The sequence below is a fragment of the Ranitomeya variabilis genome, chromosome 1 (genome assembly GCF_051348905.1).
Source record: "Ranitomeya variabilis isolate aRanVar5 chromosome 1, aRanVar5.hap1, whole genome shotgun sequence".
Classification (NCBI taxonomy): domain Eukaryota; kingdom Metazoa; phylum Chordata; class Amphibia; order Anura; family Dendrobatidae; genus Ranitomeya; species Ranitomeya variabilis.
The window spans coordinates 997,430,987-997,575,165 of record NC_135232.1 but is presented as its reverse complement, the minus strand read 5'-3'; the positions used below and the strand labels follow the sequence as shown (position 1 = coordinate 997,575,165).

At 44.1% G+C, this 144,179-nt stretch overlaps 1 protein-coding gene and 1 long non-coding RNA gene across 5 annotated transcripts; one reads left to right on the top strand and one right to left on the bottom strand.

Annotated features, from left to right (window-relative positions):
- The first annotated feature begins 23,151 nt into the window (after positions 1-23,151).
- Positions 23,152-107,799, top strand: AADAT (aminoadipate aminotransferase). 3 transcript variants are annotated; one of them, XM_077279500.1, is made up of 14 exons: positions 23,152-23,325; positions 39,370-39,438; positions 46,685-46,853; positions 78,438-78,570; positions 83,835-83,909; positions 84,220-84,429; positions 84,618-84,683; positions 88,331-88,413; positions 88,573-88,669; positions 92,976-93,037; positions 93,367-93,431; positions 102,877-102,983; positions 105,494-105,595; positions 106,332-107,799. In XM_077279500.1, the coding sequence occupies exons 1-14, from the start codon at positions 23,289-23,291 to the stop codon at positions 106,374-106,376; spliced, it is 1,320 nt and encodes a 439-aa protein (XP_077135615.1). In that variant the 5' UTR covers positions 23,152-23,288; the 3' UTR covers positions 106,377-107,799. The 3 variants fall into 3 exon arrangements, with proteins under 3 accessions (XP_077135615.1, XP_077135616.1, XP_077135617.1); XM_077279501.1 differs by lacking the exon at positions 23,152-23,325 and adding an exon at positions 30,738-30,844; XM_077279502.1 differs by lacking the exon at positions 23,152-23,325 and adding an exon at positions 30,766-30,840.
- LOC143792970 (uncharacterized) lies at positions 28,969-142,854 on the bottom strand. Of its 2 annotated transcripts, none has more exons than XR_013220013.1 (3): positions 142,717-142,854; positions 124,001-124,224; positions 28,969-29,120 (listed from the first exon to the last, which is right to left on the bottom strand). It is a non-coding gene; the product is annotated as an uncharacterized LOC143792970 (long non-coding RNA). The 2 variants fall into 2 exon arrangements; XR_013220012.1 differs by lacking the exon at positions 28,969-29,120 and adding an exon at positions 107,911-108,129.
- Positions 142,855-144,179: the final 1,325 nt, after the last annotated feature.

Below are 144,179 nucleotides of genomic sequence, written 5' to 3'. Positions count from 1 at the left end.
TATGAATGTAGAACATTTACTAAATTAGTAATCAACAGCAAGAAAAGTTTTCCGACATTAGAAGATAAAGCTAAATTTTATCAATGTGCAAATTACACTTGCCAATTTCTAGTTTCTAGATAAGCCGTATGATAATCAGTATTGCTTAAAGGAGTTCTCCAAGAATGTAATAAAATGGCCCGTCACGTAATTCAAATGGCAGCATGTCCTGACAAAATACCAGGTGTCTAAAGTAAGACAGCTCTCGAGACCGGTGTCTCAACTGATAGAGGAGCTGTATCATAAGCACATGTACCTTTGAGAGCTAAGGAGAAGGCATAAGAAATAAATCTTCTCAGCTGACTGAGCACAGAGAAGTGGGGCTGGAGAAAAAAATTCTGTGTGCTCAACAGAGGCAGATTAAGAGTAGCCAGGACCCTGGGCAGATTTAACCACATGGGGGCCTGTGTCTACCTCGAGGAGCAGCTAAGTGAGCCGACCTTCCACAAGTGGTAGTGAGGACAGGCGGACAATATGGGTATGTGTTGGTTGTTAATTTTGGATTAACCTTTTCATGCACTTTTTGCACTATGCACTTTAAAAGCTAATTTTGCTATGGCACTTCATGCATGTTTACATATTGACACCTCACATGGAACCCCAGAGCCTGAATATACCTATTTCCTCCATCCTGTTTGTGCACTTTGCTTGGGTAAAAATCCTTTCCTCTTAATTGATTTTCTATATATTTGATATGTGTATTAATTGTATTTCAATAAAAAATAATCTTTTTACTCTTTCTCTTTGAGTGGTGTGTTAAGGTATTTGTGTACCTATTTATTGGGTTAGAGGCAGATTAAGAGTAGCTCTCGACAGCTCTCGAGACCGGTGTCTCAACTGATAGAGGAGCTGTATCATAAGCACATGTACCTTTGAGAGCTAAGGTGAAGGCATAAGAAATAAATCTTCTCAGCTGACTGAGCACAGAGAAGTGGGGCTGGAGAAAAAAATTATTTGTGCTCAACAGAGGCAGATTAAGAGTAGCCAGGACCCTGGGCAGATTTAACCACATGGGGGCCTGTGTCTACCTCGAGGAGCAGCTAAGTGAGCCGACCTTCCACAAGTGGTGTTTCGGATGCGGCCAACGTTCCAGGAACACAGGTAGCAGCAGTGGATAAACCATATGACCTAGGTAAAGGCGACTACAGGGATGGAACAGCGATCGGGCAAAATGGAGGACCTACTCAAGCACCTGATCCTGAGCAAACAGCAGCTGCACCAGTTACAGAAGAAGACTAATAAACTCCTAATACAGCAAATTCAACAACAACAAAAGCAGCTGGAACTCCTGGCAAGAGATGTCCGAAGCAGAGATATCGCCCCCTCCCCCACAACAAGGTGATGACTCATGCGACCGGAAAGTGGTAAAGACAAGCCATGTAAAAAATGACCAAGGAGATGATATAGAGGCATTTTTGATTGTGTTCGAGCGGGTGGCGGAGCGTCAGTAGCTACCACCAGAGAGGTGGCCAGAGTTACTGGCCCCCTATTTGACTGGTGAGCCCCAGAAAGCCTATTATGGTTTTACATTATGGGATGCCCATGAATGTGCCAAGTTGAAAACAGAGATATTGGCATAATCAGGGGTCACTATGTCTCTCAGAGCCCAAAGAGTGCATCACTGTGCATATTATGGTGATAAACCTCCCCGCTCACAAATATTTGACTTGTTGCATTTGGTCCAGAAATGGTTGCAGCCGCAGTCCTCCACTCCAGCCCAGATGGTCAAGCGAGTGGTCATGGACCAGTTTATTCACTCCCTCCCCAAGCCGGTGCAGACCTGGGTTTCCCAGGGAGATCCCGGAATGCGGATGACTTGGGGGGGCCTCATAGAAAGGTACCAGGTGGTCGAGAGGTCCCTAAGGAAGCTGGGGGTGGTATATCTCCATACTGGGGTACCCAGCGGAAGCCCGAGTCCCAAAAGAGGGGTAACAGAGCCACCACTGGGGGGAGTCCTAGGTCCCCAGAAGCCTCTGAGGGGTTACCAAATGCTGCTGCTAAAGACCTGATCTGCTGGCGGTGTCACAGTCCTGGACACATAGCGGCCCATTGTCCTATGTTTTTCAAGCAGATGGATTGTAGCCTAGCAGGCACTGCTCGTATTATGCCAACTCAGCCTGCAGTGTAGACTATCAGCCTGGAGAGGGGCCGCAGTCATGTCTAGTGACCATAAACAGAGTACTGGTGTCAGAACTCTTGGACTCTGGGAGTTTTTTTGACCCTCATAAGGGCCACGCTTCCCCACAAGTAGTTGACCCCAGGGAAACATGTGGATGTCTGCTGTAATCTCGGGGATGCCAAAGACAACCCTGTTGCCAGAGTGTTGATTAAAATGAGCCGTAGTATGGAGTTTCATGAGGTCAGGGTAGTTAAAGACTTGCTGCACCCGTGATACTCGGGCAGGACTTCAGTCTGTTCTGGGACTTGTGGAGAAAGGCAGGGGTGCCCAGTGACTCAGGCAGGAGCCAGTGCAACCATGATGCATCCCCATCACAGCCGGAGGTGGAGGAGTTTTCCTTGTGTCTCCTAGCTGGTGATGAAGATGAACCAGTGACCAGTGAGGCTCCTGAGCTGGGGGTGTCAGGGGAAAATTTCAGGAGTGCTTAAATGCGGGATCTTACCCTAAAATGGGCCTTTGAAAATGTGTCTGTGATTGATGGGGTTGCTCAAGAGCCGGAGACTGACACCAGGTACCCACACTTTGCAGTCAATAGCGAATTATTGTATTGAGTGACTACACTGAGGGGAGGGTGGAGCAGCTGTTGGTTCCATTCCAGGGCCATACCGGTGGAGGGTTCTACACATGAGCCATTTGCATGTTTTGGGAGGACATCTGGGGGTGGAGAAAACACAGGAGAGAATATTGCAGAGGTTCTATTGGCCGGGATGTTACCGGGAGGTCCTGAATTATTTTAAGTCCTACCCCACCTGCCAGATAACCGCTCCCTCTTCTCACTTCCGAAGTCCTCTAGTCCCGTTACCGGTAATAGAGATCACGTTTGAGCCTGCATGAGGGCACCAATATATTCTAGTGATCATGGACTATGCGACCTGGTACCCTGAAGCAATACCCCTAAGGAACTCTTTGACTAAAAGTATCGCCCAGGAACTTGTCCATATTTTTGCTAGGACATGCATGCCAAAGGAGATTTTGACAGACTAGGGAACCCCCTTAATGAGCAAGGTAATGAAAGAACTGTGTAGGGTTCTCCAGATTACTCAGCTGCAAACCTCAGTGTACCATCCACAGACCGACGGCCTAGTAGAAAGATTCAATAAAACCTTGAAAGCCAAGCTCAAAAATGTCCTCGAGGAGGAGGGTCGAGACTGGATCTACCTGTTTTCATTTTTGCTGTTCTCCGTCAGGGAAGTTCCCAAGGCCTCTACTAGTTTCTCACCATGCTATAACTGGAGAAGAAAGAGTTAAACTAGGTATAGGTAAAGTGAAAAAAAGTTCAAATTTTATTCAAGATACACATAACATAAACTCAACATTAGACATGAATAAAGTGCAATGGTACATGTGCAAAGATAGTACATGAAAGTCACCGAAAACCCTCCAACAACCCAAGTCACTTGAGGCCTATCAACCCATCTATAAAGTGCATATGCATAGTATAAGGGCACAAGAGAATAAATGTCCTGCCAAATAGAGACCTACCTAAAACCACAGTGGGAAGATAATTAGTTAATGAGGAATTGGCAGTGACTCGGTGCAGATCATTCTATATAAAGTGCATATGCATAGTATAAGGGCACAAAACAGTAGGTGTCCTGCCAAACAATAACCCTATCCGGCACCACAGTGGGAGGATAAATGCTTCATAGGGAGTTGGCAGTCACTTACCGCTAGCAGGGGTTAGAGGGTCCTAGGGCAGATGTAGAGATAGAAGCCCCCCGACACGCGTTTCGCGTCACTAATCGACCGCTTTATCAAGGGAGTGTGCGTTCCCTTACCAGAAGGACCTTTTGAGGTCAGAGAGTAGATCACGTGTCTAAATTGGACCAATCACAGTGGTTTGAAAGCGGCGCATGCGCACCGCGAACCACAGGTCCTAGAGATGCATCGGAGCGTCGTGCGCTACTGCGCACGCGCGGGGAGAAAAATCCCCAGGCGTGCGAGCAGGGCAAAAGGACGCGCCGATGCATAGCAGGAAGCCCGGGTCACGGCACGCATGCGCACAGTCACTGTATCACCAATGGGTAAGGTAAAAGATAGTGAACCAAGCCGGAAATGTTGCAAATACAAAATATAAAGAACGCACAAGGACCCAATCATAAGAGACATGAACATAAGTGTAATAATAAAGCAGAGATGTCAGCTGGTACAAAAGTTGATTTTCGGTTATCTCTGCTTCATCAGCCATGTTCACCAAGGCAGGGTACTTGAATGTTAGAAGAGGTGAAAATATATAGAGCAAGTCCAGCTCAGATGTAAGGAGTGTAATCCCAGAGGTATCTTAAAACGGGTCCTACTGTAAGGTACACAAATATAAGTATTAAACATCTAACGACAAATACACAATTAAAAACAAAAAGTGACACCACCCCAGGCATAAAGAATGGGTGACGGTAGGAAGTATACTAAAAACTAAAGATAAAAATAAGAATACAAATAAAACAGACAGATATGTACAAGTATAAATTCCTCAGGATCCCAAGAAAGAGGAAAAGGACACGGATTCATTTAGACCCTTCGGGGTCAAGGTATCCAGTATGGTAATCCATTTGGCCTCAACCTGCGCCAATATTCTCTTATAATTCCCCCCTCTTATACCAAGATGAATTAAATCTATCCCCCTCACCTTGAACGATGCTGGATCACAATTGTGATACTGTCGATAGTGGCGGGGGATGGTTTTGAGGAGAGTCACATCGGTCGCCGTCTTGGCAGCGCAAATGTCCCGCACATGTTCTCGCACCCTTATTCTGAGCTCCCTTGACGTAAGTCCTACATAAATTTTGGAACACCCGCATGTAGCATAATATATGACGTTAGTGCTACTGCAGGAGATCCGGTGTCTTATATCAAAGATTTTTTTACCATCGGAGCTACAGAAGGTGGAGCAGCGCAGGACATTTGCGCAGGCAAGACAGCGACCGCATGATACAGATCCAGGTGTAGGGCCTTTAGAACCAAAGGGGTGCTTCATAGTAGGCACATAGTGACTACTAACGAGAAAGTCTTTCAAATTCTTAGACCTTCTTGAGGTCATAAGAGGGTAACTACCCAGGGATGTTCCCAGGGAGGGCTCAGTGCTCAAAATAGACCAATGCTTAGAAAGGATCTGCCGCATGTCCTCCCATTCATGATTGAATGTTGATATGAACCGAATAGGTCCATTGTAGGTAGTATCTGTCCGGATTCTGGTGCTTTTTAGGAGATCGCCGCGTGGAGTAGCCCGTGCCCTGCGATATCCCTGTTTGATGCACCGGTTTGAATAACCGCGTGCTACAAATCTGGATTTAAGGTCAGAGGCCTGTGCCTCGAATTTTGCATCTGACGAACAGATCCGCCTCATCCGGAGGAACTGTCCGACCGGGACGGCCCTAATGGTGGAAGAAATGTGTGCAGAGGACGCATGAATCAAGGAATTCACAGATGTCGGTTTACGGTATACATCAGTCTGGATGGACCTATTTGCATCCACTTCAAAACTGACATCTAGAAAATTCACCTTTTTGACATCATAATTATAGGTCAGAAATATGTTAAAAGAATTCCGATTCAGTGTCTCCATAAATTCCCCGAGCTGCTGCACTGTCCCATCCCAAAGGAAAAAGACATCATCTATATATCTGTGCCAGCACAGCACATGGGAGGCGGCCCGCGGGCCCTCGTCACCAAAAATAAATCTTTCCCAGGAACCCAGAAAGAGATTTGCGTACGAGGGCGCACAGGCCGCGCCCATGGCTGTGCCGCACTTCTGTAGATAATATTGGTCCTTAAAGACGAAAAAATTATGGGTAAGGAGTTTCTCACCATTCAAGACTCTGTATGGTCGACATCCGCAAAGGCTCCTGGACATCGCCAAGGAAACGTGAGAAGCTAAGGTCACGCCACACTGGAGCATCATAGAGCATGTCATCCAGCTGCAGGAGAGAATGGCAAAAGTGATGCCTATCGTGAAGGAGCATCTTCTCCAGGCACAGGAGGCACAGGCAAGGGCGTATAACCAATCAGCAAGGTTGAGGAAGTTCAAGCCCAGGGACTGCGTGCTAGTGTTTATCCCCATGGTGGTGCCAGGACTCTGAACATTTTTTATTACCTTTTGTGCATTATTGCCCTTTTCCAAGATGGGATCTTTGGTCTCATGTGCACTGTGTCTTCCTGCTATAAAACTTCACCCCAGCCTTCAGTCTGTGCTAGAGTATTCTGCCTTGCATCCAGCTCCTGACTCTGATGACTCCCTGGCTATATACCTGCTCCTGTGAACCTGTGTGGTGATCCTGCTACTCTGCTCTGAGTTCCTGCAGCATATACCAGTTTCCAGTAATCCTCCTTCATCTGCTGCTCGTGTTTACTTCCATCTTCATTTGCTGGACATGTAAGCTGTTGCTGCTCTGCAAATACCTGAGACTATTACCCAGGCCTCCCTGGTTGAGCTAAGATATTATTTGAACTGCCTTATAAGCATATCTATCTGTGTTTGGACTAAAACAAGGACTTATTCGTGTCAAGCATCCTCAATAATAATTGTGCTTCATAGACTTTCTGCGTGATTGCATTTTCCTCTGAAGTTTCCTATAGACTGCTAAGCTGCGTTTAATATTTACTCCAAGTGTTGTGGACTTGAGTTTCTCTCTGCACCTGTTTGAATCACCGTGTGATAATATAGACTTTACCACTTATAAAACTGTGTCCTGTAGTTGTCTTGTTCCACGCAAAGAGTCTCCTGAGTTATCCCCTATAATTATTACAGGTGGAGAGCAAGTTCCTAGCCAAGTGGCAAGGCCCATACGAGGTGATGGAACAACTAGGTGAAGTTATTTACAAGGTACATCAGCCGGGGCAAAGGAAGCCGCACCAGGTCTATCATGTGAACTTGCTCAAATCCTGGCGAGACCGAGAATCGCTGGACATCCCTTGCCTGGAAGCCAGTCCCAAAGTCACAGTGGACAATGTTACCATTGCCAAGACTCTGATGCCGGCCCAGAGGCAACAGTGTCAGGAGCTGTTGCAGTGGAACCGTGACCTATTTTCTGAGTTGCCGGGCATATGCAGGTGGTGGAGCATGACGTGTTGACAGAACCACATATAAGGGTGAACCTCAAGCCCTAAAGAATTCCAGAAGTACAGAGAGAGTTGATATCAAATGAGGTGAAGAGGATGCTAGACCTCCGGGTGATAGATAGTGGATGGTCGAGTCCCATCATCCTCGTGCTGAAGCCCGACGGTGAGTGGCAATTTTGCAATGACTACCGAAGACTAAATGAAGTCTCTAGTTTTGATGCTTACCCGATGCCTCATGTGGAGAAACTCATTGAGAGACTTGGACCCGCGAGGTACATTACAACCCTGGACCTGACGAAAGGCTATTGGCAGATCCCCATGTCCCAGAGTGCCAAGGAGAAGACAGCCTTCTCAACACCTGATGGATGTTTTCAATACACCAGGATGCCATTCGGTCTGCCGGGGGCCCCAACACCTTCCAAAGGGCAATGGATCAGATCCTGGCTCCGCATAAGAAGTATGGGGCAGCGTACCACAATGACATTGTGGTCTTTAGCCCTTACTAGGCTAGTCACCTGACAAAGGTACAGTTGGTTCGGGGTTCACCATAAATCTGAAAAAGTGTGCCATAGGGAAGGTACCTAGGCTATGTCACCGGAAGGGGCGAAATTTAGCCACAGATAAAAAAAAGATCAAAGTAATTCAGAAGTGGGTGCAAGCGCTTTCCAAGAAGCAAGTGAGGGCATTTCTTGGAATTGTGGGCTATTACTGGCGGTTCATCCCAAGTTTTGCTATAATCACCGCACCATTGATGGATCTTCTTAAAGTCGACCTGAGTTAAATGGACTGCTGATACAGAGAAGGAGTTCCAGGAGATGAAGCAGGCTCTGTGTATATGTAACACCCCAGGTAACCGGTTGTTACAGTGGTATTGCTTTCCTCTCGGGTAGGGTAATGCCATGCTTGGAAGCGAGGAAGGATCCCTTTTACAGGTAATCAACACATGCAACACTGTTGCGACTCCAGATCAGAAGGGGGAGCTCTGATCCAGTTTGTGGGTGGCTTCCCTAGATATATTCTGGCTGGAGGAGGAGTTAGTTAATAACTGTGAGAGGAGTGAGGAGAGTCTGAGAGCAGGAGCCGTGCAGCCACGAGAGGTGCTGCAGCTCCTGGGAAAGAAAAGAGGAAAGCAGAGCAGTCCGTAGGAGACTGAAAGGAAAGAGAAGTAAAAGGCGAAGTAAAGAGCTGGAGGGAAGCTGTGACTGAGCTTTCTCCACGCTGAAGTGCAGAATTCTGTTAGCCGGAAGACTGAGGTTGTGGGGGTAACTTCATACCCCACAGCAGAAACCTGCGGACAGCTGGATTTCAAGTCATCTGTCTACCATTAACACCCAAAGGCACAGTAACACATAGAGCACGAGTCATAATTAGAGATCCTGTAAAAAGGCTCACGTTACCTGCCATGCGGGTTAGTGTCCTACCTAAAGGGGCACAGAGAGAACTTGAGGACCTTGTGTGAGGCCTAAAGCAGCAAGGGACTACAACACAGCGCTAGAAGGAAGGCTTCTGATGTCATCTGGCTAAGGGGATACCTGAGTCGCTTCCAGGCCAGCCGGGCCACACCAACACCCGTGATCTGGACCCTGGACTGTGGCTGCCTTGCATCAGTAAAGAAGTAAAGAGACTGCAACTTGTGTCCTCTGTTACTTTCTACACCAGCTACTATCTTTATCTACTACACCAGGAGCCCTGGGGACCCAGCTTCACCTGTGGGAAGGCATACCATCCCTGCTGCCATAACATTACCCCATTAAGCAGCGTCGATCATCACTGACCGAATATCACAGGTGGTGTCATGAACAAACTTTATTCTTTATTCAACTACCCCTTTTAAAGTCCTTCCCTTTTACTTGGACGCCCAGGGCCAGGGACCGGGTCACTGCCACCGTGGCACATCCCTTTAAGAACCGGCCCAGTTCCGAGTACCCCTAGGCCCTGGCAGGCACTCCAAACTTGGCGTCACAAACAGGATGGACCGACCCAGCAAACTGGGTCTTGTGTGCCTCAGAGACTGTGTTTTATTGAGAGACTATTGAACTGCTAATTGCTGCCAAAACTGCTGGCATTACAGCACCATGTGGCGTGCAGGAGGAGAAGGGCGTGTTGTCGTGGGAGGAGCTTGGAGGAATGGCGCAAAAACCATGGCCGCCCCTCACCAATACTACTATGTGAGAGAAGTATGTCCGTCAACGAGAGCAGTCCGCCTCCTGGTCTGGGATAGCGGGAAGAAGAAGAGGAACCGCCCACAAAGACGAGCTTGGTACAGTGAAACCGTGGCAGAGTACCACGAAAGCAGCATGGTGGAGGAAGGTGAGCAAGCACCAGAGCGTGGGGTGGAGCAGGAGGACTCCCCCAGCCGGGACTCACAAGAACTGTACACCAGCCACCAATATTGGATCCGGGCCTCCTGCGTAAGGAAGTGGAGGAACTTACCCAGCAGCTCATGCGGATGCAGCTGGAGATTGTGGCCGGGTTTAAAGAGGCCTTCCTCGGAAACCTTACCGGGCAACCACCAGCAACCTTGTTCGGCCCAGAGCGGGAAAGAAGATCTGACACTCCGGAAGAAAAGGTAAGGGGTGCGACCCTGACCCGGGCGGTGGAAGGTCCAATGGCTAGGCCTGGGTCATCACCACCTCTGTACACCCCCGACCAAGGTTTTGGGTCCCTCGGTGAAATGTCACTGTACACTGAGGGTACCCCCGGCCTCAAGTCCCGCTACAACCCCTCCACCAGACGACACCCTGGTGGGCCCCCTGCTGACCCCGCCGAGGCCTGGAGGAGCAGATCGTCAACTGTACTGGGATCGAGGGGACGACAGCTTGGGTCAGATGACAGCCCCGCTAGTTCCAACCAGTGGGCTCTGGGTAAACTATACTGAACCCGTGGTGTTTGAAGAGGGACCCACGGAGGACATGATAGCGCTCCAAGTGGAAATCCCCATTATAACATGGCGGGAGCATTGTAGACGGCGGGAGGAACAGGAGAGACAGCAATCCCTGGTCCCGCAAGCATCGTATGAGGAGAGAAACCTGCAGGCAAAGGCCAGAACTCGCAAAATCCCTCAGGCAGTGAGAAGTAGTAGTCTTCAACCAACAGAGAGGCTGGGGCTTTATTAAAAAAGCAGGGATGATAAACGACATCTTCGTTAACCAAAGAGACATTGAATCCCACTTAACAGAATGACACCCTGACAGAGACCTTTACCCCGGTGATAGAATGACATATACCCGCCATATCGGTGACATAGGGTGGTACGCTCTGGATTGCAAAAAATGTGTTAAAGTGCATAAACAGATTAAAACATGCAGACCAGGCTGCAGCATCAATTCCCGGAGGAGCAGCAGCAGGCCAGGCCAGTTTCTAAATGCCACCAGTCCACCCACACACCCGTGGTGGAACCAGCCAATGTGCCCTGATATGCCGCACCAGTTGAGAGATATGATCCTGAGTTTTCCCGGTCAGGAAGTAGCAGTCACCAGAAGCTACCCTGGCAGAGAAAATAGACAGCTTCTGAATGTTATGATAATTGCTGAAAGTTCAAAAAGACTGCTGAAGTTTAAAGGTTAATCTGTTTTAAAAAAAAAATGGTCCACAAACTTTCCTTTGTAAATAGTTGGCACCTCTTAAGGTGCTTTCTACTGGTTTTACAAGTAACCACTGAAGATACTGTCTGTTGTTTACACTAAAGTTTATTTGTCTTAAAGGGACCGAGAAGAAAAACCATTTGGCGTGGCCAAAAAAGCAGTCCAGAAAGGAGTCCACTTACGCCATGCAGCCCGCCCAAGACCATGTTGGGGGTTTAGAACGGGTCCCCCGTATCATTGCTGTTCTTGTTGAGAGATATCTCGCAATTTGCTAAATGAAACTGTTATTGATATAATGTTGGAATACTTGAATGTTTGCACCTTTAAATTATGCACTACCTCAGTTTAGAAAATGTTGACCTTGTTGCACTTTGGTTAAGAAAGTGAGAGTCCATAATATTGTTAGAAAAAGTTTACCCATAAGGGAGATGAATCGTATTTTATAAGTCAGATAGTTAATATATGCTATATTTTTGGTAAAGCTAATATTTTGTACTTGTAACATAGTTACTGTAACGTTCAAGGTTAAAGACCCTCCCATAAAGGGAAGAAATTTTGCATCTGTATAACCTGTTAAAAGCACTTCAAAAGTGTTTTGCAATATCTTTAACCTGTTATTGTTGTTTTTGTTTTCCCAGTTCGGGAGTACTGGATTTAACGGGGGGAGTGTAACACCCCAGGTAGCCAGTTGTTACAGTGGTATTGCTTTCCTCTCGGGGAGGGTAATGCCATGCTTGGAAGCGAGGAAGGATCCCTTTAACAGGTAATCAGCACATGCAACTGTTCTGACTCCAGACCAGAAGGGGGAGCTCTGATCCAGTTTGTTGGTGGCTAACCTAGATATATTCTGGCTGGAGGAGTTAGTTAGTAACTCTGAGAGGAGTGAGGAGGAGAGTCTGAGAGCAGGAGCCATGCAGCCACGAGAGGTGCTGCAGCTCCTGGAAAAGGAAAGAGGAAAGCAGAGCAGTCTGTAGGAGACTGAAAGGAAAGAGAAGTAAAAGGCGAAGTAAAGAGCTGGAGGGAAGCTGTGACTGAGCTCTCTCCACGCTGAAGCGCAGAATTCCAGTAGCCAGAAGACTGAGATTGTGGGGGGTAACCTCATGCCCCATGGCAGAAACCGGCAGACAGCTGGATTTCAAGTCACCTGTCCACCATTAACACCCGAAGGCAGGGTAACACATAGAGCCCTGGTCATAATTAGAGATCCTGTAAAAAGGCTTGCGTTACCTGCTTTGCGGATTAGTGTCCTACCTAAGGGGGGACAGAGAGAACGTGAAGAGCTATTGTGAGACCTAAGGCAGCAAGGGACTACAACACAGCGCTAGAAGGAAGGCTTCCGATTCCACCTTGCTAAGGGGATTCCTGAGTCGTTTCCAGGCTGGCTGTAATAATTATAGGGGATAACTCAGGAGACTCTTTGCGTGGAACAAGACAACTACAGGACACAGTTTTATAAGTGGTACAGTCTATATTATCACACGGTGATTCAAACAGGTGCAGAGAGAAACTCAAGTCCACAACACTTGGTGCAAATAATAAACGCAGCTTAGCAGTCTATAGGAAACTTCAGAGGAAAATGCAATCAAGCAGAAAGTCTATGAAGCACAGTTGTTCTTGAGGATACTTGACACAAATAAATCCTTGTCTTAGTCCAGACACAGATAGATATGCTTATTAGGCAGTTCAAATCATATCTTAGCTCAACCAGGGAGGCCTGGTTAATAGTATCAGGTTATTGCAAAGCAGCAACAGCTTACATGACCAGCAAATGCAGATGGAAGAAAAACACGAACAGCAGATGAAGGAGGATTACTGGAAACTTGTGTATGCAGCAGGAACTCAGAGCAGAGTAGCAGGATCACCACACAGGTTCACAGGAGGTGTATAGCCAGGGAGTAATCAGAGGTCAGGAGCTGGATGCAAGGCAGAATACTCTAGCACAGACTGAAGGCTGGGGTGGAGTTTTATAGCAGGAGACACAGTGCACATGAGACCAAAGACGCCATCTTGGAAAAGGGCAGTAATGCACAAAAGGTAAAAAATGTTCAGAGTCCTGACACCGGCTGGGCCACACCAAAACCTGTGATCTGGACCCTGGACTGTGGCTGCCTTGCATCAGTAAAGAGGTAAAGAGACTGCAACTTGTGTCCTCTGTTTCTTTCTACACCATCTACTATCTTTATCTACTACAGTGGGAGCCTTGGGGACACAGCTTCACCTGTGGGAAGGCATACCATCCCTGCTGCCATAACATCACCCCAGTGGACCCCTTTAACCAGCGTCGGTCGTCCCTGACCGAATAACACAGGTGCGTCGGTGCGTCACTAACAAACTTTATTCTTCATTCAACAACCCCTTTAAAGTCCTTCCCTCTTACTTGGATGCCCAGGGCCATGGACCGGGTCACTGCCACCGTGACACATCCCTTTAAGAATCAGCCCGGTTCCGAGTATCCCTAGGCCCTGGTGGGCGCTCCATAAACATCCGGTTCTGGTCGCACCAGACTTCAGCAAGGAGTTTGTGATCCAGAATAATGCCTCAGAAGTCAGGTTGGGAGCCGTGCTGTCTCAGGAGATAAATGGGGAAGAGTATCCCATCCTATATCTGAGCCGGAAGCTCTCGTAATGCAAGAAAAATTACGCCAAAGTGGAGAAAGAATGTATGGCGAGAAAATGGGCAGTTGATACATTGAGGTATTATCTACTAGGCTGGAGGTTCAAATCGTGTCCAATCATGTCCCTCTGATATGGTTAAGGGAGAAACAGGGTAAGAATGCCCGGGTGACTAGGTGGTTCTTAGGCCTCCAGGATTTCAGGTTCCGCATAGATTATAGGCACAGGATGCTACACGGGAACACAGATACCCTCTCCTCAATTCCCTTTTTGGTGTACAAAGGTGCCAAAGCCCCCAGCTTTTGGCATAGGGGGAAATATGTGACAGGGTCACTGGTGCCGTACATGAGGGGAAATATGTGTCACAAAGGTTGCTTTCCTGCGTGATGTGAAAGCCATAAGTGTTTTCCCCAGAATGATATGTGCTGAGAGCAATCCAGTCGCTTTATGGGCATGGCTTTTATGGTGGGTAGCTCAGAGATGGGCGGGATGCCTACCCACCATATCTCCACCTCCATGGTGTGGCTGGAGGGAGTAAAATGTCCAGCTAGGATTTTTTTCTCTGTCTTTGTGTAGTATGGAGGAGGGAAGCCTCCAGACTGCTGGCTAGCTCCTGGGAGAGCTGCCATATATGATGTCTCAGAAGTACTGGGCAGGACTTTGTATGAACTATTTACTTTGTTTTGAGCCAGACAGGCTGTTTTTCTGTTACCAGTTTTGGTTTTTGGTTTATGATGCAATAAACCACCTAGAGACTTTAACTAGACATGTGCCTGTGTCTTCCTTGAGGAGCAGCTAAGTGAGCTGATCTTCCACAATTCATTATAATTATTTTTTTATACTAGATGGTGGCTCGATTCTAACGCATCGGGTATTCTAGAATATGCATGTCCACGTAGTATATTGCACAGCCCACGTAGTATATTGCACAGCCCACGTAGTATATAGCACAGCCCACGTAGTATATTGCCCAGCCACGTAGTATATTGCCCAACCATGTAGTATATTGCCCAGTTACGTAGCATATTGCCCAGTGACGTAGTATATTGCCCAGCCACGTAGTATATTGCCCAGTTACGTAGTATATTGCCCAGTGGCGTAGTATACAGCACAGAGCCACGTAGTATATTGCACAGTGACGTAGTATACAGCACAGAGCCACGTAGTGTATTGCACAGCGACGTAGTATACAGCACAGAGCCACGTAGTATATTGCACAGCGACTTAGTATACAGCACAGAGCCACGTAGTATATTGCACAGCGACGTAGTATACAGCACAGAGCCACGTAGTATATTGCCCAGCCACGTACTATATTGGCCAGTCACGTAGTATATTGCCCAGCTACATAGTATATTGCCCAGCCACGTATGTCACAGGTTAAAAAATAAAAAATAAACATATACTCACCTTCCGAGGGTACCCTTGTAGTTCTGTCGCCTGTGTGCGGTGCAGGCGGCAGCTTCCGGTCCCAGGGTGTGATGACGTCGCGGTCACATGACCGTGACGTCATGGCAGGTCCTTCTCGCGCAGGCACGCAGGACCTGTGATGACGTCGCGGTCACATGACCGTGATGTCATGGAAGGTCCTTCTCGTCATGGAAGATCCTTGCCACCGGAACCTGCCGCTTGCATGGAGCGGTCACCGGAGCGTCGCGAGGAGCGGGAAAGGCAGCGTAGGTGAGTATATAATGATTTTTTATTTTTTCTATTATTTTTAACATTAGATGTTTTTACTATTGCCGCCGCATCGGCAGCGTCAATAGTAAAAACTTGGTCACACAGGGTTAATAGCGGCGGTAACGGAGTGAGTTACCCGCGGCATAACGCGGTCTGTTACCGCTGGCATTAACCTTGGGTGAGCGGTGACTGCGGGGAGTATGGAGCGGGCGCCGGGCACTGACTGCAGGGGAGTAGGGAGGGACTAATCGGACTGTGGCCGTCGCTGATTGGTCGCGGCAGCCATGACAGGCAGCTGGCGAGACCAATCAGTGACTTGGATTCCATGACAGACAGAGGCCGCGACCAATGAATATCCGTGACAGACAGAAGGACAGACAGAAAGATGGAAGTACCCCTTAGACAATTATATAGTAGATTAATTTTATGACTTAATATTGAACAGAATAAAGCCACAATATATTACTTAACTATACATGGACTGATGTCTCTTCAATCATCAGAGGATTTTCACTTAACATTTCTTCTGGATATAGAGTCTTCTAGGCTACGCTGTAACCTTTGGATCTGCAGCAGCTGTTAAATACTGCAATCGCAAAAGTCTAATCAGGTTAGCACAATCTAACGCTTATACCGCAACTGAATAAAACCCTGGATAAAACCCTATTTTGCGCCATCTTCTCTCCCCAGAAATTAAACCACAATCCTGACAGGTTAATTAAGGTCTGAAATCTTGGTCAAAGTTATCTGACCAGCCAAACCACCAAGGGTGCCCAAATTTTTGCATCAGCCTATTTTCCTTTTTGTAATTTTTAAAGTCTGTAATCTTTAACTTTAGATCTTTTAGAGATTACCGTATATACCCGAGTATAAGCCGAGATTTTCAGCCCATTTTTTTGGGTTGAAAGTCCCCCTCTCGGCTTATACTCGAGTCATACCCAGGGGTTGGCAGGGGAGGGAGAGCAGGGGCTGTCTAATTATACTCACCTGCTCCCAGTGCGGTCCCTGCAGGTCCCTGCTTTCCCGGCGCCGCAGCTTCTTCCTGTACTGAGCGGTCACATGGTACCATATGTCATTGGTCATATTAGCGGTCTTGTTGAGAAAATATATTTCTTTATGCTAAAGATTTCTTCCATGCCTGGAAGATATTCCTGCATCCTGTCTTCATTATAATATCACCCCCTCTTCAAAGAACTATATATACATAGTTCCTAGCAATGACTATACAGGGAGGAAATGGGGAGAGCACCTTATCATTGCGCACCGCTGTAGGTCACGGGATTGGAAGTCACAGTGACTCGCCGGCGCCTGCACACAACATCCCAGAAAACACTACCCGTAGAAGGGAGAAAAAGGTATAGATTGCGGAGGGAGGGCAGGTGCAGGATTCCAGCACCGTATGCCTGGAAGAAATCATTAGCATAAAGAAATAAAATAAGTGTTTTCAACCACAAGGTCACGCCACACTCGGTATCAACCCCCTGAGACTTCACAACAAGGAGACCAGACCAGTTCCATATAAAAAAGTCCTTTTTACTAATATTTAAACCTGCTCTCAGGGAGAGACAGGGGAGGACATCATCAAGAATCTTTACATAAAACAATGGTGCATTTCTTATGGTTAGCAACAGCATTACAGTTGAAGAAATAGGGACTTTCACAGTTCTGCAATTTAAGTAACAGTCCTCCATCTTCCAGCCCGCTTCTTGGGAACTGAGTAACAATACGCCTCGTGCTGTACCTTACTCAAAGTGGCACCTGTCTCGCTGACTCCATCTTCCTAACTGCAGCGTTTCAGACCCAGCTAACACAAGTGAGTTCCCCCAGAGTTCCTTGAGGCTATGTGCACACGTTGCAGATTACTCTGCAGATTTTTCCACACTGTTTTTTCAAAATCCGCAGGCAAACCGCACTGCGGATTACCCGCGGATTTACCACGGTTTTTGTGCAGTTTTACACCTGCGGATTCCTATTGAGGAGCAGGTGTAAACCGCTGCGGAATCAACACAAAGAATTGACATGCTGCGGAATATAAACTGCTGCGTTTCCGCATGTATTTTGTTTTACATACGTTTACATGGTACTGTACAACACATGGAAAACAGCTGCAGATCCGCAGCGTCAAATCCACTGCAGATCCACAGCAAAATCTGCAACGTGTGCATATAGCCTCAGGGTCTCTCAGAAGTTCCTGGCTGAGTATCTCCCAGACTTAACAGCTTACAGATGACTATAGTCTCTATTTGATCCTTTTCTATTTCTCTTCTACTTGTTGTTTCTGCTGTCTTCTTTCTGCCCAACTAGGTAAAGAACACTTGGCCCATAAGGTGTCCTGTACTCTACCTTAACAACACACACCACCTACTCCTTTCTTCTCTACCCCAACACTGACTGAACTTCCTCTTCCTGTCACTAACCCACAATCGCCATTATGGGCTGGCCCTACAATTATCTCTCACACACCTGTCTCTGTTCTCTGTCACTGGGCAGAACATTAACCTTTCACCCAGTTCTGTACGAGAGTGAAAAGGAACACAGTGACATCTTGTGGTCATTAGTTAGTACTATAGGAAACAGGAAGATAACCATAAATACATTGCAGTAGCATACATGTAAGATACATTTTCACACATTTAACCAACAGGAATATCAAAAGAGTGGGTCGCCATCCTCACCACCCTTACATAAATGTATTTAGGACTATGTATTTCCTTAACTGCAAGCTGGCTACCTAAACCACCAGAAATAAGTAACTTATCAAGCTGGAAGTGCATTGGGGCTTTGTCTTTCCACTCAGAGTGTATCAACATGCCTCCAATGTATTTAAAGGCTAACTTGCATGTTGCATTACTTCAAAACAGGGATCATTTTTAGTGTTCTTCAAGGACCTGTATTGTCATACTACTAGTTTTAATAATAAAATTGTCCAGACAGGCAAACGTTATAGTAATACTTACATTACAGATGTAATTTCGGCCATAATCGTATTTAGCGTATAAGGCTGTTGTATGAATGCGGTGAAAAGATAAAACTGCAGACGTCATTATCTGCTCTCAGCTATGGATTTATTTACTTTTTTCCCTTTATTATCATGCATGTCATTGGAAAACAAAAGTGCAGAAAAGCCAATGCTATCATAATAATGGCTCTGGAGTATGCGTATTTCTTGCAAGAATGATGTGGATTTCATTTCAGCCTATTAAACTCCATTCGCCTGTTACTAATGGACTAGGAGGAAATGAGTCACCAGTAGACTTAGAAGTGAAAATTCTTCACAGAGCAGTAAGACTTCTTATCTGTAATCAAAATGTGTGCCCAAGCCAGGTGCCCCGAAATAGTCTGTGGCCACCTGAGCCTTCTGTATTGTGGAAGGGCAAAGAGAAGTCTGTACATGACCCTTGGATCCATTTTGCAGAGCAGCATCACTCCTGTTCATGGGCTGTATTTGCTATTGCAGCTTCGCCACATTCATATGATTTTCTCATGTCATACAACCCCTGATACTTCACTGCCGTATTTCTAATATACAGCATATTTTAATGCTGCCCATAAGACTGAGGCTACACGGTGACTTTGGTTGTGGCACAGGTCGTAGATCGCTCTACACCGCTGCTATAATGCAGCATACTGCAGGCGAAAGGGGCCACATTGCAACCCACAAGGCACTGAGACTGCAACAAGCAGGTCACACAAAACAATCCAGCCGCTTCCTTCTTTTAGAGCTGAATCATTTTGTTTATTGGAAACTTCAGGCGTGGGAGAGGTGCAGGGGGAGTGAGAGTGGTCAGCTTTAGGCCACATTCACATGGTCAGTATTTTGTCAGTAAGGCTACTTTCACACTTGCGTCGGTACTCGGCGGTCACAAAGCGTCGGTGCGACCAGGGCCGGACTGGGACTAAAATTCAGCCCTGGCATTTGAAGTCACACAGGCCCACTTGTCGCATGGTGACTGTATAATATCTTTGTACACTTGTAGGCTGCAAGAAGTGAGGGGAGTGTAACACGACTATATAACATATCATTACAGCTGTATCCAGCATTACAGCTCAGTCCCCATAGAATGTAATACAGCACAGCCCCCATAGACTATAATACAGCACAGCCCCCATAGACTATAATACAGCACAGCCCCCATAGAATGTAATACAGCACAGCCCCCATAGAATGTAATACAGCACAGCCCCCATAGAATGTAATACAGCACAGCCCCCATAGAATGTAATGCAGCCAGCCCCATAGAATGTAATGCAGCACAGCCCCCATAGAATGTAATGCAGCCAGCCCCATAGAATTAAATGCAGCACAGCCCCATAGAATGTAATACAGTACAGCCCCATAGAATATAATGCAGCACAGCCCCATAGAATATAATGCAGCACAGCCCCATACAATATAATGCAGCACAGCCCCCATACAATATAATGCTGCACAGCCACCATACAATGTAATGCAGCCAGCCCCATAGAATATAATGCAGCACAGGCCCATAGAATGGAATGCAGCCAGCCCCATAGAATATAATGCAGCACAGGCCCATGCAATGGAATGCAGCCAGCCCCATAGAATATAATGCAGCACAGGCCCATGGAATGGAATGCAGCCAGCCCCCATAGAATGTAATGCAGGCAGCCACCATACAATATAATGCAGCACAGCCCCCATAGAATGTAATGCAGGCAGCCCCCATAGAATGTAATGCAGGCAGCCCCATAGAATGTAATGCAGCACAGCCCCATAGAATGTAATGCAGCACAGCCCCATAGAATATAATGCAGCACAGGCCCATAGAATGGAATGCAGCCAGCCCCATAGAATATAATGCAGCACAGGCCCATGGAATGGAATGCAGCCAGCCCCCATAGCATGTAATGCAGGCAGCCACCATACAATATAATGCAGCACAGCCCCCATAGAATGTAATGCAGGCAGCCCCCATAGAATGTAATGCAGGCAGCCCCATAGAATGTAATGCAGCACAGCCCCATAGAATGTAATGCAGCACAGCCCCATAGAATATAATGCAGCACAGGCCCATAGAATGGAATGCAGCCAGCCCCATAGAATATAATGCAGCACAGGCCCATGGAATGGAATGCAGCCAGCCCCATAGAATATAATGCAGCACAGGCCCATGTAATGGAATGCAGCCAGCCCCATAGAATATAATGCAGCACAGGCCCATGGAATGGAATGCAGCCAGCCCCCATAGAATGCAATGCAGGCAGGCAGCCCCCATAGAATGTAATGCAGGCAGCCCCCATAGAATGTAATGCAGGCAGGCAGCCCCCATAGAATGTAATGCAGGCAGGCAGCCCCCATAGAATGTAATGCAGGCAGGCAGCCCCCCATAGAATGCAATGCAGGCAGGCAGCCCCCCATAGAATGCAATGCAGGCAGGCAGCCCCCATAGAATGCAATGCAGGCAGGCAGCCCCCATAGAATGCAATGCATGCAGGCAGCCCCCATAGAATGTAATGCAGGCAGGCAGCCCCCATAGAATGTAATGCAGGCAGGCAGCCCCCATAGAATGTAATGCAGGCAGGCAGCCCCCATAGAATGTAATGCAGGCAGGCAGCCCCCATAGAATGTAATGCAGGCAGCCCCCCATAGAATGTAATGCAGGCAGGCAGCCCCCATAGAATGTAATGCAGGCAGCCCCCATAGAATGTAATGCAGGCAGGCAGCCCCCATAGAATGTAATGCAGGCAGCCCCCATAGAATGTAATGCAGGCAGGCAGCCCCCATAGAATGTAATGCAGGCAGGCAGCCCCCATAGAATGTAATGCAGGCAGGCAGCCCCCATAGAATGTAATGCAGGCAGGCAGCCCCCATAGAATGTCATGCAGGCAGGCAGCCCCCATAGAAAGTAATGCAGGCAGCCCCCCATCCCCCCATAGCTCCACAATCCAGTCATCACTCATTGATAAAAAAAAGAAACACACTACTCACCTCTCTCCTCGTGTCCCGCGCTGTTCCTGGCTCCGGTCTCAGCAGTCGCAGTCTGCCCGCCCGGTCACACAGCAGGTGCGCGATGATATGACGTCATCGCGCACCCGCAGTGTCAGAGGCAGAGCGGGGAATGATGGGAGAGGGGGCGTCAGCAGACGCTCTCTCCTCCATCATTGCATTCAACTGTACCGGCGTCTATGACGCCGGTATAGTTGAATGCGGGGCGGGGAGTGCGCCGACAGCGGCACATTCGAGCGGCCCACTACTGCCACCGGCCCTTCTGGCATTTGCCAGAACTGCCCTATGGCCAGTCCGGCCCTGGGTGCGACGTACCGACAGCAGTGTGTCCTTTCACATTTCCGTCTGCAGTCCCGAGGAGGAAAGAGACAGAGAGAGACATTTCCTGCTGAGCATGCGCAGTCGGAAAAACAGGATACAACGCACTGAAAAACGTCCCTTGAACGTTTTTTCCCGATGAAGGGCCGCTAAAACCCGACGAAACCAGTGCACGACGGACGCAACGTGTGGCTATACGTCACTAATACAAGTCTATGGGAAAAAAACGCATCCTGCGGGCAAATTTGCAGGATGCGTTTTTTTCACAAAACGACGCATTGTGACGGGTTCTGAACGACGTAAGTGTGAAAGTAGCCTAAGTGACATCAGTATTTCAAAATCACCAATGCAAATCTATGCGTCTGTAAAAAAAAATAAGAATGCAGTCAGATGCCATACCAGCCCTGTGTTTTTTATGTAAATCACAAAAGTGTCCAAACACTATAGGAATATTGGTACTTCTCAATACATATAACACTAGAGTGACCACCAAATAAGTGATCAACTCAATGAAGCTCACCAATCAAAATATCAGTTAAAATATACCATTTATTGAAAAAAATTTTTTTTTTTTTTTTTTTTTAAAGATCCAAATAACCACTAAAATTACGTTAGTACAAACAATAACCCCAAATCAGAGGAGAACACCCACCTATAGGTCAGCCAATATGAATTAAATAGATCATAAACAAAATAATAAGGAAAAAATTGGCAAGGAAGATATTGCATAAAATTTAACCAGGACAGAGACACCTCAATCACATAGGCACACCTTTTTAAGAACCCATCAGATCTACTCATGTAATGAGTGTACAAACCGCATCCCAACAATGAAATACCGATGGCGATCACTAAGAGTGCCACGGAAACAACATGGTGACCGCCTAGAAAAGTATTTAAAATAGCCAACACCTTACCAGATAAGTGCCCGTGTAGTGAGCGTCCTCCTCCGGCGCCCCGACACGCGTTTCGCCCTCTGCTTCTTCCGGGGGCTGTCCTGGTTAAATTTTATGCAATATCTTCCTTGCCAATTTTTTCCTTATTATTTTGTTTATGATCTATTTAATTCATATTGGCTGACCTATAGGTGGGTGTTCTCCTCTGATTTGGGGTTATTGTTTGTACTAACGTAATTTTAGTGGTTATTTGGATCTTTTAAAAAAAAAATTTCAATAAATGTTATATTTTAACTGATATTTTGATTGTTGATCTGTGTTTTTTATGGACAACTAGATAAGAGAAGGTGGAGAAACTTTTTTTTTTCTCATTTGAGAAAGGCTGCCGTCACACGCAGTATTTGGTCAGTATTTGGTCAGCATTTTACATCAGTATTTGTAAGCCAAAACCAGGAGTGGGTGATAAATGCAGAAGTGGTGCACATGTTTCTATTATACTTTTCCTCTATTTGTTCCACTCCTGGTTTTGGCTTACAAATACTGAGTTAAAATACTGACAAAATACTGCTAGTGTGACGGCAGCCAAAAACTGAAGAAACTTGGACCAAACTCAGATGACACTCTGATGAAAAGCTGATGAAAGTCTGAACAAAATCACAGATGAAATTAGGTTTTTTTTCTCTGGAGGTTTGTCCTTACTGGATCTGATCACTTTTTTGGTACTAAATATCCGGCAATGAGATGAGATAAATAAAGCCATGTACCACTAGATGGCGCTGCAGAACAGGATAAATAAACTTTGCTTTCCTGCAGCTCCACTACATACATATTAACAAATAACCAAGCAGGACGAAGGGAGCAAAGGGCACATAGCAAAAATATGTGGCACACTTGTTCTCCTAGTAGTAGCTGTTTGAGTTAATTGTAATAGATTTTCATCTAGGCAAGTCGTGAAAAATGTTCAACTCATCAGCACAAATCCCCAAAGCCAAAGGTAGGCCTTGTTTTATTATTCCGTCTGATTTGCTAGCAGAAATGTTTGGCGCCAGCTGGCACGGCAGTGAATTCCAGTCTGTGTCAGCGGAACTGTTGGCTGTAATCCACATCAGAAGCAAAATACTTCCTGGTAGTAAAAGGAATGTTACTTAGCTATTTTCACTATTCAGATTCAGATCAATTATTATTTCTTATTAGTAAAATGCAGAAAATTAAATACTATTAAATGTGGCCTTTACATTCCCTCTAAGGTAATTCTTGCTTTCAGGTAACTCTGCATGGATATTAATTGTTTTTACCTGTAATTACTGACAATTTTCAGGGGTCCCTCCAGGTTTCATGTATCTGATAGCTACCCCTTCATTTTACCAGCATCACAATACCTCAGCGCACTACTACTACATCCTTGAACAGCTCCTTCACACACGGCTTTTAAAACATAAAACTCTATATTAGCCCTCTATCACATGTCCATGTTTAAACACGTACGTGAAAAGGCGGTACGGTGTCATCAGTTTGTCCTCACTACGTCCGTTTTTACCATCAGTGTGTCGTTGGTGTGTAGGTCGGCGCAGGGCGGTAGCTCTAGTCTTCTCCTTTGACGCCCGGCACACTACATGAGAGTGGGTCCTGGACGGATGGTAGTGTTGGTACTGTGAGGGCCTTGCACCCGTGCAGGCCGCCTGTGGCCGATGGTGTTGGCCGGTCACCACCAATGGTTCTAAAGTTAAAGGAGATTCGCATTGTAAAACACAGCCTTTACTGAACGGTAACTCGTAAGGGTTATGTACAAGGATAGCGGGTACAAAGTCTTATGGACGGTTCCCTCATAATGAAAAGCATTTTCACACACATGGTTTCCTTCCACTGTAGTCTACTCCAGGGCCAGAAAGCACAATGATTCGCCCTACATCGTCACAGCCTAGCTTGTCACCATAGTCCTGCTCAGCCGTTCCGCGTCTTGTGTCTTCCACTACTGGTGCCCTAGATCTACCGCTCGGGACCACCTACTTTTTCACAAACGCAGTCCTATTTATATCTGTTACTTTTGGCGTTTAGCAAGCTCAGGGTTCTTGTGACACATCGTCCTGTCCAAGGACTCCTTTAACCCCTTCACCACCTTGGGTTTTTCCATTTTTGTTTCCGTTTTTTTTTCTCCCCTCCTTCCCAGACCCATAACGTTTTTATTTTTATGTCAATATGGCCATGTGAAGGCTTGGTTTTTGTGGGATGAGTTATACTTGTCTATGTTATTATATATCTAAGGCTACTTTCACACTAGCGTCGTGCGACGTTGCGACGTACCGACGCATACTGTGAAAGCGCCGCACAACGGGGGCAGCGGATGCAGTTTTTCCACGCATCCGCTGCCCCATTGTGAGCTCCGGGGAGGAGGGGGCGGAGTTCCGGCCGCGCATGCGCGGTCGGAAATGCTGGACACAACGCACCAAAAAACATTACATGCAACGTTTTTTTGTGCCAACAGTCTGACGCAACACGACGCAACCGTCGCACGACGGTTGCGACGCGTGGCAATGCGTCGCAATGCGTCACTAATGTTAGTCTATGGAGAAAAAACGCATCCTGCAAGCAATTTTGCAGGATGCGTTTTTTTTTCCAAAACGACGCATTGCAACGTGCGTCGTACGACGCTAGTGTGAAAGAGGCCTAAGTGGTGAAAAAAAATTCCAAACTTTGTTAAAAAATTTTTACAAAAATTGCGCCATTTTCCGTTACCCATAGCATCTCCATTGTTTGTGATCTCGGGTCGAGTGAGGGCTTATTTTTATCTGGTTTCAGATGTGATTTTTATGTTGCTAACACCTGTTACTTGTCACAGGTGAGGTTATATATAGCATCACATACTTGAAACAAAGTTGTTTACCCACAATTTAGGTAAGGTGCCAACAATTTTGTCTTGTGAATTTTGGGGGTTTGGTGTGAAATTATGTCCAATTTGTATTTCTGTCTCTGTTTTTTTATGTTGCTCAAATGTACACAAATGAAATAAACTTGTGTATAACAAAAAGTGTCTATCTATATAATCGTCTAAGGGGTACTTCCGTCTGTCTGTCTGTAACAGAAACCCCGCGTCGCTCATTGGTCGCGGCCGGCAGGCCGCGACCAATCAGCAACAGGCTTAGTCCGGCCACGAATTGGCCCCTCCCTAATCTCCTCCAGTCAGTGCCCCCACCGTACTCCCCTCCAGTCAGTGCCAGTGTGTCGCCCCATCCCGGACCAACTTTTTACTATTGATGCTGCCTATACAGCATCAATAGTAAAAAGATATAATGTTAAAAATAATTGTAAAAATTTTAAAAAGGTGCTATTCTCACCTTCCGAAGTCCATCGATGTGCGCGATGCTGCCGCCAGCTTCCGTTCCCAGAGATGCATTGTGAAATTACCCAGATGACTTAGCGGTCTCTCTGGGAACGGAAGCTGGCAGCCGCATCGCGCACGTCGGGACAGCTTCGGTGGACGACGGAGGGTGAGTATATAACTATTTTTTATTTTAATTCTTTTTTTAACAGGGATATGGTGCCCACACTTCTATATACTACGTGGGCTGTGTTATATACTACGTGGGCTGTGTTATATACTGTGTGGGCTGTGTTATATACTACGTGGGCTGTGTTATATACTGCATGGGCTGTGTTATATATACTACGTAGGCTGTGCTATATACTGCCTGGTTGCTATATACTACGTGGGCTGTGTTATATACTGTGTGGGCTGTGTTATATACTGCGTGGCCTGTGTTATATACTACGTGGGTTGTGCTATATATTACATGGGCTGTGTTATATACTGCCTGGCTGCTATATACTACGTGGGCAGTGTTATATACTGTGTGGCCTGTGTGATATACTACATGAGCTGTGTTATATACTACGTGGGCTGTGCTATATATTATGTGGGCTGTGTTGTATACTGCCTGGCTGCTATATACTACATGGGCAGTGTTATATACTGTGTGGCCAGTGTTACATACTACATGGCCTGTGTTATATACTGCGTGGGCTGTGCTATATATTATGTGGGCTGTGCTATATACTACGTGGCTGCTATATACTATGTGGCTGCTATATACTACGTGGCTGTCTGTGTTACGTGGGCTGTGTTATATACTATGTGGCTGCTATATACTATGTGGCTGTGCTATATACTATGTGGCTGTGCTATATACTATGTGGCTGTGCTATATACTATGCAGCTGTGCTATATACTATGTGGCTGTGCTATATACTATGTGGCTGTGCTATATACTACGTGGGCTGTGTTATATTCTGCCTGGCTGCTATATACTACGTGGGCAGTGTTATATACTGCGTGGCCTGTGTTATATACTACGTGGGCTGTGTTATATACTACATGGGCTGTGTTATATACGGCCTGGTTGCTATATACTATGTGGGCAGTGTTATATACTGTGTGGCCTGTGTTATATACTAAGTGGGCTGTGCTATTTATTACGTGGGCTGTGCTATATACTGCCAGGCTGCTATATACTACGTGGGCAGTGTTATATACTGTGTGGCCTGTGTTATATACTACGTGGGCTGTGTTATATACTGCCTGGCTGCTATATACTATGTGGGCAGTGTTATATACTGCGTGGCCTGTGTTATATACTACGTGGCCTGTGTTATATACTGTGTGGGCTGTACTATATATTACGTGGGCTGTGCTATATACTATGTGGCTGCTATATACTATGTGGCTGCTATATACTATGTGGCGCTATATACTATGTGGCTGTGCTATATACTATGTGGCTGTGCTATATACTATGTGGTTGTGCTATATACTATGTGGCTGTGCTATATACTACGTGGCTGTGCTATATACTATGTGGCTATGTTATATACTACGTGGCTGTGCTAAGCGCGACGTACATACATATTCTAGAATACCCGATGCGTGTTATATACTACATGGGCTGTGCTATATATTACGTGGGCTGTGTTATATACTGCCTGGCTGCTATATACTACGTGGGCAGTGTTATAAACTGCGTGGGCTGTGTTATATACTACGTGGCCTGTGCTATATACTATGTGGCTGTGCTAAGCGCGACGTACATACATACATATTCTAGAATACCCGATGCGTTAGAATAGGGCCACCATCTAGTAATTGTAATAATTTTCTGGGAGAAATACTACATTTTCTGAAACAATTTCACGGGTGCCAACACTTTCGGCCATGACTGTATGCTGGATGACACATGGTCAGTGGAGCAAGAGATATAGATAGATACTTTGAAATAGTAAAGGCATTGGGGTGCTCAGCACCTTAAAGCAGCTGGATAATGTATGTAGTCGGCACATACAGTAGGTACAGCTTTGCTGAGTGTGCGAACAGCACCTTCGAACAGTGGAGACATATAAACAGACATAGTACATTGATGCAGCAGAGCCAAATGTGCAGACAGCACCTTGGAACAGCAGAGCTAAGATGGCCACGCAGCACCTGGATGTATTAGATATATGTGGCAAAGTACTGTGAATGCAAGTGGTAGCAGCATGCACTACTACCTACCGTAAATACTTGGTCAGTATACAGCCAACAGAGCAGTCTTTAAAATGCCTGAAAGATGACATAAGAGGGACGCACTGGGTAATCCGACGCACACTAGTATAGTGGGAGCTAGCTGCCAGGGAAGGAGGATGCAAGTCCTGCACTAGAACTGGGAAAGATGTGCGGGCATTGCAGGACCTTAGATATCCATGGTTACGAACACTGATAAAGTGACAGCTGGTAGCTAGTGGACGTAACCATGGATACCTAAGGTTCTGTAATGCCTGTACATGAAGTAAGAGACATAGCTAATCAGAAGAACTATACTAAATTTCTAATAGGAGGTATTTGCTAATGTTATAATTATTACACCTACTACATGTTGGGATAGGATCTTATAGATGGGAATACCCCTTTAAGTTCCACATTTCCACTATGCAAATTGCCTCTTCAGAGAGGAAGAGGACTAGAACTCTAGTGCCACCTACTGGAAGTAACAATCCTAAAAGTAAATATAGACCCTTCAACGAGCCTTGTCACATGGCTTAAGATAAAAGACAAACCAAAATCTCAACATTTTCACTAGTGAGGACCATGATGACTCCTTAACAACAAAAGACATTAAGTGTTGTCATAGGGACTTTGGAACACAAGGACGGCGCATATTTCAAATTTAACTTTTTTGTGTGTAAAATGGACTTTAGTATGATGTATATAGGAGCTCTTTGTTAAAAATTACATTTAAGTGGATGATCCTATGAAAACATTCTTCTTACTGACTCTCTTGTGAAGCTTACTTTATTAAACCTTTTTCATCCCCTTAGACCCCAGTCCAGAGCCTCTCACCTAGCCAAATTAGTTCTCATGCTTCGCACTGACGAGGGCCAACAGCCCGAAAAACCGTGTCTGCGAATTGAGATACTGATTTGGCTTTTATCCTAAGTCATATTGCACGACTCGTTAAAGGGTTGATTGTGACTTGTAGGATCGCTACTTCCAACAGGTGGTGCTATGGAGTTCAAGTCCTCTTTTTCTCAGAAGAGGCAATTTGCATATTGAATTTCCCAGAGGAACATTGCATGGCGAATAAGCCTCCTTACCTTGACAAGCCATAGATGGTATGTCACTCTCCACAAGGAGAAACGTTACCCCTTAGATCTCATCTCATGGTCAGCATATAAGTGGTTACAAAGAGCGTCTCTCTCTGGAGAACCCATCCTGTATGACACAGATAGCCCAGTGATGGGAATGGCGCCTCTAAAGACCACAGCCTGCAAAATAACAAGTAATCATTACTGATTAAAGAAAAAAAAAGTTTAAGCTTTTAGAAAATGATGACACAAACAAAATTTGTCTTTTGCCTGCTCCATCTGGTTATACTGACAAAAGCATGTCTTAGTAATGTTAATAGGACAGGAGCCTGTGAGCATGCTACTGCACATGCTCATAGGCAGCTGTAAGATTAATGTTCTATGACAGGATTCTGTTAGTGTAACAAGATGGCAGACATATTCATCTAGGACAGTGATTACCTCCATAATGCACATAGCCTTACAGAGACTCCCTGTAAGAAGAGTGATGATGCACAGTTACAGCATTTGTGTCCTTTGTGTTTAATAAATGGGAAAGTCAAAAGAAAATCTAAGGCCGGGATCACACATGCGAGAAACACGGCCGAGTCTCACATGTTAATACCGGGCACTGCTGGGGGCACTCGGGAGCGGAGCGTGCGGCTCCATGTATTGTTATGTGGCTGCACGCTCCGCTCCCGAGTGACAGCGGCAGTACCGGGTATTAATATGCGAGACTTGGCCGTGTTTCTCGCATGTGTGATCCCGGCCTTAGAAGAAAAATCGCAAAGTCTAGATTGCTTGTGCCTTAGAGGGGTTGTCCAATGCTTACAAATAATTTAAGAATGGGGAACACTGGCTACTGGCAGCAGGAGTGGTCCTGTAAGTAGTAGGCAACCCCTTTAAAGGCAACATCTCACTTGGTCAACAGTGCCCAATATTTCCCCCTTCCTTTCTTCCTGTTGCTCCTCTGAGGATGCCATATTTGTTATGCTCTATATGATGTGGGCCTTTTATTTAGTGCTAATTTTACAGTCTTCACAATGGGGCCTGGCTCGCAGGATTATAGGCTTTGGGCTGCCCTGTATTATTACTGTGGCCTTGATCGTGAAAATTAGCTGTAATGAAAAGGCCCATATCTCTGGAACGGTTTGTGGGATTCTAAAAAAATAAAACAATACTCAGCAGGAATAAAAGAACAAAAACTGGTCTTGACCTGGTGACAGCTCCTCTGTCCTGAAGTGATCCTCCAGCCCAGGTGTCAAATCTAACAAATGAGCTGCGACCTACACGTGACCTGTGCGTTAAACATTGGCAGATTTGGGCTACGTTCACACGTTCAGTTTTTTCATCAGTTTTTTTTCCTGTCCTGTTTTGAAAATCCGCAGCTAAAATTCAGCGCTGATTTTAGCTGCGGATTTTGATCCTTTTTCTTCTGCGGATTCCACTGCGGGTTTCCAAATGCAGTTTCCTATTGGTGCTGCTGGAAACCCGCAGCGGAATCCGGAGAAAGAATTGACATGGTACTTCTTTTTTCCGCAGGCAAATCCGCGCGGATTTTCCTGGGGAAAAAAGGATCGTCGGCACAGCGGATTTTGTTTTCCATTGGGTTACATTGTACTGTAACCTACATGGAAAACGGATGCGGATCCGCAGCTGAAATTCCGCTCCGGATCCGCACCAAAAAACGCACCGTGTGAACATAGCCTTATGCTCAGAGCTGGTTACAAGATACCAAACACAGAGCAAAAAGCTGATCACGTGTAATGCAAATAATGACCAGTAGATGGCGAAATAGGAGCGCCGACTGCTTGACGTAGTGAGGACGGAACCAGTATTAGGTGCAGCCATGCTCGGGGATGGATTGAGCATGCCTGGCTGGAGTCTGCATGAGACGGAGGGGCTGCTGGATGACTAGGCGGCAGGTATTTGTGTCATTAGCTGTCTGTCCGCCTCTGTATATAGCCTCCATCCTGCAGCGTCTATTCATATGTCCCTGGCGGGAGACATGTACATGCTGCAGGCCTGGAAATAACCTCTGCTGTACACACGAGCAAGCGCATGCCAGCAGGGGGCGCTGGGTGACAAGTAGAATGCAGGGGTCCTCTACTGTCCCCAGTAAGATTATATATAGAGACCACTGCACAGTGTTATAAAAACCAGCTTCTCTACATGTCTGACAGCCATTGTCCAGTGTCAGTTGAATTCCAACCAGAGTACACCTCATACTACTGAATGTGCTTCTGATTAGGGGATCACCTGAGTCAAGTGTTCACAATCCTCCTGCACTAGGACAAGCTGGATGGCAAAACAAGTGCTAGTAATATCCCAAAAGTAATAGGAAAGAAAAAATAACTTTTAGGCTATGGGCCCATGTTGCAGAATAGAAGCAGATTTTCTGCATTAAAACCGCACACCCTTGCCAAGGAAAACGCATGTGGATTTTGACGCGTTTTTTTGAAGCTTTTTTTCAAATACAAGTCTATGGTGGCGGAATCGCTGTGATTCCACAAAATTATTGAGCATGCTGTGTATTTTTCCACGATGCGATTCCGCTGCGTTAAAATACACAGCATGGGCACAGCAATTGCGGAATGCAATTAAAATTAATGGGATGCGTTTTGCTAGCGTTTTTTAAGCGTTTCTACAGTGGAAAAACACGGCAGAAACGCTTAAAATATGCAACATGGGCACACAGCCTTAAGAATGCCAAAGGAGTTGAAAAGAAAAGTCTTGAGTGAGGAAAAGAAAAGCTCAATTCTGGCTTTACTAGCAGAGGGACACAGTGAGCATCATGTTGCCCATAGAATGTAAGTCCGCAAGGACAGGGTCCTCTCCCCTCTGCACCAGTCTGTCACTGTAAACTTCTAAGAACAAATACCATTGATACATAGCTTAGAAATACGTACTGGGAAAATACACCCTATATTTTGGACAAAAAATCCCTGTAAGGAGGACACTCCAAAATGGTCAAACCTACAGCGAGATGTGGAGTACATAGTCCCATACACAATATAGAAAATTATTCTTAAACACCGTTTTATTAAACAATCATAAATAACAACATAATCAAATAAATATATGTACAGACTAACAAAACCAGGTACAGAATGGTGCACATACAGATAGACAACGACTACAATAGTAGCAATATGGTAGATAGCAGTTTAAATCATAACTCCCCCTACAAAGTGCTGAGTGCGATATGGAGTACAAATAGATGTGAAGCTGAGTTCCCACTCACTTACTGGGATCGCTGTATAGCAAACCACCAGACTCATACCAAGAGGGAGAAGGGAAAATGGAAAGGAGGAGTATACTGCTCGTCTTACCCATCAGTGTCTGCTTGTAGTGTGTCTGCAGCAGCCCCGACGCGCATTTCGCGTTGGGCTTCCTCGGGGGGCTGTCACTGTAAACTTGTTTATTGTAAACGATATCTATGCCTCTGTACGTAACCCCTTCTCATGTACAGCACCATGGAATTAATGGTGCTATATAAATAAATAATAATAATAATGTTGCCTCCATCCTTAAAATTTCTAAGTCGGCAGTCCATTACAACAAGGTCAAGAAGCAGACATTGGGTTTCTGTTGTGGGGCATACAGTTCCCGCACAACCTCGGACTCCCGACGTCCGGTTTCTCATGCTTGATCCTGGAGGGAGTCCACTCGCAGCTCCACTCCAGTTTCTCTCTTCTCCACTGCTCTTTCTCCCCACACTGTCTCCTACAATCTCCCCTAACTTCTCCTCAAGCCAGAATATATATATATATATATATATATATATATATATATATATATACACACACAGTACAGACCAAAAGTTTGGACACACCTCATTTGAAGTTTTTACTGTATTTTCATGACTATGAGAATTGTACATTCACACTGAAGGCATCAAAACTATGAATTAACACGTGGAATTATATACTTAGCAAAAAAGTGTGAAACAACTGAAATTATGTCTTATATTCTAGGTTCTGCAAAGTAGCCACCTTTTGCTTTGATGACTGCTTTGCACACTCTTGGCATTCTCTTGATGAGCTTCAAGAGGTAGTCACCGGGAATGGTTTTCACTTCACAGGTGTGCCCTGTGAGGTTTAATAAGTGGGATTTCTTGCCTTATAAATGGGGTTGGGACCATCAGTTGTGTTGTGCAGAAGTCTGGTGGATACACAGCTGATAGTCCTACTGAATAGACTGTTAGAATTTGTATTATTGCAAGAATAAAGCAGCTAAGTAAAGAAAAATGAGTGGCCATCATTACTTTAAGAAATGAAGGTCAGTCAGTCCGAAAAATTGGGAAAACTTTGAAAGTGCAATATACTACGTGGCTGTGCAATATACTACGTGGCTGTGCAATATACTACGTGGCTGTGTAATATACTACGTGGCTGTGCAATATACTACGTGGGCTGTGCAATATACTACGTGGCTGTGCAATATACTACGTGGGCTGTGCAATATACTACGTGGGCTGTGCAATATACTACGTGGGCTGTGCAATATACTACGTGGGCTGTGCAATATACTACATGGGCTGTGCAATATACTACGTGGGCTGTGCAATATACTACGTGGGCTGTGCAATATACTACGTGGGCTGTGCAATATACTACGTGGGCTGTGCAATATACTACGTGGCTGTGCAATATACTACGTGGGCTGTGCAATATACTACGTGGGCTGTGCAATATACTACGTGGGCTGTGCAATATACTACGTGGGCTGTGCAATATACTACGTGGGCTGTGCAATATACTACGTGGGCTGTGCAATATACTACGTGGGCTGTGCAATATACTACGTGGGCTGTGCAATATACTACGTGGGCTGTGCAATATACTACGTGGGCTGTGCAATATACTACGTGGGCTGTGCAATATACTACGTGGGCTGTGCAATATACTACGTGGGCTGTGCAATATACTACGTGGGCTGTGCAATATACTACGTGGGCTGTGCAATATACTACGTGGGCTGTGCAATATACTACGTGGGCTGTGCAATATACTACGTGGGCTGTGCAATATACTACGTGGGCTGTGCAATATACTACGTGGGCTGTGCAATATACTACGTGGGCTGTGCAATATACTACGTGGGCTGTGCAATACACTACGTGGGCTGTGCTATACACTACGTGGGCTGTGTTATACACTACGTGGGCTGTGTTATACACTACGTGGGCTGTGTTATACACTACGTGGGCTGTGTTATACACTACGTGGGCTGTGTTATACACTACGTGGGCTGTGTTATACTGCGTGCGTGGGCTGTTATACACTCCGTGGGCTGTGCAATGTACTACGTGGCTGTGCTATGTACTACGTGGCTGTGCTATGTACTACGCGGCTGTGCTATTTACTACGTGGGCTGTTATATACTACGTGGCTATGCTATATACTACGTGGCCGGCTGCGAACAATCAGCGACAGGTGCAGTCCGGCCGAATCCTGTGTATTCAATGTATTATTCTAAAATCTTCATAAACAAACTACATACATATTCTAGAATTCCCAATGCGTTAGAATCGGGCTACCATCTAGTAAAAAAAATATATATAGTGATAAGTGATTTACAGTACAATGTAATTCAATAGGAAAAATTCTGTGCTAATGGTGCGGAAAATTCCGCATGGAAAACACAGCAGATTGAAAGAAGGAGCATGTCACTTCTTTTGTGCGGATCTGCAGCGTTTCTGCACCCTTCCATTATAAAAATCCGCAGGGGTAAAAAACGCATGAAATCCGCAGCAAATACCCACAAAATCCGCATAAAAAACACATCAATTTGCACCTGCGTTTTCTGCCAGGAGATGCAGATTTTGTGTAGAAAATTCTGCACCCAAATCCGCAACGTGTGCACATAGCCTAAAAAACACACACGTAAAACGATGTGTTATGTGTAAGACACCAAAAAATTGTGGCACTCAGTACAAAATATATATTACATCATATTAGATATCTAGTAGCTGGTGAGAGGAGTCTCCTACTTTGTTATCCCATAACATGTCCCTATATAAAGTTTATCAAAGCCATTTCAGTCACTGAAAGTCCATTATGGCCACCTGGAGCAATGTTCCCATATGCATCCACCAGCTTTTTAAGGCCATTAAACCATATCAAATGCGCCCAGCATGGTGGACCTGAAGGGGGAAGAAAAGCACTTACCATGTGCTGAAGTGCCCACCGAATGCACTAATATATATATATATATATCTCATAAGACTGGAGGCACACAGGGTAAATTGTCATTTAATCTATAACCTGGATGAGCAGTCATACATAAAAAGTGCATCCAGAGATGTGTGCCAACAGTCCGTCATGTCCCATTACAGCTGCACATGACGTGTGGCTTCTCCACAATGTTGTTGAGGTGTAAAGGTTAAATCCATCTAAAAAAAATGGCTCCACTGTAGCCCAGCGCTCACATCACAGACGCATACCTAGCAACATAAAACCGATGGGATATTACATTATGCAGGTTATGTGTTTAGTGTATAAATACCCCAAATACAAGAACGATCATATTGTTCCCGAATATTTTCATATCTTCCTTCTTTTCGATACATTGACATCCAGTGACCCCACATACACTACTCACAAAAAGTTAGGAAAATGTAAAAACTTCATGCTACATAGATATCCTATCATGAAAGCAGGGCATTTAAGAATAAGCATGCAATGGTGATTTCCTCATCTCAAACAATTTATTGACGCAAAAGCCAACAACAGTGGTGGGTATACACTCCAAAAGAAAATGTCAATGTCTCAATAATTATCAAGTGGCCTTCAGCATCAATTATAGCTTGACAACGACTTCTCCACCTGTTCACCATTGTCGTTAATGTCTGCTGAGGCATGGCATCCCACTCTTCTTGAAGGTTGGCCCTCAGGTCAATGAGGCTCTGGAGTACAGACCTACGATCCTCTACATAGCGACTCAGCTGATCCCATAGGTTTTCTATGGAATTAAAGTCGGGAGAAAGTGCAGGCCACTCCATTTGCGGTCCCCAAGTCTAGCAACCGTTTCCTAATGATGCGACCTCAATGAGCACTAACATTGTCGTCCATAAGGATGAAATTAGTCCTGTGTTGTTCATGCAGAGGCACAGTGACTATTCTATGATCTGTGATCTAGCACAGTGACTGGATTAATAATATTCATGTAGTAGGGACTTGTCACTGTACCATTCGCAAAGTGTAGGGCAGTTCTGTATGGAGTAGACCCACCTGCCCATACTGTAACACCACCACCATCAAAGGCTCATCTGGTGACAACAGTGGCTGGTGCGTAATGCTCTACTTGAATTCTCCAACATCATTGGCGGCCATCATTTCTCCTCAGTGTGAATCGTCTTCCATCAGTGAACAGCTCTGAGGCCCACTGGTCCCTTGTCCAGCATAGATGCTACATGGCCCTACTGGTGTGGTCAGGTGCCCTTGCAGCTTGTCTAGCATGCAGACCACACTGATGTAAATGGTTTTGAATGTCTTGATGTTACACATGGGTGCCTCTCACCTCCTTTAAATGTGCTTGGAGTTGTGTGGAATTGCTCACAATGAAGCAGTTATCGGGGTGGGATGTGGCCAAAGGACGTTCCTTTCTGTGACTCGTCCAGTCTCTCTCTATCTCTATTGCAATCTGCTGATGACACTCTTAGCTCAGTGGTCACTTCCGTTTGAGAATATTCTGCTTGATGCCTGGCAATAGCAAGGTACTGTACATCAGTTATTAGGTGTCATCTTGGTCTCATGATGTCAAAATGCGTGATGAGGAGGACTGTATAAATATCAATTCTAATTGAACCCTTAACTGTATTGGCCGATTTATGGATTAAACATCTGCTGTGAATTTTGCCATTAAACTCCTTGTTAGAGAACAGCAAGTTGTGCAAAAAGTACTGAAATATTGCACAGTTGGACATGTGTATTCAGAAGTTTAGAGAAAGTCACATTAAGTTCACCTGAAAAGGTTAATGTGCATTTTAGGATCATTCTGAATTTACACCAGTAGTGCAAATATTCCTAATGTTATGTGAGTAGTGTACAGTGTGAACCACTGTGCCCCCAAATACAGTGATAATATCATGTGTCTACTGCCATAACAGCCACAAGGACACAGAGTGCCAGCCATTTGGCCCCCAAGTACAGTGCCAACCATAGTCCACCTATATACAGAGCTATCCATATCCTCCAAAAACAGTGACGTCCACAAGTTTCCCAAGTAGAATGACAGTTGCATCAGCAGACAATGATCTAATGTTTAAATCAGGTTTTATGATATACCATATTTTTCGGACTATAAGATGCACCGGACCATAAGACGCACCCCAAATTTTCAGATGGAAAATAGGGGAAAAAAATGTGTCAAATGGGGGTCCGTCTTACCGTCCGAATTCAGCTTACTGGGGAACTAGGCAGCACTGGTGGAGAGTGGTCACAGGGGGTGTTTGGTGGTCCCAGGCAGGTGCGGTGGCTTCCGGGAAATCCCATCCCAGGCAGGAGCGGCGGTTGTGTGGGGGGCTTTGCGGGCATTTTGTGAAAATCCGGAGGCCCTACACTTCCATTGCTGCGATGCGGTGGCCTCCGGGAAAATGGCAGCCGGGGGCGACGCATGCTCAGATTGAGATCTCAGCAACGGCTGCCATTTTCCCAGAGGCCACCGCATCGCAGCAGATTGAGATCTCGTTGCCGAGATCTCAATCTGAGCATGCACCACCCCCGGTGGCCATTTTCACAAAATGCCGGCGAAGCCCCCCGCACCACAGAGCAACACCGCCAAACTTGCCACACCAGCCTGGGAAGGGAGTGTGATCGTCGGACAGGGACCACCGCGGAATCGCCCGACTCCTGCTGCCACCACAGTATTTGTAAGTATATTCCGACTATAAGACGCACCCCCATTTTCCCCCAAATTTTTTTGGGAAAAAGGTGCGTCTTAGTCCAAAAAATACGGTGTATATTTTTACAAATTTTGAGCTTTCTTTTTTGGGGGTTTTTCATTTCACAATCTGTATGAAAACTAATTAGAACTGTAGTAATTTTCACATTATGAACCTTGGATATTTTAGACTCTTAACTTCCTGTTGTTTCTTGAAATTCATATTATCAGCAAAGAACACATTTAGACCCTCTGTTTTGTATTAAAGCATCTAATGAACAGGTGCAGAGGTCATTGCTGCTGTTGATCAGCCATGAGACATGCAGCCGCAGGGGCTTGAACATGTTCTTCGAGCACACCGAAGTCACTCGGTTTGCACATAAGCATGCTCCAAAAACATCTTATCTGAGTACGTTCGCTCATCACTAGTTGCTGCCATTGCTGAGTACTGTTGAACCTGATGCATAGGTGGAATTTTAGATTAAGAAAAAATGTCTGCCAGCCCCTCCTCCAAATCTGTTCCTGAGCTACTGGTACTGTAGGATCATAAAATTCCTGCTTGATTTTCTTGCAAGTCATAACATAAAATATAGAACCTATTCTATAGATAGAGGTTATTCCTAGATAATAAATTATCATCTATCAGCCTGAGAATGCCAGCCCCCAGCTGTCTGCTTTAGCTTGGTAGGTTGTGAAAAAGAGTGGGACCCCACAACGTTTTTTTAAAATTATTTAAATAATTTAAAAAAACTGGAGTGGTGACCCCTCTATACTTGATAACCAGCTTTGTTAAAGCTGACAGCTGACGGATGCAGCCCGCAGCAGTCAGTTTAGCCAGGCTGGTTATCAGAAATACAGGGGAACCCACACTGTTTTTTATTTATTTATTTAGAGTGCAGGTGTCGGCTAATGAATACTCCCATCCGGTTCTGCCTGCTCTCGCTGTTATTAGCGGCAGCAGGCGTAGACTGATGGTGGTAGTAGTAGTCCCATCAGCCGACACCGGTGACCAGAGGTAAACTTTTTACCTCTGTTCACACCTGTGGGCACACGCTGACCAGTGTTGATGAGTCTACTGCTGATCAGGAGTACTGTTTGCTAAGCTGTTATCACATGACAAACACCCGGTGTTCGAGGTGCCGAACCCAAACGGTAACACGGACTTCCTGGTGAAATCCGTGTTTGGTGTCCATGCCCGAACAGTAGGTATTCAGTATGGACGCAGAGCTTTATTGTTTGGGTTTGCCCATCTTTATGACTTACATGCCCATATAGATGACTTTAGAGGGTTGATCCTAATGACAGATTCCCTGTAAAACGTGTTGTGATCTAATGCTAGGGTAGGGTAGAGGTTTAGGCTGCTGTGTTTAGCTTTGCTCTGATAGCTGAACGTGAGCTTTATAACTGTCTAAAATGAAATTGGGGTAATATCCTCTTTGGGAGTTCCCTATTTTTAACTTTTTTTTTTTTTTACATTTATTTTCACAGCTCGTTAAACCGTCAAACGCACAATGAAAACTTAAGTTATTTATTCTTTTTTTCCATTTTCTTTCCTCACACACAGACATGAATTACGCCCGTTTTTTGACAGCTGTTAGTGCGGCCAGGCAACCCTCACCCATAAGAGCAATGAGTAAGTATACATATAACATTATAATAAAATGCGCTTACATTAATTATTTAAGTGATTGTGAAAATACAACCAAGAAATATAACTATGGAACCATTTGGGGTTTCACATTTCAGTGATTTGTTTGAAATTAATGTAAAATACATATAAATTGGTTCTTTTGTCTGTACCAGATCTACAGCCATATTATCCACTGAGAGACGCAGCGCTGCAGATCTGGAAACTGGTCGGTCAAAACAATACACTCTTAATTCTGGAAAAAAAAATCCATCCCACAACATAATAAACTAAATATATTTTGGACACTAACCAGGGTTGCCAATTTTACATTTTATTTTTTTCTGTATAAATTATCAAAAAATCACGGACAGACAATATTTTTTACGAACACACCGGAAAAATATAGTAAATCATTCTGATTATAAGTGATACATGTCTACAGCCTATATTGTAGTTTTGATATGATGACGTTGGCTGCATCAACAGTAAACTGTAAAATAGCGTCAGTTACAGTCAAAATAATCTGTATAAATTTGTTAACCTTTGCAAAAAAAAAATCATGGACGCCTTCAATGTTTTTTTTACGGACAGGGAAAAAGTTCTCTATTTATATGGACTGTCCTGGAATTTTCACTGGTCAGCAGTAACTGACAGCCGTCGCTAAAGAGTGTGCAGAGTTGTGCTGTCAGCTACAGTCAGTATTTAGCTTCGGCCATTGCCAAAGCAAAATTCAGCTGATTGGTGGGGTTCCCGAGTGTCGAACCCCCAGCAATCTTGAATAATTGACCCATTCTTGGGATAGGTCATCAATATTGTATGCTTGGACAACCCCTTTAATATAACATCTCAAATTGAAAAAGGGCTGTAGTAAAACTGATCACCATCTTCCAGGCCTGAGAATACATGTCATAAAAGCTGACAGGTTAATTTAGGAAACAGACATCAATTTGCCCTCCTTGTCACATAAGACTGCAGTGTAAGAATAAATGCCAATTGATCCGCTCCGGAGAAATGCATTTTGCTCCGTAACCTGATTTACACATAGGCACATATTAACCTTATGACACAGCATTTACCAGTTCGCACAGTGTTACACTTTTACTGTATGAACATAAATATTATTTGTGCTATGAGATTTTAGACTTCTGCTCTGAGAAATGACCATTGGGTTATGCAAAATTAGGCAAAGATAGGCAAAATTAATTTTAAGTGCTCTGCCCATTTTAAAGGGAATTGGATTCTATACAATTTGCATTTTATCATTATCTTTTACACACAAAACATTTTTAAATAAGTTATAAGAAGCATTGTGTAAGATTAAATCTTAAAAAATGCCATTATTTCTTTATCACTAAGCAAAAGTCAATTAAAATTTAGGAAATACTGTTCACTGGGAGCTATAGTCATGGCCAAAAGTGGTGGCACCCTTGAAATTGTTCCAGAAAATGAAGTATTTCTCCCAGAAAATTATTGTAATTACACATTTTTGTTAAACACATGTTTATTTCATTTGTGTATATTGAAACAATACAAAAAATAGAGAAAAAAGGCAAATTGGACATAATTTCACAATAACCCAAAAATTAGCCTGACAAAATTATTGGCACCTTTCCATAAATTGTGGTTAAACAACTTTGTTTCAAGCATGCGATGCTCATTCGAACTCAGCTGTAGCAAGTAACAGGTGTGGGAAGTATGAAAATCACGCTTGAAACCAGATGAAAAGGGGGGAAGTTGACACAATCTTTGCATTGTGTGTCTGTATGTGCCACACTAAGTATGGAGAACAAAAAGAAGAGAATTGTCTGAGGATTTGAGAACCAAAATCGTTGAAAAATATCAACAATTTCAAGGTTACAAGTCCATCTCCAGAGATCTTTATGTTCTTTTGTCCACACAACATGTGCAACATAATCAAGAAGTTTACAACCCATGACACTGTAGCTAATCTTCCTGGACATAGACAGCAAAAATTGTTGAAAGGTTACAACGCAGGATTGTGGATAAGCAGCCCCAATCACATTCCAAAGTAATTCAAGCTGTCCTGCAGGCTCGGAATGTATCATTGTCAGCGGGAACTATCTGTTGACATTTGAATGAAATGAAACGCTATGGCAGGAGACCCAGGAGGACCCCACTGCTGACACAGACATAAAAAAGCTAGACTGTAGTTTGCCTAAATTTACTTGAGTAAGCCAAAATCCTTCTGCGAAAGCATCTTGTGGAGAGATTAGACCAAGATAGAGCTGTTTGGTAAAGCATATCCTTTTACTAGTTAGTAGAAACGGAATGAGGCCTGCAAAGAAAAGAAGACAGTACCTACAGTCAGGTATGGTGGAGGTTCAAAGATGTTTTGGGATTATTTTGCTGCCTCTGCCACTGGGTGCCTTGACTGTGTGCAAGGCATTTTGAAATCTCAGGATTACCAGCAGATTTTGGGTCACAATGTAGTGCCCGGTGTCAAAAAGCTGGGTTTGTGTCCTAGGTCATGGGTCTTCTAGCAGGGCATAGACCCAAAACATAGTTCAAGAAGCACCCAGAAATGAATGGAAACAAAGCGCTGGAGAGTTCTGAGGTGGTCAGCAATGAGTCTGGATCTAAATCCCATTGAACACCTGTGGATATACGTTTGAGAGGTGTAAGAAGCTTGATGATGGTTATAGGAAGCGATTGAATGCAGTAATTTGTTTCAATGGATGTGCAACCAAATATTGAGTTGAGGGTGCCAACAATTTTCTACGGCCCATTTTTGAGGTTTTGTGTAAAATTACCGTATTTTCCGGCGTATAAGACGACCCCCCCAACTTTTCCAGTTAAAATATAAAATCTTCTTAAAAGTCGGGGGTCTTCTTATATGCCATGTGTCGTCTTATAGGGCTGGTGAATAATGTGCCTTTTTGGGGGGGGAGTGGTCCCGATGACGAAGAGAGGGGGCGTCTCACAGGAAAGTGTGAGTGGCGTATCCCCCTATTACCTCATTGTGGCAGCGTGGGGTTTCTGTGCTGGTGAGCGGCGGCTTCTGCTCCTCTTCGTGCAGCGTCGGGCCTCTGTGCTGTGGGGCGCCGCCGCATCTTAGTGCAGAGTCGGGGCTCCTCCGGCATCTCCTCAAAGCCCGGAGGCACCGGCAGCTCCATTGCTGCGATGCGGTGGCCTCCGGGAAAATGGCCGCTGGGGGCGGCGCATGCTCAGATTCAGATCTCGTCCCGATCTCCTGCACAAAGAGGAGCCGCCGCCCCACAGCACAGCACCCACGCGGCACAAAGAGGAGCAGCCGCCGCCGCTCCCCAGCACAGAGACCCCACGCTGCTACAATGAGGTAATAGGGGGATACTCCACTCACACTTTCCTGTGAGACGCCCCCTCTCTTCGTCATCGGGACCACTCCCCCCCACCCACCATATACACATAGGTCTGCACCCGGCGTACAAGACGACACCCGGCGTATAAGACGACCCCCGACTTTTAAGAAGATTTTCCGGGGTTAAAAAGTCGTCTTATACGCCGGAAAATACGGTATGTCCAATTCGCCTTTTTTCAGTTTTTTATTTTGTTCCAATACACATAACAATGTGTAACTGCAATAATTTTCTGGGAAAAATGCTTACTTTTCTGGAACAATGCACACAGGCCCATATGGCATTGCCCAAATGGGTGTCTGAATTACAAATACTACCCTGCCTGACCAAGATTTACTGCAAGACCAATATTATTAATACTGTTATGTAAGAGAATAAATAATACCATCACATAGTGACAGTATAATGCCATTCTATCGAGCATCAAAAAGGTTGTGCCGCTAAACATATTTTCAGAGAGCAGTGTAGTGTCCAATCCTAACCATATGTAATATACACACTGTAAAGATTCTACCCCATTTGCCATTCCAGTAGTTCACCTGTGACTGCAAGTAGGCAATTTGCATACTTGTGCTCACATGACAACTAGAATCTCATGTTGAGACTCTAGTTGTCAGGTGAATGTAAGCATGCGAACTGTATACTTGCTGTCGCTTAATGCCCACTGGAATGGCAAATGGAGTCCTCACCGTACAACCCTCTTAACAAATATCATTGTACTATCCTGCAATATAATAGACAAACAATACCACCAGTCCATAACCAAAGGCTATACCAGCATATACATTGGTGATAGTACCACCATACTGATCATTAATCAGGACAACTAGGACTGATACTACCACCATACAGTGACTGTGTATTTGTAGACAACAGTTGTACACCAGTGCTCTGCAGTCCATATTTGTATACTGTACAGTCACTTACCAGTGATGTTCTCGATAATTGTAGTCATCCACTTTCCTTTATTTTTTCCATTCAGTCCAGAATACCATGACCACTTCTTCCATTAATGACTGGTCCCTGCACAATGTAACACACAGACATCTTTGACTTACTGGTTTTCCAGTACCCTCCTCCCATTACCTCTCCCATAGCATACAGTGCTGTAATCAGTGCCAGTAGACAGTAATACTGCCCCCTCTGTGCCCATCACCTTTGTCCCCCATTGGACTTTATAATAATGCCCTCCATTGTGCCTCCTTTTTATAATGCCCTTCATTGTGTCTCTGTATTATAATGCTCCCATTCTGCATCCTTGTTATAACTCCTTATATTAATAATATCATCCGCTCAGCCTGCCATAAAATAAGCTAGTACTTACTCCACCGCTCCCTTGTTGAATGATGATTCCTCCTACCTGCAGTCTCAGGGGTGGCACAGGTGGTGCAATGTTATCTCACTGCCCAATTTTTCTTACTCAGCATCATCCTTTTGTAGGCCAGAAGCAACATGTAGCCTGCTTGTCTAAGTGTTGGAGCATGGAGATGGGGATAGTGTTAAAATTGTTGCAATAGTTGTGACACCCCACTTTCTGACCTGTTCATCTGGAATTTACCAGAACTGCAAGATGGCAAAATGGCCCTGTCGGTAAGATTTCTATAGTAATCGCAGTCACGATCTTGGAAGTCCTTTTTATAGCATATAAGCAAATGAAAGGAAAACCCCATTTTAGAAGACATGTTGGCTACATTGCTGGGTTGAGAATTTTATGTATAAATGCAATAGTCATATCATGGCCAGCTTAAATGAGGTATTTGCATTCATCTCACTACAATTGAACTAGTGATTCATGCCAATACTTGCCAATTAAAATTCTGCATAAGGTTGGGGTACTTTTTATAATGAAGGTAAACATATAAATAACATATGACCCCAGATGGCTTTTATTGATCTGACTCCTCTCAGTGTTTTGTACATGGAACAAATGGTAGTCCCTAATTACCACCATAAAAAAAAGAAATTACATTTCATAAATTTGGGAGGTCCCCTTTCAAAATGGTACCCATAGTAGAAGCTATTAATTGCCATCCATTGGAGGTAGCTTCCCTATGAGTCAACCTAGTAAACCAAAGTCTTCTCCAAAGACCTCTAAGCCAGCCACCCTGTATGCTGCCTTGCAATGATGGGGAGCAAGTAATTTGTATGCAGATAAATGTCTTCTCCTTTTGGCTAACTGTCCTTAGTCATGCTACAAGTGTTGATAAAGGCTCGGACATTGGCTAATAGGAAAGCTACCTCTAATAGGTAATAAAGCTGGCTTTTTTTTACTCTTGGTGGAGAGTTGCGTTACCTCCCACCAGGGCCGGACTGGCCATCTGGCAATTCTGGCAAATGCCAGAAGGGCGTGTCTGGTCGTGGGCCTTGTCTGCTACATTAACAGAATCAGTGTTCTCAAGACATCCATAACGTTAAGAGTTTTGACGTAGAGCACAAAGTCGCTGACTCACTTACCCCAGCAGGCCACGGGTATCATTAGAAATATTGGTCTTGTAGTAAATCTTGCTTTCCTCCATCTAGGATAATATTAGTAATGTATCCCATCTGGTTCTTGGGGACAGAGAAAATATGGGCCTGTGTGATTTCAAATGCCAGGCCTGAATTTCAATCCCAGTCCGTACCTGCCTCTTACAAGTCTGATGCTTAGGTTTATGGCACATTTGTGGCTTCTTTAATGGAATGTTTGGCCATCTTTAGATGGCCATAATGCAACCATATTTTGTTGTCCAATTTACCTAGACCCATGAAACAACTGCTGTATTATTACCATCTAGTCCTTTTCATGTTGGATAGGGCTATACATTACGGATGTCATGATCCTGTCGTATTACAACGGATACAGCATGCCGTGTACAGGGATGGCCTAGTCTGATTGCCCGGACCATGCACCGTAGCTGTAAAGACTAGGGTTCACCATATGTCAGTAAACACAGCCACCGTAAACTACCCATCTGGATAAAAGCAAAGCAGAACTCGCTCTCTAGCAAACCTTATAGGCCGTGAAAACCTGCAGTTACTCAGGCATGTACGTGATACAGACATTTTTGAAACCCACCCTTTATCTACATAGAAAACACGCATGTCCACTTTAAATCATTAAAACATGGCCTCATAGAACCCATTCATACAATAAAAACACAAAATGCTTTAATTGTGGATAAAAATGGCCGTGTAGTTTATTTAGGGTTACATAAATTAATTAATCACCAATAAATAAACTCCATAAATTATAAAACCAAAGTACCAAACTTTTCCAATAAACCAATCCACCCAGACATGGGTGATTTTCCCACAAGTAAACTACACGAAAATTCAGGGGAGGGAGGGTGGGGTCTTCTTTATCTTCTTCCGCTGACAGAATGACCAGATACCACAAAACAGGTGTTTATATATATTCAAAAAAAGAGCGGCAAAGCTGCTTACAGCCAATAGAAAACCGTTACAATAGGCACCAAACATACCAGAAAAAACTGGATAAAACCAGTTTCACACTTTCAGAGATGACTGACCTGACCTTTATTTGACCTTTCTTCTGACAGAAAGCCATATTAAATGACAGGGTCCATGAGGCCATGAGACCCCCGCTATATTTCTTTCAGGTTTACGCGGGGGGGCTAACATTATAACTTCAGTCATTACCAACATAGAAATATGTGCAGTAGTATCATAGGTCATATGTGCATCTACCCATAAGAGGTTGACCCTAGTGGATCTTTTGCTGGGCATCTAAACCCCTTACTGTGTCAGATCCTGGGCCCATCAAAGCAATATCTTGTACCCTGGTGGGCAAATATGATCCTGATAGTATAGCCAGCTTTTGAAATTTCAGAACCCGATGACATTCTGCTTTTTTATTTGATGTATGTTTTTTTTTTCTACTTCTTTCTTTGCAGCTGATTTATTAATGAAGTCACCACCATCAATCATATCACTTGCTGGGGGAGCGCCAAATCCAGATACGTTTCCTTTTAAGTCAGCTTGCGTTACCTTGACTGATGGTACTGCCATTGAAATTGGGGAGAGTTTGATGAAGAAAGCGCTACAGTATTCTGCAACACCTGGGTACATTCCTTAGCTTGTTATTAAAGGGAGCCATCACCTGAGTCCAGGTGCCCAAATCACGACCAGCATGAATCAGAAACCAGCTCCTGCATTACAAACGTGTGCTTTTCACTGACATGCTGCTGCATATTAGAGGAAAACGTAGTTGAAAGGGACGGAGGTGACTAGTTGAAGACGTGTGACCATGCCAGCTTCTCCCCATCAGACCCTGCAATCAGCTATGTTAACCCCTTAAGCCCGTATGACGTACTATACCGTCGAGGTGGGGTGGGCCTTAATTCCCGGTGACGGGATAGTACGTCATACGCGATCGGCCGCGCTCACAGGGGGAGCGCGGCCGATCGCGGCCGGGTGTCGGCTGCATATCGCAGCTGACATCCGGCACTATGTGCCAGGAGCGGTCACGGACCGCCCCCGGCACATTAACCCCCGGCACACCGCGATCAAACATGATCGCGGTGTACCGGCGGTACAGGGAAGCATCGCGCAGGGAGGGGGCTCCCTGCGGGCTTCCCTGAGACGATCGGTACAAGGTGATGTACTCACCTCGTACCGAACGTCTTCTCCCTGCAGGCCCCGGATCCAAAATGGCCGAGGGGCTGTATCCGGGTCCTGCAGGGAGCACTTCCGGGTCGGAGCAGGCTGCAGATGAAAGCTGCAGCCTGCTCCGATGAAAGTATGATCGCAGATCTGATAGAGTGCTGTGCACACTATCAGATCTGCGATCTGTGATGTCCCCCCCTGGGACAAAGTAAAAAAGTAAAAAAAAAAAGTCCACATGTGTAAAAAAAAAAAAAAAAAAAAAATTCCTAAATAAATAATAATTAAAAAAAATATATTATTCCCATAAATACATTTCTTTATCTAAAAAAAACAAACAAAAACAATAAAAGTACACATATTTAGTATCGCCGCGTCCGTAACGACCCAACCTATAAAACTGGCCCACTAGTTAACCCCTTCAGTAAACACCGTAAGAAAAAAAAAAAAAAAACGAGGCAAAAAACAACGCTTTATTACCATACCGCCGAACAAAAAGTGGAATAACACGCGATCAAAAAGACGGATATAAATAACCATGTTACCGCTGAAAACGTCATCTTGTCCCGCAAAAAACGAGCCGCCATACAGCATCATCAGCAAAAAAATAAAAAAGTTATAGTCCTCAGAATAAAGCGATGCCAAAATAATTATTTTTTCTATAAAATAGTTTTTATCGTATAAAAGCGTCAAAACATAAAAAAATGATATAAATGAGGTATCGCTGTAATCGTACTGACCCGACGAATAAAACTGCTTTATCAATTTTACCAAGCGCAGAACGGTATAAACGCCTCTCCCAAAAGAAATTCATGAATAGCTGGTTTTTGGTTATTCTGCCTCACAAAAATCGGAATAAAAAGTGATAAAAAATGGTCACGTGTCCGAAAATGTTACCAATAAAAACGTCAACTCGTCCCGCAAAAAACAAGACCTCACATGACTCTGTGGACCAAAATGCGGAAAAATTATAGGTCTCAAAATGTGGAGACGCAAAAACCTTTTTGCTATAAAAAGCGTCTTTTAGTCTGGTTTCACACTTGCGTTTTTATCTGCATGCGTTTTTTAAAAAAACCGCATGTGTGAAAAAATGCATGTAAACGCAGTAAAACGCATGCGTTTTTATAGAAAAACACAAGAAAACAAGAAAAAAACAAAAAACCCTACCCCTAACCTGAAATACGTGGCACTGAAATACGTGGCACTGAAATATACGTTTATATACGTATATAAGTGCCACAATATTTCAGTGGCCACGTATTTAAGTGCCACGTATTTAAGTGCCACGTATTTAAGTGCCACGTATTTAAGTGCCACGTATTTAAGTGCCACGTATTTAAGTGCCACGTATTTAAGTGCCACGTATTTAAGTGCCACGTATTTAAGTGCCACGTATTTAAGTGCCACGTATTTAAGTGCCACGTATTTAAGTGCCACGTATTTAAGTGCCACGTATTTAAGTGCCACGTATTTAAGTGCCACGTATTTAAGTGCCACGTATTTAAGTGCCACGTATTTAAGTGCCACGTATTTAAGTGCCACGTATTTCAGTGCCACGTATTTAAGTGCCACGTATTTAAGTGCCACGTATTTAAGTGCCACGTATTTAAGTGCCACGTATTTAAGTGCCACGTATTTAAGTGCCACGTATTTAAGTGCCACGTATTTAAGTGCCACGTATTTAAGTGCCACGTATTTAAGTGCCACGTATTTAAGTGCCACGTATTTAAGTGCCACGTATTTAAGTGCCACGTATTTAAGTGCCACGTATTTTTCAGTGCCTGAAATACGTGGCACTGAAATACGTGGCACTGAAATACGTGGCACTGAAATACGTGGCACTGAAATACGTGGCACTGAAATACGTGGCACTGAAATACGTGGCACTGAAATACGTGGCACTTAAATACGTGGCACTTAAATACGTGGCACTTAAATACGTGGCACTTATATACGTGGCACTTATGACTGTCAGAAAATGTTCAGTAAACGGTTAGGGGTGAGGTTAGGGGTAGGGTTTCAGGTAGAATTGGGGAGTTTCCACTGTTCAGGCACATCAGGGGCTCTCCAAACGCGACATGGCGTCCAATCTCAATTCCAGCCAATTCTGCGTTGAAAAAGTAAAACAGTGCTCCTTCCCTTCCGAGCTCTCCCGTGCGTCCAAAAAGGGGTTTACCCCAACATATGGGGTATCAGCGTACTAGGGACAAATTGAACAACAACTTCTGGGGTCCAAGTTCTCTTGTTATCCTTGGGAAAATAAAAATTTGGGGGGCTAAAAATCATTTTTGTGGGAAAAAAAATATGTTTTATTTTCACGGCTCTGCGTTGTAAACTGTAGTGAAACACTTGAGGGTTCAAAGTTCTCACAACACATCTAGATAAGTTCCTTGGGAGGTCTAGTTTCCAATATGGGGTCACTTGTGGGGGGTTTGTACTATTTGGGTACATCAGGGGTTCTGCAAATGCAACGTGACGCCTGCAGACCAATCCATTTAAGTCTGCATTCCAAATGGCGCTCCTTCCCTTCCGAGCTCTGTCATGCGCCCAAACAGTGGTTCCCCCCCACATAGGGGGTATCAGCGTACTCAGGACAAATTGGACAACAACTTTTAGGGTCCAATTTATCCTGATACCCTTGTGAAAATACAAAACTGGGGGCTAAAAAATCATTTTTGTGAAAAAAAAAATAATTTTTATTTTCACGGCTCTGCGTTATAAACTGTAGTGAAACACTTGGGGGTTCAAAGTTCTCACAACACATCTAGATAAGTTCCTTGGGGGGTCTAGTTTCCAATATGGGGTCACTTGTGGGGGGTTTGTACTGTTTGGGTACATCAGGGGCTCTGCAAATGCAACGTGACGCCTGCAGACCAATCCATTTAAGTCTGCATTCCAAATGGCGCTCCTTCCCTTCCGAGCTCTGTCATGCGCCCAAACAGTGGTCCCTCCCCACAAATGGGGTATCAGCGTACTCCAGACAAATTGGACAACAACTTTTGGGGTCCAATTTATCCTGATACCCTTGTGAAAATACAAAACTGGGGGCTAAAAAATCATTTTTGTGAAAAAAAAAAATAATTTTTATTTTCACGGCTCTGCGTTATAAACTGTAGTGAAACACTTGGGGGTTCAAAGCTCTCAAAACACATCTAGATAAGTTCCTTAGGGGGTCTACTTTCCAAAATGGTGTCACTTGTGGGGGGGTTTAATGTTTAGGCACATCAGGGGCTCTCCAAACGCAACATGGCATCCCATCTTAATTCCAGTCAATTTTGCATTGAAAAGTAAAATAGCGCTTCTTCCCTTCTGAGCTCTGCTATGCGCCCAAACAATGGTTTACACCCACATATGGGGTATCGTCGTACTCAGGACAAATTGCACAACAACTTTTGTGGTCTAATTTCTTCTCTTACCCTTGGAGAAATAAAAAAATGGGGGTGAAAAGATCATTTTTGTGAAAAAATATGATTTTTTATTTTTACGGCTCTGCATTATAAACTTCTGTGAAGCACTTGTTGGGTCAAAGTGCTCAACACACATCTAGATAAGTTCCTTAAGGGGTCTACTTTCCAAAATGGTGTCACTCGTGGGGGGTTTCAATGTTTAGGCACATTAGGGGCTCTCCAAACGCAACATGGCATCCCATCTCAATTCCAGTCAATTTTGCATTGAAAAGTCAAATGGCGCTCCTTCCCTTCCGAGCTCTGCCCTGCGCCCAAACAATGGTTTACACCCACATATGGGGTATCAGCGTACTCAGGACAAATTGCACAACAATTTTTGGGGTCCAATTTCTTCTCTCATCCTTGGGAAAATAAAAAATTGGGGGTGAAAAGATCATTTTTGTGAAAAAATATGATTTTTTATTTTTACGGCTCTGCATTATAAACTTCTGTAAAGCACTTGTTGGGTCAAAGTGCTCACCACACATCTAGATAAGTTCCTTAGGGGGTCTACTTTCCAAAATGGTGTCACTTGTTAGGGGTTTCAATGTTTAGGCACATCAGGGGCTCTCCAAATGCAACATGGCGTCCCATCTCAATTCCAGTCAATTTTGCATTGAAAAGTCAAATGGCGCTCCTTTGCTTCCAAGCTCTGCCATGCGCCCAAACTGTGGTTTACCCCCACATATGGGGTATCAGCGTACTCAGGACAAATTGTACAACAACTTTTGGGGTCTATTTTCTCCTGTTACCCTTGGTAAAATAAAACAAATTGGAGCTGAAATAAATTTTGTGTGAAAAAAAGTTAAATGTTCATTTTTTAAACATTCCAAAAATTCCTGTGAAACACCTGAAGGGTTAATAAACTTCTTGAAAGTGGTTTTGAGTACCTTGAGGGGTGCAGTTTTTAGAATGGTGTCACACTTGGGTATTTTCTATCATATAGACCCGTCAAAATGACTTCAAATGAGATGTGGTCCCTAAAAAAAAATTGTGTTGTAAAAATGAGAAATTGCTGGTCAACTTTTAACCCTTATAACTCCGTCACAAAAAAAAAATTTGGTTCCAAAATTGTGCTGATGTAAAGTAGACATGTGGGAAATGTTATTTATTAAGTATTTTGTGTGACATATGTCTGTGATTTAAGGGCATAAAAATTCAAAGTTGGAAAATTGCGAAATTTTCAAAATTTTCGCCAAATATTCGTTTTTTTCACAAATAAACGCAAGTTATATCGAAGAAATTTTACCACTAACATGAAGTACAATATGTCACGAGAAAACAATGTCAGAATCGCCAAGATCCATTGAAGCGTTCCAGAGTTATAACCTCATAAAGGGACAGTGGTCAGAATTGTAAAAATTGGCCTGGTCATTAACGTGCAAACCACCCTCGGGGCTTAAGGGGTTAATTATAATAATATTTATTTTTAGAGCTCTATTGATTCCATGGTGCAGTACATGAGAAGGGGTTACATATAAAATATAAATGACAGATAACAAACTAACAATGACAGACTGGTACAGAAAGGAGAGGGCCCTGTCCTTGTGGGCTACAGACTACAGGATAATGGGGAAGGAGACAATAGGTTAGGGGGATACACCTGTGGTTGTGAGGTGGCAGGGGGTCTTTGCAGTCTGTAAGCTTTCTTGAAGAGATGGGTTTTCAAGTTCCGTCTGAAAGTTCCGAATGTGACACAGAATTCCACAGGACTGGGGATACTTGGAAGAAGTTTTGGAGGTGATTGGGAGCGGAACATATGAGTGTGGAAGAGAAAAGGAGGTCTTGGGAGTTCCGGAGGTTACTTGTTAAGAGAAATCAGGAGATTACCGTATATACTCGAGTATAAGCCGAGGCACATAATTTTGCAACGGAAAACTGGGTAAGCTTAGTGACTCAAGTATAAGCCGGGTATGCATTGTCCCCCCATCCCTGTCCTGGTGTGCATGGCTCCCCCATCCCTGTCCTTCTATACATGGCTCCCCCCGTCGCTGTCCTGGTATGCGTGGCTCCCCCCGTAGGTGTCCTGGTATGTATGGCTCCCCCGTCCTGTCCTGGTATGCGTGGCTCCCCCCTTTGCTGTCCTGGTATGCGTGGCTTCCCCTATCCTGTCCTGGTATGCGTGGCTCCCTCATCCTGCCCTGGAATGCGTGATTCCCCCTGTCGCTGTCCTGGTATGTGTGGCTCCCCCTGTTGCTGTCCTGGTATGTGAGGCCCCCCTGTCGCTGTGCTGGTATGCGTGGCCCCCCCCCCGTAGTTGTCCTGGTATGCGCGGCACCCCCTGTCGCTGTCCTAGTAGGCATTGCTCCCACCCGTCGCTGTCCTGTTATGCCTGGCTTCCCCCCTCCTGTCCTGGTATGCATGTTTAATATTACAAAAAAAAACAGTCCTACTCACTCTCGTCCAGTGTTCCCTCACAGCATCTCATTGGTGCTTGCTTCCAGCAGCTCTTCCTGTGCTGAGCGATCACGTGGCACCGCTCATTAAGGTAATGAATATTCCCTCCATGCCTATGGGAGTGGAGAGGAGTGCATATTCATTAACCCCTTACCGACATGCGCCGTACTAGTACGGCTCTGCGGGTACTGAGTTCCCGCAAACTGCAGTACTAGTACGGCGGCACGATCACGCGGTCTCACAGTGAGCACCGCGGCGTGCGGGTGTCAGCTGTATGTGACAGCTGACACCCCGCAGCAATGCCCACGATCGGCGCTAGCGCCAATCGTGGGCATTTAACCCCTCTGATGCTGCTGTCAGTAGTGACAGCGACATAGAGGGGCATCGCGCAGGAATGGGGGCTGCCTGCGCTCTCCCACCGGAACAACGCGATGCGATCGCATTGTTCTGGTGTTCTGGAAGGAGCTGGATCCAAAATGGCTGCGGGGCTCCTTCCCGGTCCTTCACTGAGGTGGCTTGCCGGCGCCTCTGTGAAAGCCTCCTGCACTGCCTGTCAGATCGCTAATCTGACACAGTGCTATACAAAGTGTCAGATCAGCGATCTGATGTAATATAGTTATGTCCCACCCTGGGACAATGTTATAAAGTAAAAAAAATGGAATGTGTGTAAAAAAAAAAAAAAAAAAATCCCCAAATAAAGAAAAAAATTAATATTTTCCAATAAATCCATTTATTTATTTAAAAAAAACAAAAGTAGACATCTTTGGTATCGCCGAGTCCGTAACAACCCGCTCTATAAAACTATCGCACTAGTTAACCCCTTCAGTGAACACCGCAAAAAAAAATAATAAACGAGGCAAAAACCAACGCTTTATCATCATACTCATTAGAAAGATACCAGTAGGATAAAAATACCCATCAATTTTGAAACACTCATAAATTAATTGCATATAAAGGAGGACATAGAGTCAAACAATTACCAAATTTACAAAATTTATTACATCAAAAATTCACATATTAAAAATAGATATTATGGGTCAAGTACATAACTTAAGTGAACTATACCCAGGTGTGATTAAATGACCAAAAGTCTACACTAGGGAACTAGGAGGGATAGGCATATGTTACATGTAAATAATTAAACAGCAACCTGGTGTGACTTGTATTACTGAATACTGTCTTACGGAACACAGTTCCATTTGATTCTTTCAGAATGCCACCCGTCGCTCTGTAATGGCTATATTGAAACAACTGCCTAATTGTATATATCAAAGTAAAGGTAATAGTTACCCATTTCAAATTCCAGTTCCTGTGAGGACCTCGATCAACCCCAACTCCACGTTTCGCGTGCTCAAAAAGCCTCGCTTCCTCAGTATGATTTATCATACTGCCTAACAAAAAGTGCAATAAAATGTGATCAAAAAGACGGATATAAATAAACATGGTACTGCTAAAAAAAAAAGTCATCTGGTCCCGCAAAAAAAAGCCGCCATACAGCGTCATCAGCAGAAAAATAAAAAAAAGGTATAGCTCTCAGAATAAAGCGATGCAAAAACAATTATTTCTCTAGTCACCTTCCACGACGGCATACGGAGGTTGCCTCTTTGCCCTAATGGGGAACAGGAAATGGAGAGGTTAAAAGGCCCTCCCACCTCCCTCTCACCAGTGTCTTTCCTGTTCCACATGGGACAGGAGAGGTTTACTTCGTATGCAGTGGTGGCCGGTAACTGCTGCATCTAACAAGCTCTGGCTTGTATGTAACCGTGCAGCATGGGGTCGTATCTTACCTCCCCTCTCATGCTGCTCCCGTCGCGCCGCGCTGCGGTGTCCTCGGGACCTGTTCCTAGCCTTCCCGCGCCCCCGTGAGGGCAAAGCAGGCTAGCGTTCCTGACCGGAGTCCTCCTGGAGCTCTCCGGTCTCCTTCCCCTCCACATGCCGCTGGCGACCCGGAAGTGATCGCGCGCGTCACTTCCGGTCTTTTCTGCGCTCCCTGGAGGCACTTCCGCTGGCGGTGTCTCGTGCAGGACGGCGTCCTCCATGCTGGACCATGGAGGGGAGGAGGGTTTTCCACATCGCTGGGGGCAGGAACATACCTCTGAGTATAAAACCTGCCAGAAAACGTCGCAGGTAAGACTGTCCTGTCATGGACAAGAAAATTTAACTGCATTACTGCACTAGAAATATGAAAAATGAGAGCGTTTAGCGCATAAAAAAGGCCAATTTTATGTGTACCTGGTAGCCACTTTACGGCATCTCTATTATACCAGGTCCTACGATTTCCTTCCTCACTGAGAATAAACGTCTCCATCTGAATGGGTGCCTATGAAAACCTCTCATGAGACTACTATTCTCTCTCTCTGTGGAGGGGTAATGGACCTGCTGCAATTCAAACACCTGTGATTAGGAGGCGGAGTGCTCGGTCAGAAGGCAAAATAATACATTTGAAAAAACTGACCGTCACATCCATACACAGACCAAGTGTGAACAGGTGCTAAACCTAGAGTCGCCAACTCCTATACATTCAAGCAAATAAGGTAGCACACTGTAGCGCTGAAACATGCAAACATGAAACATGAAAATTTAACTGCATTACTGCACAAGAAATATGAAAAATGAGAGCGTTTAGCGCATAAAAAAGGCCAATTTTATGTGTACCTGGTAGCCACTTTATGGCATCTCTCTTATACCAGGTCCTACGATTTCCATCCTCACTGAGAATAAACGTCTCCATCCTTATTTGCTTGAATGTATAGGAGTTGGCGACTCTAGGTTTAGCACCTGTTCACACTTGGTCTGTGTATGGATGTGATGGTCAGTTTTTTCAAATGTATTATTTTGCCTTCTGACCGAGCACTCCGCCTCCTAGTCACAGGTGTTTGAATTGCAGCAGGTCCATTACCCCTCCACAGAGAGAGAGAATAGTAGTCTCATAAGAGGTTTTCATAGGCACCCATTCAGATGGAGACGTTTATTCTCAGTGAGGAAGGAAATCGCAGGACCTGGTATAAGAGAGATGCCGTAAAGTGGCTATCAGGTACACGTAAAATTGGCCTTTTTATGCGCTAAACGCTCTCATTTTTCATATTTCTAGTGCAGTAATGCAGTTAAATTTTCATGTTTGCATGTTTCAGCGCTACAGTGTGCTACCTTATTTGCTTGAATGTATAGGAGTTGGCGACTCTAGGCTTAGCACCTGTTCACACTTGGTCTGTGTATGGATGTGACGGTCAGTTTTTTCAAATGTCCTGTCATGGAGAGCAGTACCTGCCCTGCGCTTGCAGAGCCCAGCGCTGCCCCTGCCACAGTAAGTGCCGCAGGGACAGGGGTCCTTAGTTAGTAACTTGGGGGTATCTTTTAGTCATCACTCTCTCTCCCCACTCATTACAGGGAGAAAAGTCTGCCCCCAAAACTACTACTAAAAAGAAGTGTGCCATCTGTAACATTAAGCTGCCACCATTATGGGAGAAAAAACTCTGCAGGACCTGTACTGACAAGGTTGTCAGGGCAGAGCAACCTTCTTTACTAGAGGAAATCCGCTCTTTGGTCAAGCAAGAGGTGCAATCCTCCCTAGCGGTCTTTACCCCCCCCACCCCCTCCGCCACCCTCTCCAGCTAAAAAAAGGAAAATCAAGGAGGAGGATTCTGAATCTGAGTCAGACCTCTCCTATGCCTCATCCTCAGGTCGACGGGAGGAACCTTTTTCCCCTATAACATCTGAAGCTAGGAAGTATCTTTTCTCTTCAGACTGGATTGAGGACTTAGTAGCTGCCATACGCAGTACTATGGGGCTGGAGGAGGAGCCAGAACCACAGTCCATACAGGACCAGATGTTTGGTGGCATAACTAAGGGTAAACGGGTAGGGTTTCCAATCCACTCGAATATATCTGATATGATTGACCAAGAGTGGGAATTACCTGAAAAACGTCTCAGTACTCCATCCGAGATGAAGCATAGATTCCCCTTAGAAGGCGATTTAGCCAAATGGGATACCCTAAAGTTGATTCTCAGGTGGCAAGAGTGGCTAAGAGAACGGCTCTTCCATTCGAAGACTCGTCACAGTTAAAGGATCCAATGGACAGGAAAATAGAAAGTCTGTTGAAAAAATCGTGGGAGACCTCTACGGTAGCCCTCAAAGCCAATATTGCATCAACATGTGTGGCTAGAGCTCTTTTCTGCTGGATAGGTGAACTAGAATCTCACATATCCCAGGGCACATCTAGAGCTGAATTGTTGGACTCTCTACCCAGTCTCCTTAGAGCCACGGGCTTCCTAGTGGATTCCTCTATGGAAACTATCAGAATTGCTGCTAGGTCATTAGTACAGACTAACTCGGCTAGAAGGGCGCTGTGGTTAAAAATGTGGTCTGGTAATATCACCTCCAAGGCCAAATTGTGCGCCATACCATTTAAAGGTAACTACGTCTTCGGGCCTTCTCTGGATGACATCTTGGAGAAAGCAACCGATAAAAAGAAAGCCCTCCCAGAACAAAAAACTCCCAAAAAGAAGTTTTTTCGTCCCTTTCAGGCCCAAACCTCTCAAAGAGGGAAAGGCAAATCCGGGAGGTGGAGTTACCCGAAAGGAGGGGGGAGAAACATCCTTATCCCTCAGCAACAGCAGCAGCAGTCTCAACAGGAGAAGCGGTGACTTCGACCCGGTGGGGGGGAGACTTTCAAATTTTGTTTCCCAGTGGCAAAACATCACCAGTTGCCCCTGGGTCCTCAATGTCATCAAAGAGGGTCTCCTAATAGAATTCATTTCCTCCCCCCCACGGGGTCTAAAAGTCACCTCCCTTCCCTCCTTGAAAGACCAGTCCATTTTGGAGTCGGGTCTCGGGGCCCTAAAGATGTCAAATACGATATCCCAGGTACCGGAATCGGAGAGGGATCGAGGGCATTACTCTCGTCTATTTCTGGTTCCCAAACCATCGGGCGAGTCCCGTATTATTATAAATCTAAAGAGTCTCAATCGGCATATCAAATACCGAAGGTTCAAGATGGAATCAGTGCGGAATGCCATTCCCTTGATAGGTCCGCACTCCTTCATGGCTACTCTCGAGCTGAAAGATGCCTACTTTCACATCCCCATTCACCAGAGACATCGCCAATATCTCAAATTTGCAGTACAGAGGGGACAACTGATAGAGCACTATCAATTCAACGTTCTTCCATTTGGAATTTCCTCTGTTCCAAGAGTATTTTCCAAAATAATGGGGGAAGTAGTCTCCTTTATCCGGAGGCAAGGCGTCTGTATAGTGCCGTATTTAAATGACCTTTTGTTAGTGGCTCCTACCAAACAAACCCTAGAGTCTCATGTATCAAAGACTCTCGATATTCTAACATCTCTCGGATGGGTGCCGAATTTGGAGAAATCTCACCTACGACCCTCCAAATGCAGGAGATTCCTGGGAGTTCTTCTGGACTCTGCAAGACAAATGTCCTTCCTCCCATTGGAATATCGTCTAACCCTACTATCAAAGGTCAAGACATTCAGGGACACCAGATCCCCTACAATCAGAGAAGGCATGTCTCTTCTAGGATCGATGACAGCCTGCATCCAATCGGTACCATGGGCCCAGGCCCATTCCAGAATTCTTCAGGCACATATCCTGCAGAATTGGGACGGTCATCCCAGTTCTTTGAACAAAAGGTTGTACACACCAGGTCGTGTCAAAGCCTCCCTGGCATGGTGGATAACCCCAAAAAATGTACAAAAGGGAGTCAGTTGGACACAAGTTCCACTGACTACAGTTACGACAGATGCCAGCAAAAGAGGCTGGGGGGGCCATGATAAATCACACCCCTTTCCAAGGTCTCTGGGACCAGTCAACAAGCAGGAAGTCTTCCAACTACAGAGAGCTAAAAGCTGTAGAGGAAGCCCTGCTAGTAGGAGGTCATCTTATCAAGGGACATCACGTTCGGATATATTCGGACAATGTGACCACGGTGGCCCACATCAGACATCAGGGCAGTTCAAAGAACAACAGCCTGAAGAACATATCTGCCCGACTATGCTCCTGGGCAGAAAGACCTCTTTTATCTCTGACGGCAGTTCACCTGAAAGGCTCATCCAACATTCAGGCAGACTATCTAAGTCGCCAGGACATACATCCGGGGGAATGGTGTTTGAGCAACCGAAGTTTCGAGATGCTGGTGAACAAATGGGGTCTTCCAGAAATCGACCTCTTTGCATCCTGACAAAACGCGAAAGTCGAAGCCTTCTTCTCACTAAACCCCAGGGACGGCTCCAAAGGAGTGAATGCACTAGCCCAGAAATGGAATTTTCGGCTGGCCTATGCATTTCCACCAATTCCGATATTGGCGAGAGTCTTGCAGAAAGTGCGGGAAGAACAAACACCAACCATATTGGAAGCTCCGTTGTGGCCAAAGAGGAGTTGGTACAACCTGATAGTGGATCTACAGGCGGATGGCCGTTCCAATTTCCGATAGAAGAAGACCTTCTTTCTCAAGGACCAATCCATCTCCTAGATGCCCACAAATGGAATCTGGCGGCATGGCTACTGAAGCCCAAATATTAAGAGCCAGAGGACTATCAGAGGCAGTGGTTTCCACACTTCAAAAATCTAGGAAACCGGTAACCATTGCTATATATAATAAGATCTGGAAGAAATTCTCATCTTTTTGTCTTCCTGAAGTGCCAGATCCCTTCAATCCGAATTTATCAAAAATTCTAGACTTTCTGCAAAAAGGCTTAGAAATAGGCCTCAGGCCTAGCACCCTAAAAGTTCAAGTTTCCGCCCTCAGTTCAATATTTGATCAGGATCTGGCAAATCATCGCTGGATTAAGAGGTTCATGATATCAGCTTCTAGAATGAACCCTAAAAAACGAATAACAGTACCACTGTGGGATCGCAACCTGGTGTTACAAGGGCTCACAGGTCCCCCCTTCGAACCATTATCCTCCTGCTCCCAGAAAAATCTGATCTATAAAACAATTTTTCTAGTGGCTATTACATCAGCATGGAGGGTGGGAGAATTACAAGCCCTCTCAATGAGAGAACCATACCTGTCCATTCGAGATGACTCTATAATACTGCGCCTAGACCCTTCCTTTCTTCCAAAGGTCGTATCAGATTTCCACCGCTCTCAGGAAATTGTTCTACCTTCTTTTTGCCAAAATCCTGCAAATCCAAAAGAAGAGAGATTCCATATGCTGGACGTCAGGCGCATTGTATTATTTTACCTAGAACAAACCAGTTCTTACAGAATTGACCAGAATCTATTTGTCCATCCATCGGGACAAAACAAAGGGAAGAAGGTAGCCAAAAGTACTATTGCCAACTGTATCAAGAAAGCAGAAGCATACCTGGCTCAAGATGAAACCCCTCCAGTGGGAATCAAGGCTCATTCGACTAGATCAACCTCAGTCTCCTGGGCAGAAAGAGCAGGTGCATCAGCAGAGCAAATCTGCAGGGCAGCAACATGGTCTTCGTTGCATACTTTCTCCAGACATTACAGATTAGATGTAATGCCCAACAAGGATGTAGCCTTCGGCTAAAGTACTCCAGGCTGTTGTCCCTCCCTAGCGCCAATTAGTTGGTATTCCTCCGTATGCCGTCGTGGAAGGTGACTAGAGAAAATAGAATTATTCTTACCGTTAATTCGGTTTCTAGGAACCTTCCACGACGGCGCTAGTTCCCTCCCTATACTCCTTGATTTAAATCTGGGATTCAAGGTAAACCGGTGCTATGGTTTTCAGTTATAAGTCACTGGTGAGAGGGAGGTGGGAGGGCCTTTTAACCTCTCCATTTCCTGTTCCCCATTAGGGCAAAGAGGCAACCTCCGTATGCCGTCGTGGAAGGTTCCTAGAAACCGAATTAACGGTAAGAATAATTCTATTTTTTTATATAAAATAGTTTTTATTGTGTAAAAGCGCCAAAACATAAAAAAATGATATAAATGAGGTATCTCTGTAATCGTACTAACCCGAAGAATAAAGCTGCTTTATCAATTTTACCACACGTGGAACAGTATAAACGCCCCCCCTAAAAGAAATTCAGGAATTGCTGGTTTTTGTTCATTCTGCCTCCCATAAATCGGAATAAAAAGTAATTAAAAAAAATGCCATGTGCCCTAAAATGGTACCAATAAAAACGTCAACTCGTCCCGCAAAAAACAAGACCTCACATGACTCTGTGGACCAAAATATAGAAAAATTATAGCTCTCAAAATGTGATGCAAAAAACTATTTTTTGCAATAAAATGAGTCTCTTAGCGTGTGACAGCTGCCAAATGCTATAAAAACCCGCTATAAATAGTAAATCAAACCCCCCTTTTTCACCCCCTTAGTTAGGGAAAAATAATAAAATTAAAAAAATGTATTTCCATTTTCCCATTAGGGTTAGGGTTGGGGCTAACGTTAGGGTTAGGGTAGGGACTAAAGTTAGGGTTGGGGCTAAAGTTAGGGTTTGGATTATGTTTACGGTTGGGGATAGGGTTGGGAATAGGGTTAGGGGTGTGTCAGGGTTAGGGGTGTGGTTAGGGTTATGGTTAAGGTTGAGATTAGGGCTTGGTATTAGGGTTAGGGGTGTGTTGGGGTTAGGAGAGTGGTCAGGGTTATGGTTAGGGTTGGAATTAGGGATAGGGGTGTGTTCGGGTTAGGGTTGGAGTTAGAATTGGGGGGTTTGCACTGTTTAGGCACATCAGGGGCTCTCCAAACGCGACATGGTGTCCGATCTCCATTCCAGCCATTTCTGCGTTGAAAAAGTAAAATGGTGCTCCTTCCCTTCCGAGCTCTGCCGTGCGCCCAAACAGTGGTTCCCCCCACATATGGGGTATCGGCGTACTCAGGACAAATTGGACAAGAACTTTTGCAGTCCAATTTCTCCTATTACCCTTGTGAAAATAAAAATTTGGGGGCTAAAATATCATTTTCATGGAAAAAAATATATTTTTTATTTTCACGGCTCTGCATTATAAACTTTAGTGAAACAATTGGGGGTTCAAAGTTCTCACAACACATCTAGATAAGTTCCTTGGGGGGTCTAGTTTCCAATATGGGGTTACTTGTGGGGTTTCTACTGTTTAGGTACACCAGGGGCTCTGTAAACGCAAAGATGCCCGCAGACTATTCCAGCAAAGTCTGCATTCCAAAACAGCGCTCCCTCCCTTCCGAGCTCTGCCATGCGCCCAAACAGTGGTCCCCCCCCCCCCCAGATATGGGGTATCAGAGTACAAAGGACAAATTGGACAACAAGTTTTGCAGTACAGTTTCTCCTGTTACCCTTGTGAAAATAAACATTTGTGGGCTAAAAGATCATTTTGTGGAAAAAAAAAAAAAAGATTTTTTTAATTTTCACGGCTCTACATTCTAAACTTTAGTGAAACAATTGGGGGTTCAAAGTGCTCACCACACATCTAGATAAGTTCCTTATGGGGTCTTCTTTCCAAAATGGGGTCACTTGTGGGGTTTTTCCACTGTTTAGGCACATCAGGGGCTCTCCAAACGCGACATGGGTTCCGATCTCAATTCCAGCCAATTTTGCATTGAAAAGTCAAACGGCGCTCCTTCCCTTCCGAGCTCTGCCATGAGCCCAAACAGTGGTTTACCCCCATATATGGGGTATCCGCATACTCAGGACAAATTGAACAACAACTTTTGGGGTCCAATTTGTCCTGTTACCCTTGGGAAAATAAAAAATTTGGGGCGAAAAAAATATGATTTTTTTTTTTTTTTTACGGCTCTACATTATAAACTTCTGTGAACCACTTGGAGGTTCAAAGTGCTCACCACACATCTAAATTAGTTCCTTAAGAGGTCTGCTTTCCAAAATGGTGTCACTTGTGGGGGGTTTCCACTGTTTAGGCATATCAGAGGCTCTCCAAACGCGACACGCTGGCCGATCTCAATTCCAGCAAATTTTGCATTGAAGTCAAATGGCGCTCCTTCCCTTCCGAGCTCTGCCATGTGCCCAAACAGTGGTTTACCCCCACATATGGGGTATCGACGTACTCAGGACAAATTGTGCAACGACTTTTGTGGTCCAATTTCTCCTGTTACCCTTGGTAAAATAAAACAAATTGGATCTGAAGTAAAAATTTTGTGAAAAAAAGTTAAATGTTCAATTTTTTTGAAATTCCTGTGAAGCACCTGAAGGGTTAATAAACTTCTTGAATGTGGTTTTGAGTACCTTGAGGTGTGCAGTTTTTAGAATGGTGTCCCTTTTGGCATTTTCTGTCATATAGGCCCCTCAAAGTCACTTCAAGTGTGAGGTGGTCCCTAAAAAAATGGTTTTGCAAATTTTGTTGTAAAAATGAGAAATCGCTGGTCAACTTTTAACCCTTATAAGGCTAGGTTCATACTGCGTTAGCAGCAGCCTGTTCAGCACATACGCTAATGGGCTGCTGCTAGCGCAAGTGCCGGCGTTTGCATCCCGCTAGCGCAGATGGAGCTCTGCTAGCTCTATCTGCGCTAGCAGTGACGGACCCGGAAACACTGCAGCCCACGTCTCGGGTCCGTCACTCAATGACGGCACATCGCTAGCGCACGCCCATTGTGGGCGTGCGCTAGCGATGCGTCCGCCATTGCATTTAATGGCGGCGTTAACGGACTACGTTACACCGCGTTATGCCGCGGTGTAACGTAGTCCGTTAAACGGGTCACACTAACGCAGTGTGAACCCAGCCTTACTTCCTAACAAAAAAATTATGTTTCCAAAATTGTGCTAATGTAAAGTAGACATGTGGGAAATGTTATTTATTAACTATTTTGTATGATATGACTCTAATTTAAGGGCATAAAAACTAAAAGTTTAAAAACTGCAAAACTTTAAAAAATTTTGCCAAATTTCTGCTTTTTTCACAAATAAACGCAAGTCATATCGAGGAAATTTTACTACTATCTTAAGTACAATATGTCACGAGAAAACAGTCTCAGAATCACCAGGATCAGTTGAAGCGTTTCAGAGTTATGACCTCATAAAGTGACAGTGGTCAGAATTGAAAAAATGGCCTGGTCAGGAAGTTGAAAACAGGCTTCGGGGTGAAGGGGTTAATGAGCGGGGCTGTGATCTCTCAGCACAGGAAGAGCTGCCGGAGCTGGGACCAATGAGATGCTGCAAGGGTGAGTAGGATGTCTTCTGGAAGTCAGTGGCTGCTGCTGTCACTGTGCGCGCAATAAGAGAAATTAATATTAATTTCTCTTTAGCAGCGTCACAGGCTTTAGCCACAGCCGCCGGCTCCTGCCTCTGTCATCCGCTGCTCCCCCTCCCCTGCCGGCTTTCTAGGACAATGATTCGTGTATAAGCCGGGGGGGGGGCGTTTTCAGCTCAAAAATATTTGCTGAAAAGCTCGGCGTATATACGGTGGTTTAGAGATATATGGGGGAGACAGATTGAGGACAGTTTTGTAGGTCAATGTTAGTACTTTGAACTGGATACTTTGGGGAATTGGAAGCCAATGAAGAGATTTGCGGAGGAAGTAGCAAGGAGAAAGGTGGATTAGTCGGGCAGCTGAGTTAAGGACAGACTGGAGAGGTGTGGCAGTGTTACCTGGGAGGCCACAGAGGAGGATATTGCAGTAGTTGAGGCAAGAGATAATGAGCACTAACATTTTAGATTCGGGGTTGTGGAAAGGTTGGATTCTGGAAATATTTTTGAGTTGGAGGTGGCAAGAGCTTGGAAGTGTCGTTTGAAGGTCAGGGCAGAATCGAGGATTTCTCTGAGGCAGCGTTCTTCTGGTACAGGGGAAAGCATAATGGTCATTTATTGTGAAAGACAGATCAGGTAGGGGGATTAGGTGAGATGAGGGAAAGCTAATGAATTCAGATTTGTTCACATTGAGCTTAAGGAAGTGTGATGAGAAGAAGGCTCATATGACTGATAGACACTCTAGGATTCTGGACAGCAGAGAGGTGACATCTGGGTCAGAGAGGTAGATCTGAGTATCATCAGCGCATAGGTGGTACTGGAAGCCATGAGACATTATGAGTTGTCCCAGGTCAAAGGTATTAATTAAGAAGAATAGGGGTCTTAGGACAGAGCCTTGAGTGACACCGACATAGTGCGGCATGAGGAGGTAGTATGGGAGTGAGAGATGCTAAATGTGTGATTGGAAAGGTATGAGGAGATTCAGGAGAGGGCAAGGTCTTTGAAGCCGAATGAAGAGAGGATTTGTAGTAGGAGGGAGTGGTCGACTGTCAAACACAAAGAAAAGGTCTAGAAGGAGGAGTATAGAAAATGATCTGTTAGCTTTGGCAGTTAGTCAGGGCAGTTTCAATGGAGTGGTGGGGACGGAAGTCAGATTGTAGGTCATCAAAGAGTGAGTTAGATGAGAGATTGGAGGAAGCTCAACATGGACATGCTGTTCAATGAGTTTGGATGCAAATGGGAGCAGCAATATGGAGCAGTACCTGTACGTAGAGGTCAGGTGGGGGGATGGCTTCTTCCGGATAGGTGTGATCATGGCATTTATAGAAACTTGATTCCAGCTCACCCAGTTGCTCTATGCTGATCCACCTGGGGCTCAGACACTGGCCTCACCCTGGCGTCACACCAAGGATAATAGAAGAAATTGGAGTCTGGCTCAACATGACTGGATTTTCCTTTTCTTTTTATTTTTCAAAAGAAAATATGGTGCATACAAAAGAAAAAATTTACATGGTTGACATGACCCAGTCGACGCATTTCGACTGCACTAGACAGTCTTAGGCTACTTTCACACACAGCATATTTGCTGCGTATTTTTACGCGCGCGTATTTTGCTGCTGCTTTAGGCTACTTTCACACACAGCATATTTGCTGCGTATTTTTACGCGCGCGTATTTTGCTGCTGCTTTACCTGCGTTTTTTTACGCAGGCAAAAAACGCAGCTGCTTTCACACACAGCGTTTTTTGCTGCGTTTTTTGCAGCTGCGTTTTTTGCAGCATTGTGTACTGAAAATAAAGTTTGTTTGAAAAAAAAAAAAGGGGGGAAAAAAAAAGAGTCATTGAGGTCATTTCCTGTCTTTATGACTCAGAATACAATACACACTGGAGTTAACATCATGTCGATTCTGCCAGCTGCAATGGCCTTGAGCCAAAGACGCCTCAGCAAGCGGAACAGACATCAGCTGGGGTTTACTAACCCCACTGTCACTAACCCCAGGTTACTAGGGCAGGCGTCAGTCAGACGCCCCCCCTCGTAACCCTGTACGGTAAGGGTATGTTCACACGATCCTGATTTCAATCCTTTTTTTTCAGGACAAAAACCGCAGCTCTTGGCAGAAAACGCAGGTGCGTTTTTGGTGCGTTTTTGATGCGGTTTTTGATGCGGTTTTTAGTGCGGTTTTTTATGCAGTTTTCTCTGCAGATTGTCTGTGTTTGACACAAATAAAGCTTTAACTGCAGTGGGGGAAAAAAAAAAGAAATGATGTCATTTCCTTGTCCAACCCTTTTCTTCTTCCATCCTCCATTTTGGGACTAAACACCAAAATGAGTGGACGTGTTTTGAATGACAGCGCTCCGCAGAGTGCTGAGCGTAGGCCAGATCACAGCCCGCGGATCCAGCTCTATCTAGCTATTTAAGTCTACGTTCACATTTGCGGTCTGCGCCGCAGCGTCGGGTGCCGCATGCGTCATGCGCCCCTATATTTAACATGGGGGCGCATGGACATGCGTCGCACTTGCGTTTTGCGCCGGCCGCATGCGTCACTGCAGCGCACGCATCCGGCCGCAGAGGACGCAGCAAGTTGCATTTTTGCTGCGTCCAAAATCAATCAAAAAAAGGACGCATGCGGCGCACAACGCAAATGTGAACATAGCCTAAGTGCCACGTATTTCAGTGCCACGTATTTCAGTGCCATGTGCCACGTATTTCAGTGCCACGTGCCACGTATTTCAGTGCCACGTATTTCAGTGCCACGTATCAAAGTGCCACGTGCCACGTATCAAAGTGCCACGTGCCACATATTTCAGTGCCACGTATCAAAGTGCCACGTATCAAAGTGCCACGTATCAAAGTGCCACGTGCCACGTATTTAAGTGACACGTGCCACGTATCAAAGTGCCACGTGCCACATATTTCAGTGCCACATATTTCAGTGCCACGTGCCACGTATCAAAGTGCCACGTATCAAAGTGACTGAGCGCCGGCCCTAAAGTGAAAGTGAAAGCAGAGCGGTGACGTCACCGCTGTGCTGTTAAGGCCGGAGCTCAGTCAGTGTCAGGAAGCAGAGGCTGGGGGACACGCAGGTGAGCATGTACTGTTTGTTTTTTTTACTTTTACGCTGGTAACCAGGGTAAACATCGGGTTACTAAGCGCGGCCCTGCGCTTAGTAACCCGATGTTTACTCTGGTTACCCGGGGGCCTCGGCATCCTTGGTCGCTGGAGAGCGGTCTGTGTGACAGCTCTCCAGCGATCAAACAGCGACGCTGCAGCGATCGGCATCGTTGTCGCTATCGCTGCAGCGTCGACACACACACACACACACACACACACCTTCACTGGGGGGCGGGGGCTTCCCTCTTCCTGTCCGACGTCACGTCCGGTCCTGGGTGTCAACCCCTCCGTACAAAGACGCCGACACCCAGGACAAAGGCGCTGTGTGTGCACGTTAATATGGGGCCCTAGGGGGATACGCAGACACGCCGCTGCGTAAAGAATTGACATGTCAATTCTTTTTACGCCGGCGTGTTTGCAGACAAAAGCGCCGCGTTTTTTTGCGGTGTGTCTGAACGGCAAAGTGAATTTCTCATTCACTTTGCCGGCAGACGAAAATGACATTGCGCATTTTTGAAAAGCGCCCGCAAAATAGCGCTCAAAAATGCGCTATGTCTGAAAGTAGCCTTACCTGCGTTTTTTTACGCAGGCAAAAAACGCAGCTGCTTTCACACACTGCGTTTTTTGCTGCGTTTTTTGCAGCTGCGTTTTTTGCAGCTGCGTTTTTTTCAGCATTGTGTACTGAAAATAAAGTTTGTTTGAAAAAAAAAAAAAAAAGGGGAAAAAAAAGAGTCATTGAGGTCATTTCCTGTCTTTATGACTCGGAATACAATACACACTGGAGTTAACATCATGTCGATTCTGCCAGCTGCAATGGCCTTGAGCCAAAGACGCCTCAGCAAGCGGAACAGACATCAGCTGGGGTTTACTAACCCCACTGTCACTAACCCCAGGTTATTAGGGCAGGCGTCAGTCAGACGCCCCCCCTCGTAACCCTGTACGGTAAGGGTATGTTCACACGATCCTGATTTCAATCCTTTTTTTTCAGGACAAAAACCGCAGCTCTTGGCAGAAAACGCAGGTGCGTTTTTGGTGCGGTTTTTGATGCGGTTTTTAGTGCGTTTTTTTATGCAGTTTTCTCTGCAGATTGTCTGTGTTTGACACAAATAAAGCTTTAACTGCAGTGGGGAAAAAAAAAAAGAAATGATGTCATTTCCTTGTCCAACCCTTTTCTTCTTCCATCCTCCATTTTGGGACTAAACACCAAAATGAGTGGACGTGTTTTGAATGACAGCGCTCCGCAGAGTGCTGAGTGTAGGCCAGATCACAGCCCGCGGATCCAGCTCTATCCAGCTATTTAAGTCTACGTTCACATTTGCGGTCTGCGCCGCAGCGTCGGGCGCCGCATGCGTCATGCGCCCCTATATTTAACATGGGGGCGCATGGACATGCGTCGCACTTGCGTTTTGCGCCGCATGCGTCACTGCAGCGCACGCATCCGGCCGCAGAGGACGCAGCAAGTTGCATTTTTGCTGCGTCCAAAATCAATCAAAAAAAGGACGCATGCGGCGCACAACGCAAATGTGAACATAGCCTAAGTGCCACGTATTTAAGTGCCACGTATTTAAGTGCCACGTATTTAAGTGCCACGTATTTCTTTGCCATGTATCACGTATTTCAGTGCCACGTATTTCAGTGCCACGTATTTCAGTGCCACGTATTTCAGTGCCACGTGCCACGTATTTCAGTGCCACGTGCCACGTACTTAAGTGCCACGTATCACGTATTTCAGTGCCACGTGCCACGTATTTCAGTGCCACGTGCCACGTATTTCAGTGCCACGTATCACGTATTTCAGTGCCACGTATCAAAGTGCCACGTATCAAAGTGCCACGTATCAAAGTGCCACGTGCCACATATTTCAGTGCCACGTATCAAAGTGCCACGTGCCACGTATCAAAGTGCCACGTGCCACATATTTCAGTGCCACGTGCCACATATTTCAGTGCCACGTATCAAAGTGCCACGTGCCACGTATTTAAGTGACACGTGCCACGTATCAAAGTGCCACGTGCCACATATTTCAGTGCCACGTATTTAAGTGACACGTGCCACGTATTTCAGTGCCACGTATTTAAGTGACACGTATCACGTATAAGTGCCACGTGTCACGTATTTAATTGCCACATATTTAAGTGCCACGTATCAAGATTTTCCATGGAGAACAGACACATCCAGAGATATGTCTGCTCTCCACGGCTGCAGCAACACACTGACAGGAGCCATAGTTCCTGTCGGTGTGTCACTGCGCATGCGCGAGCGAGTTTACCGGCGGTCATTGACCCCGGCACTCTCGCTTAACGGCAGTGCTGCGTGGGAAAGTTCAACGCAGCTGTACTGCTGTTAACCGAGACGCCGGAGTCATTGAACTCCGGAACAGTACGCGATACACTGCTAGGGGCTTCGCTCCTGGCAGTGTATCGCCGGAGAGCAGCCGATCGGCGTGGGACACTCGTTTTATGGATTCTGCGGACAGGGAGTATGAATTTGGTTTATTATTTTTGGATTTTTTCCTGGAGGATCGAGGGCTTCGCCTACAAGTGTGCTGTTGGTGAGTATATACTCTATGTTATGTGTTGTATGTACTGTGTGTCATGTATGTGTATTGTGTGTAGGTGTTTTGTGTAACTTTACAATTGTGCTAAGTCGCCGGACACAGGGACAACTCTCCCATCCTAATACCGGATGGGAGTAGTAGTCCCATGCGGCGACTTAGCACAATGGTGGCACTAGCGTCGCATGGGGACACACACACACACACACACACACACACACACACGCGCGCACGCACACACACACGCACACACACACATACCAAATCGATCAGCAGCCCCACGTTTAAGGACTCCATGCTGCTTCACTGGGGGGCGGGGGCTTCCCTCTTCCTGTCCGATGTCACGTCCGGTCCTGGGTGTCAACCCCTCCGTACAAAGACGCCGACACCCAGGACAAAGGCGCTGTGTGTGGAAGGTAATATGGGGCCCTAGGGGGATACGCAGACACGCCGCTGCGTAAAGAATTGACATGTCAATTCTTTTTACGCCGGCGTGTTTGCAGACAAAAGCGCCGCGTTTTTTTGCGGTGTGTCTGAACGGCAAAGTGAATTTCTCATTCACTTTGCCGGCAGACGAAAATGACATTGCGCATTTTTGAAAAGCGCCCGCAAAATAGCGCTCAAAAATGCGCTATGTCTGAAAGTAGCCTTACTCATGAAAGTAAGACTCCCAGTCTGACGCGGTATACTTAACCGCCTGAGAAAATGTTCAGAAACTTTCCCACGCTAATGAGTTCATGTCCGGTCAGGCTCGGAGGCTGCGCAGGCAGCTTTTAATTCATTCCTTCGTGGTTTACAGCCCGGCCGGTAGCATTAGCACCGCTCCAGGTTGTAAACTATTTAACCCCTTGAGATGGATTGCAGCATTGGACTTGACTGTACAGCGGACAGTTATGGGATATTGTTGCTTTTTTATTTTGGATTTTTTTTTTACAGAAGAATGAGGGCTTCGCTTGGATTGAAATTGTAATAAAGATGTTAAACCTGTGTGTTTAATTATTTCATTAAAAGACTTTATTCTTTGTGTGTGTGTTTTTAACCCTTTCACATTATTGGATTAATAATGGATAGGTGTCTTATTGACACCTCTCCATTATTAACCAGGCTTACAATAGGGCAATGGGAAGAGAGAGGCTAAGTGTACAGATGCGCCTTTTCTGGGGTGGCTGGGGCCAGATTTTTTTAGCCGGGGGGGCCAATAACCATGGTCTCTCTCTAGGCTACTAATATCTGCCCTCAGTCACTGGCTTTCCCTCTCTATTGGAGAAAATTGCGCGGGGGTCCGTGCCATTTTTTTCCGTGAATTAATCCTTTAACACCTACAGCTCCAAAATTTTTAGTGAGGGACCTATATAAAACGGATATGCAATGGTTTACTGTATGTAAACCATGTCTCATATCCTGTCGGGTTCTGTGATTTAGCAGAAGCAGACAAATGAATTACCGGCTATTCTGCTATCTAGCTCTGTATGAAATATAATCTTTTTTATATACAGTCATGGCCAAAAGTATTCACACTCCTGCAATTCTGTCAGATAATAACTCAGTTTCTTCCTGAAAATTATTGCAAACACAAATTCTTTGGTATTATCATCTTCATTTAATTTGTCTTAAATGAAAAACCACAAAAGAGAATGAAGCAAAAAGCAAAACATCGATCGTTTCACACAAAACTCCAAAAATGGGCCAGACAAAAGTATTGGCACCCTCCGCCTAATACTTGGTTGCACAACCTTTAGCCAAAATAACTGCGACCAACCGCTTCCGGTAACCATCAATGAGTTTCTTACAATGCTCTGCTGGAATTTTAGACCATTCTTCTTTGGCAAACTGCTCCAGGTCCCTGATATTTGAAGGGTGCCTTCTCCAAACTGCCATTTTTAGATCTCTCCACAGGTGTTCTATAGGATTCAGGTCTGGATTCATTGCTGGCCACCTTAGAATTCTCCAGTGCTTTCTCTCAAACCATTTTCTAGTGCTTTTTGAAGTGTGTTTTGGGTCATTGTCCTGCTGGAAGACCCATGACCTCTGAGGGAGACCCAGCTTTCTCACACTGGGCCCTACATTATGCTGCAAAATTTGTTGGTAGTCTTCAGACTTCATAATGCCATGCACACGGTCAAGCAGTCCAGTGCCAGAGGCAGCAAAGCAACCCCAAAATATCAGGGAACCTCCGCCATGTTTGACTCTAGGGACCGTGTTCTTTTCTTTGAATGCCTCTTTTTTTCTCGTGTAAACTCTATGTTGATGCCTTTGCCCAAAAAGCTCTACTTTTGTCTCATCTGACCAGAGAACATTCTTCCAAAATGTTTTAGGCTTTTTCAGGTAAGTTTTGGCAAACTCCAGCCTGGCTTTTTTATGTCTCGGGGTAAGAAGTGGGGTCTTCCTGGGTCTCCTACCATACAGTCCCTTTTCATTCAGACGCCGACGGATAGTAAGGGTTGACACTGTTGTACCCTCGGACTGCAGGGCAGCTTGAACTTGTTTGGATGTTAGTCAAGGTTCTTTATCCAACATCCGCACAATCTTGCGTTGAAATCTCTTGTCAATTTTTCTTTTCCATCCACATCTAGGGAGGTTAGCCACAGTGCCATGGGCTTTAAACTTCTTGATGACACTGCGCACGGTAGACACAGGAACATTGAGGTCTTTGGAGATGGACTTGTAGCCTTGAGATTGCTCATGCTTCCTCACAATTTGGTTTCTCAAGTCCTCAGACAGTTCTTTGGTCTTCTTTCTTTTCTCCATGCTCAATGTGGTACACACAAGGACACAGGACAGAGGTTGTCAACTTTAATCCATGTTAACTGGTTGAAAGTGTGATTTAGTTATTGCCAACACCTGTTAGGTGCCACAGGTAAGTTACAGTTGCTGTTAATTACACAAATTAGAGAAGCATCACATGATTTTTCAAACAGTGCCAATACTTTTATCCACCCCCTTTTTTATGTTTGGTGTGGAATTATATCCAATTTGGCTTTAGAACAATTCTTTTTGTGTTTTTTTCATTTAAGACAAATTAAATGAAGATAATAATACCAAAGAATTTGTCTTTGCAATCATTTTCAGGAAGAAACTGAGTATTATCTGACAGAATTGCAGGGGTGTGAATACTTTTGGCCATAACTATGTGTCTCACTGACATATATACACTGCTCAAAAAAATAAAGGGAACACTAAAATCCCACATCCTAGATATCACTGAATGAAATATTCCAGTTGTAAATCTTTATTCATTACATAGTGGAATGTGTTGAGAACAATAAAATCTAAAAATTATCAATGTAAATCACAACTAATATCCCACGGAGGTCTGGAGTTGGAATGATGCTCAAAATAAAAGAGGAAAATGAAGTAACAGGCTGATCCAACTTCAGTGGAAATGCCTCAAGAAAAGGAAATGATGCTCAGTAGTGTGTGTAGCCTCCACATGCCTGTATGACCTCCCTACAACTCCTGGGCATGCTCCGGATGAGGCGGCGGATGGTCTCCTGAGGGATCTCCCAGACCTGGACTAAAGCCTCCGCCAACTCCTGGACAGTCTGTGGTGCAACCTGACGTTGGTGGGTGGTGTGAGACATGATGTCCCAGATATGTTCAATCGAATTCAGGCGGCCCAGTCCATAGCTTCAATGCCTTCATCTTGCAGGAACTGCTGTTACACTCCAGCCACATAATGTCTGGCATTGTCCTGCATTAGGAGGAACCCAGGGCCAACCGCACCAGCATATAGTCTCACAAGGGGTCTGAGGATCTCATCTCGGTACCTAATGGCAGCCAGGCTACCTCTGGTGAGCACATGGAGGGCTGTGCGGCCCTCCAAAGAAATGCCACCCCACACCATTACTGACCCACTGTCAAACCGGTCATGCTGAAGGATGTTGCAGGCAGATCGCACAGGGTGCCAGTGGCGAATTTGCCAATCCTGGTGTTCTGTGGCAAATGCCAAGCATCCTGCACGGTGTTGGGCTGTGAGCACAACCCCCATCTGTGGACGTTGGGCTCTCAAACCATCCTCATGTAGTCGGTTTCTAACTGTGCAGACACATGCACATTTGTGGCCTGCTGGAGGTCATTTTGCAGGGCCCTGGCAGTGCTCCTCCTGTTCCTCCTTGCACAAAGGCTGAGGTAGCGGTCCTGCTGCTGGGTTGTTGACCTCCTACGGCCCTCTCCATGTCTCCTGGTGTACTGGCCTGTCTCCTGGTAGCGGCTCCAGCCTCTGGATACTACGCTGACAGACACAGCAAACCTTTCCACAGCTCGCATTGATGTGCCATCCTGGATGAGCTGCACTACCTGAGCCACTTGTGTGGGTTGTAGAGTCCGTCTCATGCTAGCACGAGTGTGAAAGCACAACCAACATTCAAAAGTGACCAAAACATCAGCCAGAAAGCATTGGTACCGAGATGAGGCCTGTGGTCCCCACCTGCAGAACCACTCCTTTATTGAGTGTGTCTTGATAATTGCCAATAATTTCCATCTGTTGTCTATTCCATTTGCACAACAGCATGTGAAATTGATTGTCAAACAGTGTTGCTTCCTAAGTTGACAGTTTGATTTCACAGAAGTTTGATTTACTTGGAGTTATATTCTGTTGTTTAAGTGTTCCCTTTATTTTTTTGAGCTGTGTGTATATATGTGTGTATATATATATATGTATATATATATATATATATATATATATATATATATATATATATATATACTGTATATATGTTTTCACGAATATTTGAGGCCATGAATCCATTATATGTCCATTTTGCAAGCCGGCGAGAACATCTCGTCATACGGATGTCACATGGATACTTTGGTGAGAAAAAATCGCATTGCACACGGATGACATACGGATCACTGCTAATTTTTTATACCTTATGTGTGACTCCAGCCTTAAAATCACACACAGCTCTTCAGTGAGATCAGGAGAGCACAGAGCTCTAGAGGCAGTTATCTTGCATCTGCAGGCAACATCCTCCCGATTGCCTGGAAGAGGTCATTTACATAAGGTCATAAAAGATTATTTCTCAGCATCAACACATCTAATATGATACACACAGGTAGGACTGTTTTCAGCATTCTATAACCTGTATGCCCATATTAATAATTTTGATAGGTCAAATGTGACAGATTCCCTTTAAAGTGGCATTCTTAGCACAGACAGTGATGTTTTACCACTTGGAGTGAATGGTGTCCGTGATCAATAGAGCCGCAGTGCAAGCAACTACTTTGAAAAGGAGATGCAGCTCTGGATTACTACTGGTTCTTTTACGAGATCAGTAGACTAGCTTCAGTTTTACACTCGACAATCAGAAAGTTATATTCAAGCCATACAGTATGTTATCACTTGATGGAAATCCCTCTATAAGATATATTTCCAGCTGGATCAAGGAAAGCTATTTGTCTACTTATGATGGCTTTAGCACAATGAGAGTTGATTTTCCTTTCCTCTTCCTTCAATTATTGAATTGTTACAACCAACATTGTCATTTCTATAGAAGGCACATGTCTTATGCTTTTTACACAGTTTAATGCAAATTATGTTTGTGAATCAATATATGTTTATTCTCGACATTGTTGTAATGCATGTCACCCTTTTACCATTTAAATGTATATGATGTAGTATAAGTGCCTTCAGCATCTCTGGTTCTCTTCTGGCCCACGTGACCTGAAAGCAGACTAGTTGGATTACAATAGGGTGTATGTGTGAAACAGAAGGTGATTTCTTAATGTGAATCTATAGTCTCGTTTCGGTTCTCATACACTTAAATTGGAAAAGAGTCACCATCTTACAGCGTGTGAGCCGGCAAAGCTAAGAGCGTGGGCCGAACACTTACACTAAATCACATACAGGTGCTTCTCACAAAATTAGAACATCATTAAAAAGTTAATTTATTTCAGTTCTTCAATACAAAAAGTGAAACTCCTGTATTATATAGTCATTACAAACAGAGTGATCTATTTCAAGTGTTTATTTCTGTTAATGTTGATGATTATGGCTTAAAGCCAAAGAAAACCCAAAAGTCATTATCTCAGTAAATTAGAATAATTAACAAAAAAAAACTGAAAAGGCTTCCTAAGCGTTTAAAAAGGGTCCTTAGACTGTTTCAATAGTATCCAAACTCATGGGGAAGACTGCTGACTTGACAGATGTCCAGAATGCAGTCATTGACACACTCCACAAGGAGGGTTAGCTACAAAAGGTCATTGCTAAAGAAGCTGGCTGTTCACAGAGTGCTGTATCCAAGCATATTAATGGAAAGTTGAGTGGAAGGAAAAAGTGTGGTAGAAAAAGTTGCACAAGGAACTGGGATAAGATAACCGCAGCCTTGAAAGGATTGTTAAGAAAAGGCCATTAAGAAATTCGGGGGAGATTCACAAGGAGTAGACTACTGCTGGAGTAATTGCTTCAAGAGCCACCACACACAGACATGAGCTACAAGTGTCGCATTTCTTGTGTCAAGCCACTCCTGACCAATAGTCATGAAACCAGAAGCGCCTTACCTGGGCCAAGGAGAAAAACAACTGGACTGTTCCCCAGTGGTCCAAGGTGTTGTTTTCAGATTAAAGTAAATTTAGCATATCATTTGGAAATCAGGTCCCAGAGTCTGGAGGAAGAGTGAAGAGGCACACAATCCAAGCTGCTTGAGGTCTAGTGTGAAGTTTCCACATTCAGTGATGTTTTGGGGAGCCATGTCATCTTCTGGTGTAGGTCCACTATGTTTTATCAAGAACAAAGTCAGTGCAGCCATCTACCAGGAAATTTTAGAGCACTTCATGCTTCCTTCAGCAGACAAGCTTTTTGGCAATGGAAATTTTATTCTCCAGCAGGACTTGGCACCTGTCCACACTGCCAAAAGTACCAATACCTGGTTTAAAAACAACAGTATCACTGTGCTTGATTGGCCAGCAAACTCGCCTGACCTTAACCCCATAGAGAATCTTTGGGATATTGTCAAAAGGAAGATGAGAGACACCAGACCCAACAATGCAGGTGATCTGAAGGCTGCTATCAAAGCAACCTGGGCTTCCATAACACCTCAGCAGTGCCACAGGCTAATAGCCTCCATGCCACGCCGCATTGAAGCAGTAATTGATGCAAAAGGAGCCCCAACCAAGTATTGAGTGCTTTTACTGAACATACATTTCAGTAGGCCAACATTTTGGATTTTAAAATCGGTTTTCAACCTGGTTTTATAAAGTATTCTAATTTACTAAGTTAGTGACTTTTGGGTTTTCATTAGCTGTAAGCCATAATCATCAACGTTAACAGAAATAAACACTTGAAATAGATGACTCTGTTTGTAATGACTGTATATAATGAGTTTAAATTTTTGTATTGAAGAACTGAAATACATTAACTTTTTGATTATATTCTAATTTTGTGAGAGCGTACTTAATTAGGAGGGTTTGGGGGAAAATACTTATTTAAGTACTGTTTGTCTCCAGAGCCAGAATTTAGGATTAGGACCAAGCTTCTTGGGCAAGTCTTTAATCAGATGTTTGTGGTGGAAAGCCAAGCTCCTGACTCAATGAAAGCTAGTCCCATGAACTGAAAGGAAATTAAGACAATGGACATGAGCCCAACAAGCTTGTCTTTGGTAGAAAATAGTGTTAATCTGAAGGTGATCCCCCTACCCTCGTCTAGGGTCTGAAGTTTCATTGTGTAGCTTCAGTTTTGAATAGTCCATGCAGGAATGATTGTGCGTATGACTCTTTCACCACACTATAGACAAAGTCCTAATGTCAGACAGCAAGATCTTACAGCGAACTATGATTTCTTCAAGCCAGTTTACATGGAGTCTTGTGTGGCTACTCAGTGAGGAGATTTTGAACGTGCTCTAATATTTGGACACGAGTTTTGATTTTTCTTAGTTAACCTCTCTTTAAAACACAAGTCCATTTAGGTGGCAAGAGACATCAAGATCATTAGGGGAAGACAGCAAATTTGTCTTCAATCCATCTACCCAGCCAGAATAGAAATTGCCAAAAGCGCATTATTATTCCATTTCAGATGAAAAAGTTCTGAACTGGACAGCATAATGTCTCACATAGTTGGTCTGTTGTTTAAACTGGATTATTGTATAGTCAGTGGTTGAATGTACATGCAAATAATAATCTAAGAAAAGGCAGTCAAGAAAGAGCGTAGGCTGCTGGGTTTGTATGAACTGGCTAAGTATCTCCATTTTTTTCTTATTATCTAGTAATGCTATATATCATATTTACATCCTTTAGCATTACAGAGTGCAACTTTATTTATCATGTGACCACTGACAGTTATGACTAGAGAAAAACACTTCCATTTTGCAGAATTATATTGACTCTCTATTAGGTTTAGTACATTTGTATTAAACAAGAACTCTATAAGAATTGTATCTTTCTATTTTATAATTTTATCTAATCTGTCAGTTTGAATCCATTCATTTTTATTAATATTTAGAGTTCCGGAACTCGTGTCCTGGTTGAAAGAATTGCAAAAAAAGTTGCACAATCCACCAACCCTTTCATACAGCCCGGACCAAGGACAGATGGCTATGTGCGTCACAACTGGCAGCCAAGAAGGATTGTCAAAAGTAAGATGGTGAATCTGAGATTTCATTTTTTGGGGTCTGTTACAGATACTGTACATGTAGATGCCTGGGAAAACATGGTCATTTGGTCAAGACACTTAATTAAAACCACACTTGGCGCTTCTACAACCCCTGGCAAAAATTATGGAATCACCGGCCTTGGAGGATGTTCATTAAGTTGTTTAATTTTGTAGAAAAAAGCAGATCACAGACATGGCACAAAACTAAAGTCATTTCAAATGGCAACTTTCTGGCTTTAAGAAACACTAAAAGAAATCAAGAACAAAAATGTGGTAGTCAGTAATGGTTACTTTTTTTTAACCAAGCATAGAGAAAAAATTATGGAATAATTAAAAACAAACAAAAAATACTCCAACACATCACTAGTATTTTGTTGGACCACCTCTGGCTTTTATAACAGCTTGCAGTCTCTGAGGCATGGACTTAATGAGTGTCAAACAGTACTCTTCATCAATCTGGCTCCAACTTTCTCTGATTGCTGTTGCCAGATCAGCTTTGCAGGTTGGAGCCTTGTCATGGACCATTTTCTTCAACTTCCACCAAAGATTTTCAATTGGATTGAGATCCGGACTATTTGCAGGCCATGACATTGACCTTATGTGTCTTTTTTCAAGGAATGTTTTCACAGTTTTTGCTCTGTGGCAGGATGCATTATCATCTTGAAAAGTGATTTCATCATCCCCAAACATCCTTTCAATTGATGGGAGAAGAAAAGTGTCCAAAATATCAGCATAAACTTGTGCATTTATTGAAAACTAGATGGTGGCCCGATTCTAACGCATCGGGTATTCTAGAATATGCATGTCCACGTAGTATATTGCCCAGCCACGTAGTATATTGCCCAGCCACGTAGTATATTGCCCAGCCACGTAGCATATTGCCCAGTCACATAGTATATTGCCCAGTGACATAATATACAGCACAAAGCCACGTAGTATATTGCACAGCCACGTAGTATATTGCCCAGTGACGTAGTATACAGCACAAAGCCACGTAGTAATTGCACAGCGACGTAGTATACAGCACAGAGCCACGTAGTATATTGCACAGCGACGTAGTATATTGCCCAGCCACGTATATTGCCCAGTCACGTAGTATATTGCCCAGCCATGTATTATATTGCCCAGTCACATAGTATATTGCCCAGTGACGTAGTATACAGCACAGAGCCATGTAGTATATTGCACAGCGACGTAGTATATTGCCCAGCCACGTAGTATATTGCCCAGTGATGTAGTATATTGCACAGCGACGTAGTATACAGCACAGAGCCACGTAGTATACAGCACAGAGCCACGTAGTATATTGCCCAGCTATGTATGTCACAGGTTACAAAATAACAAACATACTCACCTTCCGATCCGAGGGCCCCTTGTAGTTCTAACATACTCACTGTACTTGTAGTTCTGTGGCCTGTGCGTGGTACAGGAGGCAGCTTCCGGTCCCAGGGTGTGATGACGTCATGGTCACATGACCGTGACGTCATGGCAGGTCCTTCTCGCGCAGGGCCTGTGTTGATGTCGAGGTCACATGACCGTGACGTCATGGCAGGTCCTTCTCCCATACAATCCTTGCTACCGGAACCTGCCACTTGCACGGAGCAGTTACCGGAGGGTCGCGAGGAGCAGGAAAGGCGGCGGAAGGTGAGTATATAATGACTTTTTTTTTTTTTTTTTTAACATTAGGTCCTTTTACTATTGACGCTGCACAGGCAGCGTCAATAGTAAAAACTTGGTCACACAGGGTTAATAGCGGCGGTAACGGAGTGAGTTACCCACGGCATAACGCGGTCCGTTACCGCTGGCATTAACCCTGTGTGAGCGGTGACTGCGGGGAGTATGGAGCGGGCACTGACTGCAGGGGAGTAGGGAGGGACTAATCAGACTGTGGCCGTCGCTGATTGGTCGCTGCAGCCATGACAGGCAGCTGGAAAGACCAATCAGCGAATGAATATCCGTGACGGAAGTTGCTGACAGACAGAAGGACGGAAGTACCCCTTAGACAATTATATAGTAGATGTAATGACAGCCATCTCCCCAGTGCCTTTACCTGATATGCAGCCCCATATCATCAATAACTGTGGAAATTTGCTCTCTTCAGGCAGTCATCTTTATAAATCTCATTGGAACGGCACCAAACAAAAGTTCCAGCATAATCACCTTGACCAAGCAGATCCGCGATTCATCACTGAATGACTTTCATCCAGTCATCCACAGTCCACGATTGCTTTTCCTTAGCCCATTGTAAGCTTGTTTTTTTCTGTTTAGGTGTTAATGATGGCTTTCATTTAGCTTTTCTGTATGTAATCCTATTTCCTTTAACCGGTTTCTTACAGTTCGGTCACAGATGTTGACTCCAGTTTCCACCCATTTGTTCCTCATTTGTTTTGTTGTGCATTACCTGTTTTGGAGACCTATTGCTTTAAGTTTCCGGTCTTGACGCTTTGATGTCTTCCTTGGTCTACCAGTATGTTTGCCTTTAACAACCTTCCCATGTTGTTTGTATTTGGTCCAGATTTTAGACATTGCTGACTGTGAACAACTAACATCTTTTGCAACATTGCGTGATCTAATTTGATGCAGGTGTTCTTTTTAGGTATGAAAATTTACAGGGTGATTCCATAATTTTTTCCTCAGAATTGAGTGATTCCATAATGCTTCCCCTATGCTTGGTTAAAAAAAGTAACCATTACTGACTACCACATTTTTTGTTCTTGATTTCTTTTACTGTTTCTTAAAGCCAGAAAGTTGCCATTTCAAATGAATTTAGTTTTGTGCCATGTCTGTGATCTGCTTTTTTTTCTTCAAAATTAAACAACTGAATGACCATCCTACAAGGCCGGCGATTCCATAATTTTTGCCAGGGGTTGTATATATTGTTCACAAATGCTGCAAAAAAGAACACATTAATCTAACAAATATCTAAAATACTTTTAATAAAAAAAAAAAATACACTGCTCAAAAAAATAAAGGGAACACTAAAATCCCACATCCTAGATATCACTGAATGAAATATTCCAGTTGTAAATCTTTATTCATTACATAGTGGAATGTGTTGAGAACAATAAAACCTAAAAACGATCAACGTAAATCACAACTAATATCCCACGGAGGTCTGGAGTTGGAATGATGCTCAAAATCAAAGTGGAAAATGAAGTTACAGGCTGATCCAACTTCAGTAGAAATGCCTCAAGACAAGGAAATGATGCTCAGTAGTGTGTGTGGCCTCCATGTGCCTGTATGACCTCCCTACAATGCCTGGGCATGCTCCTGATGAGGCGACGGATGGTCTCCTGAGGGATCTCCTCCCAGACTTGGAATAAAGCATCCGCCAACTCCTGGACAGTCTTTGGTGCAACGTTACATTGGCGGATGGTGCGAGACAGGATGTCCCAGATGTGTTCAATTGGATTCAGGTCTGGGGAATAGGCGGCCCAGTCCATAGCTTCAATGCCTTCATCTTGCAGGAACTGCTGATACACTCCAGCCACATGAGGTCTGGCATTGTCCTGCATTAGGAGGAACCCAGGGCCAACCGCACCAGCATATGGTCTCACAAGGGGTCTGAGGATCTCATCTCGGTACCTAATGGCAGTCAGGCTACCTCTGGCGAGCACATGGAGGGCTGTGCGGTCCTCCAAAGAAATGCCACCCCACACTATTACTGACCCACTGCCAAACCGGTCATGCTGAAGAATGATACAGGCAGCAGATCACTCTCCATGGCGTCTCCAGACTCTGTCACGTGCTCAGTGTGAACCTGCTTTCATCTGTGAAGAGCGCAGGGCGCCAGTGGTGAATTTGCCAATCCTGGTGTTCTGTGGCAAATGCCAAGCCTCCTGCACGGTGTTGGGATGTGAGCACAACCCCCATCTGTGGAGGTCGGGCACTCAGACCATCCTCATGGAGTCGGTTTTTAACAGTTTGTGCAGACACATGCACATTTGTGGCCTACTGGAGGTCATTTTGCAGGGCTCTGGCAGTTCTCCTGTTCCTCCTTGCACAAAGTCTGAGGTAGCGATCCTGCTGCTGGGTTGTTGCCCTCCTATGGCCCCCTCCACATCTGGCGTACTGGCCTGTCTCCTGGTAGATCCTCCAGCCTCTGGACACTACACTGACAGACACAGCAAACCTTGCCACAGTTCGCATTGATGTGCCTTCCTGGATGAGCTGCACTACCTAAGCCACTTGTGTGGGTTGTAGATTCAGTCCCATGCTACCACGAGTGTGAAAGCACATCCAACATTCAAAAGTGACCAAAACATCAGCCAGAAAGCATTGGTACTGAGATGTGGTCTGTGGTCCCCACCTGCAGAACCACTCCTTTGAGTGTGTCTTGATAATTGCCAATATTTCCATCTGTTGTCTATTCCATTTGCACAACAGCATGTGAAATTGATTGTCAAACAGTGTTGCTTCCTAAGTGGACAGTTTGATTTCATCGAAGTTTGATTTATTTGGAGTTCTATACTGTTGTTTAAGTGTTCCCTTTATTTATTTTTTAGCAGTGTATACACAAAGAGTATTTGCGCATATGTGACAAAGATCATTAATTTAAACAATTGCCAACAAGTATTTCTCACATCCAACAAGTAAACACAACCCTATCAGATCATGAGTATGGGGCAAAAACATTAGACAAGAAGAATCGCTACCCATGTGCATGCAATCTTCAAATTAAATAATCTCTAGTACACGCATATATCAATCCACTTGATTATTATACATGATGTTTGAATTCAGCTTGAACTTTAAATTTCTCTGGTTGAATGTTTGGGATAATACCTTGGGTATACTAATAAGAAAAACTAGAGGAAAAGGCTAGTAACAATCCTCCTTACGTTATGCCCTGGTCGATAGCAATCACTCAGGAAAAATTATTTGTGCGTTCCAAACTGAAGTTATGTGACATGAAAGTTCTGCAAATTGGGGCACAGACCAAAAGGCAAATCTACACGTTTCGCAAAACATGTTTTCGTTACTCAGGGATTGCACACGTGTAGCAATTATGCTTGTCTAGTGTTTTTGATGCATAAACATTATTTCATAGGGTTGTGTTTAATTATTAAACTTTTTTCTTCATTTGTAAAACACTGATGAAGAAATATCAGCTATTCAAGTGGCTAACAGGCATTTCTGAATCACTTCACATGAGCTCGCCCCATGCAGTGAAGGGCAGCGTGAGTTTATTATTGGTAGTCATTGATACTGCACTGTAATAAATATTTTTCTAATCAAACATTTTAGGTATTTGAAATGCTTGTAAACCCTGGAGATAATGTATTGATAGACACACCAACCTATTCTGGGACTCTGGCAGCTGTGAGTACCTTTTTTCTCGTTTGCTCTTCTACAAACTCTGCCATCATTATATGGTCACATCATCCATTGGATCTGGCATTGTGCAGACATCTGCATTGTTGCATGTATGATCATAACGTACTTAGATTGATGGTTCACCATTGCTTTATTATTTACTTTATTTTTTTTTTTTTTATAAAAAAAAGTTTAATGGATCCAAATTGTAATTTTATGTAGGGATGGTATAAATAGTGATGTTGGGAAAGACCATGAGAAAAAATAGTATATAATGCTATATCATTGATAGATGTATAAACCTTCTGATTTCCAGGTGAAACCACTAGGATGCAACCTCATTGGAGTTCCCACCGATCAGCATGGTATTATTCCTCAGGCTCTTAAAGATATTCTCTCAAGGTGGCAACCACAGGATGTAATCATACCTGAAAAGAAATCCCCTAAAATTCTTTACACTATTCCAAATGGGGGCAATCCCACCGGAGCCTCTCTTACTAGGGACCGCAAAATAGAAGTCTACAAGGTACAGGCGATGAGAAAGTGTGACCATCTACTTTCTGACAAAGTCCAGGGCAACCACTTAATTTCAGTACATTGTGCGCTGTGTTCTCAGCCTACTGTGGGTGCGGCGCATTCTTTACACAAGAATGAAGCGGGCTTTTGAATATTGAAAACATAGTGGATTGTAACAGTTAAAATCTCTTTTAATAGATTGCACAAGAGTATGATTTGATTATTGTGGAGGATGATCCCTACTACTTTCTGCAGTTCAATAAGGTGAGCCTTTGTCATTTATAGAAACTCGTTTATCAAATGCATATTGATAATCTCTTGAAGAACATCAAGTGAAGTTTTTGTTATTTTCGAAAGCTTAGCTGTAATATCTTTGATTGACGTGTAGGTGACTCAAGGAGCAGTTTTATCACTTTTAAACTACTTCATCAACATTAATATTAACATTACTATTACAACACCAAGAAGGAAAAGCCTTCAGAAGTTACAGGAATGATAGACATGTTAATGATATGCAAATGATGAAAAATGGAAGCACAATTTTCAAAACATCTCAATTTATTCAGTATCAAGTATGCATTTGGGTACACCAATCATTAAGATTCACTGCTGCCAGATTCTTTGAAATTGCCAAACAATGATGTCCGAGATGTGCTCAATGGGACACAAGTCTGGAGATGCCATACAAAGTGCTCATAATTGCACGAGCAACATGCTGCCAGGACAAAATCATTGAAATGCCGAGTAATTATTGTACCTGGTATAAAGAATAGAGTGGTCTGTCTAACATACTTTATGCCACACCAAACTACACTGCTCAAAAAATAAAGGGAACACTATAATACTACATCCTAGAGATCACTGAATTAAATATTCCAGTTGCAAATCTTTATTCCTCATATAGTGGAATGGATTGAGATCAACAACAACATAAAAATGATCATGTAAACAAAAATTAATATCCCACAGAGGTCTTGATTTAGAATGACACTCAAAATCAAAGTGGAAAATCAAATTACAGGCTGATCCAACTTCAGTGGAAATGCCTCAAGACAAGGAAATGATGCTCTGTAGTGTGTGGCCTCCACATGCCTGTATGACCTCCCTACAATGCCTGAGAATGGTCCCAATGAGGTGACGGACGTTCACCCGAGAGATATCCTCCCAGACCTAGATTAAGGTATCAGTAAACTTCTGGACAGTCTGTGGTGTAACGTAGCGTTGGTAAATGGAACGAGGCATAATGTCACAGATGTGCTCAATTGGATTTAGGTCTGGGGAACAGGCAGGCTAGTCCATAATATCAATGCCTTCATCATGCAGGAACTGATGACACTTGAGCCACATGAGGCCTAGCATTATCATGCATCAGAAGGAACCCAGGGCGCAGTGCACCTGCATATGGTCTCACAATGTGTCTGAGGATCTTATCCCAGTACCTAATGACAGTCAGAGTACCTCTTATTAGCACATGGAGGGTTGTGCCGCTCTCCAAAGAAACACCTCCCAACACCATTACTAACCCACTGGCAAAACAGTCATGCTGGAGGATGTTGCAGGTAGAAGAAAGTTCTCCATGGCGTCTCAAGACTCCGTCACATATGCAGAGTGTGAACCTGCTATCATCTGTGAAGAGCACAGGGAGCTAATGTTCAATCTGCCAATCTTTGAGTTCTCTGGCAAATGCCAATTGCCCTCTACGGTGTTGGGCTGTGGATGTCGGGTCCTCACACCACCCTCATGGAGCTTGTTTTTGTCAGTTTGAGCAGACACAAGGAGGTTAATGACCTACCGGAGGAAATATTGCAGGGCTCTGGCACTGCTCCTCTCGTTCCTCCTTGCACAAAGGAGGAGGTAGCGATCCTCCTGCTGGGTTGTTGCCCTCCTACGGCCCCTTCCACGTCTCCTGGTGTACTGGCCTGTCTCTTGGTATCTGCTCCATGCCCTGGACACTGTGCTGACAGACACAGCTACCCTTCTTACCACAGCTCGCATTGATGTACCATCCTGGATGAGCTGCACTACCTCAGCAACTTTTGTGGGTTGTAGACACCGCCTCAGACTACTGTACAGTACCTCTATGGTTGAGAGCAATGACAAAATTCAAAAGTGACCAAAACAGCCAAAAAGGATGAGAACAGAGAAATGATCTGAGGTCACCCCCTTCAGAACCACTCCTTTATAGGGGTTGCCTTACTAGTTGCATATCATTTCTACCTGTGGTCTGCTCCATTTGCACAACAGCAGGAGAAATTGATTTACAATATGTGTTACTTCATAACTGGACAGGTGGATTTCACAAAAATATGATTGACTTGGAGGTAAATTGTGTTGTTTAAGTGTTTCCGTTATTTTTTTAAGCAGTGTATAATCCTGGGAGTAAGACCGGTGTGAAGGTGTGTTCCATCTTAAAGGCCTCTTCATAATGTTGCCCACTTGGTCTCCAGACAAATCTCCGGCCATCATTGCATCCAGGATAAATTAGGTACTCCTCTCTGAGAGGATAAACCTCCATTGCAGTCTTACTCTCCCCTATGATAGCCTTTGAGAGCGATGGCGTTAGGTCATCTAAGAAGTTTTCACAAGGGAGCATCACTGCTGTCCTATTCTCGAGATTGTGATTTGGTGTGACATGATGTACAGTAGCCAAACCCCTCTAGTCAATATTCCAAGTACACAAACAGTTTGGCATTATTTTAATTTGGTCGCGGATCCTGTGTTACCGCCATTGCTCCTAAGAATCCCATGAGATGTTTTTCAACATATAAACACCATGTCACATGTTGCTCGTTCTACTGTGAGCTGCCACCGTGGCCTAAACATGTTACCACGGCCTGCAGCATCTCCGAACTTGTCTCATTTTTACAGATCTGGGACATCATTGGTTCACAAATGCAAAGGGGCTGTCAGCAGTGGATCTTGATGATTTGCATGCCCAAGTGCATTCCATATGGCAGAACATTCCTCAGAGAACCATTGACAACCTTAATGATAGCCGCCAAGGCCTGTAAGTGTAAGGTTATGTGCACACGTTGCGGATTTTGATGCGTTTCCGCAGCGTTTTTGGCCGAACGGATTCGCATCGAATCCAGTTTAGTGCACAGCCAATTTTAGTCTATGTGAAATTGACATTTGTTGTGCACATGCTGTGGAAAAAAACGCGTGGAATTGCTGCTTTTTTTTCCACAGCATGTCAATTCTTTTGGCGAATCTGCAGCGTTTCTGCACCCATTGAGTCAGGCACATGCGCAGCAAACCCACAGATATAAAAAAGATCTACGGTTTTGCTGTGGATAAAACGCTGCAGATCGGGAGGATTTCCATAGATAGATAGGTCTATAGATAGATAGATCTATAGATAGATAGATAGATGGATCTATAGATAGATCTATCTATCTATCTATAGATCTATCTATCTATCTATAGACCTATCTATCTGTGTGTGTAAACATTATTCTTCAATGGAGTATGTAAATGAAGAGGTTGGACAAGAAATGACATCACAAGTCTTTTTTTTTTTTTTTTGTTCAATAATAAATCTTTATTTAGCGTTCAAAAACGCTTACAAATCTGCATGAAAAAATGCATCAAAAACGCATCAAATCCTCACCTGCGTTTTCTGCCAAGAGAGGAAGAATCTGCACAGAAAATTCCACAGGCAAATCTGCAACATGGGCACATACCCTAAGGGTTTCGGCGTGTTGCGATGATTCTCAATACTGAATAAATTGAGATGTTTTCAAAATTTTGTTTCCATTTTTTTTTTCATTATTTGAAAATTATTAAAATGTCTATCCATCCTCTGATTTCCATAATTCCACAATTTTTCATTCTTGGTATTGCAATTTCAATGCTAAAGAGCGTATTTTAAAGGCCTATAAAGTTTTCATCTTTTCTTCGCCTTTCCCTAGCCCTGGGCACCATCATTTCTGTCAATGGACATTGATGGTAGAGTTATTAGAGCTGACTCCATGTCAAAGATTCTTTCTTCAGGGTAAGCTCATTATTTCTAACTTTTCAGTAAAAACGATGTTTTCAGTAATCAGTGACTTGATTGGTGAATTGTGTAGGTAATATATGATATTATACAGCACATCTGTATATTAATAATAATTCTATCAGATAGTTTATCTTGTTTTGTTTTTTTTACCAGACTAAGGATCGGTTATTTAACTGGCCCCAAACCACTTATAGACAAGATAGTATTGCACATGCAGGCGTCAACATTACATACTAGTGCCTTTACTCAGGTAATTGTACAGGATTCTCAAACTTTCCATACTGTCAGTCATGGTTGTTTTTTTTCAGGAGATAAAAATACACATACCACTCTTCTGTAATAGTGGTTAGTTATTAGAAGGTTTTCTTTCATGTTTGGAAATTTCTTGCTCAGCAATTTTGCTTATTATCTGAATGTAATGGGAAGACTTAAAGGGGTTGTTTGGAAATTTAACATTGATGGCCTATTCTCAGGATAGATCCATCAAAGTCTGATCGGCGAGGATGTGACGCCTGGCACCCCCGCTGATCAACTGTTTCCGGTGTCAGCTGCAACCGGAACTACTCAGTTATGGAGCTGCATAGTACAGCTCTGTCGACTGTATAGCGACCACAGCCAAGTACAACAAATCCGCCCCCTATTCAAATCAATAGGGGTGGATGTGCAGTACCCAGCCATGGCCACTATTCCGTTGACGGAGTTGTACTGTGCAGCTGATTGGCAGGCTGTTGGGTATCACACTCCCACCAATCAGACATTGATGGCCCATCCTAAGGACGTGTTAGGGTAAGTTCACACTGGGCGTTTTTTTGCTGTGTTTTTTATGCTAATTTTCAGGTGCTTTTTACAGTACCCGCAAAGCCTATGAAATTTCTGAAATCTCATGCACATACATTGGGTTTTTGTGTGATTAGTATTTTGTGCTTTGCAGCGTTTTTTTGACATAGGGCATGTCACTTCTTTCAGCGTTTTTTCAGCATTTTTCACCCATTGACTTGAATGGGTGGTGAAAAAACGCTGCAAATACGCAGGTTGAGCCAGATGTGATGTGACACTCGGCACTGCTACATCTAGATTGCATGATGCGTCCATGCAGCCTGTCATCCACTTGAATGGGGGGTCCAACATTAATGTTTGCCACGCTGTCATATGCATAACACCGCTTCTGATCGGCAGGGAAATCCTCCCCGCCGGTCAGAGAGTCGCGCTTCCCACGCTGTCAGAAGACAGCGGGGAACGCTCAGCTGTGATCGGAGGTGTAAACTTCACCTCCGATCACTGGTGCCAGCTGATGGGACTACTGCTCCCATCATCTGACACCTACAGCCGCTAATTACAGTGAGAGCAGGAACGGCAGATGGGAGTTTTCATCTGCCGCTCCTGCGCTTTAAATTTAAAAAAAAAAAAAAACGGCGTGGGTTCCCCCTAATTTTGATAACCAGCCAGACAAAACTCACAGCTGGGGGCTGCAACTCCCAGCTGTCAGCTTCAGGAAGGCTAGTTATCAAGAATAGAGGGGTCCTCTTGCTTTTTTTTATAATTATTTAAATAAATTTTAAAAAAAACATCGTGGGGTCCTCCCCATTTTTGGCAACCAGCCTTGCTAAAGCTCACAGCTGCGGGCTGGTATTCTCAGGCTGGTAAGGGGCCATTGATATAGAAAAAAAAATAGCAGCTGCCCAGAAAAGGCACATCTATTAGATACGCCAATTCTGGCGCTTTGCTGACTCTTCCCAATTGCCCTGTAGTGGTGGCAAGAGGGGTAATGAGGGGTTAATGTCACTTTGCTATTGTAAGGTGACATTAAGCCGGCTTAGTAATGGAGAGGCGTCAATAAGACACCTATCCATTACTAATCCTATAGTAGTTAAAGGGTTAAATAAACACACACACATGCAGAAAAAAAGTATTTTAATGAAATAAAACACCACACAGTTTTGCCATCTTCTTATTGTTCTGCCATTCCAAAGCGAAGCCAACGATCTTCTGTAATAAAAATAAAATAAAAAAGCAAAAGTATACTCCCTGATCCGTCGTAGTCCGATATAACGAGTGTCCCACGCAGTATCTGGGGGAGATAAAGCTTACAACCAGGAGTGCTGCTAATGAGACTGCTCCTGGCTGTAAGCTACTGGGGAATGAATGAGACGGAGCGGGCGCAGGCCCTGTACTACTATCTATTCTATCAATCGATCTATTCTATCAATCTATCTATTCTATTTATCTATTCTATCAATCTATCCTATCAATCTATTAATTCTATCAATCTATCTATTCTATCAATCTATTCATTCTATCTATTCTATCAATCTATCCTATCTACAGGAAGTTGTTTTTTTCTCTGTGTGCACTCAACTTTATTGGCATGCACAAAGAGAAAAAAAACACATGACAAAAAAGCACCAAAAACGCACCTAAACCTGCGTTTCTGGTGCAGCGTCTTTCCTGCCAAGATGATCAGGTTTTGCTGCAGAAAAAAAACGTAGCAAAAACGCCCTGTGTGTACTGTACTTACCCTTAAGGTCCCGGAGAACCCCCTTAACCCCTTCACCACATCCGCCGTGGGTATACGGCACATGTCAGAAGCAGGTTTATGGAGCGAGCTCATGCAGTGAGCCAACCCCATACCTGGCAGGTGGTGGCTGAGTATTGCAGTCAGGACCTGCCAATAACAATGGTGGGAGGAGCGGAGCTCTGTCCACAATTGTTAACCTGTTAAATGCCGCTGTTAATCTCTGACAGCGGCACTTAATATGCACCGACGTGCGCGGTACTTCCACCCTTTCTGGGCACCCATGACTTGATTGCAGGTCGCAGATGAGTTGTCATGGCAGCCGGGGGTCAGCTGATGACTCTCGTGCTTGTCAGTACGGAGCTGCTTTGAAACTATGCCTGTGGCCGGGCTTCAAAGGAGACTGATTTCTGCTATATGCAGCAATCTTCGTTAACAAGATCAGTAACAAGTAAAAGAAAAAATTTTAAATATGAAAAAAAAAGAAAGAAAACCTAACAACTCAAATCACCTCCATTTCCGCCCATTGAAAATAAAGATCTTAAAAAAAATACACATGTGGTATCACTGCGTATAGAAAATTCTGATCTATCAAAGCATAAAAACAATTAATCCGAATGGTAAACACCGTAAACAGAAAAATTTTAAAAAACACAAAATTGTTTTTTTGGTCACTGCAGTTCCCCCAAAAATGCTGTAACAAGTGATCAAAAGGCCACATCTATGCCAAAATAGTACTAATAAAAGCGTTGTCTCGCCACACAGAACATACTGTAGGTCATCACACAGCTCCATCACACGAAAAATAAAAATGGTTTGGGTCTTGGAAAATGGCGCCACAACACCACAAAATGTTTTTGAGTCAAACTTCTGTTTTTTTTTAATTTTTTCACAAAAGGGAAAAATGGAAATTGGCTGCGAGGTGTTAGAGTAACCATCAGTTTACATTTTCTTTCATAAATCAATAGTGGTGAAAAGAAGAAACTTTGTAATATTTCTTATCAGAGAAATCTGCTTCTTCTGGATTCATCTTTCACTCTCAATTCAGGGGTACACTCTGTGCTCTGTGTAGGCAGACATTCCCACTAAAGTGAACCTGTCCGTAGGATTGTGCACAGTAACCTACAGTGTCAGGTCGGCCCCGTTATACTGATTACAATGATACCTTGGGTGATGAAATCTGTCTTGTGGTTGTTGTTTAATCTTTATTTGTAGTTTTCAGTTAATGACATTATTGTGCTGGGGTGGCCTGTGGGGGGTCTATATGTGGTGCTCTGGTTAGCTATTCATACTGATGCTTCTGACAGGTCACTGATCCCTCACTCACATGCCCCCTATTTTACATATTGAATATAATAAATATATATATATATATATATATATATATATATATATATATATATTTATTTTGAAAAAAAATCAACTTCAGCAGGCAGGCGACGGCGTGCAGCATGATTGCATGTATGATGTGCATTTAATTATTATTTTATTTGATGGTATAAATTCATAGAAAAAAATTAATTCTCTCTCAAAATGGCACCGGCTCAGGCACCAGCGGCGCCATCTTGTTAGAGGAAAAAAAAATTGTCTCCACCAAGACGTTGCCACCTGCACAGTAGCATCTATCGGATCGCATGCTCCTTCTTAGTGGAGACAATTTTTTTTTTGTCTAGCAAGATGATGCTGCTGGTGCCTGAGCCGCTGCCGTTTTGAGACAGAATGTGTTTTTTTTTATTAATGTATTTATATCAGCAAATGAAATAATTAGATGCACATCATACATGCTATCATGCTGCAGCACAGGCGCTGCTGACCGCACCTGCCTATTGGATGTGATTTGTTTTTCAATATGTATAATATTTCGTATGTAAACTAGGGGGCAGGTCAGTGAGGGATCAGTGTCCTGTCAGAAGCCATCAGTATGGCACCACATAAAGCCCCCCACAGGCCGCCCCAGAGCACAAGACTCTCATTAACTGAAAACAGTGGGACATCTACACTGGGCTGTTACTCTCTTCTTTTCTGTCGCGCTCTTCTTCTTTAGGTAATGGTAGTGCAGCTGCTGCAGAAATGGGGTCTAGACGGTTTCCTGGAGCACATTGAGAGGTATGAAAATCATTGTACTTCCACCAATTCACAGTGTTTATAGAATGCTAATAAATGGATTCATGTTTTCCTTTTGAAGACTCGCCCCCCAGCCCCAAAAATAATCCCTTTACTGCAGGTCTGCATCCCTATTTGAAGCAACTACTATCGGCGTTCATTTGTAAGCCCTGCCTTTTGTGCTGGCCTCAGTTTCATACTTACACCTGGTCACTTAAGTGATGTTAGTGACTATGGGGTATTAAGACAAGTGCGCATTGTATATAAGTGTGTATTGTAGTGTGTGTATTGTGTAGATTCTCAGTATCTTTTGCCTTTTTTGTGACTTGCAGTGTCATACAGTTCTACCGGTCACAGAGAGATGCCATGCTTGTATCTGCCGATAAGTGGCTAACAGGTAACTGGTAAAAACCATGTTGTGCACAAGAGACTCTTTTCCTAACAAGCAAAGTCATCTTATGTATTATATGAAAATGGTCATACCATAAAATTTAAGATTGGTGACTTTTTTCTTCATACTGTTTCAGGTTTAACCTCTTAATGACCCAGCCAATTTTGACCTTTGACCAGGCCAAATTTTACAATTCTGACCACTGTCACTTTATGTGGTAATTAGTGATAAGCGAGTGTGCTCGTTACTCGAGTTTTCTGAGCATGCTCTGGTGTTCTCCGAGTATTTTGGGCGTGCTCGTAAATTATGTTTTTGTCCCCGCAACTCCATGATTTGCGGCTGTTAGACAGCCTGAACACATGCAGGGATTGCCTGTTTGTTAGGGAATCCCCACATGTATTCAGGCTGTCTAGCAGCCGCAAATTATGCAGCTGCGGGGACAAAAACAGAATATATGAGCGCGCCGAAATACTCGGAGAACACACGAGCATGCTCGGAAAACTCGACTAACGAGTACACTCGCTCATCACTAGTGATAATAACTCTGGAACACTTCAACTTATCCCACTGATTCTGAGGTTGAGGTTGTTTTTTCGTGACATATTGTACTTCATGATAGTGGTTTAATTTCGATATCTATATATATATATATATAAGAGGCATCGTGATTACTCGCTAATCCCGCCCCCTGCACAGTAGCTCCGCCTCCACACATCACCACACATAATCCCGCCCCCCACCATTATTACACACAATCCCTTCCCCCGCTCCCCACCACATTACCACACACAATCCCGCCCCCCCACCACATTACCACACACATTACCGCACACAATCCCGCCCCCCACCACATTACCACACACAATCCCGCCCCCCACCACATTACCACACACAATCCCGCCCCCCCACCACATTACCACACATAATCCCACCCCCTACCACATTACCACACATAATCCCACCCCCCACCACATTACCACACATAATCCCGCCCCCCACCACATTACCACACATAATCCCTCCCCCCACCACATCACCACACACAATCCCACCCCCCACCACATTACCACACACAATCCCTCCCCCCACCACATCACCACACATAATCCCGCCCCCCCACATTACCACACGAGGCTCCATCCCCACACATTACCACACGAGGCTCTGTCCCCACACATTACCATACGAGGCTCCGTCCCTCCACATTACCACACGAGGCTCCGTCCTCACACATTACCACATGAGACTGCGTCCCCACACATTACGACACGAGGCTCTGTCCCCACACATTACCACACGAATCCAGTTTGCTTTTGATTTTACACTGTGAATAAAATGTATTAGTATTATTCTGATTTTTAATTATTATTATTGTTATTATCTTCATTTTAAGTTAATTTACCACCTGCGTAAGCGCTATTGAATGTTGTCATTATTTACTTTAGTTTAATCACTAGCAGCGTTAATTAGATAGCAATAAGCACGCCGAGCGCTAGCTGGCTGGAAACAGCTAGTGATCTACATATTTGTGGGAAAAAAAACGGAAATTGGCAAAATATTTGAAATTTTGCAATTTTCAAACTTTTAATTTTTATGCTTTTCAGAGACTTATGTTACAGAAAATAGTTAATGAGTAGCGTTTCCCACATGTCTACTTTACATCAGAACAAGTTTGGAAACATATTTTTTTTGTTAGAAAGTTAGGAGGGTAATAAGTTGACCAGCGATTTCTCATATTTCCAACAAAATTTACAAAACCATTTTTTTAGAGACCAGATTACATTTGAAGTGGCTTTGATGGGTCTGTATGATAGAAAATACCCAAAAGTGACACCATTCTAAAAACTGCACCCACAAGGTGCTCAAAACCACATTCAAGAAGTTTATTAACCCTTCAGTTGCTTCATAGGAACTATAGCAGTGTGTAAAGAAAAATACTTTAGAACCAAACTTTTTTATTTACACAAGGGTAACAGGAGAAAATTGTCCACAAAATTTGTTGCACAATTTCTCATGAGCTCGCCGATACTTCATTTGTGGGGGAAATCTACTGTTTTGGCTCACGGCAGGGCTCGGAAGGGAAGGAGCACCGTTTGACTTTTTGAATGTAAAATTTGCTGGAATAATTAGTGGACGCCATGTCATTCATGGTTGGAGAGCTACTGATGTGCCTAAACAGCTGAAACCCCCCACAAGTGATGCCATTTTGGAAACCACACCCCTCAAGGATTTTATCCAGGGGTGTAGTGAGCATGGAAATGGAAAAAAATTAATTTGTTTTATTTTCTTATTTTTATCTAACTAAGGGGGAGGGGGTGTCAAAGGGGGATTTGATTCACTATTATTTTTATTTTGATCAATGTGTTCACAGTGATCAAAAGGAACCATTTGGAAAAATTTCCTATTGTTGTCTGGTATTGGCGGGCGCACTGCACATGCACCTGCCTTTTTTTTTTCTTTTTTAGGAAGATGACACGGAGGGCTGGGGAAGGATCAGGAGGGGCTGGGGATGGCAGGGGTATGGGGGCTTGGGCCGCATAATTTCTCTCTTGTCTGGCACACTTTTTTTTTTTTCTTTGTGATCGCCATTATTCAATGAATAACGGTGATCACGTGTTTGGGAACCGGAAAATCCGGGCCTGATCATGTTATCCAGGGTCTCAGCTACGTCCGGTAGCCGAGACTTTCTTTCTCTAGGGGGCTCTACAGCTTTAATCCTGATCGACATTTTAAAATGGCAATGAGGTAATAAGGCCCCTTAGCGGACACTGTTTTAATGCGTATCGGCAGTCGTTAAGGAGTTACCGTATATACTCGAGTATAAGCCGAGATTTTCAGCCCAAATTTTTGGGCTGAAAGTGCCCCTCTCGGCTTATACTCGAGTCATGATCGGTGGTGGGGTCGGCGGGTGAGCACTGTCATATACTCACCTAGTCCCGGCGTTCCTGTCGCTCCCCCTGCCTGTCACACTGTCTTCGGTGCCGCAGCCTCTTCCCCTGAGCAGTCACGTGGGACCGCTCATTAGAGAAATGAATAGGCGGCTCCACCTCCCATAGGGGCGGAGCCGCCTATTCATTTCTCTAATGAAGCGGTGCCGGTGACCGCTGATAGAGAAAGAGGCTGCGGCACCGAAGACCAGCTGTCTGGGGGAAGGAGCGGGACGCCGGGAGCAGGTAAGTATCGCATATTCACCTGTCCGCGTTCCACACGCCGGGCGTCACGCCATCTTCCCGGCGTCTCTCCGCTCTGACTGTTCAGGCAGAGGGCGCGATGACGCATATAGTGTGCGCGCCGCCCTCTGCCTGATCAGTCAGTGCGGAGAGACGCCGGGAAGATGGCGCCGAGGAGCTGCAAGCAAGACAGGTGAGTATGTGTTGTTTTTTTTTTTTATTGCAGCAGCAGCACAGCTATGGGGCAATAATGGACGGTGCAGAGCACTATATGGCACAGCTATGGGGCAATGGTGCAGAGCACTATATGGCACAGCTATGGGGCAATGGTGCAGAGCACTATATGGCACAGCTATGGGGCAACAGTGCAGAGCACTATATGGCACAGCTATGGGGCAACGATGCAGAGCATTATATGGCACAGCTATGGGGCAACGGTGCAGAGCACTATATGGCACAGCTATGGGGCAATAATGGACGGTGCAGAGCACTATATGGCACAGCTATGGGGCAACGGTGCAGAGCACTATATGGCACAGCTATGGGGCAATGGTGCAGAGCACTATATGGCACAGCTATGGGGCAATGGTGCAGAGCGCTATATGGCACAGCTATGGGGCAACGGTGCAGAGCGCTATATGGCACAGCTATGGGGCAACGGTGCAGAGCACTATATGGCACAGCTATGGGGCAATGGTGCAGAGCACTATATGGCACAGCTATGGGGCAATGGTGCAGAGCACTATATGGCACAGCTATGGGGCAATGGTGCAGAGCACTATATGGCACAGCTATGGGGCAATAATGGACGGTGCAGAGCACTATATGGCACAGCTATGGGGCAATGGTGCAGAGCACTATATGGCACAGCTATGGGGCAATAATGGACGGTGCAGAGCACTACATGGCACAGCTATGGGGCAATGGTGCAGAGCACTATATGGCACAGCTATGGGGCAATGGTGCAGAGCACTATATGGCACAGCTATGGGGCAACGGTGCAGAGCACTATATGGCACAGCTATGGGGCAATGGTGCAGAGCACTATATGGCACAGCTATGGGGCAATAATGGACAGTGCAGAGCACTATATGGCACAGCTATGGGGCAATGGTGCAGAGCACTATATGGCACAGCTATGGGGCAATGGTGCAGAGCATTATATATATGGCACAGCTATGGGGCAACGGTGCAGAGCATTATATATATGGCACAGCTATGGGGCAACGGTGCAGAGCACTATATGGCACAGCTATGGGGCAACGGTGCAGAGCATTATATACACTCACTGGCCACTTTATTAGGTACACCATGCTAGTAACGGGTTGGACCCCCTTTTGCCTTCAGAACTGCCTCAATTCTTCGTGGCATAGATTCAACAAGGTGCTGGAAGCATTCCTCAGAGATTTTGGTCCATATTGACATGATGGCATCACACAGTTGCCGCAGATTTGTCGGCTGCACATCCCTGATGCGAATCTCCCGTTCCACCACATCCCAAAGATTTCATGTTGTTTACGCCAAATTCTGACCCTACCATCCGAATGTCGCAGCAGAAATCGAGACTCATCAGACCAAGCAACGTTTTTCCAATCTTCTACTGTCCAATTTCGATGAGCTTGTGCAAATTGTAGCCTCAGTTTCCTGTTCTTAGCTGAAAGGAGTGGTACCCGGTGTGGTCTTCTGCTGCTGTAGCCCATCTGCCTCAAAGTTCGACGCACTGTGCGTTCAGAGATGCTCTTAGGCCTACCTTGGTTGTAACGGGTGGCGATTTGAGTCACTGTTGCCTTTCTATCAGCTCGAACCAGTCTGCCCATTCTCCTCTGACCTCTGGCATCAACAAGGCATTTCCGCCCACAGAACTGCCGCTCACTGGATTTTTTTTCTTTTTCGGACCATTCTCTGTAAACCCTAGAGATGGTTGGGCGTGAAAATCCCAGTAGATCAGCAGTTTCTGAAATACTCAGACCAGCCCTTCTGGCACCAACAACCATGCCACGTTCAAAGGCACTCAAATCACCTTTCTTCCTCATACTGATGCTCGGTTTGAACTGCAGGAGATTGTCTTGACCATGTCTACATGCCTAAATGCACTGAGTTGCCGCCATGTGATTGGCTGATTAGAAATTAAGTGTTAACAAGAAGTTGGACAGGTGTACCTAATAAAGTGGCCAGTGAGTGTATATGGCACAGCTATGGGGCAACGGTGCAGAGCATTATATATATGGCACAGCTATGGGGCAACGGTGCAGAGCATTGTATATATGGCACAGCTTTATGTGGAGTATCTATGGGGCAATGGTGCAGAGCATTGTATATATATCACAGCTTTATGTGGAGCATCTATGGGGCCATAATGAACGGTACAGAGCATTATATGTGGCACAGCTTTATGTGGAGCATCTATGGGGCCATAATGAACGGTATGGAGTATCTATTTTTAATTTTGAAATTCACCGGTACCTGCTGCATTTTCCACCCTAGGCTTATACTCGAGTCAATAAGTTTTCCCAGTTTTTTGTGGCAAAATTAGGGGGGTCGGCTTATACTCGGGTCGGCTTATACTCGAGTATATACGGTAATATAGATGATGTGTTTTACTTTACTGTTTTAGGGTAAGTGAATGTCCTCATTTATCAGTTGTTTTAAAATGAGTTCTCCTAAATAAAAAATGTCATTATAAATCAATTTTTAGCACAAGCCACTCCATTTATCAAATTCCAGGGGTTGTCCTGGCCTTTACCCTCTAACCCAGGGGTAGGGAATCTTTTTTTCTACATCCTGACTCTGGCACTGGTTTCAGGATGTAATTTTTCATTGCATGCCCTTCAGTGTTCAGTAGTGAACACTGTGTGTGTGATAACAGAGCAAGAAGAAATTAATGAGCTGGTGGCAATCAAAATACAGCTCCTTGCCCGAGAATGCGGTCCCTGAGAATCTGCTCGTGGGCCTGATAAAAGGTCATCGAGGGCCGTAAATGGCCCAGGGGCCTGAAGTCCACCACCCCTGCTATAACCCTTGTACAGAGATCTGGACATACACAAGGGCACCTGGGCTGGGGGAACAATTGGCTGAAGCAGGGAGTTGACTACTCTATCTGGACAGTTCATACACCCATACTTCCAGACTGGATAGTGCTACAGGTCCTAACCATGCTAATCTGGCTGGACAGAGCATGCACTACCCAGAGCTACGTCTCCTAAATCACTAGCATTGCCAGCAAAAGGAATACGGCAACGCCTGGTGACAGAATCAGGAGCAGGTACTGGAGTAGATATGACAGATAATAACTAAAGTACCGTAAAATGTTGTGGTAGTGATTGTTCATGGCACAGTACACAAGCTTCCTAATGCACATGCTCACTGGTACTTCTCCTGTTAATGTTTTTGGATGGATTTCTGTCAATGTAACAAGATCAGGGGGCATCATAAAGTAGCATAGAGATTAAAGTTTGTAAAGGTTAAAATAGCCAGCTCACCATAGGTAGATACTCGGGGATCAGAACCTCGACACTGTCCTGGTGCGCTTTTTAAAGCCAAAGAAAAAATAGTCTGGATCATGGAATATACAATATATTAACATTTCTTTAATGCTTGATTCCAAAATGTGTAAAACAGGTACAACAAAAAAAATTTTTTTTCATGGATTTGCTGTACTTCTTTTAGACATTTTGGAATAAAGCATTGAAAAATTTGTAATATACATTCCATGAGCCAGATCATTCTTTGGACTATAGTGATTAACTCCTTAGACACAAGTGTTATTACCAATAACAGGTGTACGCTACCACTGGATTCTGGGAGCAGTGGAAACGTGTTCTGAGGAGTGTGGGATTACACATCTCTATCTGGCAGTCTGATGGAACCCTCTTAGATTGGTGAATGTCAGGAGAAGGTTGCCTGCCTGACTGCATTGTGTCAACTGTAAGGTTTGGGGGAGGAGGGATAATGCTGAGTGTTTTTTCACTAAGCCGAGGTCCACAAAGCCATGGCTTGTTTGGAAGAACATGACTGCAGAGTCCTAACCTCAACTGCATCAACCACCTTCAGTGTCTCATACTGACTCACAAATGTTCTTCTAGGTGATTGGTCAATTATTCCCACAGACACCTCCAAAATGTTGTAGAAAGCCTTCCCTGAAAAGTGGAAGCTTTTTAGCTGCGGCGGGGGGTTAATGTGTATAGGTTTAGAATGTGAATTCATAGAATCATAGAATGTTAGAGTTGGAAGGGACCTCCTGGGTCATCTGCTCCAACCCCCTGCTCAAAGCAGGATTCACTAAATCATCCCAGACAGGTGTCTGTCCAGCCTCTGTTTGAAGTCTTCCATTGAAAGAGAACTCGCCACCTCTCGTGGCAGCCTGTTCCACTCATTGATCACCCTGTCAAAAAGTTTCTTCTAATATCTAATCTGTGTCTCCTCCCATTCAGTTTCATCCCATTGCTTCTAGTCTTTCCTTATGCAAATGAGAATAAAGATGATCCTTCTACAATGTGACAGCCCTTGAGATATTTGTAGACAGCTATTAAGTCTCCTCTCGGTCTTTGTTGCAAGCTAAACGTTCCTCATAGGACATGGTTTGCAGAAAAGTCACCATTCTGGTCACTCTTCTCTGAACTTGCTCCAGTTTGTTGATGTCTTTTTTAAAATGTGGTGCCTAAAACTGGACACAGTATACCAGATGAGGTCTGACTAAAGAGGAGTAGAGAGCAATAATGACTTCACGTGATCTAGACTGTATGCTTCTGTTAATACATCCCAGAATTGCATTTGCCTTTTTTGCTGCTGCATCACACTGTTGACTCATGTTCAGTTTATGATCGATTGGTATTAACAAGTCTTTTTCACATGTGCTGTTGCTTAGCCCTATTCCTCCCATTCTGTATATGCTTCTTTCATTTTTATTGCCCAGATGTAGTACTTTGCATTTTTCCCTGTTAAAAATCATTCTGTTAGTTGCTGCCCACTGCTCCAGTTTATTTATGTCTTTTTGAATCCTCTCTTCTCTTGTATTAGCTATCCCTCCTAGCTTTGTGTCATCAGCAAATTTAATCAGTTTACCCTCAATTCCCTCATCTAAATCATAGATAAAGATGTTGAACAATACAGGGCCCATGAGAGAGCCCTGTGGTACCCCACTTGAGACATTCTTCCAACTGGATGTGCAGCCATTTACGACCACTCTTTGAGTCCGATCACTAAGCCAGTTATGAATCCACCTAACAGTTGCCTTGTCCATTCCATACTTAGTCATTTTTTCAATAAGGATTGTGTGAGATACTTTGTCAAATGCTTTGCTGAAGTCAAGATATACTATATCTACAGCATTTCCATGATCCACCCAGTCTGTGATTCTGTCATAGAAAGAAATTAAGTTAGTCTGACATGACTTATTAGTTACAAACCCATGCTGACTCGGTTTAATCACTATCATTCTTATCATGAAAGCTCCTGTAGGTGAAATGTGTACTTTTGTCCATATAGTGTACTTTTCTGTGGCCATCTGATAATCTAGGGTATTTGATAATCTAGTACAGTTCTGATACCTTTGATGCTAAATAACATAATTTATTTTGTCCCATGTATACCCATACTTTTAGAGTTGAATGTAGTGAACACTCTCGCACCTCTCCAGTATGTCCTTAACTCTGCGCACAGCTAATCCAACTTTCGACTTGCTTCTCCCTCTGCAAATCCCTTCATTGGCTCTTAGTTCCCCAACTTATCCAGGTTAAACTATTAGCATTGACTTAGAAAGCTGGCCATAACACACCTTCTAACGTGCAATCTCTGGTCTTCTAAAGACCTCCTTCTTTCCTCCACTTTTATACATTCCTCAACCAAGACATCTCCCGAACACCCCCATACTCTGGAATTCTATCCCTCAACACATCCGATTATCTGCCAGTTTCGGAGCTTTCAGACAAAACTTGACAATGCATCTAAAGAAAGTGTTATTACAGCCTGCAATAACCCCTGTGCCACCTCACAACCGGTGAAGCTGCCCCAATGCCCCCAACCTACTGTCTCCTTCCCCTTCGTCCTGTAGGATATAAGGCCTCAAGGGTAGGGGCCTCTCCCCTCTGTACCACTCTGTCATTGTTAGTTTGTTCTTCATGTACAGCACCATGGAATTAATGGTGCTTTAAAAATAATAATAATAGTTTAATGTCATTTTCAGCTAGTTTACAAACTACAGTTTGTCCTTGAATACTGTGGACTAAATTTGCTGCTAGTATTCTGTATTACTAACTGTGTACCCTTTGTTTCTTAAATGGAAGGCTTGGCAGAATGGCACAGTCCTACAGCGGGCATGTTCCTGTGGTTGAAAATCCTTGGAGTCCCAGATACACATCAAATGATCATGTTGAAAGCAATCAGCAAAGAGGTAAAGAATCAGCATTTGATGTTTTATCTGCTAGTACTGGGCAGTCTGTGAGGCTTAACTTGATATAAAGAAATAAGATACAAGAGTGTGAGTAGTTTTATCAGATGAATCTAAGAATAACTGAAAATGATGTGAGAGACTGGTGCCAGGGACTCCAGATGGGGAGCATTGTGATTTTAGACTGGATGTAATATTGCAAATCATTAGGCGCAGTAGACCTAGCTGAAACACTGGTTTATAGATGGGGAAAACCAGAAGTTGGAGGACAAATCCTTAAAGTGTACCTCCAAATATGCATTTTCTGATTCATTTTATCTTCATAGAGTTTGTAGTTTTTAAATAGTACGTCCTGTAAACTGATAAAGGTAAGTAATACACGATTGGTAGCCATTGGATCCCATTATAAGGTGCTTACTACATACATGTATGCAGCTTCATTTTTAAGTGGATCAGTTAAAATAATGTGCATTCCTGTTACAGGCCAGCATATTGTGATTCAGAGGCAGGTATATGCTCCTACTAGCCAAATAAAACAAAATTGCTTTTGGCAAATAGTAGTTATCAAAAAATACAATATATGTCTGTATTCAAGACAAAGCCCCGCTGTCTTGCTTCATCTTTGTCACAGCAGGGATTGATAGAGTGCATGTGTATTAACATGTATCACTCACCAATGAGCCAAGCCCCCTCTAAGTTCGCTCTAAGGTAGTTCGCTCTAAGGTAGTTCGCTCTAAGGTAGTTCGCTCTAAGGTAGTCCCCTCTAAGGTAGTCCGCTCTAAGGTAGTCCGCTCTAAGGTAGTCCGCTCTAAGGTAGTCTGCTCTACTAAGGTAGTCCGCTCTACTAAGGTAGTCTGCTCTACTAAGGTAGTCTGCTCTACTAAGGTAGTCTGCTATACTAAAGTAGTCTGCTCTACTAAGGTAGTCTGCTCTACTAAGGTAGTCTGCTCTACTAAAGTAGTCCGCTCTAAGGTAGTCTGCTCTACTAAGGTAGTCTGCTCTACTAAGGTAGTCTGCTCTACTAAGGTAGTCCCCGCTCTAAGGTAGTCCCCGCTCTAAGGTAGTCCGCTCTAAGGTAGTCCGCTCTAAGGTAGTCCGCTCTAAGGTAGTCCGCTCTACTAAGGTAGTCCCCGCTCTAAGGTAGTCCCCGCTCTAAGGTAGTCCCCGCTCTAAGGTAGTCCGCTCCAAGGTAGTCCGCTCTAAGGTAGTCCGCTCTACTAAGGTAGTCCCCGCTCTAAGGTAGTCCGCTCTAAGGTAGTCCGCTCTAAGGTAGTCCGCTCTACAAAGGTAGTCCGCTCTACAAAGGTAGTCCGCTGTACTAAGGTAGTCCGTTGTACTAAGGTAGTCCGCTCCAAGGTAGTCCGCTCCAAGGTAGTCCGCTCCAAGGTAGTCCGCTCTAAGGTAGTCCGCTCTACTAAGGTAGTCCCCGCTCTAAGGTAGTCCGCTCTAAGGTAGTCCCTGCTCTAAGGTAGTCCGCTCTACTAAGGTAGTCCCCGCTCTAAGGTAGTCCCCGCTCTAAGGTAGTCCCCGCTCTAAGGTAGTCCCCGCTCTAAGGTAGTCCCCGCTCTAAGGTAGTCCCCGCTCTAAGGTAGTCCCCGCTCTAAGGTAGTCCGCTCTAAGGCAAACCACTCTAAGGAAGAACGTGAGAGAAGAAAAATGGATAAGTAGCATGCAGTAAATGTAGGATGAAATCTAATGAAGTACTAGACTCTGATGTGAAGTATCTTTGCAAAACGTCTTAACTGGTAAAACATAGGGCACTTAGTTAACATTGTTTTGATAAAAAAAACATAAAAGTCAACCCACCACGACAAGGTGTACCCAATCTCCCCTAGTTCTCCTCACTATGTGTCAGAATATGTAAAAATAGATAAGGTCAGAGACTGCTCAGCCACCAGCCCATGGGAAGCATATAAACAAAATTAATAGCGCAAAAAAGGGGACACCAAGTACAAAAAACTAAACCAAAACAATTTGAGCCAGAGCATATGTTGGAATAAGTGCAATGCATAGGTGTGCATTCACACTGTGGCTATTTAACAAGCAGAACCTAAGATACTATTACCGATATACTAAAAGCAGCCAGAGAATAAGCATTGTGATGTGTGCTGTGTCTGCTAACAAGGTGCGTATAACTGAACTACATGTACCAGGCAGTGATGAGTATTATTCGCTAAGGCTTTTTGGTTTAGAGGAGTTGGTGCCTTCATACATATGGTGTGTAAAATAAATGCTCTTCCTAATAATTGCGTTAGTAAATCTGCCCCAATATCTGGTAATTAGTACAAGTAATGTTGGTAGATGATATTGGATGATTGCTCTCAGCTCTGTGCACAGTCAAATCTTTACTATCCTCACAGCCTCTAATTAGGCAAGGAAATGCCATATAGTGTCTGCTATGAAGGATTGGTAAATGTAAAGCACTGTTTTAGTAGCAAATCTAAGCCATGACAAGCGATGAACCAGAAGATGGTGTGGCAGTTGTGTACAGATTGTTGTCTATTCGTCCGTAGGTTCTTCTCGTTCCCGGATCAGCATTTAATATTGATAGTTCGGAGCCTAGTTCTTATGTGAGAGCCTCCTTTTCTCTCTCTACCCCAGAGCAGATAGACCAGGTGAGTGCAGCGTTATTATATAAATGTTGTCATCTATGTAAAAATACATTTTGGCTACTACGGGACCTGAGTCATGGATTCTATTTTTGGTGTTTGAAAGTGATTTACTATACTGTTGAGTCTGCTGAAAAAGTTTCTGACTTTCGACTTCATTTGTGTTATTGGATTCTGTGGTTCCGATTCATCAAGATTGACGTAGTGCACGCTCGTTTTGATGGAGTACAAGAGCATACGACAGTTAATGAATTACCCCGCATGCCAGAAATGGTAATCCAGAGTAGCATTTTTGCCATGCAAGAAAATGACAGTTTTGGCATTTTCATTGTTCAATTAATCAAGTCTTAAAATTTTTGTGCATCTCTACATTGCAGAAAAATTTTGCAAGTTTTCAAAAGATTTATACCACTTGTGTGGATGAATCAGCCCCATTGGCTCTGTTGGGGTCCCATTTGAATTATTTTTTGGGGATTCAGAAAGATGCCTAGAGTCATGAATTTGGATGCTAAACATTATGTAAAAACAGCCTGATCAAAGAAGAAACTAACAAAAATACCTCTTGAAAACAGAATTCACTAAGTATCTCAGATGACTCTCTCTAAAGAATAATCATTTTCTTTATTTAAGCAGGCATTCTGTACATGACTTGAAATTAACATTGAATATTCTGCTGATCATGTCTCGTGTATTGTCATTTCTTACATTTATACTAAACATTGTCGTTGTTTGATCATTGTAGGGACTGGAGAGACTGGCATCTCTTATTATAGAGGAAAGGAAATGAGCAATCTGTCCAGTAATTTACCAGGACATCTCAAGATCTCAGGGGAACGGCACAAACACCTGTTCTACAATCTGTAGTGTCTTCAGAATAAAGTCATAATGAAGATGTAGAATGATTTATAAAGCTGCTGGAATCTGTTCTATTGTTGAATATGAACACATTTTGGATATAGTTTATGTGTCTATGGAAATAACCATGCTGACAATGGGCTTGTATCATCATACACTAATGAAGTAGTGGTCTAAGTGTATTGTTTTCATACAACTTTGTTATTTATGGAAAATAACACAATAAAACTATAATCAGCCACAAAGAAAGCCTTCGAGCGGAAAAGGCACTTGGTTGTGACAAACAGAAATCCTCACTGCACCTTATCTACTTCTCTGAAGTCAAACCTTAGTAGGTGATGGCACCAAACAGAATTGTGCCATCACAAAGAGAAAAAAGCAAGAAGGAAGAGTGGTCAGCTGGTAGAGTGTGGTCTCATTCTATAGTCTTCTCATATTGTAACCCATATATAGAGAACAATGCACATAGAGAATCAAAAATATTGTGAAAGAATTTTTATTAATCACCTTAGTATTAAAAACGTACAATTATAACAATGATTCGGGATTCTAAGACCATGAAGACTACCAATAGTGGAACCACAGGTCCGAGGCAAGGATATAAGTATTGAAATCGAATAACCTACACCAACCAACAATCATATGCATTATCATATTATACCACTGTAAGATAAAGTAAAGTCACTGGTGAGTGTCACCAAAAAAGTTCTGGAGGCTGGAGGGGTAACTAAAGGATTAATAGACCATAATTACCTCAGACCTGCAGTGCCACGACCCCTACGTGCCTTTCAGCTTGTGTGTCGTCTTCTGGGGGAGTGGCAACATCAGGTCCTGTAGAAGTTAAATACTAAGGCCAGCCAATCAAATCATGGAACCAGAAATGAGAAAATATTGGCCATATGTTGGCGCATGCACTGCCGGTGTACAGGGCGTTCTCATCACCGAGGGCGTCATCGGCGTATCTGCCGGCGTTAGAAAAAGGAAACCGCCCACAAGTCACGTGGGAAGGTCCTTGTCTGTGCCGAATGTACAGACCCGACAAAGACGCCGTCGGCGGCGCATAGCAACCCCCAACAGCGCGCATGCACACTGGCCAAAAGCAAGATAGTGGGAGAGAGAAAAAAAGGATTGACACACTGGAATATCAACCGATTAAAAAGGTACGAGTGGAAAGAAAAGGAAAATCAAACATAACATCTTAACACCACAAACTGATTCTCATAAGACCACTAAACTTTTACCTATAAGGTACATAAGTACAGTGTCATGTATGATGTAAAATGACAGATGGACAATCCTATTCATTATACAGTGCTAAGAAAAAGTAAAAGAATAAAGAGATGATAATAATGTAATATGTCAGATGTGCAGTGTGTTACTAATGAATGTGACCATAATAGGAAAAATATTTATATATAAAAATAAAAAATGAGTGTGAGCCATAAAAAACAAAAGTGAATTGTGGTATTAAAGTGCAAAAGTGCATACTTTATATTCAATTATGTGCACTATATTTGTACATATGTAAAAAATACAGTAAAAAGTCCACATAAAAGAGTTTTTCATAATCATGATGATCACATAAATATGGTGACAAGATGTATAGGTGGTCCTCTTTCCTGCTACGAAAAAGGATTATCCATGATAAGGCAGCAGCCACGAGTCAAATACTGATAATTGGAGAGCTGTGATAAATATAAAATAAAACGTAAGAACCAATAACACAAACAGATTATATACAAATAAACATTTTTGATAAAAAGACACAAACGAGGTCAATTTAAAAACATGACGACAGGTAATTCAAAAATGGGGCAAAACTCAACATTTCATTCAAGCCCTGTGGTTGCAATGTACGCAATTCCCAAATCCAACATGATTTTTTGGGGGCTAGGAGACGGCCAACATTCCCACCCCAAGATCCGTGCGAACACAATCAATACCCTTGACTCGAAAACCAATGGGGTCGCATGAATGGTACTGTTTAAAATGCCTTGGTATACTTTTAAGTAAATCAATATTATCCTCCTCTTTGGCAGCCAGTATATTTTTTATATGCTCTCTTACTCTCACTTTAAGGGCTCGTGTCGTCAAACCAATATACATTTTTGTACACGAACGAGGCATAATAGACCACCGCTGAGGTTAGACAGCTAATAGTGTGTGTGATTTTAAACACCCGACCATCTTATGAAACCAAGGCCTTAGATGTCTCAATATTGGGACACGCCACACATTTCCCACATAGCTTGCATCCCCAAATTGATTGTGGGTTTTGTTGTCCAGTATAGAAAGGTGGGGACGGGGCTTTAGGTGTATAATAGCTCCTAACCAGGATATCCCCCAAATTCGATGATCGTCTAGCTGTAATTGAAGGTTCAGGGAAGAGTACTATTTAAGTACTGGGTCTGCCAAAAGTACGGGCCATTGTTTCTTCACATATTGTGCATAGCCTTCAGTCTAGAAGCCAGAGAAACGAAGATACGTTGAAATGTCACAAGTCAGATCCATATTTAACCTAGGGACACAGAGGACAGGAGTGTCATATCACCCTGTACAGTATCATCAGACAGCTCTGGGTCCTAGACAGTGTACTCTACCAATAGGAAAACGGTCTTCACATAAAACCAATCTCTGTGTGTATGAAATGTGAAATAAAACAGAATGTGGGTTTCAGAAATCTACATACTTGCTGCAGAAACATCACACTTGTATGGAACTGATATTCAGTCTCAAATGTCTGCAGCAAATCAGCTACATGTGAATACAGTATATCTCTCCTTTTCCTATGCAGATTAATCTATTATTGCTAAGTGGTCATTGCTAATGAGAGATTGATGTGATCTTTATGCTGTGACCAACGTCACTGTGTGGCCCTGGTCTAATATGTGATCATAGGGAGATCCCTAGGGTCTGTTTTTACACTATGAGGATTGTACAAGTGTGTTGGTCTTACATATAGCACTGTAGCGCTCATTAAAGGGAACCTGTCACCCACAAAATCGAAGATGAGCTAAGCCCACCAGCATCAGGGGCTTATCTACAGCATTCTGGAATGCTGTAGATAAGCCCCCGATGTATCCTGAAAGAAAAGAAAAAGAGGTTAGATTATACTCACCCAGGGGCGGTCCCGCTGCGGTCCGGTCCGGGGCCTCCCATCTTCTTACGATGACATCCTCTTCTTGTAGTCACGCTCCGCCGCAGGCGTACTTTGTCTGCCCTGTTGAAGGCAGAGCAAAGTACTGCAGTGCGCAGGCACCAGGAAAGGTCAGAGAGGCCCAGAGCGGCACACTGCAGTACTTTGCTCTGCCCTCAACAGGGCAGACAAAGTACGCCGAAGCCGCAGCGTGAATACAAGAAGAGTACGTCATTGTAAGAAGATGGGAGGCCCCAAACCGGACCGCGACGCCCATTGTACCGGGACCGCCCCTGGGTGAGTATAATCTAACCTCTTTTTCTCATCTTTCAGGTTACATCGGGGGCTTATCTACAGCATTACAGAATGCTGTAGATAAGCCCCTGATGCTGGTGGGCTTAGCTCGCCTTCGATTTTGGGGGTGACAGGTTCCCTTTAAAGAGCTGTTTCTCCATATTACACACTAATGTGTCTTGAATATATTCAGAGATGGACGTGTTACATGTTCTAATCTCTTTACTTTAAAAGCTTTTATTCCTTAGAGGTTCATGAACCTTAACGGCAATTTACTCTTTAATTTATGCAGCGTTTTAGATTATTAATGACTGTCAAGACATCTCTTACTTTATGATATATCCTTTTAGAGCAGATCTCTCCTTTTACAGATTGCTTCTTGTGATCACAGTTCTGAACATATTTGGTTGGCTGTATTTAGTGTTGTAACTATCCAGGTTTCAGAGGTTGCAGCCAGAACATCAGCAGATGATTGTACCTAACAATTAGATCATCAGACCAGATGGAGCTGCCTGACTATATACATAAAAGGTTCATTTTTATTTTGTGTATAAAGGACTGATGTCATCTCTTATGGCAGTGCACAACAGAAAAGAATGAGTAGGGGGAAACTAGTTTTGGCTCTAGACCCAACAGGCTCAAGCTGCCAGCCTGGCTGTATACCATGATCTGATACTGAAGAAGATCCTATTCTACTTGCAGTTTATTTTAGACAAAGCAGTAATGTGATTCAAAGTAAATGTATAAAAAAAGATATTATATCAGTTTTCCAAATTCTCCTTTCTAAATCACACCTCACCACCTGTGCACTTGACCCCATCCCTTCCCACCTTCTCCCCCACCTCACGAACACGCTTATTCCAGCCCTAGCCCATCTCTTTAACATATCGCTATCTTCTGGTACCTTCCTCTCTGCCTTCAAACATGCCACCATCACACACATCCTCAAAAAAACTAACCTTGACCCAAATGCTATGCCCAGCTATCACCCCATATCACTGCTCCCGTTTGCTTCAAAACTCCTTTAGCAGGATGTCCATGCTCAACTTTCCTCCCACCTCTCATCTAACTGCCTAGTCAGTCCTTCAAGCTCATGGAAGTCACACAAAATATTAAATATGACTAATAGCACCACAACTTCATACACCAATGTTATGCAGCATATATTTGTATTGTAAGTTAATTATTTGTTTTAATATACATTACTTTCTGTGGGCGACAAATCATTTGTCTTGCCAAAATCTGACCATTCTGTGTCCATTAACTGACCAATATTTCTGCATTGATGCCAATTTATTTTCTTAACCTAAACCACATTTTGGAGGGTTTCAGCTTTCAAAAGAATAATTTATACAACCAATGGATGAATTTAACATCAGGTTATAAGCTTTTATTTACATAACATGGATAAGCCACATAACTTCTGTCAGTGAGTGTATATTCACACATGGCTCTTCAGTGAGATGAGGAGAACAGAGAGCGGCCATTACACATCACATTGGTAACTCCTCCTTCATGTAAAATAAGCTCTGGAGGCAGAGTTCTCTTCCAGACCTTGTCCTTCCCCTGGAAGAGCTCATTCACATAAAGTGATAAAAGATTATTTATGAACAACAAGGCATCTGATATGAGGCATACAGGGATAACTTGTTTCAGCAGTTTATAACCTATATGCACATATTAATAGTTTATATAGGTCAAATGTGGTGACAAATTCCCTTTAAGTTGCTTTTGCACTGCATGATTATAGTGAGTGAGTGTTCCCAGGAATGTCAATTTTACAATAATTGTGCAGTCTACAAAGACTGCTGATCACCTAATAAGGAAAGCTCTCGTTTGTCGGGTGAAATTTTTCCTTCACATGGAAGATAATTAATCTTGGCTGCGCAACATCATGTGTAAACAGAACTTGTGCTGCCAACAATGTCAGCCTATGTGCACTGGCAAAATGGGGTCGGCCTGTGTAAACAGGTTATTAAACGACCACCGATCGGCAAACCTGTTGCCGATTGGTGGTTGTTTAACACTGCGCATTGCACTGAGTTATATGTTAAACTAATCAAATTATTTTATTTAACTGCATTGGAGCGTTATAAATTATCAAACAACTTTGAACTTTAGTCCAAGATTAAACTTACTTTCAAACTAAGAGAACGCAAAGTTCTTTGACATTTCCTATGGAAATAACTTAAAGGGAACCTATCAGCAGGATTGTGCACAGTAACCTACAGACAGTGTCAGGTCGGCACTGTTATACTGATTAAAATGATACCTTGGGTGATGAAATCTGTCTTGTGGTTGTTTAATCTTTATTTGTAGTTTTCAGTTAATGATATGCTCGTACTCTGGGGCAGCCTGTGGGGGACTTTATGTGGTGCTCTGATTAGCTATTCATAATGCAGACAGCTGACAGGTCACTGATCCCTCACTGACCTGCCCCCTAGTTTACATAATGAATATTGTTGTGAACTCCGTTTTCAGGCTCCCTCTTGTGGTCACAGATGGTATTGTGTGACTTTGGTTTTTTGGCTCCCCCTGGTGGTTTGGTTTATTATCCTGCGGGTCTGCTGGATCAGCTGCCTCGTTATTCACCAGGGAGGCTCCTATTTAGCTCTGCTTCACTTCCACTTGTTGCCGGCTGTTAATGTATTCAGTGCTATTCTGATTACTCCTGATTATCTCGTTTTCTGCCTCTTCAGGATAAGCTAAGTTCTGTTTGAATATTTTTTGCTCATCTGCCTGCAATATGATTTCTGTGTATGATGAGTCTAGTCCAGCTTGCTAACATGTGATTTCTTTTTGCTGGTAAGCTCTGGGGTACGGAGTTGCTTCCCCTGCACCGTTAGTTGGTGCGGGGGCTCGAGCAATCTCTGCGTGGATATTTTGAATAGGGTTTTTATTGACCGCACAGTTTCCTTCCTATTTTCTGCTATCTAGTATTAGCGGGCCTCATTTGCTAAATCTGATTTCATCTCTGCGTTTGTGCTTTCCCCTTAACTCACCGTTAATATTTGTGGGGGGCTATTCTATATCTTTGGGGTCTTCCACTGAGGCAAGTGAGGACTTACTTTCCCTCCAGGAATAGTCAGTTTCTCAGGCCGTGACGAGACGTCTAGGATTTTTTAGGTAACGTTCCACGGCTGCCTATAGTTGTTTGCGGATAGGATCAGGTTGCGGTCAATCTAGTTACCACTTCCCCAGAGCTAGTAGTCTGTTCAGTTACTTAGCTAGTCCGACCTGCGATCCTTGCCACTAGGATCATAACAGAATATATGTAATATATGTACGTACTGCAAAAGAAAAAAACCTTCTGCAGGCAGCGGCCAGCCATGGCTCCTGTGCTGCGGCGTAATCGCATATTTACCGTGTTAATAAATATGGTAGAGGTTATCCTGAGTATATATAAAAAATCAATTTTAACCCCTTAGTGACAGCCAATTTTTACAATTCTGACCACTGTCACTTTATGAGGTTATAACTCTGGAACGCTTTAATGGATCCCGCTGATTCTGAGATTGTTTTTTCGTGACATATTGTACTTCATATTAGTGATAACATTTCTTCGATATTACTTGCGATTATTTATGAAAAAAATGGAAATATGGCGAAAATTTTTTAAAATTTTGCAATTTTCAAACTTTCTATTTTTATGCCCTTAAGTCAGAGAGATATGTCACACAAAATAGTTAATAAATAACATTTCACAAATGTCTACTTTACATCAGCACAATTTTGGAAACAAAATTTTTTTTTGTTAGGGAGTTATAAGGGTTAAAAGTTGACCAGCAATTTCTCATTTTTACAACACCATTTTTTTTTTTAGGGACCACATCACATTTGAAGTCATTTTGAGAGGTCTATATGATAGAAAATAACCAAGTGTGACACCATTCTAAAAACTACACCCCTCAAGGTGCTCAAAACCACATTCAAGAAGTTTATTAACCCTTTACGTGCTTCACAGGAACTGAAACAATGTGGAAGGAAAAAATGAACATTTAACTTTTTTTGCAAACATTTTAATTCAGAACCATATTTTTTATTTTCACAAGTGTAAAAACAGAAATTTAACCATACATTTTGTTGTGCAATTTCTCCTGAATATGCCGATACCCCATATGTGGGGATAAACCACTGTTTGGGCGCACAGCAGAGCTTGGAAGTGAAGGAGCGCCGTTTTACTTTTTCAATGTAGAATTAACTGGAATTGAGATCGGATGCCATGTCACGTTTAGAGAGCCCCTGATGTGCCTAAACAGTGGAAACGCTCCACAAGTGAAACCATTTTGGAAACTAGACCCCATAAGGAACTTAACTAGATGTGTGGTGAGCACTTTAAACCCCCAGGTGCTTTACAGAAGTTTATAACGTAGAGCCGTGAAAATAAAAGAAATCGCATTTTTTGTACAAAAATGATCTTTTTGCCCCCAAATTTTTATTGTCACAAGGGTAACAGGAGAAATTAGACCACAAACGTTGTTGTGCAATTTCTCCTGAGTACGTCGATACCCCATATGTGGGGGAAACCACTGTTTGGGCGCACTGCCAAGCTTGGAAGAGAAGGAGTGCCGTTTTACTTTTTCAATGTAGAATTGGCTGGAATTGAGATCGGACACCATGTCGCGTTTGGAGACCCCCTGATGTGCCTAAACAGTGGAAACCCCCCACAAGTGACCCCATTTTGGAAACTAGACCCCTTAGGGTATGTGTCCACGTTCAGGCTTGCTTCAGGCTTTGGTCAGGATTTTATGCAAGTAAAATCCTGACCAAAACTGCACCTGAGGTCACTGGCAGGTCACCTGCGGTGTGCCTGCGTGTTTTGCTCATTGTAGCAACATGCTGCGTTTTGAAAAAACGCACCGCATGTGCGTTTTCGTGGCAAAAACGCATGCGTTTTTTAACGCATAGTGGAGTCGGGATTTCATGAAATCCCCTCCACTATGCTGTAACATCTGGACGCTGCGTTTTTTACGCTGCGGAAAAACGCAGCGTCAAAAACGCCGCGTTTCCTGAACGTGGACACATACCCTTAATGAACTTATCTAGATGTGTGGTGAGCACGTTAAACCCCCAAGTGCTTCACAGAAATTTATAACGTAGAGCCGTAAAAATAAAAAATCCTATTTTTTCCCTCAAAAATGATTTTTTAGCCAGCAATTTTTTATTTTCTCAAGGGTAACAGGAGACATTGGACCCAAAAACCTGTTGACCAGTTTGTCCTGAGTACGCTGATACCCCATATGTGGGGGGGGCACTGTTTTGGTACCCATCAGGGCTCGGAAGGGAAGGAGCGCCGCTTGGAATGCAGACTTTGATGGGATGGTCTGCGGGTGTCATGTTGCATTTGCAGAGCTCCTGATGTACCTAAACAGTAGAAACCCCCCACAAGTGACCCCATTTTGGAAACTAGACCCCCCAAAGAGCTTATCTAGATGTGTGGTGAGCACTATGAACCCCCAACTGCTTCACAAAAGTTTATAATGTAGAGCCATGAAAATAAAAAAAATCATATTTTTTCCACAAAAATGTTCTTTTCACCACCAAATTTTTACTTTTCACAAGGGTAGCAGGAGAAATTGGACCCCAAAATGTATTGTGCAATTTATGCTGAGTAGGCTGATACCCCATATGTGGGGGATAAACCACTGTTTGGGCGCATGGCTGAGCTCGGAAGGGAAGGAGCGCCGTTTTGGAATGCAGACTTTGATAGAATGGTCTGCGGGCGTTATGTTGCATTTGCAGAGCCCCTGATGTACCTAAACAGAAACCCCCCACAAGTGACCCCATTTTGGAAACTAGACCCCCCAAGGAACTTATCTAGATGTGTGGTGAATGCCCAAGTGCTTCACAGAAGTTTATAATGCAGAGTAGTGAAAATAAAAAATTTGTTTTTTCCACAAAAAAGATTTTTAGCCCCCAAGTTTTCATTTTCACAAGGGTAACAGGAGAAATTGGACCCCAAAAGTTGTTGTCCAATTTATCCCGAGTACGCTGATGCCCCATATGTGGGGGTAAACCACTGTTTGGGCGCACGGCAGAGCTCAGAAGGGAGGGAGCACCATTTGACTTTTTGAGCACAAAATTGGCTGTGGCGTTTAGAGACCCCTGATGTACCTAAACAGTGGAAACCCCCCAATTCTAACTCCAACCATAACCCCAACACACCCCTAACCCTAATCCCAAAGCTAACCATAACCCTAATCAAAACCCTAAACCCAACACAGTCCTAATCCTAATCTCAACCCTAACATCAAAACCTAACCCTAATCCCAATACACCCCTATCCCTAATCCCAACCCTAGCCTTAACCCTAATCCCAAACCTAACCCTAATCCCAAATGTAACCCTAATGCCAACCCTAATCCCAACTCTAACCCTAACTTTAGCCCAAACCCTAACTTTAGCCCTAAACCTAGCCCCAACCCTAACCCTAACTTTAGCCCTAACCCTAGCTCTAACCCTAAGGCCATGTGCACACGTTCAGGATTGTTAGCGTTTTTTTCGCGTTTTTTCGCTATAAAAACGTGATAAAAACGCGAAAAAAAACGCTTACATAAGCCTCCTATTATTTACAGGGTATTCTGCATTTTTGGTGCAAATGTTGCGATTTTTTCCGCGAAAAAATCGCATAGCGGAAAAAAAAGCAACATGTTCATTAAAAATGCGGAATTGCAGGGATTCCGCACACCTAGGGGTCCATTGATCTGCTTACTTCCCGCACGGGGCTGTGCACACCATGCGGGAAGTAAGCAGATTATATGCGGTTGGTACCCAGGGTGGAGGAGAGGAGACTCTCCTCCACGCACTGGGCACCATATAAGTGGTCAAAAAATAAGAAATAAAATAATAAACAGTCCTATACTCACCCTCGATGTCTTGCCGCCTCCTCGCACGCTGCCGTTCGGTTTCTGTACCTGGTGTGCGCTGAAGGACCTCGCCGAATGACGTCACTGTCCTGTGATTGGTCGTGAGCGGTCATGTGACCGCTCACGTGACCGTGACGTCACGGGAGGTCCTGTGCGCACAGACCAGCTATACGGAACGGACGCCGGTGAGATGTCTGGGTGAGTATAAGCATTTTTTTATTTTTTTTATTATTTTTAAACATTCTATCTTTTACTATAGATGCTGCATAGGCAGCATCTATAGTAAAAAGTTGGTCACACTTGTCAAACGCTATGTTTGACAAGTGTGACCAACCTGTCAGTCAGTTTTCCAAGCGATGCTACAGATCGCAGGGAAAACTTTAGCATTCTGCAAGCTAATTACGCTTGCAGAATGCTAAAAAAACGGAAAAAAAACGCAAAAACAAAAATGCGGATTTCTTGCAGAAAATGTCCGGTTTTCTTCAGGAATTTTCTGCAAGAAATCCGCAACGTGTGCACATACCCTAATCCTAGCTCTAACCCTAGCCCTAACCCAAGGACAGAGAATGACATCCCTTTTTTTTTTTTTGCGGTAGTCGGTAAACAGTTTAATACCGGCGATCGCAAAACAGGGGTCGGTAAAAACCGACCCCGATCATGTTCTTTGGGGTCTCGGCTACACCCGGCAGCCGAGACCCCAAAGATCTTCCGGGCAGCGGGCGCACTACGCATGCGCCCGCCATTTTTTCCCCGGAAAAAGATGGCGGTGCCCATCGGGAGCCACGAGGAGCACCAGGGGAGATAGGTGAGTATTGGGGGGCGATCGGGGACCCCATTTCTCTGTCCTCCGATGTGCGATCACATCGGAGTACAGAGAAATTAAATGGCAAATCGCGTTTTATTTTTGTTGCGACCGCCGGTAAACAGTTAATTACAGGCGATCGCAACTCGGGGGTCAGTAAAAACCCCCCGAATCATGTTCTCTGGGGTCTCGGCTACCCTCGGCAACTGAGACCCCAGAGAAAATCTGACTCTGGGGGGCGCTATTCACTTTTTCCACAGCGCCGTTATTAATTGGCGCTGTGGTTTAAGTACCCTTAGCGGGCGCCGTTAAAAGGCGTATCGGCGGTCGTTAAGGGGTTAAAATGCTGCCTGCGTAGTAGCAGCTATCGGTGTATATAGAAGTGATCCAAGAGCTGCTATTGCGCAGGGCCATCTTGTTAGAGAAAATAAAAAAAATTCTCCACGCCGCCGGCGCATGCGCAATAGCAGCTATCGGATCACCTTTATATACACCAATAGCTGCTACTGCGCAGGCGCCATTTTAAAACTGATTTTTTTAATACTCTCAGGATAACCTCTACCATATTTATTAACAACACTGTAAACATGCGATTACGCCACAGCGCAGGTGCCGCAGCTGGCCCCTACCTGCAGAAGGGTTTTTTTTTTGCAGTATGTACATACTGTATATTCATTATGTAAGCTAGGGAGCAGGTCATTGAGGGATCAGTGACCTGTCAGCATTATGAATAGCTAATCAGAGCACCACATGAAGACTCCCCTTCAGGCCCGCCACGAAGCACGAGCATATCATTAACTCAAAATTAAAGATTAAATAACAACCACAAGACGGATTTCATCACCCAAGGTATCATTTTAATCAGTATAACGGCGCCGACCTGACACTGTCTGTAGGTTACTCAGTAGTGATGAGCGAATATACTCATTACTCGAGATTTCCCGAGCACACTCGGGTATCCTCAGAGTATTTTTTAGTGCTCGGAAATTTAGTTTTTATTGCCGCAGCTGGATGATTTACATCTGTTAGCCAGCATAAGTACATGTGGGGGTGGCCTGGTTGCTAGGGAATCCCCACATGTACTTATGCTGGCTAACAGATGTAAAACATTCAGCTGCAGCAATAAAAACGAAATCTCCGAGCACCAAAAAATACTCGGAGGACCCCCGAGCGTGCTCGGGAAATCTCGAGTAACGAGTATATTCGCTTATCACTATTAATACTGAGCACTATCCTGCTGACAGGTTCCCTTTAAGAAGGCAAAACCATTTGTCCCTCAACAAATCAGTTCGAGATGGTGCAAATCAATTCACAGGACCCAGTCCAGACTCCTCATCAGTAATCTTTGGATATCGGACACCTGTAAATCGCTTCATATTTCCTTATCTCACTGGCACTTTTGATTAGCCAGACGTTATCAGTGCACACTGAAACTTATGGCCCATAAAAGTTCCATAATGTGAAACACTAGAGACTCCTTTATAACAACTATTATCCATTTTGGAGAGAGTTCATATTTTGTACCATCTCCCTATTTCTCTATCCTTTACTTTTTATACAGTTTTTGAACGGAAATTGTAATTTCTTGATATGTGCAGTATCTACAATTTGTTTCTGATACAGGAATAAATGACATTAATGTTTATTTCAGGTTAACTGTTCTCCAAGAGAGTGTGCATTAACCAGCAGTAATCATATGATATTACTCCGGGTACAACAGTCATGTGCTACAGTCCGCGACCATGTCCTTCATTTTCACAATTACAGAATTGTTGTAGTAGTGAAAAATAAAGTACTCTCTTGGTTTAAAAGGGTCAACCATGACTTTTAACTTTTTTTTTTTTGCTATGGAGTAAGAACTTTACCATCAGGTTGCTAACTACATACCTGTTCTGACCCGTTACGAACTGTTCTGGCTCAGAGCGGTTAATGACCTCTCCTGCTGCTGATTCTCCTGCTTCCGATGACTTCGTTGACATAGCTTCTTATCTTCCACTCTAATCTGTTGATATAAGGTCACTGCCACTGTTAGGCTGGGGTCACACATGCGAGTTTTACGGACGTAAGAGCGCAGAAACTACGTCCGTAAAACTCGCATTACATACGGCACAATTATTCTCAATGGGGCTGCTCCTATTAGCCGTATATTACGGTTCAGTATTATACGGCTTTCTACGGCCATACAAAATCGCAGCATGCTGCGTTTGTCAGCGTACTGCGCAAATAATACGCCAATGAAAGTCTATGGGGGCGCGAAAAATACGGATTCCACACGGACCTGCAGTGTGACTTGCGAGAAATACGCAGCGCTGTTAGTGAAAAGTCGGTAATTCAATTGCCGGCTTTTCATTTCTCCTGCACAAACCCGACAGGATATGAGACATGGTTTACATACAGTAAACCATCTCATATCCCCTTTTTTTTTGCATATTCCACATTACTAATGTTAGTAGTGTGTATGTGCAAAATTTGTGCACTGTAGCTGCTAAAATAAAGGGTTAAATGGCGGAAAAAATTGGCGTGGGCTCCCGCGCAATTTTCTCCGCCAGAGTGGTAAAGCCAGTGACTGAGGGCAGATATTAATAGCCAGGAGAGGGTCCATGGTTATTGGCCCCCCCGTGGCTAAAAACATCTGCCCCCAGCCACCCCAGAAAAGGCACATCTGGAAGATGCGCCAATTCTGGCACTTGGCCACTCTCTTCCCACTCCCTGTAGCGGTGGGATATGGGGTAATGAAGGGTTAATGCCACCTTGCTATTGTAAGGTGACATTAAGCCAGATTAATAATGGAGAGGCGTCAATTATGACACCTATCCATTATTAATCCAATTGTAGGAAAGGGTTAAAAAACACACACACACATGATTACAAAGTAGTTTAATGAAATAAACACAGCGGTTGTTGTAATAATTTATTGTTCTCCCATTCCATTTCCAGGACCTCGCTTGGCAACATAATAAACGCACAAGATACATACCTTCTGCTGTCAGATCTCGTCCCACGAAGTAATCCATCTGAAGGGGTTAACTAATATTACAGGCAGGAGCCCTGCAAATGCAGCTGTGCTCCCTGCCTGTAATCCCCAGCGAATGAATGAAATGTAGGTCATTGACCTACATTTCCTTCAGTCGCGGTGATGCGCCCCTGCTGGATGTTCTCATGAACTGCAGCCTGGGAACTTTTTCCCACGCTCCAGGTCATATGAGGACATCCACCAGGGGGCGCATCACCGCGACTGAAGGAAATGTAGGTCAATGACCTACATTTCATTCATTCCCCGGGGATTACAAGCACGGAGCACAGCTGCATTTGCAGGGCTCCTGCCTGTAATATTAGTTAACCCCTTCAGATGGATTACTTCGTGGGACGAGATCTGACAGCAGAAGGTATGTATCTTGTGCGTTTATTATGTTGCCAAGCGAGGTCCTGGAAATGGAATGGGAGAACAATAAATTATTACAACAACCGCTGTGTTTATTTCATTAAACTACTTTGTAATCATGTGTGTGTGTGTTTTTTAACCCTTTCCTACAATTGGATTAATAATGGATAGGTGTCATAATTGACGCCTCTCCATTATTAATCTGGCTTAATGTCACCTTACAATAGCAAGGTGGCATTAACCCTTCATTACCCCATATCCCACCGCTACAGGGAGTGGGAAGAGAGTGGCCAAGTGCCAGAATTGGCGCATCTTCCAGATGTGCCTTTTCTGGGGTGGCTGGGGGCAGATGTTTTTAGCCACAGGGGGGCCAATAACCATGGACCCTCTCCTGGCTATTAATATCTGCCCTCAGTCACTGGCTTTACCACTCTGGCGGAGAAAATTGCGCGGGAGCCCACGCCAATTTTTTCCGCCATTTAACCCTTTATTTCAGCAGCTACAGCGCTGAAATTTTGCACATACACACTACTAACATTAGTAATGTGGAATATGCAAAAAAAAAGGGGATATGAGATGGTTTACTGTATGTAAACCATGTCTCATATCCTGTCGGGTTTGTGCAGGAGAAATGAAAAGCCGGCAATTGAATTAGCGGCTGTTCACAGATATCGCGCTGAATGAAATCTAAATACAGAATATATATATATGTGTCTCAATGACATATATATATATATATATACTGTATATATGTTTTCCCTAACATTTGAGCACATAAATCCATTAGATGTCGGTTTTGCAAGCCTGCGCGAAAATCTCGCAGTACGGATGCCATACGGATTACATACGGAGGATGCCATGCGCAAAATACGCTGAAACACCCTGACTACGGAGCAATATTTTGGGGACATTTCTCCGTATTACGGCCGTAGTACGGACGTATAATACGTGGCGTATTTTCTTACGCCATGTGTGACCCCAGCCTTATACTGATAGACAACCAGCTCCACACTGCCTAAATTGCAGGCAGCTGGCTGTCAATCAGCATGACGTCGGCAGAGTCATCCCGTCAACAGAGCAGAAAGGAAAAGAAAAAAACTGCTCTGTTGATGGGAGGTTGAGGCTATGTGCACACGTCAGGATTTTGTCAGGATTTTTCCTCAGGTTTTGTAGCCAAAACCAGGAGTGGGTGATAAATGCAGAAGTGGTGCATATGTTTCTATTATACTTTTCCTCTAATTGTTCCACTCCTGGTTATGGCTACAAATCCTGAGGAAAAATCCTGACAAAATCCTGACGTGTGCACATAGCCTGAAGGAAGCCGAAGAATTGCCACCTGAGCCAGAAGCGATCATAGCAGGGCAGAATGAGCAGGCAGATAACAACTTACTTACCAGCAGGTAAGTACTTATCCCCATAGCAAAAAAAAATAGTTCGGGATAACCACTGTAAATTCACCCAGTAGAGCTGGCTACAGGCTCTAAACACATCTGCAAGTCCTGAGGTTCCCAGAACTGTAAAGGTGAGCAAATTTTAACATCCAACAGAAGCCACTTTATACATTTTACGACTATCTATTTTACGTTCAGACTGTTTATAGCACTGGATTAGTACATCTATCCCAATTTCTGAAATAAACATGACCATTCTAGTAATATAGACCAATGGAACAAGTCAAAGGAGGCCATTTACATTATCAAATAAGTGAAGGATAACAATCATATAGAAACAATGAATTTTTGCTAAAGATAATCAGTATTTTCAGGATTTATCATTCATTGTTTCTGGCATTTACACTGTGACCTTATATTCTAGTGTAATAGTGATGATGGCCACTATTCCCCTTAGGCTACGTGCTTGTCATACGTTCACATTTTTTTCCTGACTGGTAGTTGGCTTAAAAAAAAACAACAACAGGGTTCAATTTGCAAACCAACATCACCTATTAAAGTTAATGGGTCCACACAAGAGAAAAAAATAACATTACTTTTATGCCATCATTGTCGAATCGGTGCACTGTGAGTTTTACTAACTGGATGCTAGGAGTAAACAGGGGTTTTTTTTATTCAAGAAAAGGGACGATATACAGTCAGTAAAGATGGACACATTGTCCAAAAATAGATGAATAATGGATACAGAACGCTGATCAAAAGCAGGAAAGACAAATAGATAGCACTCAGCTTTTTGTAAAACGGTGCTAATGAAGGGAACCAAAGATCCCATAGGCATATGTTCAGAAAAAAAATCACTGCACAAGTACAAGAAAAATAATGCTTCAGGTGAGTATTTGATGCTGATAGGTGAAGCGACAATTTAAACTGTTGCTTCGCTGATCAAAAACAGTCTGTTTTTTTGTGACATGAAAAATCACAGGTGTGAATACGGCCTTACAAACTTGTGTTGCTTGTGGTGTTAGGCCTCTTTCACACTTCCGTTTTTTGCCATCCGTCGCAATCCGTCGTTTTGTTAAAAAAACCGATCCTGCAAATGTGCCCGCAGGATGCGTGTTTTTGCCATAGACTTTTATTGATGGATTGCGACGGATGGCCACACGTCGCATCCGTCGTGCAACGGATGCGTCGTGTTTTTGCGGACCGTCGTGATGAAAAAGCGTTCAAGGGAACATTTTTTCGTCCGTCGGATCCGCCATTTCCGACCACGCATGCGTGGCCGGAACTCCGCCCCCTCCTCCCCGGAGTTCAGAATGGGCAGCGGATGCGTCGGAAAACTGAATCCGCTGCCCACGTTGTACACAATTTTGCACAACGTCCGTCAGTACGTCTGGCCGACGGTTTGCGACGGCCCCTTACCGACAGAAATGTGAAAGAAGCCTTAGGTACTTTGTTTCTGTGGGTGGCTGTAATAAACGTACTGACACTGGTTTAGCTGGCATACAGGACATCATGAGACATGGTGCACTGCACGCTGATGCCTGTAGACCTCATGCAATTGTTAAATATTAGCAGTTATAATCATTTTTAACCTGATATCAAGGAGTGACCTTTTTTTGTAACAATATTATTTTTATGGTCCCAAAAATTGGAAAAAAGTGAAATTACATGACTGGTTTACTTACCAAAATGAATTTCTTAGCATGGGCAAGTCAGGTTCAACAACAGGAAAGTCTCTTTAAGAAAGTCTGTGTTCTTGTTCATGGTGGTCCCCCAAACTGAGCAGGTTCTAGTATATTGTGCTAGGCTCTCCCAACCTACTTAAAAACCTCTCTTTGCACATAAAGAGGTTAAGAGTGATGTTCAGATGATGTTTTCTGCCTCTGTTATCCAGACAGCACGCGGGGATCTTGAAAAGAAATGTAAAATATAAAAAATACAGTTGCAAAATTACCCGCCTTTGCAAATTAGGTATATTAACAAGAATTTGAAAACAAAAAATATTAGTGAACTGGAGGCAATTGCTCATACAATGGCTAAGATCTTTAGGATAGCTGCCAAAAGCTGGTGTCAGGCTACATGTCTTTTTTGCAGCAGGTCACAACAGGCAAATGGGGCTCTACTGAGTATTAACACTGAGAACTCATCTCCTGAGATCTTGGTGCCGAGATATCAATCTGCGCATGCACCGCCCCAGGCAGCCATTTTCCTGGAGCCCACCGCATAGTAAACCATGTAAGTACAGGGGCTTTGGGCTTTCCCAAAATGTCAGGAGAACCCCTGCACCACTGAACACCAGCAGCGGCACACATCCAAATACCCCCTCATCCCAGCCTGCTACCTGCAGCAATGCTCCACTCTTTCCTCCTCCATCAGCAGCCCTGGGATCCTGCTTCACTACGGTCGGTAAGGTATATCCGCATTATAAGACACACCTCCATTTTCCCCCCAAATTTGGGGGATAAAGTGCATCTTATAATCTAAAAAATACTGTATACGACACAAAATATTTAAAAATAACATTTCCAACATGTCTACATGACATCATCACATTTTTTGAAATATATATTTTTTTGTTAGGAAGTTAGAAGGGCAGGGCCGGACTGGCCATCGGGCACTTCTGGCAAATGCCAGAAGGGTCGGTACCAGTAGTGGGCCGCTCGATCCGCCTCCCCCCGCCCCCGCCGACTCCCCCACCTCGCCGTCGCATTCAACTATACCGGCGTAAAGACGCCGGTACAGTTGAATGCAATGATGGAGGAGAGAGCGTCTGACGCTCCCTCTCCCATCATTCCCCGCTCTGCCTCTGACACTGCGGGTGTGCGATGACGTCATATCATCGCGCACCTGCTGTGTCCCGGGCAGACTGCAGCTGCTGAGACAGGAGCAGGAACCAGGAAGCAACGCAGGGCACGAGGAGAGGTGAGGAGAGTGGGTTTTTTTTACTGGACTGTGTGGGGCCATTCTCGGGGGGGGGGGGGTGGAGGAAGAGAAGAGATGCGGGCTGTGCTCTGTGCTGTATACTACTGTGTGGGCTGTGCTATATATAGTACTCTGTGGGCTGTGCTATATTTAGTACTCTGTGGGCTGTGCTGTATATAGTACTCTGTGGGCTGTGCTGTATATAGTACTCTGTGGGCTGTGCTGTATATAGTGCTCTGTGGGCTGTGCTGTATATAGTGCTCTGGGCTGTGCTGTATATAGTGCTCTGTGGGCTGTGCTGTATATATTGCTCTGTGGGCTGTGCTGTATATATTGCTCTGTGGGCTGTGCTGTATATAGTACTCTGTGGGCTGTGCTGTATATAGTACTCTGGGCTGTGCTATATATAGTGCTCTGTGGGCTGTGCTGTATATATTGCTCTGTGGGCTGTGCTGTATATATTGCTCTGTGGGCTGTGCTGTATATAGTACTCTGTGGGCTGTGCTGTATATAGTACTCTGGGCTGTGCTATATATAGTGCTCTGTGGGCTGTGCTGTATATAGTGCTCTGTGGGCTGTGCTGTATTTAGTACTCTGTGGGCTGTGCTATATCTAGTACTCTGTGGGCTGTGCTATATCTAGTACTCTGTGGGCTGTGCTGTATATAGTGCTCTGTGGGCTGTGCTATATATAGTACTCTGTGGGCTGTGCTATATACAGTGGGGCAAAAAAGTATTTAGTCATTCAGCAATAGTGCAAGTTCCACCACTTAAAAAGATGAGAGGCGTCTGTCATTTACATCATAGGTAGACCTCAACTATGGGAGACAAACTGAGAAAAAAAAATCCAGAAAATCACATTGTCTGTTTTTTTATCATTTTATTTGCATATTATGGTGGAAAATAAGTATTTGGTCAGAAACAAACAATCAAGATTTCTGGCTCTCACAGACCTGTAACTTCTTCTTTAAGAGTCTCCTCTTTCCTCCACTCATTACCTGTAGTAATGGCACCTGTTTAAACTTGTTATCAGTATAAAAAGACACCTGTGCACACCCTCAAACAGTCTGACTCCAAACTCCACTATGGTGAAGACCAAAGAGCTGTCAAAGGACACCAGAAACAAAATTGTAGCCCTGCACCAGGCTGGGAAGACTGAATCTGCAATAGCCAACCAGCTTGGAGTGAAGAAATCAACAGTGGGAGCAATAATTAGAAAATGGAAGACATTCAAGACCACTGATAATCTCCCTCGATGTGGGGCTCCACGCAAAATCCCACCCCGTGGGGTCAGAATGATCACAAGAACGGTGAGCAAAAATCCCAGAACCACGTGGGGGGACCTAGTGAATGAACTGCAGAGAGCTAGGACCAATGTAACAAGGCCTACCATAAGTAACACACTACGCCACCATGGACTCAGATCCTGCAGTGCCAGACATGTCCCACTGCTTAAGCCAGTACATGTCCGGGCCCGTCTGAAGTTTGCTAGAGAGCATTTGGATGATCCAGAGGAGTTTTGGGAGAATGTCCTATGGTCTGATGAAACCAAACTGGAACTGTTTGGTAGAAACACAACTTGTCGTGTTTGGAGGAAAAAGAATACTGAGTTGCATCCATCAAACACCATACCTACTGTAAAGCATGGTGGTGGAAACATCATGCTTTGGGGCTGTTTCTCTGCAAAGGGGCCAGGACGACTGATCCGGGTACATGAAAGAATGAATGGGGCCATGTATCGTGAGATTTTGAGTGCAAACCTCCTTCCATCAGCAAGGGCATTGAAGATGAAACGTGGCTGGGTCTTTCAACATGACAATGATCCAAAGCACACCGCCAGGGCAACGAAGGAGTGGCTTCGTAAGAAGCATTTCAAGGTCCTGGAGTGGCCTAGCCAGTCTCCAGATCTCAACCCTATAGAAAACCTTTGGAGGGAGTTGAAAGTCCGTGTTGCCAAGCGAAAAGCCAAAAACATCACTGCTCTAGAGGAGATCTGCATGGAGGAATGGGCCAACATACCAACAACAGTGTGTGGCAACCTTGTGAAGACTTACAGAAAACGTTTGACCTCTGTCATTGCCAACAAAGGATATATTACAAAGTATTGAGATGAAATTTTGTTTCTGACCAAATACTTATTTTCCACCATAATATGCAAATAAAATGATAAAAAAACAGACAATGTGATTTTCTGGATTTTTTATTCTCAGTTTGTCTCCCATAGTTGAGGTCTACCTATGATGTAAATTACAGACGCCTCTCATCTTTTTAAGTGGTGGAACTTGCACTATTGCTGACTGACTAAATACTTTTTTGCCCCACTGTATAGTACTCTGGGGGCTGTGCTATATATAGTGCTCTGTGGGCTGTGCTGTATATATTGCTCTGTGGGCTGTGCTGTATATATTACTCTGGGCTGTGCTGTATATAGTGCTCTGTGGGCTGTGCTGTATATATTGCTGTGTGGGCTGTGCTGTATATAGTACTCTGTGGGCTGTGCTGTATTTAGTGCTCTTTGGGCTGTGCTATATATAGTACTCTGTGGGCTGTGCTGTATATAGTGCTCTGTGGGCTGTGCTGTATATAGTGCTCTGTGGGCTGTGCTGTATATATTGCTCTGTGGGCTGTGCTGTATATAGTGCTCTGTGGGCTGTGCTGTATATAGTGCTCTGTGGGCTGTGCTGTATATATTGCTCTGTGGGCTGTGCTGTATATATTACTCTGGGCTGTGCTGTATATAGTACTCTGTGGGCTGTGCTGTATATAGTGCTCTGTGGGCTGTGCTGTATATAGTACTCTGGGCTGTGCTGTATATAGTACTCTGTGGGCTGTGCTGTATATATTGCTCTGTGGGCTGTGCTATATATAGTGCTCTGTGGGCTGTGCTATATATAGTGCTCTGTGGGCTGTGCTATATATAGTACTCTGTGGGCTGTGCTGTATATAGTACTCTGTGGGCTGTGCTGTATATAGTACTCTGTGGGCTGTGCTGTATATATTGCTCTGTGGGCTGTGCTGTATATATTGCTCTGTGGGCTGTGCTGTATATATTACTCTGTGGGCTGTGCTGTATAGAGTACTCTGTGGGCTGTGCTGTATTTAGTGCTCTGTGGGCTGTGCTGTACATATTACTCTGTGGGCTGTGCTGTATATATTGCTCTGTGGGCTGTGCTGTATATAGTGCTCTGTGGGCTGTGCTGTATATAGTGCTCTGTGGGCTGTGCTGTATATATTGCTCTGTGGGCTGTGCTGTATTTAGTGCTCTGTGGGCTGTGCTGTATATATTACTCTGGGCTGTGCTGTATATATTACTCTGGGCTGTGCTGTATATATTACTCTGTGGGCTGTGCTGTATATATTACTCTGTGGGCTGTGTTGTATATATTACTCTGGGCTGTGCTGTATATATTACTCTGTGGGCTGTGTTGTATATATTACTCTGGGCTGTGCTGTATATATTACTCTGTGGGCTGTGCTGTATACTGCTGTGTGGGCTGTGTTATCTACTACACGCGCTGTGCTATATTATGCAGGCTGTGCTATATGTGCTTCTATGGGGGGCTACATTATATATTATGGGGAGGTGGGCTGTATTATATTCTATGGGGGGTTACATTATACTCTGTGGGGTGGCTGCATTATACTATATGTGGGCTGCATTATACTGTATCGAGGACTATGGGGAATAAGTTATACTATATGAAGAACTATGGGGTGCATTATACTATGGGAAGTGAATTGTAGTACATGGATGACTATGGCGGTGCGGTGGTGGATTCAGAAGTCTCTTCAGTTGGTGCAGGACTACAAGCCGGCCGGGAAGGTGCAGCCAATTACTTCAAGGAATGTGAGCAGGTGGACCAGGTTCACATGCTCAGCACTAAAGCTCTGGAATACAAATTAATGAATTTATCTGAACGTGAAATACGTCTTTTTTGGACGAATAACTCCTTACAATCTTATATTGACAACGGACGGGTTCCTAGAGGGCTCCGAGTTTGGAAGAACATTTCCCATTTTAATCATGATGCCGCATTCAAGGCAGAATGGGAACGTATTATGTTACAAAGCTCACAAGAGCTGCTTGCTCTAGTCCTAAAATCAAATATACAAAACTATGAGACACTTAATACAGAAATCACAAAAACCCGGTCCGAGTTGAAAAACAGACTCACTGACAGTCAATGGACAATTTTTTCTAAGAAACTGGATGGCAGATTGATTCCGATCCAAGCCGAGATCAAACAGAGAAAAAGAGATAAACGAAAATGGAAAAAACTAAATCAATCACGCCGCAAAGACTATGTAACAACCGAGTCGGATTCTAGTCTGAGTGAGGGAGGAGCTACGAGCCTAGAACATACAGAAGGCTCGACCTCTGATATTGCCACTACCACGGTGCTCCCTTTAGAAGAAGAACCCGTCGAGGGAAGGGGAAGCAGCGGTTACGTTGCTGGATGGAGACACAAGAGAAAGAATGTCTCCTGGCGGCAGGGACATTAATCCCCCCACTATCTGAGGATTGTGTTATAAATCTCACGGATCGGGCTTTAAAGCCAGCGCAATACTCTCTATTAGCCAAAGGTTTGAATTATTGTATTCCAGATAAGTTTGACTTTGTAGAATTCCAAATCGACTTATTTAAAGCTGTTAGGAAACTCCATCTTCATAAAGCTTTCTCATCAGTCTCTACCCATACAATTACGCGGGAAGGAGAACGCCCGTGCATTATAGGACCTCTTGGTTTTTTTGCACTAACCAATGAAGAGTCTTTGTCTCATCTCCCGGACGATGCGGCACTGCTGCTCAGCATCAATGAACCCGATGTGTTACAGGATTTTGGTCCACCTGATGATCCCGCCCCCTTTGTCGGCGGCGTTCCATCAACATTCATGCCACAAATTCTTCCAGGGAACGCAGCCACTTTATTTGAAACACTAGTTTTAAAAGATATTGAAGCTTTAATTTACAATTTTGCAGGATGGTCTGATGGGGTTATACGCCCAGCCGACAAAGGGGGGAAGAACTGTATTGTTATCTAGGGAAGCATATATGCTTGAAGCAGAACGTCAACTTTCAGACTCCAGCGTGTACTTTAAGTTGTCTGGGGACCCCACATACAAATTTAAGGGGGAATTGCAGTCTTTCTTGAGGGTAGCCGTTGAGCAACAGATTATCACTCAGAAAAAAGCTGAGAAGCTTTTTCCACAATCCCCTACCAAACCATACTGGTATTACCTCCCGAAGGTACACAAGTCAATCACCCAACCCCCCGGGAGACCTATTGTGTCGGGGATAGGGTCTTTGACTGAACCCCTGTCCCAATACTTGGAGTGGCTACTACGTCCACTCCTCCATGCTGTTCTGTCCTACACCAAAGACACCAGTTCTTTTTTGAAACACTTGCAGGGGTTCCATTGGCGGCCGGGGTTCTCCCTGGCATCCATTGACGTGGTCAATCTTTATACCAGCATCCCACAACGTATAGGGGGTCGACACCATCAGGCGTGTGCTACACACAACTGACAGGAGTCAGGCCTTCAACGACTTTGTGTGCGGTGGATTGAGTTTTATACTCACCCACAACGCTTTTACATTTGCGGGTAGCTGGTATCTTCAGACCACAGGGACTGCCATGGGGACCCCGGTCGCATGCACTTTTGCAAACTTATATTTAGCAGTGTTTGAGGAAGATTTTGTGTACTCTGAACGGAACCCCTTCCTCAAGTACATAAGATCATATCTTAGATATGTGGATGATGTCTTTTTGGTGTGGGACAGAACAGCAGAGGACTTTGAGCTATTTGTTGAGAATTTAAACGTGACGAACAACATGGGTATGCGTTTTACCTCCGTTTTCGGACAAGACAGATTGGAATTTCTAGACGTCTTGGTTACCATACAAGAGGGTGAGATTCATACATCGATTCACCGTAAACCAACGGCCACCAATGCAGTGTTACATCATGACAGTTTTCACCCGGCACACACAAAACGCGCATTACCCTACAGTCAACTGTTGCGCACACGGAGAATTAACAATACTCAAAAAGGGTTTGAACAGCAGTCAGGGGAACTGTGTCAGAGGCTAAGAGAAAGAGGTTACCCCGAGACATTTTTGAAATCCGCATTGAATCGTGTAAACAATGACCCCAAGGGACATAGTACAGTCAGTAATGTCTCAAAAGAACCTCGCTTTAATTTCTGCTTCCGTTTTGGTCCCCTAGATCAGGCGATAAGAGCGTCCATTAGGAGACACTGGCACGTTCTAGAACAAGATAGGGATCTATCGACTAGAGCTTCTAGTGGTCCATTAATTTCCAACAAACGAAGTACTCGCATCAGGGACATATTGGTCCATAATCAGATACTAGGCCCACAGAGAAATTGGCTACAACAGTCACCTTTAAAAGGAAATTTTCGTTGTGGTCACTGCAATTTTTGCAGTAGTCACATCACAGGTCAGACCCTAAATATTGGTCCTATTAGACATATGGTCCAACAATTTATCTCTTGCAGGATGGACTATGTCATTTACGTCATGTTCTGTCCTTGCAAGAGGTTTTATATAGGCAAAACGAAACGTCAGTTATTTATACGTTTTAGAGAGCACCTCAGATCTATCCACACTGGTAAAGGGGTACCAAGATTGATCAAACATGTACGAGACACGCATGATGGTAAACCAGAGGTCCTTACGTTCGCAGGGATTGAAAAGGTAACACCATCCGCACGAGGAGGTGATTTACACAGGTTCCTACTTAGACAAGAAGCACGGTGGATCATGCGGACTAGAGCCGCAGGACCGTCTGGCTTCAATGACAGGACTGATATGTCCGTTTTCTTATAATGGTTTTGTAGCCTTCTTCTAGCGTTTTTGTATACTATTTATATTTCTAGTCTCAGAGGGATGATCGCTCAGTTTGCCCTTTGTTCCATCAGAAAATATTTATAGTGTCTCTCTTTTTTCTATATGTCATGTGATTATGAGATTGTAATATGATAAAGGTATTTTCTACTTAGAGTTATTTGCTATGCACTTTATTGGCTTTTCCAGAGCTTTTTTGTATTTGTTTTTGATTTTAACATTCACATCGTTGTGTTTTTAATGTGTTGTTCATGTTTTATTTGAGGAGCGTGGGGAGTGGGCGTGTAGTGGGAGTGGGATGGTTCAATTTGACCAACCTATTTCTACTGGCGTCACTTCCCAGCTCATCAGACCCGTAGAAGCGCTGTGCTCAGCGCGAAACGGTTACCGTCGTTGTTCCCTGCTGACCTCTTCCTTCATGTACACACCCCCGATGCCGTGAAGATCTTGTCTTCAAGTCTTGACTGCTGAATAAAGGATCGTCTTTTCACCGCAGTGGTGAGTAATGCCGCATATTTTTCTTTTTAATTCACACATTTGTACAGACTTTGTTTCTTGCGAGCACCGCCAACATTTCTGAGGAGGACGTACTTATTCATTTACACCGCAAGTGGACGAAACGTCCCTCGCTCATACACAAGTGGCTGTGCGGCTTCATTTATTTTTTTCTCTTTTGTGATACTATGGGAAGTGAATTGTAGTACATGGATGACTATGGCGGTGCATTATACTATATGGAGCACTATGAGGAGTGTATTATACTATGTGGAGGACTGAGCAGTGTATTTTAATATGGAGGACTATAGGGAGTGTATTATACTATATGGAGGACTGTGGGGCACATTATAATATATGGAGGACTATGGGGTGTATTTTACTAAACAAGTAAAATGCTGCATATTCAGATTGTTCTTGCTGGAACAAAAATCCTTGTTGTCAGCAGCACATCGCCGCTGTAAACTGTAGATGTGCTTCTGATAACATGATACTGTATGATATTCTGTTAGTGATCTGTTAGTGATCGTTCTGTCCCATCATTATTCCTCAGTTGGTGGAAAGAGGCCGGGAAACAAGTGTTGAACAACTTCCGTATTGTCGATCAAACTCATTTAGCGGCCTGAACTCAGCGCACGTAAATACAACAGAAATGCTTTTGTGTGATGTGCAGTATGTTAGCATTTGGGGCCCCATATTAAACTTTGCCTAGGGCCCCACTTTGCCTAAAACCGGCCCTGCCTACAAGTATACAAAGATATTATACAGTCACCATGTGACAAGTGGGCCTGTGTAACTTCAAATGCCAGGGCTGAATTTTAGTCCCAGTCCGGCCCTGTAGAAGGGTGAAACGTTGACCAGCCATTTCTCATTTTTCCAGCAAAATTTACAAAACCATTTTTTTAGGGACCATATCACATTTGATGTGACTTTGAGAGACCTATACGACAGAAAAATACCCCAAAGTGACCCCATTCTAAAAACTGTACAACTCAAGGTGCTTAAAACCACATTCAAAAAATGTATTAATCAAAGGAATTAATGATATATGGAAGGAAAAAGGAACATTTAACTTTTTTAAAATTTTACTTTAGACCCAAATTTCTTAATTTTCTCAAGGGTAACAGGAGAAAATGGACCTCAAACTAGGGTTGAGTGACTTTTATTTTTATAGGATCGGGTCGGGTTTCACGAAACCCGACTTTCTCAAAAGTCGGGTCGAGTGAAATCGGCCGATCCTATAAAAAAGTCGGGGTCGGGGTCGGCTGAAACACGAAACCCAATGCAGTGCAATGGGATACTATGGTTCCCAGGGTCTGAAGGAGAGGAAACTCTCCTTCAGGCCCTGGGATCCATATTAATGTGTAAAATAAAGAATCAAAATAAAAAATATTGATATACTCACCCTCGGACGCGCCCTGGTACTAACCGGCAGCCTTCCTACCTAAGAATGAGCGCGTGAATGACCTGCGGTGACGTCGCGGCTTGTGATTGGTCGCGAGCGGTCACATGGACAAGCCGCGATGTCATCTAAGGTCCTTCACGCGCTCATTCTTAGGAAGGAAGGCTGCCGGAAAGAAGCAGGGCGCGTCCGAGGGTGAGTATATTCCTATTAGGTATATACTCACCCTCGGACGCGCCCTGCTTCTTTCCGGCAGCCTTCCTTCCTAAGAATGAGCGCGTGAAGGACCTTATATGATGTCGCGGCTTGTCCATGTGACCGCTCGCGACCAATCACAAGCCGCGACATCACCGCAGGTCATTCACGCGCTCATTCTTAGGTAGGAAGGCTGCCGGTTAGTACCAGGGCGCGTCCGAGGGTGAGTATATCAATATTTTTGATTTTGATTCTTTATTTAACACTTAAATATGGATTCCGATACCGATTCCCGATATCGCAAACATATCGGAACTCGGTATCGGAATTCCGATACCAGATTCAGAAGATCGCCGACCTCATGGCCGACCCTACACAGGGGTCGGGTCGGGTTTCATGAAACCCGACTTTGCCAAAAGTCGGCGACTTCTGAAAATGGCCGACCCGTTTCGCTCAACCCTACCTCAAACTTTGTTGTGCAATTTCTTCTGAGCACGCCATATGTAGGAGAAAACTATAGTTTGGACGCACAGCCTAGCTTGGAAGGGAAGTAGAACCGTTTGACTTTTTGAACGCAAAATTGGCTGGAATAATTAGCAGACGCCATGTCGTATTTGGAAAGCATCTGATGTGCCTAAACAGTGGAAACCCCCCACAAGTGACCTCATTTTGGATACTACACCCCTCAAGGAATGAATCTAGGTGAGCAGCTTGAACCCCCAGGTGCTTCACAGAAGTTTATAACTTTGACATGTGAAAATAAAAAAAATATTCACAAAAATGTTTTTTAGCTCCATTTTTTAATTTTCATAAGGGTAACAGGAGAGATTTCGCCATACAATACCCCAATTGCTGGGGAAAACTACTGTTTGTTCTCACGGCAGGGATCAAATGGGAAGGAGTGAAATTTAAATTTTGGAGAGCAAAATTGCCTGGAATCATTAGCAGACCCATGTAACTTTGGAGAGCCAGTATACAGGCAGAGATGCTTAGCTGTTCAAGGCCTCCAACAATTGCACTAACCAAGGTGCAGCGGACCCAAGTTAAGATGGCAGATACACAGGTGCAATAATACCAATAATGCAGCCACCCTACAATCAGGAATTGGCCGCTTGGTGCACCTGTGCAAACAAATAGTCTGTATGTGGCATGTTCACACAGGAATGCAAAGTATATGGCTCAAAGCCTATTAATGACGCCATATAGCGGGCTCACCATAATGCATCCTGTGTGAACAGAGGCCACAGTGTACAGAGCCATCTAAGGCCCAGCCGCACCCTGGAAAAATATTATATTATAACTTGGGTCCGCTGCACCTTGGTTAGTGCAATTGTTGGAGGCTTTGAACAGGTAAGCATCTCTGCCTGTATACTGGGGGGTTTTTTTTGTCTAGATTAGTGGAGGTCTTTCCTCTTATGGTGTTGTTTTTTTACTTTGGAGAGCCCCATATATGCCTAAACAGTGGAACCTCCCAGAAGTGACCCCATTTTGGAAACTAGATCCCTCAAGCAATGTATCTAGATGTGTGGTGAACACCTTGAACTCCCAGCACTTCACAACGTAGTCATTAAAAAAAATCACAAAAATGTTCTTTTAGCCCCAATTGTTATATTTTCACAAGGGTAACAGGATAAAATGAAACCCAAAATTTGTTGTGCAATTTCTCTTGAGTACGCAGATTCCCCATATGTAGAGGACAACTACTGTTTCGGCACACGACAGGGCTCAGAAAGTAAGAAGTGACAATTTGAAACGCAGACTTTGATGGAATGGTCTGTGGGTGTCATGTCGCATTTGGAGAGCACCTGATGTTCCTAAACAATGGAAATCACCACACAAGTGACCCTATTTTGAAAACTAGACCAATCATGGAATTTATTTATTTATTTTTTCAAAAATGTTTTAGCCCAAAATTTTCGCATTTTCACAAGGATAGCAAGAGAAAACAGACATCCAAATTCGTTGTGCAATTTCTCCTGAGTACACCGATACCCTATATGTGGTTGAAAACTAATTTTGAGGCACAGTGTAAAGCTCAGAAAGGAAGAAGTGCCATATTGGAATTCAGATTTTGCTGGACTGGTTTGAGGGTGCCATTGTCATGATCCGGTCCGGGTTTTAGTCCTGTCTGCCCTTTTCCCGGGCTGATCATGTCAAGGGTTAACTTTGCTCTGCCTCTTTCTGGGTTCAGGTTTGCTATTTAGCTCTGTTGCATCCTGCAGGTTGTGTCAGTTATAGATTCTGCCTACGGCCTGGGTAGCTGACTCTGGTTATATCCTGATTTGTCCTGCTGTAATCCCTGACTGTTCCCGTATCTGTTTATTCCCCTTCCCCTATTCCGACTCAGTGTTTTCCGCTTGTGTTTGGACTCTCTGGTACTTGACTCGGCTTTGTCTCAGACCTGTCTCTGTCATTTGCTCCTGGTACTTCTGCTTCCGTCTGATATTGACCCGCGTCTCTGACTCTGAGTTGATTTTCCCCTTTGTACTACGTTACTCTCCTGGTTTTTGCTGATTGACTACCCTGTTGCCACCTGGTGGTGGTCTCGCTGCAGCGCTGCAGGTCTGCTCTGACAAGTGTGGCAGTCTTCCCTCCACTCTACTGCCATCTATTTGAGCGTGCATCTACTTGCATAGCTGCGGCGTGACATTATAACTGACCACTGACAGTTTTTTTTTCTTTGCTCTGCTTCTTATGGATCCGCTGCACACTCTTTGGGTCAGATCTGACCCAAATTATGCAGGATTTGTCAGTGGAACATAGGGCTCTTGCTTCCTCTCACAACCAACTCCAGCGGGAACTTACTGAAACTGTAAAATCTTTTCAGGGTTCGATGACAAAATCAGCTGTTAAGCAATCTAACCCCATTGATATTTCCTTACACTCTCCTGAACCTACGGTCAGGCTCCCTGATACTTTCTCCAGAGAGAAGGAGAGGTTTCTTACATTCAGAGAGGGTTGTAAGCTATTTTTTTTCCTTGGACCCAGATCCTCAGGAGATGAGAATCAATGGGTGGGGATAATTTATTTTGTTCCGGGAGGGTCCTCTAAGGCTTTCACACATCCGTCTTATGGCCTACGTTGTAATGCGTCGTTTTGGAGAAAAAACGCATCCTGCAAAGTTGCCCGCAGGATGCGTTTTTTCTCCATAGACTTGCATTAGCAATGCATTGCGACGTATGGCCACACATCGCATCCGTCGTGCAACGGGTGCATCATGTTTTGGCGGACGCACAAAAAAAGTTCAATGTAACGTTTTTTCGTGCGATGGGTCTGCCATTTTCGACCGCGCATACACGGCCGAAACTCCGCCCCCTCTTCCCCGGAACTCACAATGGGCAGCGGATGCGTTGTAAAACTGCATCCGCTGCCCACGTTGTGCTAAATTTAGCACAACGTCCGTCGGTACGTCGGGCCGACGGTTTGCGACTGCCCCGTATCGACGGATGTGTGAAAGTAGCCTAACCTGGGCTTTTTCTTTACCTGCTACTGCCCCTGAACAAACATCTGTAGATAAGGTCTTTGAGGCTTTAGGACTGATTTATGATGAACCAGTCCGGGTCAGGGTGGCAGAGGACGTGATCATGGTTCTCTCCCAGAGTAAACTCACTGCTGAACGGTATTGTTCTGAGTTTAAACAGTGGTCCACTGAGGTTTCTTGTGATGACTCTGCTTTGAGATGCCAGTTCAGGAGAGGACTTTCGGATCATCTCAAGAATGCTCTGGCCCTCCATCCGCCACCCAGTTCCCTGGAGGAGGCCATGACCCAGGCCAATCATACGGACCGGAGATTATGGGAAAGAGGAAATATCCAGTGAGAGATTCCTGTATTGCCTGGTAAGGTTGGTTTCACATTTGCGTCTGTGTACGAAACGTTTCGTCCGCATAGATCCGCATGCGTCCTGTGTACATATCTTTAACATGGTGTACGCAGGGACATGCGTTTGCATGCATTCGCCTGCAGATGCATACGCATGCGTCGCTTCTCGATGTGGGGTAGGGTCCGGCGAACGCAACATGTTGCATTTTTGGAAGCGTCAAAAATTTGTCAAATATGCGCAGACATGCGTTGTGTCAGGGACCCGCTACTTTAACCAATTTAAGACCATGTGCCTTTTTCTCCAGGAATTTATTTTTCTTCTGCGGAGAGGAATTATGATGTTGGTAACCAGGACTTATTGGCCATAAGATTGGCTTTTGAAGAATGGAGGCACTTTTTAGAGGGGGCAGTTCATCGGATCACGTGATTACGGACCACAAGATCCTGTCCTTCATTGAGTCTGCCAAGCGGTTAACTCCTAGACAGGCGAGGTGGTCGCTTTTTTTTCACGTTTTCATTTTTCTATCACCTTTCGGCCTGGTTCCAAGAATGTCAATGCGGATGCCTTATCACGCAGTTTTGATCCGATATCACCCCCCGAACCTCCTTCCTCCTTTCTTCAGCACGGGGTGGTTGTTGCTGGGGTATCCTCTGAATTGGAGCTTGAAATTCGGGAGGCTCAGTCTCTTGCTCCTCTGTCTTTACCTGCAATAAGCTCTTTGTCATGGTTCAGTACCGGTTGAGGGTTCTCCGGGAGTTCTACGATTCTGCTTTCAGTGGACACCTGGGGATCTTGGCCACCCGGAAAGCCATTGCTAGGCTGTTTTGGTGGTCCTCCATGACCTCTGATGTCACTGTGTTTGTGTCTGCTTGTGATACCTGTGCCCGTGCTAGGAGCTCCCATAACCGGCCGGACGGGAAATTGGTGCCATTGCCAATTCTGGAAAGACCTTGGACTCATTTGCCCATCGTTTTGACGCTGCACTGACCGCAACAAAATGCAACATGTTGCGTTTGGCGTAGTTCGGCGCAGCGTCAAAACAACGCATGAGGAGGCATCTGCATGCATTCGCATGGCCTGTGTACCCAATGTTAAATATAGGTACGCAGGACACATGCCGATGTAGGCGGAGCTGAATGGAAGAGGTGCAGCAGTGGGCAGGGCTTAACGGAGGAAGTACGAGGAAGTATGCAGCCCTCTGCAGCTCTGCCCTATGCAAGTGTGAAACCAGCCTAAGTTGTTTGTTGAGCACATTGTGCGGTTGCATGGCGTGCCTTTGAGTGTGGTTTCTGATAGAGGGGTACAATTTGTATCCAAATTTTGGAGTACATTTTGTAAAAGATTGGGTATTTGCTTGACCTTCTCCTCGGCCTACCATCCTGAGACCAACAGTCAGACGGAGAGGACCAATCAGTCACTTGAACAGATTTTGCGATGTCTTGCTACGTCTCAGTAGGATAATTGGTGTTCTTTGTTGCCCGTGGCTGAGTTTGCTTTTAATATTCGAATAAATCAGTCCACTGGCACCTCTCCGTTCTTCTTTAACTATGGTTTTCACCCCCATTTTGGTGAATTTTCCAGGCTGGATTCGGGGTGTCCAGGCGCTGATTTGGTGGTTCAACGGCTGGAGGAGGTGTGGAGGGAGGTTCAGAAGAGTGTTGGGGTGACTCAGGGCAAACAAAAACATTTTGCTGATAAGTGACGATCTGTGGGACCTAAGTTGCTGGTGGGAGACAAGGTGTAGTTGTCTACCAAGAACATACATCTGAAAGTTCCCTCTATGAAGCTGGGTCCCAAGTTTATTGGTTCTTATGAGGTCATTGAGGTTGTCAACCCAGTTGCCTTCCGTTTACGCTTACCACCGTCGCTTCGGATCCCCAATGTATTCCATAAGTCCCTTCTTAAGCCATGTGTATCTTCCTCTGCTGGGTCATCATTCCCTCCGCCCCCTGTCTCGGTGGATTGTCAGACTGAGTTTGAAGTTGAACGGATTGTCGATTCTCAGAGGGTTCGCAAATCACTTCAGTACGGAGGGTACTGTCATGATCCGTTCCGGGTTTTAGTCCTGTCTGCCCTTTTCCCGGGCTGATCATGTCAAGGGTTAACTTTGCTCTGAGTCTTTCTGGGTTCAGGTTTGCTATTTAGCTCTGTTGCATCCTGTGGGCTGTGTCAGTTATAGCTTCTGCCTACGGCGTGAGTAGCTGACTCTGGTTATATCCTGATTTGTCCTGCTGCGATCCCTGACTGTTCCCATGTCTGTTTATTCCCCTTCCCCTATTCCGACTCAGTGTTTTCCGCTTGTGTTTGGACTCTCTGGTACTTGACTCGGCTTTGTCTCAGACCTGTCTCTGTCTTTTGCTCCTGGTACTTCTGCTCCCATCTGGTATTGACCCTCTGGTGCATCTCTGACTCCGAGTTGATTTTCCCCTTTGTACTATGTTATTCTCCTGGTTTTTGACGCTGATTGTTTGACTACCCTGTTGCCACCTGGTGGTGGTCTCGCTGCAGGTCTGCTTTGGCAAGTGTTGCAGTCTTCCCTCCACTCTACTGCCATCTACTTGAGCATGCATCTACCTGCATAGCTGCGGCGTGGCAGCCATGTTACATTGGCAGAGCTTTGAGGTGCCAGAACAGCAGAAACTCCCCCCCCCCCCTCATAAGTGACCTTTTTTAGAAACTACACCTCCCAATAAATTCATCTAGGGTGCACTGATCATTTTGACAACACATGTGTCCCACATAATTTTATACCATTGAGCAGTGAAGAAAGAATAATTACATTTTTACCACTAAAATATTGTTTTAGCCCCAAGTTTTAAATTTTCCTAAAGGTTAAAAGGAAAAAATGGATCTCAATTTGTTGTAAAAATTTCTCCTGAGAGGGCCAATCTGGAAATACTTTTCAGGCACAGTGGAAAGCTCAGATGGGAGGGAGACCATTGTAGTGCAGATTTTACTGTTATGGCTTGCTGGTGCCATGACCCACTGGGAAAGCCGATGAGGTGCCAGAACAGCAGAACCCCCAATAAGTGACCTCTTTTACAAATTATACCTCTCAATAAATTTATCTAGGGGTGCAATGATCATATTGACACCACAGGTCGGTCAGAGAATTTTATACCATTGGGCAGTGAAAAAATAATTACATTTTTACCACCAAAATTTTGTTTTAGCCCCAGATTTTACATTTTCACAAGAGGAAATGGGTAAAAATTGCACCAAAATTTGTCCTACAAATTCTACTGAATGTAGAAATACCCCTTATGTGGCTGTACAGTACTGCTTAGCCATACTGCGAGACTCGCAGAGCGCTATTTGCCCCTGGAACACAGATTTTCCTAGGATAGTTTGCGGACTCCAAATAGAGAGCCTGTAAGTACTAGTAGAGTAGAATCCCCCCTCAAGTGACCCCATTTTGGAAATTATACCCCTTTGTGAATTTATCTACAAGTGTAGTGATGATTTTGACTCCATGGGTCTTTTCCAGAAACAAGCAGCAGTAGATGATGCTGAGGGAAAATTGCAAATCTGCTATTGTATGTTGCAATACGTTGTAATGTCCAGTACGTTATGCCCAGCTTGTGCTTCAGGCGACACGCACCCATAAATTAGGCTGGCTCTCATCATCTCAGAAATGTCAAATATATGAACCCTAAAATGTGGTTAAGGCACATTGGGGTTCAGAAGGGAGGGGAGCATTTGGATTTGGGAGTTAAGAATTTGCTGAATTTCTTTTGGGGGTGAAGAGCCATTTAGCTTTTCCAGAGCCTTTGTACTACCAGTAATATGGAAGCCACCAATGTTTCTGATAACAGATGACAAAGCTGAGTGGGAACTTGGTTTTTATAGATTGATTTGATACTTTATTGGGAACATTTTACATAACATTTTGGATCATGTTTATCCTGCGCTCTTTACCCTGAGCACTTACATTGAGGTTTCCATCTAAATCTCCAAGTGACGTGATTCAGATGAAACACTCAAGGGATCCATTTACTATAATGAGGCAGCAGAGTTACTCTGGACTCCATCTGGCCTCTGTTCTGCGTTGTCCTTCTTTTCAAAGGTGCACAAAACTGTGGTGGACCGCACTTTTATGCACGCGAAAAAGGACTGACACCACCAGACCACAGGCTAGACAGCGTCCACAGTGCCTCCATCTGACTTAAGAATTGCTTTTATTTTTTTTTAACACCGTTCCTCACGCTGTATAAGTGATTAGACCACTTTATTCTTTGGGGCTGTGCAATTACAGCGATCCCAGATTTATATCATTTTTTTATGTTTGGCTGCTGTCACGCACACAAGAAAATGCTATTTATTGCAGTGTTCACTGGAGGGGTTAACTAGTGGGACAGTTCTATAGGTCGGGTCCTTCTGGACATGGCAAAATTTAAAATAAAAGAGGTTTTGTTTGCACTTAGATGTATCCTAAACTACCCAGAGTGATCCTGATTTAGAAGTAGATTACATGAATTATCTACTGGATCAACAGTGAGGGAATATTAAAAGGTAGACACGCTTGCGTTATTGAGTCCTATAGGACAATGTTGTTGCAACCTTAGATGACGTGGCACAGCGAACCTGTAAAGTGCACTGCTAGTTGAAACTTAATTAGTCTAGGTTATTGTGCCTTAAACGACAGATCAAAAATGAATAAATGGATCGATGGAGCCACATAAGTGCTAGGTAGTATTACCTTGTGTACGGCAGATACGTCCAGGAAGCTGGTGTCTGTGGTGTCCACATAGAGTCAAATCCTTCCGCGGTGTGGAAGCAGTGTTGTCTGCGAGAAGACTGAGTATCCTGGGGCGCTGTCCCAGCCGTTGACAGGCATCCCTCGGTATCCGTAACCTGCGTAGAGCGGGAGCCGGATACTGCTATGTAAGCCAGTAAGGTGCACTGGAGTGGCAGGACCTTACATGACGTCATGGTCACGTGATCACTCACGTGACTGGCTACAGAGCGTGGACTGGACCAATAATCCTATGCGTTTCGGAATTCACGGATTGCTTTGTCAGGGATGGTCCAGTAATGGTCCTGAGTCCCTTTATATCTCCAGATGATCATGTGGCAGCCTCTCACATATTAAAAGCAAACAATTCTATCTCGCTATTGAGGTCCATGGGTATCAGAGTGTCCAATTCAAAGATCCATCTGCTTTCTTCGAGGGACATTTGCTGGATATAGTTGTACTTTCTACAGCTTTTTTTAATTGTTTGAAGGCCTGTAATGATAGTGCCTTTTGAACCACCGTGATGAGTCAAGAAGTGATTGGATAGTGGATGGCCAGTAAATTTCTTATTTATATTCCGCAGATGTTCACTCATTCTCACATGTAGTGGGCGCTTCGTTCTTCCTATATACAATTTGCCACTGGGACATTAAAAAGAGTAAAATACCCCCTCTGTGGGACATGTGATTAAGTCGTTAATCCCAAATTCAGTGGTTCCATTGGACATACTAAATGTTTTTTTGTATTGAGTTTTCTACATGGTTTACACTTTCGGCATATAAAGAAGCCTAATTGTATTTGTTGAGAGTAATGTGTGGATGGAACCAGAGAATTTGGGATAGTGGGAGCTATTTTATTACCCAAGTTATTGGCCTTTCTGTAGATGAATTTAGGATGCTAAGGTAGTTTTTCCCAAATAATTTTGTCCTCTTTTAGGATACCCCAATGTCTGTTGACAATTCTCCTGAGAATGTGGGTATTGGCATTAAATTGGGTTAAATAGGAACTTCATCAGCTAGTGTATAACAAAACCAAAACGCATGTTTAGAATTAAGGGACAATAAAACACTAAATAGTGAAGAAAGGCCCAAAGCCTGGAACAAAGGCAACCCACTCCATAACTACAAGTAATACCAAGAGGACAAAGGAGTAAATAGGGTTAAAAGAATGATATTTTATTAAAGTACAAAAGGATTTTAGTACATGATGCAATAATACAAAAATTCTAAAAGTATAAAGTGCAAAAAGGATGGTTAAAAACAGGAATCCCCAGGTGTGCAAACTGCCCTATCTAAGAGTGAATCAAAAGTCATAAGGAGCCAAGGTTCCTGCACCCTCTCATCATTTGGCATTGCTCCATGTCCCCTGATGAACCCCCGGGATTCTCGCGGGGGGGAAACGCATCGGGCGTAATAGGGAGGACATCC

What these genes read in the sequence shown, in the direction of transcription:
- AADAT (XM_077279500.1), top strand. Translation starts at nt 23,289, where the DNA reads ATGTTCAACTCATCAGCACAAATCCCCAAAGCCAAAG. An exon ending in GCCAAGAAGGATTGTCAAAA is followed by an intron (nt 78,571 to 83,834) that starts GTAAGATGGTGA and finishes CAAACATTTTAG; the next exon opens with GTATTTGAAATGCTTGTAAA. An exon ending in CCCCAGAGCAGATAGACCAG is followed by an intron (nt 105,596 to 106,331) that starts GTGAGTGCAGCG and finishes TGATCATTGTAG; the next exon opens with GGACTGGAGAGACTGGCATC.